At 42.1% G+C, this 118,778-nt stretch overlaps 15 protein-coding genes across 17 annotated transcripts; 8 read left to right on the top strand and 7 right to left on the bottom strand.

Annotated features, from left to right (window-relative positions):
* Window positions 1-770: 770 nt before the first annotated feature.
* Window positions 771-4,010, bottom strand: LOC307265234 (uncharacterized protein). Its single transcript, XM_080046878.1, has 7 exons — window positions 3,746-4,010; window positions 3,466-3,640; window positions 3,254-3,324; window positions 2,991-3,164; window positions 2,520-2,620; window positions 2,369-2,440; window positions 771-2,280 (listed from the first exon to the last, which is right to left on the bottom strand). Exons 1-7 carry the CDS (start codon window positions 3,759-3,761, stop codon window positions 2,137-2,139), a joined length of 753 nt encoding a protein of 250 aa, XP_079903004.1. The 5' UTR covers window positions 3,762-4,010; the 3' UTR covers window positions 771-2,136.
* Window positions 4,011-5,291: 1,281 nt separating this feature from the next.
* On the bottom strand, window positions 5,292-7,168 carry cox6a1 (cytochrome c oxidase subunit 6A1). Its single transcript, XM_080040252.1, has 3 exons — window positions 7,042-7,168; window positions 5,714-5,856; window positions 5,292-5,594 (listed from the first exon to the last, which is right to left on the bottom strand). The coding sequence occupies exons 1-3, from the start codon at window positions 7,145-7,147 to the stop codon at window positions 5,505-5,507; spliced, it is 339 nt and encodes a 112-aa protein (XP_079896378.1). The 5' UTR covers window positions 7,148-7,168; the 3' UTR covers window positions 5,292-5,504.
* Window positions 7,169-10,212: 3,044 nt separating this feature from the next.
* Window positions 10,213-12,669, top strand: LOC307267990 (C-type lectin domain family 4 member E-like; the record flags this gene model as incomplete). Its single annotated transcript, XM_080050491.1, has 7 exons — window positions 10,213-10,294; window positions 10,603-10,686; window positions 10,777-10,863; window positions 11,562-11,612; window positions 11,698-11,837; window positions 12,296-12,411; window positions 12,516-12,669. 7 exons carry the CDS (start codon window positions 10,213-10,215, stop codon window positions 12,667-12,669), a joined length of 714 nt encoding a protein of 237 aa, XP_079906617.1.
* A 218-nt stretch (window positions 12,670-12,887) lies between these two features.
* On the bottom strand, window positions 12,888-14,196 carry pla2g1b (phospholipase A2, group IB (pancreas); the record flags this gene model as incomplete). The annotated part of the gene is made up of 4 exons (XM_080051173.1): window positions 12,888-13,006; window positions 13,155-13,288; window positions 13,773-13,914; window positions 14,148-14,196. 4 exons carry the CDS (start codon window positions 14,194-14,196, stop codon window positions 12,888-12,890), a joined length of 444 nt encoding a protein of 147 aa, XP_079907299.1.
* A 1,100-nt stretch (window positions 14,197-15,296) lies between these two features.
* Window positions 15,297-17,176, top strand: LOC307267599 (phospholipase A2-like). Its single transcript, XM_080049958.1, has 4 exons — window positions 15,297-15,339; window positions 15,537-15,693; window positions 15,792-15,919; window positions 16,698-17,176. The coding sequence occupies exons 1-4, from the start codon at window positions 15,300-15,302 to the stop codon at window positions 16,820-16,822; spliced, it is 450 nt and encodes a 149-aa protein (XP_079906084.1). The 5' UTR covers window positions 15,297-15,299; the 3' UTR covers window positions 16,823-17,176.
* Window positions 17,177-17,328: 152 nt separating this feature from the next.
* Window positions 17,329-21,671, bottom strand: prkab1b (protein kinase, AMP-activated, beta 1 non-catalytic subunit, b). The gene is made up of 8 exons (XM_080049948.1): window positions 21,349-21,671; window positions 21,024-21,169; window positions 19,624-19,793; window positions 19,437-19,530; window positions 19,195-19,309; window positions 18,207-18,340; window positions 18,011-18,079; window positions 17,329-17,502 (listed from the first exon to the last, which is right to left on the bottom strand). Exons 2-8 carry the CDS (start codon window positions 21,150-21,152, stop codon window positions 17,425-17,427), a joined length of 789 nt encoding a protein of 262 aa, XP_079906074.1. The 5' UTR covers window positions 21,153-21,169; window positions 21,349-21,671; the 3' UTR covers window positions 17,329-17,424.
* Window positions 21,672-26,117: 4,446 nt separating this feature from the next.
* msi1b (musashi RNA binding protein 1b) lies at window positions 26,118-45,378 on the bottom strand. 2 transcript variants are annotated; one of them, XM_080048706.1, is made up of 15 exons: window positions 45,191-45,378; window positions 44,838-44,878; window positions 44,232-44,313; window positions 43,926-44,010; window positions 38,994-39,035; window positions 37,337-37,429; window positions 33,955-34,003; window positions 33,360-33,442; window positions 33,144-33,261; window positions 31,483-31,563; window positions 30,307-30,363; window positions 29,143-29,205; window positions 28,342-28,490; window positions 27,945-27,990; window positions 26,118-27,857 (listed from the first exon to the last, which is right to left on the bottom strand). In XM_080048706.1, the coding sequence occupies exons 1-14, from the start codon at window positions 45,250-45,252 to the stop codon at window positions 27,949-27,951; spliced, it is 1,047 nt and encodes a 348-aa protein (XP_079904832.1). In that variant the 5' UTR covers window positions 45,253-45,378; the 3' UTR covers window positions 26,118-27,857; window positions 27,945-27,948. The 2 variants fall into 2 exon arrangements, with proteins under 2 accessions (XP_079904832.1, XP_079904833.1); XM_080048707.1 differs by having other exon boundaries at window positions 28,342-28,469.
* Window positions 45,379-50,015: 4,637 nt separating this feature from the next.
* On the top strand, window positions 50,016-56,796 carry hnf1a (HNF1 homeobox a; the record flags this gene model as incomplete). The annotated part of the gene is made up of 10 exons (XM_080051851.1): window positions 50,016-50,320; window positions 51,297-51,496; window positions 51,651-51,831; window positions 53,437-53,639; window positions 54,089-54,231; window positions 54,342-54,483; window positions 54,582-54,773; window positions 54,910-55,025; window positions 55,119-55,203; window positions 56,666-56,796. The coding sequence occupies 10 exons, from the start codon at window positions 50,016-50,018 to the stop codon at window positions 56,794-56,796; spliced, it is 1,698 nt and encodes a 565-aa protein (XP_079907977.1).
* A 403-nt stretch (window positions 56,797-57,199) lies between these two features.
* cUnh12orf43 (chromosome Un C12orf43 homolog) lies at window positions 57,200-60,053 on the bottom strand. The gene is made up of 6 exons (XM_080044654.1): window positions 59,666-60,053; window positions 58,576-58,606; window positions 58,248-58,346; window positions 58,066-58,136; window positions 57,868-57,955; window positions 57,200-57,769 (listed from the first exon to the last, which is right to left on the bottom strand). The coding sequence occupies exons 1-6, from the start codon at window positions 59,781-59,783 to the stop codon at window positions 57,424-57,426; spliced, it is 753 nt and encodes a 250-aa protein (XP_079900780.1). The 5' UTR covers window positions 59,784-60,053; the 3' UTR covers window positions 57,200-57,423.
* Window positions 60,054-60,269: 216 nt separating this feature from the next.
* unc119b (unc-119 lipid binding chaperone B) lies at window positions 60,270-64,316 on the bottom strand. Its single transcript, XM_080041609.1, has 5 exons — window positions 64,013-64,316; window positions 62,859-62,972; window positions 62,097-62,205; window positions 61,765-61,937; window positions 60,270-61,622 (listed from the first exon to the last, which is right to left on the bottom strand). The coding sequence occupies exons 1-5, from the start codon at window positions 64,245-64,247 to the stop codon at window positions 61,510-61,512; spliced, it is 744 nt and encodes a 247-aa protein (XP_079897735.1). The 5' UTR covers window positions 64,248-64,316; the 3' UTR covers window positions 60,270-61,509.
* Window positions 64,317-64,751: 435 nt separating this feature from the next.
* pop5 (POP5 homolog, ribonuclease P/MRP subunit) lies at window positions 64,752-66,912 on the top strand. The gene is made up of 5 exons (XM_080040089.1): window positions 64,752-64,798; window positions 64,881-65,017; window positions 65,651-65,800; window positions 65,913-65,996; window positions 66,361-66,912. The coding sequence occupies exons 1-5, from the start codon at window positions 64,779-64,781 to the stop codon at window positions 66,492-66,494; spliced, it is 525 nt and encodes a 174-aa protein (XP_079896215.1). The 5' UTR covers window positions 64,752-64,778; the 3' UTR covers window positions 66,495-66,912.
* Window positions 66,913-67,807: 895 nt separating this feature from the next.
* On the top strand, window positions 67,808-75,514 carry rnf10 (ring finger protein 10). Of its 2 annotated transcripts, none has more exons than XM_080043925.1 (17): window positions 67,808-68,345; window positions 68,854-69,035; window positions 69,153-69,358; window positions 69,439-69,529; window positions 69,640-69,824; window positions 69,967-70,103; window positions 70,243-70,397; window positions 70,600-70,728; window positions 70,894-71,164; window positions 71,808-71,941; window positions 72,238-72,355; window positions 72,467-72,568; window positions 72,690-72,824; window positions 72,922-73,013; window positions 73,116-73,173; window positions 74,031-74,192; window positions 74,304-75,514. In XM_080043925.1, the coding sequence occupies exons 1-17, from the start codon at window positions 68,183-68,185 to the stop codon at window positions 74,372-74,374; spliced, it is 2,391 nt and encodes a 796-aa protein (XP_079900051.1). In that variant the 5' UTR covers window positions 67,808-68,182; the 3' UTR covers window positions 74,375-75,514. The 2 variants fall into 2 exon arrangements, with proteins under 2 accessions (XP_079900051.1, XP_079900050.1); XM_080043924.1 differs by having other exon boundaries at window positions 74,301-75,514.
* Window positions 75,515-76,339: 825 nt separating this feature from the next.
* LOC307264336 (uncharacterized protein) lies at window positions 76,340-107,858 on the top strand. Its single transcript, XM_080045727.1, has 14 exons — window positions 76,340-76,537; window positions 78,329-78,423; window positions 79,863-79,926; window positions 80,041-81,351; window positions 82,143-82,206; window positions 84,977-87,844; window positions 89,421-89,546; window positions 103,049-103,158; window positions 104,210-104,375; window positions 104,824-104,986; window positions 105,491-105,624; window positions 105,721-105,863; window positions 106,002-106,089; window positions 106,202-107,858. Exons 4-13 carry the CDS (start codon window positions 80,057-80,059, stop codon window positions 106,075-106,077), a joined length of 5,145 nt encoding a protein of 1,714 aa, XP_079901853.1. The 5' UTR covers window positions 76,340-76,537; window positions 78,329-78,423; window positions 79,863-79,926; window positions 80,041-80,056; the 3' UTR covers window positions 106,078-106,089; window positions 106,202-107,858.
* A 1,031-nt stretch (window positions 107,859-108,889) lies between these two features.
* On the top strand, window positions 108,890-110,404 carry LOC307260367 (beta-crystallin B3-like; the record flags this gene model as incomplete). The annotated part of the gene is made up of 5 exons (XM_080040586.1): window positions 108,890-109,024; window positions 109,321-109,439; window positions 109,542-109,674; window positions 109,833-109,975; window positions 110,143-110,404. 5 exons carry the CDS (start codon window positions 108,890-108,892, stop codon window positions 110,402-110,404), a joined length of 792 nt encoding a protein of 263 aa, XP_079896712.1.
* Window positions 110,405-114,318: 3,914 nt separating this feature from the next.
* Window positions 114,319-115,659, top strand: crybb2 (crystallin, beta B2). Its single transcript, XM_080038116.1, has 5 exons — window positions 114,319-114,405; window positions 114,573-114,691; window positions 114,891-115,023; window positions 115,125-115,267; window positions 115,389-115,659. The coding sequence occupies exons 1-5, from the start codon at window positions 114,343-114,345 to the stop codon at window positions 115,555-115,557; spliced, it is 627 nt and encodes a 208-aa protein (XP_079894242.1). The 5' UTR covers window positions 114,319-114,342; the 3' UTR covers window positions 115,558-115,659.
* The last annotated feature ends 3,119 nt before the right edge of the window (window positions 115,660-118,778 follow it).

Below are 118,778 nucleotides of genomic sequence, written 5' to 3'. Positions count from 1 at the left end.
CGCATTTATCAGGATGGGATGAACCTATTGTGCCAGAAGTTTTGCTCTAGTGAGCCGTTATTTGCAATTTGGACAGTAATCTCCCGCTGACCTGAGGGGTGGTACGTGTTAATAGCCAAGAAACTGCGTAAAACCATTCATCTTCTCTTCAAACGTTTAATGGACTTTTTAAACAGTCTGCTTTGAAGTAAGCCTAGTGATGAATCCGGTTTTCAGTGATCGATTGAGGGGGGCTTCAGACGCTGGCCGTGAACGCGCACAGCACACGGCATAGCCAGCCAATGGCTGGATTATAGCTCGACCATGAAACTGGAATGAGCTGCACAGGAGAGTTTTCATGTACCTCCATCGCATCTATTCCGAAGTCTGGATTCAGGTTTTTTCAAAGATCGACCCAGTCGCTGAAGAGAAAAATTCGTCCTCCTGCCCTGTCGCAGTCCGCCATCTTCAATTCGATCCAAACCCCCGTGCGTGAGCGCAGAGCGAGCCCCCGGCCGTACATGCACACCGCTGACATGTGAATGTTAAATTGGGTTCAGTTTATATGGAGAATTTCTCAACACAGCTGTCTAAAACACCGTGAAATACCATCCTTAAACGCTGAACATTTGACTGAGATTTAGAACCAAGTCCAATTGAATGAGGCTTTCTTCTTTTTGTAACTCACGTTTAAGCAACATACATTATTATCGAAAAATAAAACATTAAAACATGTTTATTTTTTCAAAGAGGCTTGAGTTAGGCCTACATTATCATTCTCTACCCGTCTACACAAATCATGTTGTGGCCTTCTGTATCCCAGGTAGGCTATACAAAAAATATAATGAAAACACTAAATAAACAAAAAAAAACTTTAAATTCGAAAACCTACTGGAAAAAATGCTGGTTTGGAATAATCCACATGGATCAGGCTATATACTGAGGGTGTGACAGTAACATTAAAGAGACTGCAGACCAATGGAATAGTTAGGCAAAATAAAGACCTAAATTAAAATGAATACATTTAAAAATCAAAAATGATGATTACAGAAACTCGTTTCACAGCACAAATGTACAGGGAGCACAGTGTCATAACTAAGGGCAAGGATGTCATTGTTATGCTTGTTGCAGAAATCAGCTTTTTTTTCAGCTTAAATATAAAAAAAAATATTTCATGGTAACTGTGATTTTACATTTGATGTTTCGGCTAGGCTATGTTTTTGCCACAGTGTGCCTCAATCACACAGACAAGGCAACCGAAAAGGGTTCTTGACTAGCCAAATAACCAGACCTCAAACTAAGTGTGCATTTGTTTCACTTGCTGAGGTCTCTCAGGCCTGTCAATGACTGCAAATGATTTATAAACAATTACAAAATAAAAAATACTTTCTTTATGAGAACAATTATTATCTCCACTGCTCATCTGATGCGGATAAATGTCCCTCAATGTACAGACATCAAATATTTTGATTCTTTAATTTAAAGGAATACAGAGAACCAAAGTGTTTGGCAACACACTGTAACTCATGTGATGTAAGCCTCCTGGGGCAGAGCAGCTCCACTAACAAGCCTATGCAGAGACAATGACAGTATTGAAATAACGTTCAGACAACTAAAGGGAAGATTCTAACAGTGCTGCAGTCTGAGAATTGCACTTGATGGTTTATGCACTGTTGCATGAATATATTTGCCCACTGTTGCAGTGCAGTCCCCAACCCACAGGTACCACTCCATGGGTGCTGTGGTAATGGCAACATATTAGTTTGTATGAGAAATGATGTAACTGGAGCAATTTATTACAACTACCTGACCAGAAACGAATCAAATATTGTTTAAAAGCTCCTACAAGAAATGTTAAATGTTTATGAAACTGATGACCATTAATGACCTGTAACAGCACAGGAGTCATTACCAATATTACTCATACATAATCACTTACAAATACATTACCTCATCGCAATGCATCCTGCCGTCTCTCTTTCATCCGCTTCAAAAACAAATGTATGCGCCAACCGGCACGCGCTTGGGCACTGGTGTGGTAAAAACACTACCACTTTTGTCCAAATTTGCCACTGGAAACAACAAAAACTGAAAGTTCTTCGTAGCCAAGTTTACATATTATAAGAGTATGAAAAAATGTTTTGTTTCTCTACGTGGTCACATCAACTGCTTATCAAGTAATAATATTTCTTTCTCCAGCTTTTGCATTTTAAGTGCTCTGTATTCCATCAGTTGGTCTCGGTTCTCCATCTCCTTTTTGAGGTAGCTGCAGTAAAGATCTCTTAAGTCGTCCGTCTGTCTCTGCCAAAGAAATCACAGGACACACATGCTCACATTTGTTCTCATACCTCGTCATTACTCAAGCCTGCAGCTGACACGCAACCCTCACCTCTGCCTTCTTGCCATTGGTCATAGCACATGCCGCTTTGGCAGCCTCCTGAAAGCTGCTACTGTGCCCATCCTACAAAAAATGAAATAAGACTAATTGGTCAGACATTCAAATAAATGTGCCTCAAAAATACATGGTTAGAAGCACTTACCACTTCAAAATGATGAGTGTCACTGACATCCGTCTCGTCACCACTCAAGCTCTCTGGTTCAGTCTTTGGTACAGGCAGGAGGAGGACAGGATGGCCTGAGACTGTACAACAGAGAATTAGATCTTGAGATCATTCTGGAAGGGGTTTAATTCCCACATTAAAGTTGGAGTCAGTGATTCTGGAGAATGCTTGTTGTCTATAACGCCTTTTGTCAAAATCAGTGAATATCTCACGATCTTCTACCTGTACATGTGTTTGTTTGAAAAAAACAGTGTTAAGGCACAGCCTAGGCTCTGTTAACAGTCATGTTGCTCGCCATGGTGGGCACCCTTCGCTTACATACCCTATGTTTACATACAAGTCTACAGAGCCTAAGCTAAGGTGTACATGTATAGGTCTTAAGGAGATATTCACTGATTTTGACCACAAATGTTCTCCAGAATTGTTGACTCCATCTTTAAACACACCTACCACTAATAAAAGAGCTGTCCAATCCAGTCAGTGACTCAACAAGGGCACCCCCAGGGAGGACCTCCACCCTCGGCCTTTTGTCTTCATGCTGCAGCATATCCTCCTCTGCTGAGTTCAGTGAAGGGGTCACTGAGCCCATCTCATTCCTGATCATCCCAGCCCTTCGTCTTTTTGCTGTATGAGGAGAGATTTGACAGGTGAAACACTCCCCTGGACATTATACAATAGGTTAACATAGACCTGTGTGTCCTCCTCAGGTGTACCTGTTTGCACTATATTCTTGTATTTGACTTTCACTTGCTGCCACGACCTTTTGTAACCGCTGTCTGAGGCCCTGGGAGATCATGGAAAATAATACAATTTGTTACACATCAGTAATGGTGACATTTTAGTTAAGTTAAAGGTAAAATATTACACAAATTCTTATTCTGAATTAAGTTGTATTAGTGTAATTTCTGTGAATAAGTCTTCTTACGTGTTTATTCTATCTGCCATCCTCTGCCAGGCTTCCTCCCTCAGTTTGGACGCACTGGTAGTGTTGGATTTGGCGGTCAACACCTCTCTCTCTTCTTCATATGACTTCATCATGAGGGCCTGTTCTTTGGAGCTGAAAAAATGTGCCCTCTCATTTTTTCTCATCATTTGGACACCTACAATAAGTCAAAAATAAAAATGTATATGTATATTAAACTTTACAAAAAAATGTTTTTATTATTATTTGTCATTTACCGAGATCTTGAGCAAGGTCTCCTCACCTCTGTCTGTGTTCATTTGACTGGGATCCGGGTTTCGGCGTTCGATTGATCTCTCCTTTTTGTCGGCGCGGGCGCGCGCACTGATCCGAGATGTTTCAATGCTAGATTTATTAATCAAATCGTAACCCACGGCATTGAGCCGTAGAAAAGCTGAGTTTTTAATCGAAGCTACAGTTAGTTACGGAACGTTGCGTCAATGACTGTCCACGCGACGAAGAAGGGGAAAGCATAGTATTACCAGCGTCAGGAAGCAGGATATCAGCGAGCTTTTGTTAACCCAGGATTTTCTAAGTCGGCTTAAGGCGCGTTCACATGAAAGAGGTGGAGTCCGAAACAAAGAGCGAGTCACGTGACAGGTCCAGAGTCATCAACTGAACCACTGTTATTTGCAACACCTGAGCTATACTGTGACATTCCACATAGGCCTACTTATCTCCATTCAGTTTGGTTATGTCCTCCATTCACTAGCATCTTCAGTCCTCTCCTGGAAGACCACTTATCCTACATGTTTCAGATATCTCCGTTCCAACACATCTGTTTCAAATCGTCAATTCGCAATAAAATGCTGGATCTGCTTTAAACCTGCAGTGTGTAGAATTTTGGGTTTTATTTCCTAGCAGATTTTGTAGGAAGTAATTATAATATCCATAAGTACATTTAATTTAGTGCATAATAGCTGATTTTTTTTTAATTATTATTTTTTTCCTTAGAAAGGGTCTCATATATGTCCATATTTCTGCATATTTTGGACCAAGGCCTAGTGCCGTCATCTTGAAAGTGTCATAGTTGGAATGTCATCAGGTGCATTGTTTAAAATTTTGAATTGTTCTTGTCCTTGAAGGCCACTGTAGCTTGTTATTATTCGAAAGGGTTGGGGTTACCCAGGGAGCGTTGCATTCTAGAACTTTGTAGAACTTTCTTGATGATGTCATATTACACACTGCACCTTTAACAATCTCATCATTTGAATCATCCTTGTAGGGTCACGGAGAGATAGTGCAGGATAGAAAAAGCTCATGAATTTAAAGGCTTGGAAGGAAATGACAAATGGGCTCACTTAAGAAAAAAAAGACTGGGTGTAATTTGCCCCCAAAACAAGTGAACTCTCCCACACAGGCCTGGAAGGGGTCAACACAGGCTCAAGGTTAAAGTTAAACATAGCCTATATTACAGTAAAGTGGGGGTTAACCAAAATGATATGCAGGGTTAGTCGCTAATAAATTGGCCTGTTACAGCAGATATCACACTTGATATCTAATATTTTCCTACATTTACATTGTAGGAAAAGCACAAGTGATACTAAACACTATTAACAAAATCTCTGTTGTTTATACTGTCAAAGTAAAAGTGATTTTAAACCAATATGCATAGCACAAGGACCCTGAAACTTCAGCAGCTAAATAAAATTCAGCCAGCATTTATTTTTACACACCTGCTGTGACGGTTCACTCTCGGAATTGTGCCTGTTCATTTCAAAATACTTTATGGGTAAAAATAATAATAATTTGATCATCACATCAACACCACAAAGAAGACATTACATGAATCGAGGTAATAATAGTTACTTTATTTGTGTTAATTCAGACATTTTGTTTAATGGTCCAGAGCGATAGAACTGTTCGGGTGCCCCATGATGAGAGCACAGAAGTAAACAAAACAAAAATGGAGAGTAAACTGTGAATTGGAGTATGGTCCAGTAACAGGATGCTGAGGAAGGAGGACTGGTCCCTGTACCAGTTAAGAGGTCTGGAGACGGGCTTTACTCTTCATGACCCTCATAACCATTAGGAAGGGCATTCAAATGTGCATTGTGGAAAAGGGATTTGGAGCCATCTCCCCAAGGGAAACGCTGTGAGGATTAGAAAAAAATATGAGAAGCTTGAGTCAAAATGTTAATAAAAAGGTGGTGCATAAGAAGGTCATTTGTCGTTAGGAAACATGAATGATTTCAGTCGTATAAATTCAAACCTTGGTGCGAATGCGAAGGTGGGAGTAAGGGACAAACTCTGGCTGCTCATGGCTGTGCTGCTGCTCCTTCAAGTACATGTTCAACATGCACACTGCAACGCCGGGCAGGGCAACCACGAAGGAGAGGATTTTCCATGTCCTTGCTGTAGGAGACACATGATAATGATATGATTGAAAAACAAAGCAATAATTCATTCAACCAAACTAAAGTTGCTTACAAATAAAGATTCCTCTTTAGGCATGCGACGTCATTGTAAAAGAGGGTCACCCCTCAATTGATCTTTCGAGGTTAAATAAAGGTTACAAACAAACAAACAAGGCACGCGATGATCCCCTGGGACTTAAGAAAAGGAAGTTGCTTAACGAACCCACCAAGCTTGATGTAAGGACATGCAAGACAAGTTTGGTCATGTGCTCTTTAACATAGCTAAAATGTGGAATTCAAAACACCTTTAAACCCTGAATGCAAACTATTCATAAACGATAAACTAAGAATATATAATTAGAGAACCCAAACGATTTGAAGCAGATTTAAGAACACTTTTAAAAGGGCTGATATTATAGATAAGGCAAACGGATGTGTGGGGGATAGCTTCCAAATTAAACCTCTCATTTGACAGTTATGGCCAGTTGAACATTTCCAAAAAAAAGCCTAGTGGTTTCGACTATCGGAATCGGCAAGACACTAATTACTCGTATAACTTCAAAAGGTCTTATTCATCTTCTGGTTTATCATCAGTTCCATCAAAACACAGCTGTGCAGGGAGCTTATTGAACGTTGTATTACCCTGACATGATATGTTGCTTAGAGACTCAGACCACCTAGCTATGGGATTTGTACACAGTACACACAACACCTTAATGCCCTCTAAAAAGTAATATGATATTATGCCACCTAGTTTTGCTCGTGATAATCCAATAATCCTCCCTGGTTTTGTACTGCTTGGTAAAAGTTAGAAATAAGGACACGAAATAAAGTTGAGTAACCATTGACCAATGTGACCCTCTCTTGTTGTGGGACGTGTTGTTCGTGACACTGCACCCTATTTTAAGCCATGTAGCTTACATAACTCACATGCAACTACCCTAAGAATGACAGAATGATTAGGTTAGAATACTAGGCAGCAGGCTGAAATTAGAAAGTTTACACGTTAGAAAGCGGATGTTTGGGGAAGTTTTGCCTCCGTGCTCATCGTTCAAGGGTGTTGTTAAGCTACTGCTAATGCTAACCCAGCTAACGCTAGCTCAGCAAGGTCACTGCTGAGATTGTGGTTAAAATAAAATACATTAATCAGTAACAGTGGGTTGGAATGAAGGGTTCTCATTACCTGCCTGATCGCCATGTCCGGCGGTAGCAGTAGCAGAAAGCTGACGCCGGCTCTGGGTCAGAGAAGACCTGAGCAAAGCTTGAGAGAGTCGTCCAACAGCCGCCATTTTCCTTAATGTGAGACGCAGAGAGACCGGAAGTTATTTGTATGAAGGGGTCACGTGGAGGCCCAGACTTCTCTGTTGCGCCACCACGCGGCGAAATAGCAAACTACACACAGGCTCAGTTGGAAAACCATACAGTCAATGGGAAAACCCAAAACCCAGGCTTACTGACATTCTACCGATGGAGGTTCATAGGCATTCTACATTAAAACTTGCCACAAGGCAATGTGGTCAAAATAATGTATCTGAGTAGGCCTATGTAGGCTTAATGTAGCCAATGTTGGGTTTCAGCCAGTTTCAGCAAGTCAGATAGACGTGCATCAAGCATTTTCAATATACATTATGAAAACGTTCAAGGTTGTAAATGCTATACAGACCAACACAATAACACAACACAATACAAATTAAATGAAATTGGGCCTAATACTGGACTTGAAGGAATGTGTTTTGGTGGTGGTCAACGTGTCTTCTGTCCTCAGATACACTGTCCCCAGATAGCAGATAGTGTGTGCCTAAAGTTACTGTTGACCATGTGATTGATTTATACCCCAGTGTTTGTTTTGCTCCTCTGAGATCATTGGGGATTGACGAGTCTGATAGCCATATCATTAGTGAAAGACTCCGATGAAAGGTCTGTAACTTGTTTAACCAAAGCAATCCCATAATTAATATAATTGCATGCAACTACATACGTACATTTATTTTGTTGGGATTTTATGTGATACACCAACACAAAGCGGTGCAACATTGTGAAGTGGAATAAAAATTAAACGTGGTTCTAATTTTTTTATAAATACAAAACTGAAAAGTGTGGCGTGCTCAGCCCCCTGAGTCAATGCTTTGTAGAACCACCTATCGCTGTCATTACAGCTGCAAATCTATTGGAGTATTTCTCTACCAGCTTTGCACATCTACAGACTGATATATTTTGTCCATTCTTCTTAGCAAAATAGCTCAAGGTTCAGATTCAGCATCAGATTGGATGGAGAGTGTCTGTCAACAGCAATTTTCAAGTCGTTCTCAATATTCTCAATTGTTTTTAGGTCTGGACTTTGACTGGGCCATTCTAACACATGACTTTGATTTAAACCATTTCATAGTAGATCTGGTTGTATGTTTAGGGTAGTTTTCCTTCTGGAAGGTGAACCTCTGCCCCAGTCTCAAGTCTTTTGCAGACTCTAACAGGTTTTCTGCCCTGTATTTGGCTCCATCTATCTTCCCATCAACTCTAACCAGCTTCCCTGTACTTGCTGAAGAAAAGCATCCCCATAGCATGATGCTGCCACCACCATGTTTCACTGTGGTGATGGTGTGTATAGGGTGGTTTGTAGTGTTAGTTTCCGCCACACATTGCATTTTGCATTCAGGCCAAAAACTTCACGTTTGGTCTCATCTGACTATGCATGGCTTTTGGCAAGGGTTGGAGGAAGGTGCTCTGTTCAGATGAGATCAAAATTGAAGTTTTTGGCCTTAATGCAAAATGCAATGTGTGGTGGAAAACTAACACTGCACATCACCCTATACACACCATCCCCACTGTGAAACATGGTGGTGGCAGCATCATGCTATGGGGATGCTTTTCTTCAGCAGGTACAGGGAAGCTGGTTAGAGTTGATGGGAAGATGGATTGAGCCAAATACAGGGCCTAAAACCTGTTAGAGTCTGCAAAAGACTTGATACTGGGTGTAGGTTCACCTTCCAGAAGGACAACTACCCTAAACATACAGCCAGATTTACAATGGAATGGTTTAAATCAAAGCATAGTCATGTGTTAGAATGACCCAGTCAAAGTCCAGACCTAAAAACAGTTGAGAATATTGAGAAAGACTTGAAAATTGCTGTTGACAGACACCCTCCAACCAATCTGATGCTGAATCTGTAGTTCGAGCTATTTTGCAAAGAAGAATGGGCAATAAATATCAGTCTGTAGATGTGCAAAGCTGGTAGAGAAATACTTCAATAGATTTGCAGCTGTAATGGCACCAATAGGTGGTTCTACAAAGCATTGACTCAGGGGGCAGAATACTTTTGCACGCCACACTTTTCAGTTTTTTATTTATAAAAAAAATGTAAACCCACGTTTCATTTTCATTCCACTTGTTGCGCCACTTTGTGTTGGTGTATCACATACAATCCCAATAAAATAAATGTACGTATGTGGTTGTAACGTGACAAAATGTAGAACATTTCAAGGGGTATGAATACTTTTGCAAGGTAATAGTTCCCAAACCTGGGGCTGAAGTCCCACACAATCGGCACTGTGATGAATCTATAAGGGCTCTCAAGATTAATACAAGTGTAGAACATTAGAATATTTTTTCCAAAGTATGTTGAATTTTGCAGACAGTGCTGCAATTGTCATCTCCTAAAACTGTCCTAATCCTTTTCTCCCATACTTGCCAACGGCTCAGGTAGGAATCTCAGACATCACAGGAAATTAGGTAAATAATGACTTAATAATTGTACGCAAATTCGTAGAAATCAGAAGCGTTTCACTTTAAAGGGGAGGACTCTGTGATATCTTGGTCAGAGTCCAACGGGAGAAATCCAGAGATGTCCTGCGTGATGAAGGTAAGTGATAAATGCTCTCTTTGTGCATGTTGTTTGTGTGAATCCAATCATTCTATTAAAAATGTATGGAAAAGTGTAAAAATGAAAATAAAAAATAAAAGTGCATTCATCACTGTATCATGCACATCCAAATGACTCCAAGAGTTGCTCTGAACCATCTATGTGTATTTGAAGACAATGCTATTGTGCCCTTACTAATATTAAGTAAAGCTTTCGGTAAAGTTAACTGCATGTGTTAGGGAGTGTCTTTTTATTTTACATTGTATGATGGCAGCATTCTCTTTTATTTATTGAGGTGTTAATAGTTAACATATGTTGCTTCAAAACAAACAAGTTGACCTCCTATTTGCTATTGCAGACTAGGATCCTCAAATTAATACAGACTTGAATGCTTTATGTTCTACAAACAACGAAGTTTGATAACAGTACTTTCTATAACTTCATTAAAAAATTTAAAACATGCATAGTTTTCCATTAGAATCTGATCTCTTTCAGTAATGGAGGCTCAGTATCACCAGTTTGGACCATCTGAGAGCAGCTCTGTCCCTGGAGAGCACAATAATTTGACCCTACAAACAGGTGAAACACAATCTTATTTGAATTTTGATCATCATTTCTTGTTCTATTTTATTCTTTTAAACATATATACCTTAAGTTGCAGTTATCAATTATGGAGAATGCTTGTTATCAAAATGACTTCTTTGTCAAGATCAGTCAATATCTCCTCATGACCTGCTATCTGTCCATACTGTTCTGTTTGTGTGCTGAATGAAAATAGGTGGTTAATACCTAGACTCTGTTAACTGGTATGTAAGCAAAGGGGGCCTAGAGCTAGCAACATACCAGTTTTCAGAGCCACCTTTAAACGTCTCTGTTTATGTTTGTAGGTTTGAAGAGGATAGTGGTTTATGTCCTTTATGGAGTCCTGCTGCTGCTGCTGTTAGTTCTGCTTATGGTCACTGGGATCAAATGTAAGTCTTTAATCACTCCAGTGACACAGTTTTCATGTTGCTCATTCACATGCGGCGTCTCATCACATAATAACTTTTGTTTCCATTAAGTCTCCCAGTTAAACAAGGAAATCACTGATGTCAAAATTCACCTGGACAGAATCAGTCGTACAGGAGCACCGTCATCGTCCAACTCAGGTCAGTAAAAGGTTTTTAGATCTCAATAGAGAAGGGGCACAGTAGAGGGCAAAAAAAAACGAGAGGACGTTTTTTCTTATCATGATTAGCCGAGCTTAAAGGACGTCTGGTTTTGGTAAATAATTTTGTTATAGCACCTTTTCTGCCTTATCACAATAGCAAACATGTATCCTTTGTGTTATAACCATGAGTTATTTATACCTGAAGTTCGAATCTATCAACATCTTTACCGCAGTCTTGAACTGTGTAGTTTACTCCCTAGTCTACATTTAGTTATTATTATTATTATTATTATTATTATTATTATTATTATTATTATTATTATTATTATTATTATTATTATTATTATTATTATTATTATTATTATTATTATTATTATAAACATTGTATTTAGTCATTAGACAGATTTTGAGAATGGGGCAAAGAGGGGAAGACATGCAGAGAACTGAACCGGGTCGGATTCGTACCCAGGTATGCTGCAAGGCCTGAGCCTCTGGGAACACCCTAACCTCTGTGCCACGAGCGCCCTCCTTATTCTTGACATTTTGACTTTATTCTCCAAGTTCATAATAAAAAATTAAAAAAACTCCTCCTCAAATGTCTTTGTCTCCGGAGGCCCTAACACTCTTCTGTGCGATGCAGCAGTAAGATTGATGTACGCTTTTGAATTTGATATTTTGTGGCTTTCCGAACTTAAGGTGCAAATCCTGTGCAGAATGTCGACTTGAAGAAAGTAGTCCCAGCCAGAGGTAAAACACGGATTTTTCTTATATCCATACATTCTGTATTTCTTGAACGGACTTTCGTGACTCTTCCTAATCTTCACCAAACCAGGAACGTGTGCGGAGGGTTGGGTGTCGTTCCAGAGAAGCTGCTACCTGCTATCCACCGCCGCCACAACCTGGAGCCGAGCAGAGGAGCAGTGTCGGACACTCAGAGGGCACCTGGTGGTTTTCAATGATGCGGAGGAACTGGTGCGCTTTGAGTTTAAAACCTGTTTAGTTTCATATATTTTAAAGGCTGAGACAGTGATTCTGTAGCATGCTTGTTGTCAAAATCACTTTTTGTGAAAATCAGTGAACCCGGATGTACCGGACTGTAATAAATCTGGTGTTAATACACAGCCTAGGCTCTGTAAACTGGTATGTAAATGGTACGTAAACCAAGGGGCCCACAGCTAGCAACATTCCTATTCACAGAGCCAAGGCTGTGTATCAACACTGGATTTGTTTTTCAGCACATTTTTTTCATATTTATGTATTTTGACAAAAAGTGATTTTGACAACAAGCTTTCTCCAGAATTTCTGTCTCCACCTTTAAGAGAGACTCTACATTTGCCATTGTGTGGCTCCATTGTATGAATTTGGAGCACACATACAGTACAGGGAGAAGGACTTTGAAAATCAACCTGTTGCTGTTATTATATTTCTAGGATTACATTTCAGGAGTAGTTGACATTAAACAGAGCATCTGGATTGGACTTGTGGAGCGAGCACATGAGGGACTCTGGAGCTGGGTGGATGGAACCGACTTCAACTCAACCCCAACGTAAGAAGGAGCAGCAAGCTATAACAAGATAACAAAAAACAAAACAAAGGCACAAACAAATGGTTGTGGCTGTTAACTTTATGTAACATCTCATATGTGTACAGTTTCTGGGATAATGGCCAGCCTGACAACTGGGACTACAGAGAGAACGGAGAGGACTGTGGGCAGCTTCATGCTACGGAAACACGCAGACGCAAGTTGTGGAATGATGCAGACTGTAACCTGAACTATAGATACATCTGTGAAAGCAGGGCATGAGAGATGGGCTGGAAAAATGGCCCCAATTAAGACTGATGGAAACAATGTGTTTGATTGTATAAAATCCCCAGGCCTAAACAACATTAGATACTGTACAAGGAACGTGTGTGAGGCTCATGTTGTTTGACAAATAAAGCAATAAGTATGAATGCAATGACACTCGTTTGGTTTCATAATTTTTTTTAATAAAGACACTCCTTCCTCCCTGCACACTCTGCTCACTTGCAGCGGCCCCTGGGAAGGTCGACGTTTGCTACGTTATAATCTGCCTTGGCGAAGCACATGGCGGCTATCCTGTCACACTCACAGATAAACTTCTCACAGGGGCTGTTGTAACCTAAGTGACAGAAGATAGCATTTCTTAAATGAGGGACAAGCAAACAACTGTCAACTGACTACCTCCATGCACTTTGGCTGTGTTGACCCATACAAACATTTTGAGAAAGCGTGTGAGCGATGATAGTGAAAAGTAGCTGGACACTCACTCAGACACGTGACTGCTTTGTTGGCCTTGTCACATCTGTAGCTGTACATTTCCGTGTAGGGGTTGTCCAGGATGGGCCAGCAGTCATCATTCTGCATGGCTTCACTGTAGCACTGGTCATGCACCTGACAGCATCTATACAGAACAGAAACGCATGATGAGGTCAATTCAGCACCTTCCACATATCAGGATGAAGAACATTCATTTCTGTTGAAGATGTAATTCTTCAGTTTCAGGAGATTTTTAGTCTGTAAAAATGTAGAAAAAGTACAGACAAATGCCCATCACAATTTCCCAGAGCCCAATTCAACATCGTCAAATGTCTTATGTTGTCCAAACAATAGTGCGAAGCCTAAAAATATTCAATTTACTATCACAGAGGCCTTAGAAAAACAGAAGTATTTTCTGCTAAAGAAATACTCCCTATGAAAACATACCAAGGTGCTTCAGTGCTTTGAGCAGCACACGGCATGAGTTAAGGTAAAACAAATATATATATATATATTTTTATTGTGATTTGGCTTTGTGAAAGGGGGACTTGCAGAACAGGAAACAGAGCAGCAAATGATACATTAACGAACACTACAGAGGTATACGTATATGCCTTCAACAGTGTTACCTGTCCAGCTCATCAACAGGTTCTCCAGAGCCTCCCAGCCCACAGTAGCAGCCATAGTCATTGTAGTCCAGCAGTGGCCAGCTGTCAGGTACAGTGCAGAGGATCATTCCCCTGAACTGCCACACCGCTCTGTTACCCAGCACTGCAACACACAAAAATGAGGACATCTCAGACAAAGCTAGTCCAAATCTCAAAACCATCTCGCATCACATCACATGAAATCAAAATGTCCCCTAAAGCGCATCAATCAGATATGATATATCATGTATACATCTCAAAGCTGTCCAGGAAATTGGGAGCTAATGGCTAAAAGAGATGTATTTATTAAAACAACAAAATTGAGAGCTGTCACCATGGAGACTTCTGAGTACTCACGTGCTGGGAGGCTGAGGAGCAGGATGAACAGGGAGTGTGTCAGATGCATTGTGCAGGTGTAAGAGGTGCAATGTAAAGCTAAAAAGGCTTATATTGACCACTGACCTTGAGAGGTGGTCCTTGTTGACCAATGGCCAGGAGTCCCCCCCGGGTTTCTACTCATGCATTATGCAACATGTATGTATACATATGCAAACATAACTATGTACACGAAAATGTAAATTCAAACAAAAACACATTCTTGCTTTTTATACATGTCTTCCTGTATTAATTGTGGCATTTTGTATCATATACAGGTATACACGGTCGCCCATAAAGTGGGAATAAAATATGTTTGACCTCTTCTCATGAAATGTTTGTGACAATGTGAAGTATTCCTGATAGATAAAGTGTTTATCTTTTGCATACTGTGTATTCAGGCTTAAACAAAATTGTCCGTATTCAACAATAGGAAGGGTTTTGTTTCAATTTTTTTAACCTTGGTTAACTGAACACAAATTTGAGGGTATTTCATGAATACAAATGTCTAATACTACCCTTTCAATTGTCACTCACTCAATAATATTGAGTATGGCCACCCCTGACAGGCATTACAGCTTGGGCACTCGTGACATGTTGTCTTTATGGATGAGAACCGCTATACGCTTGATTGTACTGTATATAGATGGACGACAAAGGGTGTGGCTATACAGTGATGACTGCAGTGGAAAGTCGTGGGAACTCTGCAAGTGGCATTTATTTACACAGCTGTGCGTTGGAAACTGACTTGACAATCAACTTCTATTTAAAGTATGGAAATGCAAACCCAAGTGAGTGGACGGACAAATGGATGATTGGGAAACATCAAAAGGACCTTTTAAATATATCTACCTACTGCCTAAACTGTGAAACTGTAAAGAAATTCAGAAATGTGGAGTTTTGAAGACACCTCTCCAATATAACATGAAACTGAAAAGTACTCACAGCTGTAACGGAAGGTGATACGTGACTGTTGAGGTAAACACTCTTCTCAAGCAGAAATAATTAACCCCAATCCTGAGAACACTTGGTGTAAAATTCCCACACTCTCAGCATCTTATCTCCAGTGTTTTCCCCACACCCTTTATTAAAAGAACAGGCTGAGAACACACTCATGTCTTTGGCACCGGAACCATGACTTCGACAGCTCCTCTGCTGCTGCTGCTTCTCACTGGTAAGACTGAGAGAAAAAACTGTCAATATGTATTAATCGGTAGATCGTATTAATGTAGATGAGGTACATCTGTTTAAGTCAAATTTTCTTCCACAGTACTTGAGCATGGATTTGGCATCATTCTTTTTTAGGGAAGTCATTTATTCTCTTGATTTGTTCATATGTTCTTGAATGTGTTCCTGATATGTCTTCACCAGCGTGTGCGGTCAGTGGAGCGCATCTGCCCAAAGCATTATGGCAGTTTTCTAACATGATCGGATGTGCTCAGCCCTGGGTTAACCCTTTAAAATACAACGATTACGGCTGCTGGTGTGGTTTCGGAGGCGAGGGAACCCCTCTGGATGAAGTGGACGCGTAAGGATGCAGTCATTCTCTGAAGTTTTGCAGTCGTCATTCTTAAAACTAAAGAAAACTTGGGATTTTGGTCAAACCCTTTCCTCCTGTGTCTGTAGGTGCTGTAAGGTCCATGATAATTGCTACTATAAAGCAAGAAGGGCGCCTGGCTGCAAGGCTCTCGCTGACCTTCCATATGTCCTTGTGTTTGATTACACCTGTTCAAATAAACAAGTGACCTGCTCAGGTAAGACCGGCTTCACACTCAATAAGACATTACATTTGAAGGCACTGCAGGTGAATGGGGTAAAATGTTTAACTCGTAGATATCGTCATGAAACCTTGACAGTTGATTACTTAAATTAAAACAATAATTTTTTTGTGTGAAGTTTTTTTCAGAAATGTTTAATAACTATGTATATTTGGCAATATCTAAGGAATTATGCATTCATTTGACTTTTAAAACCAAAAATCTAGATGCTGAGTAAAGCCAGAGTTAAAATCTTTATTTCATTTTTACAACATATTAGTGTCCAAAGTTTTTACAGAACAGATTTTGGATACAGCATTTATTTATTTTATGATCAAGGAATACTACGTGCAGATCTTAAAACTGCCTTTTTAGCACATTTTTAAGAAGACAATGTTTCAAAATCAGATAATTAACAACATATGAACAAACCATTCTGTTAAAACCTAATACTACTAAGAATGATTATAGAAAGTTTAGTTGATGTAAATCCTTAGAAGTTGAAATTTTTGGTTCAGAAAATTAACAAAAACAAATTTTGAGACAATGGCCATTAAGGACGGATAGGAGATATATACAAGGTATATAGTAAAATAAAACCCTTAATGTACATTTGGTACATGTAAACTTTTATATTTATACTAGTAGAAGACCTGTTATGGAAGCAAATCTAAAATTTTAAATGCTTGTAAAAACAATGATTTTGTCTGCAATGTCTCGCCTTACGTGTGCTACACGTTTGGATTCATTTCCTGACTGTACTCTTTCTTCACAGACACCAACAATAAGTGCCAGGCTGCCGTGTGCGAGTGTGACAGGGTGGCAGCTCACTGCTTTGCTAAGGCCAAATACAACTCTGAAAACAAGAACCGGGATCCCAAAGTCCACTGTGTCAACTGAGTTCTACAACTCCCCCCTCTAACAAAATACACAGGAAAATGTTGAATTTCCCTTCATAATTGTTTTCAACATTATCTTATTTAAACAAATGGGATAAATAAAAGGAATCGTTGAAAAAAAAAGAAAAGGCAAATGAGAGTTTTGATAGTTTGTTGGATTTCAACCTCTCTGTGTCCCTGTGTCTGTTTGCAGAGCGTGTGAAGCAAGTCCAAGCTGTGCTTTTCTAACCCATTTACACTTTTTTTTTGTATTACACACACAGTTCCTACAGTTACAGGTCACTAAAATATATCGAGCCACACTTGAGGGTTTGGCCAGGTACAAACTCAACCAAGGTTATCCTTGGTTCAGAAAGGTTTCCACTTAGTCTCTCTATCAACTTAAGATCTACTGACAAATGTGGGTCAAGTGAGTTAAGAATAAAAAATATCAAAAACATCCATCTGTTGTTCCTAGGTATCCTGGAGTTTTATATCGGCAACTATGGTCAAATCAAACATGGCAAACATGGTGCAGAAAATTTAATCTTAAAGCTACAACAACAACAAGGTGACCATTTCAAAATAATTTTTAAATAAGAGGCTGGAACATGGCTCTGTGAATTATATTGGCTTGTAGAGGAGGGTGGTCACGTACTTCTTTTTGTAACGGTGTGTCCCACTGAGAACCATCACACCATCCTGAAAGGCAATGACAAGAAGAGTATTCAAAATACAAATAAAGGATATAACTTTAGTTAATGATGTTTAAGCAAAAGGTTGTTTGACTATTTCTAAGCTTTAATTGGGAAATGTCCACATATTATTATGGTTATTGAAAGATAAGAGTTTGAGCTGACACATTAACATTGTATAAAATGGTAGAATAAAAAGGGAAACATTTTGCATTACCACTGAAAATAAAGGAAAGTAATTCAATATTACATTTTAGAGCAAAGATATAGACACACTATAGGTTACGATGACGTCACTGAGGATTTTTGTCCTTTCAATAGACAGTACAAGTCATCTAGACATATGTTTTTCAACGGTTTATGCATATTACGAATGACATGTAGGTCCTAACAGTTTGATTACAATCCATTCCATTCCATGTGTTGTCCAATATATTTATGCTGACACACACATGTCAAGGAAGTTGATCCATAACTTCCTCTTGATTTCACAATAAGAGAAGCACATAGGTTACCTTGATGGACAGTGCGTACAGGTGATTGAGCATGACATGGTTGGGCTCTGGAAGCAGCGTTGGGTCACACTGATGGAGAGAGAGAGAGAGAGAGAGAAAGATGACAAAGGATTTTTACTCAATAGCAGTTGGTGTGACAAGTTCTTAGCCATGTGCACCCTAAAGGTGAGTATGTATTCCAGCATCCTGTACTTACAGAGACACCTGTGTCCTTGTTGAGCAGCACTTGCAGCAGGTGTGGGGGTAAGATAGGTGGATTTTTGATTTTGTCTTCTGGCTTGATTACGTAGGCTTCCTGTAGGTAGGGTCCGGGAGGAGAACTGGAAAAGTCTGGGAAAAGATGGCATGACACTATTTTAATACAGCTTTGCATCAAAAGAATGAGGCATAAAGAGTTATTCAGGGTGGCATACAATAGCAAATATGACAGACTAAAAATGTTATGGTTAATTTTATACAGGCATTACTTTAACTGCACCGCACTATATCAATTCAGACAGTATGTTTCCATCCACAAGTTTTTATACAAAATGAGTAATATTGAATGGAAAATGTCTTATGGAAACAGTAAAATTCAATTGAATTTCATTTGATCATTCGATTCAAGGCGTATGCAATAAACACTGATAGAATATTTGCTGAATAAATTGTGAAAGGCTGCCGCCGTTGTCATGTGGCATTTATGTACACCTGCATCATACCGTTGTTTTGATACTGTGATTGTTGTCGCTAATATGTTGCTATAAGATGACACATAAGCAGTATTACCACTTGTACAATATTAATCATTTCTTGGTAGAAACAAACTTTTGTTTCCAAATGTTTTCTTGAATGTTGTGCAATTCAGTGTGAAAAAGAATGGAAAGACCTTAAAATGTCTGAAATCTATTCACTATACCAATTTTATCACAAAACAGCATGTGAAAAGTGTCATTATACAGGTTTGAAATAAAAGCCGTTGGATGGAAACACACTTTCACAGACATGACACTTGTTATGAACTCTTTAGACGTAATTCAGATCATTTCGATGGACAAATGGATTTGAAACATAGCCAGTGTCACACAAGTCATTCGTTCTACTTCTAATATGAAATGCTGATATGTCAAGCAGATTTTTTTTTATAGGTGTCCTGCCACTCTAGAGTAAGCATTAATGAAATGCTGCGGGGGTCCCACAAGTACCTGAGAGGTCTGCAGAATCCTCTGAGTCGATCCTGAGGGCATCAAAGACTTCAAAGTCAGTTCTCTTCACCTCGATGGAATTGTTGACTGTCCCAGTTTTACTCGTCACCACGGCCTGCAAGGGAGCGCAAACATACATTTGATGTGGAAACTTGCAAGTGCAGAGTGGCAAAATAAGACTAAATAATAAGGGTACATTGACGATGCATTCTTCTCTCTCTCAAACTGAAGCTTTCACTCACCCCAGTAGGGTCCAAGGTCCATGTACCGTCCACGCAGAACTTATACTGGTGCTCTCCCTCTGGCAGGTCCACGATAACCACGAAGTTGTTCTGACTGGGGTTTATTGAGACTACGTTGGACATCTTTCACTAATGTATATAGATGGAGGCTTTACAGTCTCATGAATTGAATTGTGCATGAAACTACCTTTTGTTGAGAGGGATCTTTGTGGCCCAGTTGTTAAAAGATCCGGACACAAAGACGTCTTTGGCGGCCCCCTTCCACCTGAACACAGTTGGTCTGTCCTGAGTTGGAGCCTTGTTTTCACTGTCTAGATCCTGCTGCCACGCCAGAAACTCCTGTATTTCCTGCGGAGCCTGCACAGAATGATACCAATGGGAATGTTGCCATGTTAATGAGAGCGACTTCAGCCCTTTGCCTCTCTTACCCCCCGACATTTCCAACACAACACTTCCTGCTTCAACAGGGTGCTGAAGATGGAGCTCACTGGTTTGTGTGTGATTTTTGAAGTGCAGTATGTTTTTTTTCTTTCTGTCCGTCTTCCTCATGCGAGCCATTGACAAGAGATATACCACATAAGCTTCCTGCCTAGTCATTTTCTTACCCGATGATTTTGTCCGGAGTTTGGGTGAGTCATATAAATCCAAATTTGTTGGGTAAATTCAAATCTGTTGGTCTACCTCTGGCAGCATTTGAAGTCCTCCTGCATCCATACTATTCATATGTTTTATTGTCTGTATGTACAAAGTGTGTGATTTTTCTGTAGATCTGTTCTTAACAAGTGACATTTCTCTGTCACTCTCTCTCTGTCAGGGTAGGGCAGAGGGTGTCATATTGACTACGGACTACGGACTAGGAAGACCACTGAGGCAAATTACTATTTGTGATTTGATTGGGCTATATAAATCAAATTGGTTTTGATTTAATAATATGGTAGCCTGCTGATACAATAAAGGCCTAAGATTAGATGAAAAGTTTGTAGGACTGTAGGCCAACATCTGATTTGACTTTTTCTACATCTATGACACATCATTTACAAATCATGCATGATCTAATTTTGCATTTCCTTTTCTTTTTATATATACATACTCAAATCTACCTAACATTTATGGTAGGAATATATCTTTACTATTGTAGACTATTAAAAAATAATATTATTTTCCCTTATTTTCTATTTTGAAATTATAATTCTATGTAATCAGTATTGCCTGTTGCAGGCTCTCAATTCTTTGTTGTAAGTGTACATGCACAAAGACTGTTTTGTAAACACTTAATTGTCATGCATTCAACAAAAACTGCTTCACCTGCGACTTTAAAAGCTTGATCAGCATTTTTTTTATATCAAGGAATTAATACAAACGCATTGTCGTACATTGCTGGGTAAACGTTTTTTAGTTGCCAGATCTTCATACCAGCGCCTGAATGCATCAACACAAATCTCTCCATGTTGCTATAAAGCTGAGTGATTAAAAGCAAAGACAGGTGTGGAGTAAAACATTTTTTTGTGTGGTATTTTGGGAATGAAGGCCATCTTGGTTTCATTTCATAATGTGCAGTCTTGGTAGGCTTTAAACGTGTTATGTTACCTTTTGGTCTTCTCCCCTGAAAAGGTCTCCATCCTCTGTGCTGTCCATCAGCAAGTTTGGACGGGCCTCCTTCCCTCCTGACCTCTCCCCCTGACCCCCGCTCGACCTGTCACTGTTACTGTTCCCCATCCTGGTGGCATTAAACACTGAAACACACACACCACGTCAGCATCATTAGCATCAGGGTAATTTACAGACGGGGTCCACAAGGGCCCCCTGTCATCAGATGGCCCCTTGCAGGATCAGTAAACCAGCACATTTCGCTGGTCCAACTCCAACAAAAACGGTAATTTTTCTTAGGTTTCCCTGTGAGAAGAATACCCACCTTAATCCTGCTGGACGTGGTGTGCTAATTGGACGACGTGTTATAAAACTGAGCAGCCTGCTCTTTTAAACATCTGTTGGTGACTAGTGGAGTCGGCTCTTTGTTGTTTCCGCCTTTGACTGAACCATGGAGGACTGAGAAGTTGTTTTCCACTCGGACGGAAGAAACGACGTTGTCCCACGGGTCAATAACACAAGAGCAGCCGCTTATGTTACCTTTCCACCCTTTCTTATCCCCTTATCGACCTCTAGTTCTCTTTATTTTAGCCTCCTGTGCTCCGTTGTCCTGTGAGCGTGTTCCCTTTTTAGCGGCAACTTCGGAGTCTGTATGATTGTCTCGTGAGGAAAAAAGCACACCCCTTCCGCCTCATGTCCTCGAGCGCAGGGGGAGAGTTAAATTTTAACCCCATTGACGCCAAAGTTATTCTGTGGTAAAAATTAGCGAATAACACAGGCCACTGGTTTCAAGAATAAGTAGGGCCTATCCGAGTTTTCTGATAAAATAAGATCAAAGCAGGGTCAAGTTCGATATCGACGTTGGATTAAAAATAAATAAAAAGAAGCCAAATAACAAGAATAGGCTACTTTCATGGAAAAGGGCAAATCTGGTTTATTAATGACAAATTCGAGGAAGAAAAAACCCAAACGAAAGCACAGTTATAAATATGCTCGAAAATATCTACAAAAAGGTAGTCCAACAGGAGTATGGCGGCCCCCACAGTTGGGTGAGATATGTAACAGGATATAGGAAAGCATGCAGGCCCACATTGTTGCTTTACAAAATAAAATCCCCTACATTTTTCTCTCTTTCTTCTTTTCTTTTTACTGTGCATTCGGCTACCCCCCCCCCCCCTGAGTTGTCAGGGGGGGGGGGGGGGGGGGCGCGGGCTGCCTTGATTTCCAACTCACCAAAAAAAAAAAAACAATTTTTTTTTTTTTTTTTAAGTGCTAGCAAGCGCGATGTGTGCTTGTGTATGGTCATATGCTCATATCCGTGCAAAAGGCCGCGATTTGCAGTAAATAAATGTCCACGTGTCTCCAAGTGTCTCTGTAGGCTATTTAAAAATAAATCAAGCAAGTACACTAATAATAACATTAATGAATTATTGGTTATCGCATCACAGAAGGCCTATTGGCCTATAATAATAAAAAAAACACCACCTTAACTATGTTTACAGTTTAAAAATTTTTGAATGAAATGCAAACCTCAGTGAATCATTTGCTCTTGTTTTTTTCTGTCCTGAGATTCACACAGACTGAGCAGTCTTGTTTAAATGTTACAAATTGAGCTAATAAACTGAACTTTGAATTTTTTTGCTGCAGAAGTCATCTCAGCAAATTTTTGTTATCTAATTTGATAATAAGGTGATTGTATGTAGAATGCTCGTGCCAGAAACTCATACAGTGGTTTTGTACAGATAAATAAATTAATATTAGCAGGTTCTCAATAGTATTTCAATTTAGGGGGGCGCGAAAGAAATTCTGTCCCCTAGGGGGGGCATGACAGAAAATAATTGAGAACCACTGGGCTACTGGATACATTATATAAATGTCATTTTAAATCGCCTTCTGAAATGTAGGTTACTTGTTTGTTGACTTGTTTTTGACCCAACTGTTGAAAATAGGTCAAATTGCCTCACTTTAATTCGTTGTGTCACTTTGAAAAAGTGAAACAAGTTGGGAACAACCAGCCTGGATGTACATTCAATCAGAATCATTTGGGATTTTCTCTAGGCTATCTTCTGTTGTATTGCTGCTTCCCAGTAATAGAGCAGACAGCTAGAGTCAGTAAAGCCCTTTGAGATTCCTTCAGCTCAGCAAAAGAGTGTCCTTGTGCCATTTCACATCAGAATCTTCAGTTCTCACGGCTATCCTGTTTCATGTTATTCACATATCTAAAGCCTGTAACTGTACACTATCAGAGTAAAACGCAGACTCATCAGTATTTCAGGGTTATGGAAGGTCACCCTTTCCATCTCATTGGAGAGAAGAGCAGCTACACTCCATTAAATCCCTGTTTCAGGCATGGATTATTTAACAGACAGAAAACCAGCTGTAAAATCAAAATGTTATTGTGTCATCAGTTTGTTCCATTTGATGGTTCCGCTTTATTTATTTTACTGAGTTGAAGTAGAAGTTAAATCACTTTACCTGTTTTTCATTGTGGCTATAATATTTTCACTGTGGAAAGTATTCAAATACATTTTTTATGGCTGCACTTTTACTAAAAATGTAAATATTTTACGTGGTATGTGTGTCATTTTTTACTATTATCCCTAACTAAGGGTTTGGGTTTGAACAATTTTAAACATGCAGTTAATAAAAAATGACATGTCTGTGCATGTCGTGGAGTTTGAGAAACTAATATGCTCAGTACGCCAGGCCAAAACAACTGATGAATTATGAGGTGTACTGCTTTACGTTATTGATCATAATCACCACTATTCCTATTAGGGTCGAATCGAGTTAAAATGTGTCTACAAAATCACTGACACACAGGAACTTGATTAAATATCTAATCCTTTCACCTTGTTATTCGTTTATTTGACGATGCTGCATGAAACCTTGGTTGAATAATACCAAAATATTGAGCTTTTAAAAAACTTTCCATCTATCCGTCCATTTCCCATCACAGTCCCAGTCCCATCCACTTCCTCTGGCTTTCCCTGTGGGATCACAGGGAATTCTCTCTCCAGTCAAATATGCTGTCCGTGCTGTGCTCCTCCCTTCCCATGAGTGTCTGAGACACATGGCCACATTGTATCAAGGGTCAGGGGAAACTATGAGCCTTGTACCAGTTGATTATTAAATGTTCATTTTCCCTGTAATTAGTGTGCAGGGTCGGTGCGCAGACTGACAATTCATGCTTTATTTTTAGCCTGGCAACAGTGTTAATATGACATTCACAATCACATACAAGGTCCCTCAGCTGGTGAAGCAGAGTGACTATAATCAAAACCAACCCACTATTAATGTGCAGTATTTTATATTATTGTTTGTGCAAAGCACTTTTTATTGCTTCAGCGAGTAGTGAATGTTATGATATTGCATTGATTCCCAATCCATTCCAAATATTAACAATTCCCATTGTAGAAAATGTTCATTTTAGTCAGCTCAAGTTGAAATCTGCATTCTATCTCAGGAAGTATCAGCATGTGTCTCTAAGTGGCAAAGGAAAGTTTCCCTCTTCATTAATATTGAATAACAGGTTTTTTGTTTGTCTACCAACCCATGTTTTGTAAAAGTGAAACCTTTTAACATTTTAATGCCCACAACATGTACAGGAGAGCAGAGCAATATATTTGCCAATTTTAGAATAAAAGTATTTTAGTTAAACCCCACTTTTCATATAATAGTACTTATCATTATAATTATAATAATAATAATTCAGTGGACGTTCAGGCATCGCCCTCTTTCATAGAAACGTATGCACAATCCTTTAAACATACAAAAAAAAGTTTTTTGCAATATCATTTTCACAATAGCTGAAACCAAGATGTATTTGGCATTAAAGTGAGACAATGAGTCTGCCAGCTCTTACAAAAACTCCAGAGCTATTGATGCCAGAAGCCCAGCGGAGCTCCTCTGCATCCCATGGAGCTGATCTCTCCAGGACAGTTTCACCTTCTCTTTCTCACACCACATGATGTGGAGAACAATACAATGCTTGAAACCTTTAAATCCTGCTGTACATGCTTGCATCTTTCCATAGTAAAGTGCACAGCGGTGCACGCAGTGTTTATAAAAGGTTCAATGACAAAGGAAAATGTGACGATAAATAAATGAATAGGAACCAAGCTTTTCAGCATTGTGTAACTCACCAGCATAGAGAAAAGCAGCTACGATGTCAATGAGCCATGCAGGGCAGAGACAGGTGAACATGGTGAGACAGAGCTAGTTCCTCAGAGGGGGGATCTCTTGAGCCTCATGGTTCTTCAGCTCTCCCGTCCAGCGAGGACTCACTGCTCATGAGCAGCTCCCTCAGGACAGTGAAAAGCAGAGAGGTGAAGCAACAGAGCTGAAACACCCGGAGAGTAGGGAAGTGGGCCAGGGAGGGCAGGCAGTGGAGCAGTGAAGATAGAAGAGGGAAATCAACCAGCTTAGAGACACAGAGGCAAACTGCTGAAAATCTGAGCAGACTGAAGACTCAGGCCAGCCAGCAGGCAGAAGGAGGGATGTTACTGGTAAATAATTCATTCTATTTTAGTACACATTCATAGTCATTTAGTACAAAATATATAGCAATTCCTTAGATATATAGTCTTTTAGTTAAACTGTTTACTTTTTATTTAAACAAATAGCCTATAGCAATTACACAATTTAGTACATGTTCAGTCATTTGGTGCACTTTTCAACTAACTTAGTGCAAATTCATAGTCATTAGTACGCATTTATAACACACAGCATTCACACCAAATCAGGCGATGCAGCGAAACACCGCAGTGTTGTGGGAATTTTTACAGGCCCTGTAAACCTAAACCACAAAATCCTTCTATGTAATTATGGGCGGTAGTTGCATAATAGTAAACATCTAATTAGAGCAAGGCACTTTTGTCAATCCAGATAAAAAATTATGTAATTCAAGTTTCTGCAGATTGTTGTCTGTTCTATGTTCAGACTAGCTTGACCATATTGTGAAGAGAGGGACACAACGCACTATCTAATGCCAATAAAGAGAACAATAAAAAGCTTCATTAACTCATCTATAAATCTTTTCTGTTAATCCCGTTCCAAATAAAAAAAACACAAAGGGCAAACAGGACAGATGAATGGAATGTTTTAAAATAATTTATTAGGAATTTTAAAAAGTTTTTTTTCTCCAAAGGAATCAATAAACATGACAGGAAAAAGAAAATCAGAAAATGTTACAGTGTTGACAAGTTTGTTATTTTTTCAGTGAAAACAGCATCAAAGAATGAACTACCGTTGTAGCCCGCAGCAGTGTGAGCGAGTGTATCAAAATGTAAAATCCGGTACTTTGTAGATCCAGAGTGCTTTGTTCTTAAGCTAACATTTGAAAGCAAAAACGTTTATTGTGATCAGCCAGTGCAACATCCTAGTAGCTCTGAGCATAATTGTTTTGGTCTAAAAATAGCTGTCACATTGCTACAGTCTGTGACCTCCAGTGGATATAAAGTGATGGACTGGGGGAGGGGCTGACCTTTCGAAAAGGTTCAACCATCCACAGTATAACATAGATGTTAATGTAATAACGAACAAAAAAATTCAGATTAAAATTTCACATTTGCAACTGAGGTACCATCCCCCCCAAAAACAGCACATGGCACATTGAAAACCAATGTGTATAAAACCATATGAAGCGCTCACGCAGACATCCACACAACCTCCTTATCAGTCATCACAGTGTTACCTGTGTATAACCGCTCCTGCACACAAGTCCTTCATTTTCCTTCGCAAACAATCATCACATATTGAAAATCACAGTTAAAACAACAATATGACAAAAGTAAGAAAACAGCATGTTTTTTTTTGTCTTTTTTTTTGCTTCTCCTGATTGAGCAGCATTTTCCCACCCATGTATCCCCAAAAGCAAAAAGTGTTGTTCCAGACTCAGCCTCTCCCCTGCTGAACTCAAAGTGTTTCAATTTTGAGGCAGCTTTTAGATGCAGTACAAGAATCAAATGACACATCCTTCATAAATGCCTGGAGAGGAATACAGTATATGGCTGGCCAGACAATGAAATCAAACATACTTTAATGTTCTTGACCTGTGAAATCATGATACGTAACAGTCAAGCTTTCCAACACATACGGGTTTATCGTACCATTTGTCCAAAAGCCTCCAGCGTCCTTACAAAAATTAGCCTCTTCTCCTCCTCCCAAGAAACCAGTCATATTTACAATATTTTACAAAATTGTACAGCTCCTGTATGCCTATAATGTAAGTGTGACTAATGACCTTTGTCCTCTGACCATTATTAGTGTAACAAGTATTTGTTAAAAACCTACTGAGATATACACTTTGTGACAATTTTTTTAAGAAATAGTATTAGTCAAAAATGTTTTTGTTAAAATTCAGTATGAACTAGTGACAAATATACAGTTTTCCAGTACAAATTACAGCTCCCGACCTTCAAACAGGCTTCACTTGGAGATTTTTTTTTCTCTCCTCTTATCTCAGAGAGATCCGGCTCACGGGTCAAAACAACCCAATAAAACGCAGCCAAAAACAGACACAGAAAAAAAAACACAGCCATCACAAAATAAAAACAGCAAGGTGAAACATAACAACAGAAAAAAAACACAAAAAAATACAGCATCTGTATGTGTTGCTATTACATGTAGTGATAACGTTTTCACTCGTCTTTGCGATCTTTTTCTTCTTCTCTTCTCAGCAGGTGTAGTTTAGTGAGGCATCAGTAGGGTGGGCTGGGTGCAGGCTGACACCAGGGTGTAGGGGTGAAAGTTTAGGTGCCCGAGTCAGAGGGGTGGACTGGACAGAGACAGGCCAGATCAGCTTCAACTCCTCCCAGCTCTCAATGTATATCTCTGTGCCAACAGACAACAGCAGGATTACTCACGGGTTAGACCAAGTGAAACCCTCTTAAGTGTTTGAAAAGGAGAGGACTGACTTACACTCTCAGTGGTAGCCGTTAGTGAAGGCCGTGGCGATCAAAGGGCCCTGTGGGAGCAAGCATACAAGGTTCAAGTTTTCTATTTGTTCTCAGCCTGAAGTCAGTTTTGATTTCTTTTCTATTTTTCTACAATGTATAAATAAAATGAGTTTGATATTGCCACATTTGTGATTTTTTCTGATTTTTTCCTGAATCATGATTTTACTTCGTTGAGAAACATGAATGAGTTTTGTACCGGTTTTGATGTAAATAGTTAAAATATAAACAGCTGCTGGATAGACACATGTATATTTCATTGGATGGGATACGAGAGACAATGTATATTGTGCACAGCTTGAAATGATGATGAAGACAAAGACACTATTGTAAATAGGTGATCAGATGAGTGGTGTTCTTACCCCCAAACTATGGCCGAATCCTGAGCTGGGCGCGGGACTGGCAGCGCTGAGGTAACTGCTGACAGCTGACTCCTGACCTCCATACAGGTCTGCCATCGGGCCCGGGCTGCTCGTACCTAAAAACCCAGCTGTGCGAGACGGGCCGGAGCCTACAAGTTTAATAAAAACAGCAACAATGTAGTTTTCACGGTTAACACACCGACTGAACCTCCGACTGACAGGCTGATACATTTTAAATAATTTGCGATACACAAAAACGCTCTATACACCTGAGGAACAGATGTGGTGAAGTCAGTCAACAGCATGTAATCTTAACCAAGAGGGACCGCAGTTTAATAACAATTATGATTATAATAATAATATATAATTAATAATAGTAACGTTTTAGGCGGCCAGAATCATAACTCCAAATGAATGCTAAGGTTTCTCCTTATCTGCTTGATGCATAACATGTTTGCCTATATCAACTTAAAAAAATATGACAATACTGTGTATCCATGTTGTCTCTAAAGCTTGATTCTGCTGCCCCCAAGTGGCCAAAACTCAATTATTGCATGATTAAAATACTTCTCTGAGAAATGTGATTTTATTTCACCGTTTTATTCTTTTATATGGCCACTGTGACACTGATTCTTTTTAAGTGGGATGTTTTGTAGTATAGCATGTGGCTAGTTTTAGTACAGTCAGGGACTGCCATCATAACACTGCAGAGCATCAACTTGCTATGAACTAAATTAGATATGCAACAACAGAATATCACATGGTATTAGCAGGAAAAAAGAACTATTTCAGTATTCCTACCTCTAACTGCTGCTGCTGCTGCCGCTGCCGCCGCCATTGGTCCATATGCTGTGAGAGGAATGGCTGTATACGGAAAAGAAAAGATCCAGGTTACATTAGGGGTGGGAAAAATAATCGATTTTCCGATTAATCGCGATTCTCTCTCGAACGATTCCGAATCGATTCATAAAAGTTAATAATCGATCTATACTAGTATTTAATATTAGTATTTCCTGCGCCACTGCGCATGCACACCACACAAGTGCGAGTTGTTAAAAGTGGCGACAAAAGGGCAGAGAGCAGCAAACCCATATGACCTGCACTGGCTTTGTCTGTTTACGTTTTTGTATGAGAGCTGAATTCCAAGCCATACTTTTTGCACAATGTGTTGAAATGACATAGAAAATAATAGAATAGAAATCCTATAGAAACATGATTCACAAGAGTAGAAAGAAAATTAAACTGAATCGGTTTAGTTTTTACATACTTCCATATTGTGTTGAAATGCAAGCTGCATTGATTATTGCACTGTTCATAGAAAGTCATATTTGTGACGAGAAAAGCTTTTTCTCTAATACAATATTAGAGAAGGTAATTCATCTGTCGATTGTATTTAATGATCATCACAAAAGTAGGAAGTGATTAGCAAACTCTGAGTAGCAAACTCAGATGTGTATATAAATATATTTTTGAAAATCACACATAGGTATGTACGTAAAAAAAAATTGCATCGAGATGCATTGAGAATCGATTTTGAATCGAATCGTTGACCTCGGAATTGAATCGTGAGGTGCCAAGAGATTCCCACCCCTAGGTTACATGTCTTGATGTGCAAACACATAACAATGAACTAACAAAACTTAAAGTCTCACTCTAGTGACCACAGGAAGTTTCGAAAAACATTTCAGCCAAGCCTTGTTGTTAAAACAAGGAAGCAGAATTAAAAAACTGTCACTGATTGTATAGAACAAAGGAGGGGTTGATGTGGTGACTGGAGGGAGCCTTTAAGTGAACAGTGAGACCTTCCTCATTACTGTCAGCAATCCTGCCTTCAGATAGAGACCGAGGAGGACTGACAAACACAAACATGCAAACCAAATGAGTGATGAGGTGTTGATGCTAACGTTGCGTGTAGCAGCCTTGACAACATGCTGCTTGTAAAGTCCAGAGGAGGGACTGACTGACCTGTGAGCTCAGGGGGGTGGGGTGAAGTCAGAAGGGGAGTCCTCTCTAAGTGGAACTCTAAAACAGAAACATCAGAGTGCTGTTGAGACACACACACACCATCACCGCCGCCACATACACACACAGCCCAGGGAAGGTGAGGACATGCTTAGCGGAGAGTACATATTTAAAAATACACAATCTTTGAGGAAATGCACACATGAATTATTGGATGGAAGGTGGTGTTAAAATCATTTTAGGATAGCAAAAAAATATAAGCATATGTTAATTTTTTTCACACAAATGATACTTCAATTAAAATATGCAATTAAATTTCATAGACATGTAAAATATCCAATTCAAACATCTAATTTTGAAATCAACTCCCAGATTAATTTCACTCCAGCTAAATACGTTGCTATGCAAACACACACACTCACTCACTCACTCACTCACACACACACACACACACACACACACACACACACACACACACACACACACACACACACACACACACACACACACACACACACACACACACACACACACACACACACACACACACACACACACACACACACACACACACACACACACACACACAAACAAACACTTGTACACAAGCTTAGCGGATGCAATTCCACTCCTTGATATTTACAAGCAGCCATTTACACTTACAGTGTTTCATGTGCTTCTATGGAAACATGTTTGTATTTGTGACAGTGTGTCTACTGTCAGTTCAACACAGATACACAGGTTCATTTGATCTACTAATTGCACTGGCACCAAAATCATCCTTTTTTCACTTTAAACTGGCTACACACATATATATATTTTTTGCCAATGAATTGTGTACAGACATTCATATTTTCTACGGGATGACTCTTTGGTGAGCCACTGAATTTTCCGCTAGTGTTGTCATTAGGTTGAATTTTTGGTTTGAGAATTAAATATCTTGACAACAATTACATTTACTGCAATATCTGCTGTACTGGGCTTTCATTGCATTTTAGGAGACCACTGAGCCAAACTCTTGAGATTATTATTTCCCTTTTATGTCTCACATATCACCATGCATCTACACTGGTAAACACTTGCCCCTGCTAACTAAATAGGGCTGTGTATATATTTTCGGATAACGTAACAGAAACTAGAGTCAGAGTGCGTGAGAAGCCGAGTGAGTGGTGTGATTACCAGGGAACTGGTAGGTGTATCCAGGAGTGAGGCCAGCATAGCTGCGGCTGGTGTAGGTGGCAGTCTGGAAGCCCGGATAACCTGTTAAAACAAAGTCACAGTCAACATCTGCATCACTGCAAACATGAGTGGAAAAAAAGAAGAGTGAGACGTGCCCAAGTTGTTGCCATGGTGATATTAATTTTTTTTCTTCTACCTTTATTTATACAGGTATATCCCATTGAGTCCGAAGACTCTTTTGCAAGGGAGACCTGTTCCCATTTACACGTTACCATTCACACACACATTCATACACCGATAGCAGGCTAACTATCGACATTCACACGAGGCAAGGTGGGTGAAGTGTCATGCCCAAGGACACAACAACTATGACACAGGTGGCAGGGCGGGGATCGCACCTCCAACCCTTTGATCATCGGCCGACCCGCTCTACCAACTGAGCCACAGTCGCCCCAAAATGGCAGGATGAAAAGGATTTCAGAGCCGACCAGAGTGACAGGTGTGTGGTTGTTGTGCTGCCCTCTAACAGTGAAGCCTGCTACAGCCTGTGACATGCAGGTGGGTGATATTCTACACCCTGTGGTCTGGATTTCTTCACAGTGACACGCCTGAGCAGCTCACTCTTTGTTTTCTGTTTCTCTCTCACTCGTGCACATTACACAGATTTTTCTTTGTATACAACATGAAACCTGGAGATCTGACCTCAGAACAGCATTCAGAAGGATGCCAATGATGTAAACTGTTAGAAGCAACACAAGATTTATTTAATAATGTGTTTATTTTTCCTCAATGTGGCATTAACAAAGCTTTGGAATACTGAATTAAATGTGCAGTTCTCAGATATAACAGTAGGTGGAAGCATTGGTGTGGTAAGTTTAGCCTCACATGAATAAACAGGTCCCTGACTTCTTTGAGAACAATTCAATCCGTTAATGAGTTGGCTTTACTGTAGCGGATAACGTTCATGACAATGAGAGGATCACAATCCTTAAAGGGCTATTCCGCTTATTATACTCCTGAGGTTCAGTTTACTCGTCTTCACTACTTTAAAATGTGGAGGGAGCTTTCCAAAGTGTTACAAATTTGCTCATAAAATAAACTTGGCTTGGGCTTGTAACCAAGATTTCTTTACAGAATGGCATGGGCTTTGAGTGGTTGCATTATTGGAAACGAAGGAACCAGGCTTTGGGGATCTTAAACCATACAAGAGAGGGAGAGAGACTCAGAATATCTTCTGCCTTTTTTGTTTGTCAAATGTGTCACTTGTGAGTGTTGAATGGTTTTGGTAGTGCAATACTAAATGCAGTAGTACTGGAATATTAATTTAAATGTGAACAAATGTGTAAGTGGAATGTCTCAAGATGTTAATTGCAGGTATTGACAAGTCAAAAACTTAAGTAAGAAACTTATGATCACATTTGGACAAAGCAGCAAATTTAGTATTTGAAAGTCTCAAGTAGCAGATTAAGTATTTTAAAATGTGTGAGTAATCAAGGCTGTATTGTGGAGAGTTGCGAGCTGAGTCCAGCTAAGTGGTCAGCTTTCTCCCCATGAGGCATCATGTAACCTTTAGGGCAGCTGCCACCTCAGAGCAGGAATAGTTATTGTCGGATTCAAGTGTGCAGCCTGCATGCTTCCTGTCCTGATCAATACTACCTTACCTAGCATACCAATCCCCAGCATGAAGGCATCCATTCCATAGGGCATCACCCGAGAGCGCCCCCTGGCTGAGCCCGTTGGGGACATCACCTCCTTGGGCTGAGCTTTCTTGCACTCCACCTGTTCGGCAGACGAAAGACAATATCAGCGCTTGGGAGCTTTAATTTAAACATGGTGGCGGTACTGGGGAGGGCTTTTTTACATATTGAGCAGCATACCATTTTGTTGTTGATCTCGTGGAAGTGGACCTCGCACACTTTCTCCACCACGTCCTCGATCTCGAATGTCACAAAGCCGAACCCTGGTGAGGACATGGCCGGGTTACGGGCAGAAACATTTCACACAGCGTGGTGGATTTAGACAGTAGGCCTTTTCTGTGAGGCAGCAGCAGTGCAGCTAATAGTCTCCAGTAATCGGCGCTGTAATAGCTGCTTAACACATTTGCCCCCATCACCCCAGGCCCCCCACCCCCCCTTTAAAGTTGCTATTCTGCACTCATCCTTTTACTTCCCTCCCTCCCTGCCTGGCCAGAAGGGCCAGGGCAAAGCTGGTAGGGGCTGTCATAATCGATCAGTCCAAGGGTGGGGAGGAGGTGCTTAAGGAGGCTTTATCCTGATCCAGATTAACGGACTGGCTAATTAGACTAGCCCCGTTCCTCTCCTCCAGCTCAGCCCACAGGAAGGAGGCCCGTGGGGGGGAAGGGGGGATCAATAGAAGGGCTGGAGGAAGAGTAGTAAATCGAAGAAGAGATGATAAAAGAAAAGGAGATATAGGGAGTGGAGTTACGGTGAGAGAGGGTCAGGTGTGTCTCACCTCTGTGTCTGTTGGTGGTCTTGTCGAACATGAGCATGGCATCGTCGACCTGCGGACACACAAACAACACAGTTTTTTTAGGGCGGTGTGCGCTCTCAAATCTCTCTCTCTCTCTCTTACTCTCTTGCCACGCGGCATATTGCCTGACCTCAGCCCTTCTCAAGTTCTGCAGGGAGGCTCAGCAACAGATGGACGGAGAGGAGGGGGAAGAGGGGACTGGAGAGGAGCGACAGGTTACAAAGAGGAGGCCGAGGGGGGCCAGAGACAGGAACATATGAGGGAAACACTGTACGACCACAGGCCACTGCTGTAAAACTAACCCCACATAATGGGTGGCACCCAAAAAAGTTAGAAGCTGCGTTTGCTGCTAAACTTCCCCCCCAGTCACAAGCCAGAGAAGCCCGTAATCCTTCCTTCCCCCTCCATAAGTTCCATAAGACATTCCCATGGCAACTGTACAAAAAAAGTCCATATGAAAGAGCTCAGGTCAACATCAAATATGCTTTATGAATAGTGGGAGAGAGCCAGGGAGACAAATAGAGAGAAACACTGAGAGAGAAAAAAGAGGAAAGAATAAAGCAGTCAGTCAGTCACAAGCAGAAAGGTGAATCCTGTGGGCAGGTGGGGGGAGCTGATAGCCAGAGGAATAGCGACAGGTGGGGGAGATACGGTGAAAGAGAGTACAGAGAGTCCTGTAAGAGAGAGGAAGGAAGGATAGAGAGAAGGAGAGGAAGAAAAAAAAAAGATTGGGTCAAAGTGGAAAGGGAGGAGAAAGGAGAGACAAAGGCAGAGGGAGAACAAAGAGGCCTGGAGGCTTTGTTTGTTGGCACAGTCAACCATAATTCCTCCTCCTCTTCTCCCATTGACCTCTGGGTCAGGGCTCCCTTTAGAGAGCAAAGACACAGGTGTCTGTTGCGCACACACACACACACACACACACACACACACACACACACACACACACACACACACACACACACACACACACACACACACACACACACACACACACACACACACACACACACACACACACACACACACACACACACACACACACACACACACACACACACACACACACACACACACACACACACAAGCATAGTTTCTCTAATTCAAAGTTAGTTGATGTACTCTTTTTTCTCCCCTATTGGCTGTCACAGGCTGGACATGTTTATCCCCCAGTCTGCACACAGAGGTCCAAATAAACATTTGGTAAATGAATCTGTGCTCTCGGTCTATAATAAGTTTATTGGATAAGATCCACCGAACAATTTGTCTTAGTCGCATACTCAGACTCCGACACACAAACACACGCAGTGCTAGTACACGGTGTGAGTGTGAGTGTGTGTGTGTGTACCCTCAATAGCAATTTGCCTACAGAAAGGTCAAAGGTGAGTAAGTGAGTGTCAGTGTGAAAGGGGACCTGTTACTCTGATGCCTCTTAAGTCACTGCTTCCAAACAGCCTGACATTTGCCCAACGGCATGTTCCACTCTGTATCTTATTCTGTGTATTTTTGCTGACACATTTATCCTGATAGGTAGAAACTTTTTTTTTTTTTTTAAATGCCAACATTTTAAAGGATCTATTAACAGGAAGACGAGGATCATGAAGGCGCCAACTCCCAGTGCAAACTATGTGATTCATGCTAGAGATCTAGCTTGAGCTGACGTTAAAAAGCCCGATTTGACAAGGCAAACACACATTAACCTACTGTATGCAAAACCAATCTACACACAACAGCCCCCATACGACGCAATCAAAAAATCACAACAAATCTCCTGCAGTTCCTGTTAAAAAAAAACACCAACTGAGTTAAATCTTGATATTTCAAACACTGGGCATTTCAATGGCGTACTGCCGGACAATTTTCCCTCTTATCCTTTTTTCCCCTCTCTCCACCTCTCATCTTCCCTGCTATCCCCTGCCCATCCCTCTGCGCGCTCCTTTGTCCTCACCAGGACGGGACACAAAAGGTCCAGTGAGGCAGTCTAATCAGGAACTTCCATGGATGGCTGGAGCCTACATTTCACTGTCCATCCCTCGATATCTCTCTCGGCAAAATTCATCTCCACGTTATGATTGAGGAGGGAGCAGAGGGAAGCTCGAGGCAAAACCTTTTGGCACCGAAAATAAAGTGCAGCGCAGTCTGGGAAAAAAAAAAAAACGCAACACCAAACCAAAACGGAAATCTTTCCGTGTTTGACATTGAAAAAGTTTTGGAGAAGGTTCAGGATGGCCACGTTCCATTTGCTAAAAGAAAAATGATGGTGCTTCAAATCACACATATTACCGAGGGGTTCGTTTCACATCGGGGAGACACGTTTAGGAGCGAGGACAATCATGGGGAACTTTCAGTATGCAGATTAAGTTCTGAACAAACTAACAAAATATTTGTCCAGCTTTGTACAGAGGCATAATGGCCCTCGTAAACCCCCATGCACACCCCAGCTTTGCCCCAGTTCCCTCTCCTACGCCTCCACAAGCCTCTCTCAATCAGCCCCCCTTTTCCCTCTCTTGTCGGTGCCTTTGTCAGCCCATCATCTATTCTCTGCCGCACGTCTTTCAGAGTGCGCAGAATACAAGAACTTGCGGACAAAACTTTAGACAGAAATATTGAAAGAGCACAAACAAATTAAGAACATGATGGCTGTGCAATAAATTTGCAGGTTTCTTAGCATCATTATAATGTTGTTTCTAAACTCCTGAGTTGACCCCCACCCGACACACACACACGCACACACTCTTGCTAACACCCCCGAACATCCCTCCTCCTTCAGAACAAAACCCCCTTACCCTCAGAATTACTTGGGGACAATGGGAAAGCCAGGTCACCATGGTAACGGGCCGGGGGGGCAGTGGTGGGTAGGAGCAGCTGTTACATCAGATTAATTCAGATTCTGATAATCCCTCCTCCTTCCTCACCATCACCACACACTCACTACAAAACTTTTCTCCCCCCTCCCCTGCCCTCCCCTCCCTCCCTTAGTCCCCCCTTAACTTCGCCTGCTGCTCCCGGAGCCTCTCGGCCTCGTTAGTTTTCCCTTCCTACCCTCTCCCAGCGTTTTTCTCTCCCTCCTTTTTTCCTCTTCTCTCCTGGCCCTCCACCACCTCCTCACAGTAACCCCTTCATTTCCAGACGCTCGTTCTCGAAAAAACAAATCAGAGTGAAGTTTTTTCGGTGGTGAATCAGACCCAGCCGGGGCTGGTGGGATGTGGTACAGCGTGTTTCTGAGCTGTTGATTTGGTTTTCTGCCCTGAGAATGACAAGCTTGTCCTCATTACCAGTCTATGTTGTGTTGTTGATGTTCCGTCTGATGTTTTCACCACAGCAATAAATCCCAACAACTTTTAACGCTCTCTGCAACATTGCTCACCTTCCCAAACTGCTCAAAGTACTGTTTGACGTCCTCGATGGTTGTGTTCACTGACAGGCCTCCCACAAAGATCTTCTTGGTTCGTGTCACCAACTGGAAGAAGAGGAAAGAATCTGATCAGCAAACGCTTTTCCTGTTGTCGTCTTATACATTTGTAATTAAATGATATATCAGTAAAGATAGGTTAGAATAATGAAATATAATTGTATTTCTATCGACTACTTTTCTGTCTACCACTTTGATACATTGACAATATAAATAAAAATACGATAGTACTATATTAATATTGTACAATATAAATATTGTATTATATGGATCAAATGTAGCCAAATGCACACTACTCGGTAACACAGTAGTGTTCAATTTCACTGTTGCTGAAATTGTTAACCCAACATTAAAAACAGAAAATATCACATAGTTGAGGTGGAGCAAGCGGAAAACGAGGAAAAGGACGATAATCATCATCATAAAAAATGTTTTGAATGTAAAAATACTGAATAATGTACAGTTTTGAGCAATTCAATGAAAAGTGTTTATACAGCGCAGTTACTTTGAATTGATCTGTAAAGTGTACTTTGTTGTGCTTTCTAAGGAGAGGCCTGGATATCATGTGTTGAAAAGAAAAATGGTAAAAGCTTTAAATTACCAACTGTAGTCACGTCAAACATACCATTATTATTATTCTAAAAAGGTAATGTTGCTTTATTAGTTGGGTTCCTAATGCAAACCCTGGGTGAAGCCAACACTTTTTTTTCAGCTTTTTGTGACTGATGTCTCACATAAAGGAAGACAAGCTGCACAGTTCTCACTTAGGGGCTATTTATAAGTTATATTATACTTTTTATATTATGAATTTAGTGGAGAAAGACCCATCAGAAGTGGACATGTGTCCTTACAATATACTAACAACACTCAATATACTGTACAAGGAGGACAATGCAATTCCTTCTTTGTACAAACAGGATATAATATAAGCTGTGTATACCTGTAAATGAAACTGTGACATAAATGCAAAGTATATTAAAATATTTGTATCCAAAGAATATAGTAATTGATTTCTTTGTTTGTATGATTTATGTTCAACTATTATTCACTCTTAAATTTCTATTGTGCACGAATGAACGTTACATTCACAAATTGAGCAATTCATTAATTAAACCTGATATTTGGCTGTATTCCATCATTTCATCCTTGTGAACAAGTCACACGCTACACTTTTTGCAACTGGCACGCATAGTGTGTCACCAGAGCCGATGACACGACCCATGAAACCATACCAGCCGTTTATGCAAATCTGTTGTTTTTAAGTCAATGTTATGAGACTGCACACGGATCACCCTGTACTCACGACAAGTACCGGTAAGCCTATTCCTTCATTCATTAAGCAATCGTTTCTATTTCACACCGTGTTCTTGATCATAGAAAAGGACAACTGGATGAGATCACTTCTGTATATTTGCACACTCTGGGCTACAATGTTGATACGATACAACGCAATACAGACGTGACGGCTTAACAAAAATATGAGCATCTTTAAAAAGGTTTTTGTGAACACATAAACCCATAACCATTTTGAGTCAGAACCCCCCATAAGGGACTGAAACGCTCAACACACACTAACCTGCGACACACAATGCACGGAGACGCTTTGACTCACCTTGGGCTGAGCTCTGCGGGGGAATGCAACCTTTGGATCGATCTGTGGGACAGAATAGAGAGAAAGAGAGAGCTGGTTGGTGTTGTGTCATGACACAGATGAAACAACAACCTGTCGCCCACCCTTGGTTTATTCTGACATCTCATCTATGCAGGTGGAATATATGCATGTTATCCTCCTCTGTGCCTCGCACTGTGTATTTACCAATCCTAAATCAAAGCACAGAATGACACCATTTTGTAATGAGAAGCAAGATCTGGATGGACTTGACTTAAGACTTGTACAGGATGTTCTCAAATCAACACACGCTTTGATTTTATTTTTTTTAAATTGAGCTGTTAAAGGGGCATTTCACAAAAAATACAAAAAGCATCAATGTCCTCATGTAATAACTAGATACCAATTGTTTTGGTTATATTTACTAAGGTTCTACGAGATTAACAAATGGTAATTATATTTAAAAACTTTACATAAAAAAAAAACATTTTCGTCCAGGAAAAAATGTGTTGACAAAAAACTGTGACAGTGTTTCTGAAAAAACCTGCTTCTCTTGAATTTTTCATTTTAAAATTAAATTAAATTCCAATTACTTCCATTAACTGATATAGAGGCAAAAAGCTCAGACACAGATAATCCAAACTTGGGCAAGAAAAGCTACCTACTTAGGTTGGAGTGAGAAAAAAATGTCTCTTGCATATTTTGGGTGAAACAACCCTTTAAAACATCAGTTTGTGTGAATCAACCTTAAACATTACGTGTCAATGAGCATATGTGTGTGAGTGTGTGTAGCTGTGCTCAGGTGGAGTGCCCGGGGAATGTCCGGCGAACCCCTGCCTCTCTCTGTCACCACCGTGTGACATGTGATCTCCTGGAATCTCGCACGAGCACTACAATCACAAACACACCTCACCTCGGCGAGGACGGGCCAGAGAGGGAGGACAAGCGTGTCGGGGGAGACAGCGAAGGAGTGGGGAGGGAGGGAGTGGGAGGAGAGGGAGCTGTCAATCAAACCCACGCCGACAGCAGATCCACCCAATGTTTTGTTTGTTTGTGTGCGTTTGTTTTTGTTTGTGCCGTCACGCCTTCTTCATCAATCCTGCACGCTTTACGGCCATCCCGATCCTCCTCTACCCTGCGGTTCCTTACGTTTACCCTCCAGGGAAAAAGGACCAGCTTCACTTCTTTTAGCAATAAAAAACGATTTAAATCTTAAATTCTACAACTATAAAACAACAACAACAACAACAAATTATACAAAGCAAAAGAAATTGAAAGATAATGTGGCTCACTAAGTGTCACCAAGGTTAAGATTGGATAGAGAACCACACCATGCCACGAGGATGCAATCATAGACAGGCTGTAAAATTGGAATTTGAGACCTCTATATTAGTCTATACCGGTCTACCAGAGCTAGAGAACAACTAAGACTACTCCACACTGTACTGCAGTGACACTAACAGACGGTGAGAACAGTACAGCGCTAAGATTAGTTCCGTAACCATGAAGAGGGTAGAGTTGAACTACAGTAGAGAGCTAGAGAGCCTCTATGATAAACAACATGCGTTTACCACAGTAACAAGGTAACAGTGGTGTCTCCACTCCAATAAGAGTTGACATCACCGCAAGTTGTTGTCTTTTTCTGTTTTCTGTTCTAGAGAGCAGAGTGAGAAGACTATAAGGCTAAGACTGGAGGATCAGATGCAGAGTCTACTGTTTAGTTTCTATGGTGGCTAGACTACTCTGATAGTCACCTCCGGTCACCAACCCTCCTGATGTCCAACACTCCTGTGCACATTCAAAAACAAACAGACACACACACACACAAACAAACAAAATCAAACACATGGCAGCACACAGCACATCCGTGGAGGGAGGAAATTGTGGACGTTAAACAGATAAAGAGGCTGTGTTGATGATGATGATGATGATGGGGATCACAGCAAAGTCAAGGGACGTATTCCAATGTCAGAAACGTGTTTTTTTCTTTTCGTCACTCAACCTGGACGACGCTTGACCTTCACTTTCATGTGTTCATGTGCAGTGTTTGACACTACAGGGCTGTTTCCCCGTTCACCTGCTGTTTCTTCGTACTTACCTAAAAAATTTGAGTTGAGGACGTTTACATTAAGAGTGACGTCACAACTAGTGTGGCAAACCCACAGTGGCCCAGTGTGCAACATACACAACACAAGTGTGATGTGGAAACGTAAAGCCTCTACTGCATGCAGACTGAGAACAGATTGTTTATAAAGTGAAGAAAGAGACAGCTTGTGTCCAGCAGTAAAAATGTTTATAGATTATTGCATAATCATTGACTCTGGCTTTTGTTTAATAAGGGGGAAGAAGTAGCTAAAATATTCGGCAATTTCTGATGAGGTAATTAAAGTGTTGTGGGAAAAAACACATCAGACACAAATTATTATTCCAACCAAGTACAGCATATTTAGAAGTCTTAAAGCACGTCTGCAAGTGTGTTTAACTTGAACAAATATATATCTGAAGATGTGAACTTTCTTTAAGGTGTTAGATTCCTAAACTATCTGCATTCACAGCGAGGTAACAGAGAAGAAGCTGAAGGTAATTCCAAGAGAGGTTTATGAAATCAGGGCAATCCCCTTTGACCAACTGCATCGCAGCTACGCAACAGTTGGCTGAACGCGCTGCCTGTCACAGCCTGAGCTGAGAACACACTCATCTCAAACATGCCGATTGGGCAGCACCCAACATCTCCGAGGGACAACTCAAGCTTGTTGACTGCAATCCTATTAGTGAGGAGAGCCATACTAATCACAGAAGGGGTTATCCTGCCTGCCCCCCTCCTCTCTCCTATTTGGTCAGCATGGAAATAGTTAACAAATATGCCTGGTGCAAATTGGCAAAGAGCTATGCGACTTTGTTGTAAAACCCTCCACTGTGTGTGCACCTTGGAGCTGCAAGTGAATGGAAACTTTGTCCCACAAAGGTGCAGTTTGCATCGGCCGTCACTGACTTTTACAGATAGCAGGAAGCAGAGAGGGCACCCAGAGGGGCAACTAACAGAGCAGCAGTTACATAAATCACAGTAAAACCTGGTCAAAACCGGGCTGCATCTGTCCTTCAACACAATAAGTGCCAATAAATTCCTCCGCAGCACTGTATTTGCTCTTTAGCCTCTCGGGCTGAGCAAAGCTCTGTTAATTCCAGTGCCGGAGCGGTTCAGTCGGTCACAGCATGGCACATTCTTTCTGTTGCCACTGGAGAACTTTTCTCTCTCCCCTCTCTAACAGGATAACCTGTCTGCATGAGAGGGAGGGAGGAGGGGGGAGGGTGAGCCGTCTAAAAAGGCCCACTCTACTCACCATCCAGCCCCTGTGGCTGATCACTGAGCCCTCTCCATGCCAAACACACACTCTCTGAGGCCCAAATGCTATGACACACCCCAGCCAGCCTGCCACAAGGGGCCCCTGCCACGCCGGGTTAACACATGCACAAGTTTGGAGGAAAGATTCATAATATAAAGAGGGGAACATTCTCTCTGGAGCCCACCATGAATAATAAACCATGAGTTGCTTTACAGAAGAGGCGACGTGAGGCTAAAGTATCACAACCTCAAACTCTGTGCAACTGTTTATGCCGTCTTGATTTCTTCTATCCGAGACATTATTGTAAATGATGTGCATTGTTATCTTCATTTTTTTTTGTTCTTTTGTGACAGAGCCATTCGTCAACTGTAGAGGTGTGTATGTGTGTGTGTGTGTGTGTGTCTGTGTGTGTGTGTGTGTGTGTGTATGTGAAGGGGGGGCTGGGGGGATAACTATGGAAACAAACCCCATGGCGAGTTAGTGGCGTCCAACCATGATGGCACTACTTGTCATAGCTGTCGTGCCTGCAAGTGACACTATGGCAGTTGGACACATGGGACACCAGAAAAAAAAATATATAGAAAAATGAATTCAGTTTGACTCCTCTGTTTAGCAACTTCCAAAATTTCTAATTTTGGATTTAGAGTAAGAAGAAAAATGTAATTCCCATGTAACTTTCATGCAGCAGCACACAAGCGGTTCTCTTCTTTTTTTTCTCTCTCTCTCTCTTCTCAATTTCCCTCCACAGCTCATCCACTTATCCTCTAAAGATTCGACAAGGTGCATTGCTCGGCGCACAAAAGGGGAAAGAAGAAATAGCCTCTCCTCATTTCAATACAGTGACTAACCCGCAGCCATCACCACTCCCACCGAGGAGAGAGGCGGGGGCAGTGGTCCCTATGGCGACCAACGGCCCACATTGTTCCCAGACCGGCCCACATTCATTACTGACAAAAAAAGACACACACACAGAATCACACACATACACAAAATCACACACTGCAAGCCGGGCGATTAATACATTAAAAGTTACATTTCACACAGGTTAAACAGCCTGAACGCCGACTTCCTCATTGATACATTCAGTTTTTTATTCTGCCTCAGTTTGTTTGTTGCTGCTTTCACACCTTAATAGTCTCAGGTTGCTTGTACCAGTACTGGTTACATTGAGAAACTTTTTTTTTTGTAACAGGTCAATTCTACCCCTTGGGACAGTGGGTGTGGGGTGGGGAGAAGAAAAGCTGAAAGAGAGTTTTGGTTCACTCTTCCAAGAGAGACCAAATCAGAGATCGGCAGTGAGAGCCACTCTTGTCCTGTTCCCCTTGTTTCTATGGAAATTGACACTGGGGGGGGGGGGACATTTTCTTGCCTCTTCGCTGTCGACTAACTGCCCGTAGTCGTGTAAAGTGCTCGAGTCTGAGCAGGGACACGGTTTGAGAAAAAACATCAGCATAGTGGATCCCTTAGTAAATAACACTAAAAACGTATATCAATGTTACACCTCTAGGGCGGATTATTGGGGAAATCCACTAATCAAACAGTGAGCAGCGGGATTAGCCGGTGGTGGGAAGTTAAATAACAGGGAACTCACTGTTTTTGAGTCTAGCTCGTGCCTGGTTTGGGCCAGAACTTTATCCACGCCCGCCTGATCAACAAAGGTGACGAATCCAAACCCTCTGCGAGAACATCCGGGAGGAGGAGGGGAGGGGAGGGAGAGAGAGAGAGAGAGAGAGAGAGAGAGAGAGAGAGAGAGAGAGGGTATTAGTGGCACAGAAAGTGATGTTGACATGTAATGATAGTACGTTATGAGCAGAGTGGAATCACGGAGGTCAGATAAACTTTCAGCTCCGGCAAAGGAAAAAAGGGCCGGCCCGGGGCTGGCGGCTGGCTCCCTCACCTCGAGCGCTTAGTAACTGGATCTCGCATCACCATACACTCCTTCACCTCGCCGTACTTGCAGAAGTACTCCTTCAAACCCTCTGGGAGACAGGGAAAGACAATGTTAATTGAGGTTAACGAGAAATTACAACTTTTATAGAGTAGAAAATGACAAAAGGAGTTTGGCTACAGACAGTACAGAGTCCTAACTTTTTACACACTGCTGAGATCCCCCCCGCCCTCCCAACTAAAGTTCAGGAAGATTTTCAATTAAACGTGTCAAACAGAAAGTGACCTGTGAACTTAAAGTGATATCATAATTCCAAGTTATAAGCTTACTGCGCACTAAAAAAATCTAATTTCACCCTCATTTTTTAATGAGCTTTCCAGATTCAGAGTCATTCAGTCTATGGTAGGTCTGAATGGGTGCATTCATTCTGGACTTAGGTTCATATTCAAAACGCTAAATAGTCAAAACAAATAAACAAATGCAATGGTAGCCAAACAGGAATATTAAGAAATGCAGCTTTTCAAATAACTTTTCTATTCGTTCCATCTGATCCATGCCAGGGGTTTTAAAGACATAGTGGCATTTTATGAGCACAAGTGGTGGAAAGAGATTTACCTTGTGTTGTTTGCCAGCTGAGTCCACCTATGAACATTTTGCTGTTGGGGGAAAAAAGAGGGGAAATTTAATAAATGTAGGCTACAAGTTAATTAAAGGAGAATTCAGTCCGTTGCTATATAATGCTAATATGCTGAAACATGAACACAAAACTTGTTATAGAGGTTTAGAAGGTAAAGGCAGACTGTGAGGGTGTATCATAAGATTTTATATGAAGGCTCTCTGTGTGGAGGTGTGTGAGTCTGGCTGCAGACCAGATTCTACTCGCAGAATACCATACTCGTTTGTGAGGTGAATAAGCAGAGGTAGGACAGGAGTAGAAGAAAAATGGAAATAAAAACTTTTTTCATTACCAGGGGTCGTGAGGGGAGTCCGAGGTGGACACTAGGCTGCTCTGGCTCCCTTCCGTCTCCATTCCGTGTCCTCGCTTGTGTGTAGGCTATGTGTGAGAGTGGATGTCCGAGCCGAGTCGAGCCGTGCCGTACGGTAGAACAAGCGGAGAGTGAGTGAGTAGAACTGGGCGGGTTTGGCCCAGGGTGACAGAAAGGGGAGCGGGCCAGATGCGGGCTGGGACAGACTCCACCTCCTCCTCCAGTCACTCGGTCCCCCCGCTGCTCTTTCTCTCTTTCATCCCACATCCCACCACCGGGGCACGCGGCTCCCGCGTCAAGGCTGCAGGTTGCAACTGCACCGCTTCCTCCGCCACAGCCTTTCAAAATAAATGTTTATTTTTTTTGTCTGTTTGATTTTGCCTATGGGCCTATAAGAGCCCTCAATGTAACAACGACCGATAAAGTAATACAACTCATAATGTTATAGGCTACTAACTGGTTAAGTTAAGTAAGTTAAGTTAGTCAATTGTAGCCTAGAGGCACATTGAACAGTAATAAAATGATGCCCATAATGTTACAACGTGTTACATTTTGGTTCACTATAGTCTACACACTATGGAGCGAGAACAATATTTTGCTCGCTCCATAAACATTGTAATAGGATACATTGTCGACCTGTTACTACATCATAGGTTTTAGAAAATGTTTTGTTACATTATGGGATGATGTTACTTGATGGGCTCTTACAGGGCCACATGGGAGTTCATAAATCTGGGATGAGTATAAGCTACTTGCAGTGTTGGGGACTAGTGAACTATAATCAAACCAGTAGTTTAACTGCATTTAGCAGTAGCTTGCTGGTACAACTACATTTATATTTGCATAATGATTCAAGTAGCCTAGTGAAATAACTTGTTTGCCATATTTTGTGTAGCCTAGTTAACTACTGAAAACTGCAACCATTTTTGGCCATAACGTGAAAGGAATTCATTTTTATCTTAATTTTTCCATTTGACTTGTGAAAAACAAATTGGCACTTTTTAGTTTCTGTAGTAAACTCTGTGCCATATGTTTTGCTGGCATGTGACTTTTTTGTATTACATTTAGTTATAATTTCATATCACACGTATATTGTCAATTTGATGATTGTTTTTCAAAGTATTTACTTTTCCTAAGTAGCTTTAGTTAACCAAACCTCCCTATGGTAGCTTTGCTGTAGTTCAACTTCTTCCAGTGTGAAGCAGGCCTCATTGATAGTTTGCAAAGCTATATGCTTTCAAAGTAATTTCCGCACATTTACATAGAGAAATGTAAGAATATTAAACTTTTATTCTTCATTGCTAAAATATTTCTAAGTAATTGTGAAGTAACTATACCACAGTAAAATGCAGTACCTTACAATCCCTGTTGAGCTAAAATGAGGTATCTTACTATTATGAAACAAGATATGGTATCTCTCCAATGCAGTTTTATTTTACAAAGAGCTTTATCTGACTGAAACAAACTTGCACACTTGCAAAACAGTGCAAAAACAAAAGCCATAACAGCAGTGTAAATGATTTTTAAAAAATGCTATAAAAGCTAATAAGAAATCATAAAATCAAAACCAACAATTAGGTTTGACTTTTTTTTTTCCAAGTGACAAACATGAAGCCTTTATTGTGAAGGCAGAATCCCCAAACTTTCTGTCACATCCTGGCTAATTTAAAGTAACTTCAAAGTTTAGATAAAGTGTTAACAGGCACAATTTCAAATCTGTTGGTAGCCAGTTCAAAGAGGTCTTGATTTCAAACACCAGCCATGATGAGTAGAGGATGAGATCGGTGACACACTGTGACACACCACATATAAGTCCTTTAATATACTTACATGCTCTAATAGTTTGTGTGATGTGCTTGAATGACAAACTCCTGGTGTGTTACATTATAATGGACCGATATTAACTGGTCTATTATTTGACTGAACTGACTGAAGTGTTCTCTCTTTGAAGCTGTGGATATCACTAGCAAAAATGTGCTTGTCTTTGTCTAAATGCACCTTCCATCCTGCAAACCGGCTTAGGCAGTGTGGTATAACAGGAGGTTTGTGTGTGCTGTGTGTTCTCATTCATTGCTGGGGTTTAAGTATTTAATTAGTACCAAAGCCAGCTCTTCGGCTAATCTTCTCAACACTGACTCAACATGTGACCTGGTAACCAGTGTTAAGGCCAATCAATGGCCAGAGCAACTCAAAAGACAATGACAGCTTTGACTTGCGGCTGGTGTAAAATTGGATGCTGTCCTCCTTGCGCCTAGGAAGTCTGGAAGTTAAGGACTCCAATACACACACACACACACACACACACACACACACACACACACACACACACACACACACACACACACACACACACACACACACACACACACACACACACACAGCAACGCTACAAGTTCGGAGTGTGTGAGGCAGGATGTTTGGGCACAGATTTAGACTTGTGATTGTCCTTTCCAACACACTTTATCCTTGTAAAGTGCTGCAGCCAATGTCGTGCCACCACACAGGCCTCTGCAGATGAGCAGATGAAGCTGTGGAAGTGGGACAGGGGCTATTTGGACAGGAATTAAGGGGTGTGTTAAATTTCTGCATGCATGATCAATGGGGTTGAATGGCGGGGATGGGGAAGGGATGGGGGAGGACACTAGGCGGAGGCAGATAGAGCAAGTGAGCGAGCGGTGAGAACACAGACCGAGGCAGCCAGCAATGGCTCACTAATGAGAGATGGACAGTGTGGATTGTATCTCATTACCAATCAACACAGCTTTGAGTTCTCCGGAGAGGGGCTAAAATGCGAGCTCTAATGTGTGCTGCATGTGGTCCATTTTGATAAACCCTGCTTGTGTGGCCGGGCATTAGTCACAGCGGTATCTGAGCTGTTGGAAATCCACACACATTGCCCCTCTGTCCGGTTTTGGTGAGGAGTTTTTCTCTGAATAGTACAATGGGACTTAATTACAGGTCAGTGGCATGTCTCAGGGAGATAGAGGGAGCTCTGTTACCCTTCCAAATACAGTATAATGCCATCTTCCCAAGGGTGGGGTGGGGTAACAAGAGCTCCACACAAAAAGGTGCTGATAGGCTGAACCTGAGAATGGTATAAGGTGATCCGGGCAGAGCAAGTGAGCATTTTACACCGAAACAGAGAGAGAGAGAGAAAAGATAAAGGACCGCATTAACTCTCAAAAGGGTTTTTCTCCCATTCAGTTTGCCCTCTTTCCCTCTCAGTGCGCTTCCAGTTTATCATTTCTCTCAAACTTTCTTTAACAAAGAAACTAGACGCTGGATCACAAACAAAAAGAACTCTTTGACTTGGATACCAAAAAGAATCAGATTCAACGTACAGAAGCCTTTGTAAATAAAGTAAGTCATAGAAGGTTATGACCATACAAAGTGGAAACAAAACTAGTCATATGTTCAATCAAACCAGTGATGCAAAGCAACAAAGTACATTTACTCACCTAAGTTTGATGTAAGGTATACTTGTACTTCTAGTTACTTTAGTATTTCTATGTTTCCAATTTGATAAGATTAAAAAGAATAAAAGAATAGAGATTTGTGTCAATGCACTTTTAGTCTTCCTTCCCACAACACTAATCTCACAATCCTTCTGATTCACCTTGTGACCCTTTGGAGGGGCCCAGCCCTCCAGGTTTGGAACAACTGGACTAAATAACCTAACTGCATGAAAAGAAAAAGTAGTTCCCCTGTGACTTTATCTAATGATAAATAATAATGTTTCAGTCTCAGGAGACATTTCTGTGTGACAATTGCTGCTAATAATGATGTACATTTAGGCTACTTATACGATTTAAATGAAGGGTGTACAGATGTTATGGAGTATTTCTACATTGTGGAATTGGTACTTGCACTTAAATAAAGGATCTGATTATTTATTCCACCACTGAATCTCACATACGTAAAATATATTGAAAAAAAAAACACCTTTGCAAATGTTTTCAGAAGTGATTTCAAAGTAAATCATTTTAAAAAGCGGTCACAGAATTTATGTCAGTCGCTTCTTCTGTTCTCTTACTAAATTATGGATCTCATCCTCATAATAGAAACACTTTGTGCACACAGTAGCTCATAATCGTAAATAACTGTGGTACAGGGACGCTTTCACATAAGTGACACAACTCTGCCCTCTAGTGGCCGTGGCACACATCAGGCCATGGTTCTGCTCAGTTCATTTGGTGTTTGTTTTTTCCTCTATAATATATTTTTTAACTTCATGCGTCAATATTAAAGTTTGGAATATCCATCAGTTAAAACAAAAGGGTAAAAATAACTATTATATGTGTACCAAGAGTATGCTTCAGTGTGAATTCAGAAATATCTACACACATAAATGCCCAACATAACTTCTGTTGTGTTTTTTTACTTGTCTTATTTCGTCTGCTTTAAGAAATGATCCGTTGCCTCTGCAGCTCCGCAAAGCAACCATAACATCCCCTCACTTTTTATTTATTGTTTTAAAATTGCACTTTGGTCACTGTTGGGGACTGAGGCAGTGGGGACAAAGTTCACAGGGCGCATGTAAGGAGGAGGGGGTGAAGAGGAGGAAGGGAAAAAAAGAAGGGAAAATGACCTTTGAAAGCAAAACAGCAGGTGGAGAGCTAAAATCCAGGCAGCTCAGGACACATCGGGAGGAAATTCAACGCGTGGAAAATGAAAGTATATATTCTCTTCAGCTGAAGAGGGACCTGCAACATACGATGAGGCCTAACGCTGCCTGCCCGGCTGTCATTTGAGCGTGAGAGTGCACACGACGGCAGTGTTTGTTTGCCGAGGTAAAGGAGTCGGGGCAATGGAGGACAAGATCGAGGAGAGGGACGGGGCGGCCATGGCGAGGCCGAGCCCTCTGACCGCCCTGCAGGAGCAGCTGATCTGGGCCCTGCTGGGATCCGGACTGTCCCGGGACGTCCTGGTCCAAGCCGTGGGGGAACTGGAGCAAGACAGGGCGAGTGCAGGCGCAGAGAAGACAGAGAGGGGTGACGGAGAGAGCTCTGAGGAGGGAGAAAATGATTTCCCGCCACCTATATTCCGAGAGCTGGAGAAGCTTTCCCCAGAGGAGTCGGCCAAACTGAGGGCTAAAGTTGACCAGCTACTGCAGTAAGTAGGTCCCATAGAGCTCCATGGCGTCATACGATTTACCTTAACCTCTCACTAACTGCTATTCTTCACACAGGACCTGAGCAGGTAAAAGTAGAAAATGCCTTGATTTCTTTTTCAATGTTTTTTCTTTACCTAGTGTATATCTGAAATTAGCACCTTTGATGTAATACTATTTACCTGACATCGCTTCTTTTCTCTTATTCTCCTTAAGCTCAGTTCTCTTTCCCTTTACCAATTCCTCCCTCCTTCTCTCAGTCTCTCTCTCTCTGCAGTGTGGCTTCTGAGGCGAATTTAAAGAGGGTTCCTCCTTTGCTAGTTACTAATTACCCTGCCCCATCATTATTCTCAGGCCATTTCTTAATAAATAAGCTACATGCATAGGTGAAGATTAATAGAGAAGGGCTGGTCCTATGAGGCTTTGTTTACATAACGCATGAGTGGTATTTCTGCCTGCAATTTTTCCAGGCCTGTTGACTGATATTTGAACAACGCTTTATCGGACATGTGTATTGCTTGTGAACGTTATTAAAATACTCAGAAGGTGGCTGACATTTTGCTGTCTAAAATGGTTTGTGTGCTGAATTTGAATGTGGTAAAGTCGGTTATATTTGAGTTGTTGTATGTTTTGTCTGCCCTGACAGTTAGAAAGCGTTAAATTAGGCTTCATAAACCTTTCACACGTTTTTCCCCTCCAGTGATCTGAAAGGACTGGACTTTGCCCCTGTGTGCTTTCCCTTATCTGTCTCTGTCAATAAGCCCCTCTCTACTTCCCTCTGAGTGGCCATGCTTTACGTGTGCTGTTGTGACACACACTGTGGCTGTCAAGCACTTTTATAGAAAGAATGTAATTGTTAGAAATACCCAGAAATATTGATGAAAAAAAGGAATACATATGTGTATGTCAACTTAACTAAAATACACTTAAATATAAAAGTAGGCAGGTACACTCAAACATGATGTCTTTGTCTAATAGAGGGGATCCGTGGCATGTAGCAAAAATTGTGAAAAGCTACATGCAGCAGCACAACCTCCCTCAGAGAGAGGTGGTGGAGTCCACAGGACTCAACCAGTCCCACCTCTCCCAGCACCTCAACAAGGGTACGCCCATGAAGAGCCAGAAGAGAGCCGCTCTGTACACCTGGTACCTCAAGAAGCAGGGCGAGATCAGCCAGCGTGAGTAAGCGGCTATGGAGCTACACATAGCCCAGATTCAGCTTTGAAGCATGCATTACATATCAGTTATTTAAGAGTTTGAGACTGAGAGAGAGAGGTTGGAAAAGAGGAAAATTAAATTAAATAAATAAATAAAATTACCATTCTCTATCAGAATTTACCAATGCTAGACATGGCCTTGGATCCTTGGATGAGCAAGGAGAGGAGATCAGGAAGGGCCGGAGGAACAGGTTCAAATGGGGTCCAGCATCCCTGCAGATCCTCTTCCACGCCTACGACCGGCAGAAGAACCCCAGCAAGGATGAGAGAGAGGGTTTAGTGGAGGAATGCAACAGGTGAGACACATCATCATGGTACCATGACAGAACAGGATTTAATTGCTTTACCTTTGCTGTGTCAGTCTGACCCAAACAAAAATAAATCATGGGCCAGAATAGTGAGGTCATAATACAAAAAAAAAAAAACGCCTGTGTCAATTAGTGACATAGCAAATCTCTTAAAGAGACAGTGTGCATGATTAGGGAGCATGCCTGTGTTCCCTCAGTTAAGCAAAAAATAATATAGGGGAGAACGGGGGAATCTGAGGCATCGGGTAATGTGAGCCACCCCCTGTATCTAGGCAACGGAAAACATTTGTGGTCATGTGAGATATATGTTTTCAAGCCCCTCTCATTTCCCCATGGCCCTGAAAGAGAGGACCTCATGGTGCTGTGGTAAGCATGTTTTTTTCACCAAAATAGGTATTTTGCATGTAAAAGTAAATTTTCTTGCTGTCAACTTAATCAACTGTTGTGCCAAAGCAAATGTATTCACATAGAAAAACTTCTATCATACGTGTTGATGAACTACCAACATATGAAACCATGTGTTGCTGATAACTGAAGATTAGCCTGAAATGCTAAGAGAGGTAGTTTTTTCTCAAATTGTGGTGGTGGGGGAAAGTGAGCCAAATGCTGTGGGGGAAAGTGAGCCACTGTCTCACTTTCCCCCACCTTGAGGCACAAGTTAAGTTTAGTCTTAAACATATTTTAATGTAATATTACATAACATGTTTTATTTTAATGTCATACACATTGTAGAAAAGCCATCATGCCAAGGAAATACACCAGGAAGACGACCTGGGGCAACTACACGGAAAGAGCACCTTCTCATCTTTCCCTGTAACCTTCAGGGCTGGAATGTAGAGTAGGCCTAGTTGTAGAGTATGACAGGCTGATGTTATAATCCAGTTGGGTCTTCTCCTGTGTTCTGAGTCCCAGGCTGTTCTCGCTGGTTCTGATTTTCCTATGCTTTGACCCCCTGACACTAGCTGGCTCTAAGGGTCCTGTGTTCTGACCCCCAGATTGTGTTATAATCTAACTAGTTCTATCTTTCATTTGAATCTTATTAAAACCTTTTGAATTATAATATGTTGTATTTGATTTTGTTCAGAGTTACTTTCAAGTGTTTAGAAAATTTGCTTTGCTTAATTGACCAAACCCCATCATTCTTTTACTAGTCCGACATTAGTTCTGGAATGTGTGGCTAGCTTTCAGGATTCTTATTGTTACAATATGTGTTGTTATGGTAGTTTCAGAGTGGAAAAAGTAAGTGGATCAGTTTACCCCAAAGCTGGGGTAAAAGCTCATTTTAGCTCCCTTAGAGGGGAGCAAATGTAAAAAGTGGCTCAGATTACCCCGTTCTCCCCTACCTGCAGAACATTTTCAAAAACAATTAAAAAACATAAAAAGCTCAGAAAAGACTATCTTAAAAAAACAAAACAAGAAAGAAACACATTATGATAATTATAGAAGGGCCAGAGCCCTGAGGATGGGGGTACATACTGTAGGGCCGAGCAATCATTGGGCCTTTTTTCAAAGAAATAAGGAATAGGGATATCCCCCATTACATGATCCCTCTAAAATGTAAAGCCATATATCACTGTGCTCTACCTCCCTCAGAGCAGAGTGCATACAGAGAGGGGTGTCTCCCTCCCAGCTTGCTGGCCTGGGCTCCAACCTGGTCACTGAGGTCCGGGTGTACAACTGGTTCGCCAACCGTCGAAAAGAGGAGGCCTTCCGTCACAAGCTGGCTCTCGACACGCCTTACACCAGCCAACATGCCTCCTCTTCTCACCCCAACCACCCGCCAAGTCCCGAGCACGGTAATACCCCCAATGACCTTCAGGTGATAGCTACACTGATATTTAAGAATGAAATCAAAACTGCCTGAGCGTGGGAGCGCTCATTCGGGACAAAGCTGGACTCGTCTATACCGGATCTTTAGACTTCCTTGTCTTTTTAATCCTTTGATGTAAAAACAATAATCACCATACTCCTGTGGATATGCCTATACTTGTCCTGCTACTGATGTGTGACCTTGTGCTGCCATTTTGGTGCCTCAAAGGTGGAGTCAGTGATTCCAAAGAATGCTTGTTGTCCAAATCACTTTTAATTTTTTTCAAAATCAGTGAATATCTCCTTGTAATCCACTAACAACCTTTTTTTCAGAATTGCTGACTCCACCCTTAACCAAAGTAGTCTGATGTGTGTGTTCTATCTGAACCGAAGTCAGTGTTGAGGGACTTGACGAGTTGTTCTTGTTGCTTTCCAGGTGTGAAATACAGCCATCAAATTCTGTGCGACACCGTCAGCTCGGCCAGAGGCGGTGGAGGGGAGAGGGTGGGACGTCTTGTGGCCAGTCCTCTCCAGCTGGAGCCCAGCCACACACTCCTCGAGACACATCACCCCAAGCAGGTGAGAGCATGTGTTGTGGTGCACTGCCTCTGCCTCATACTGTACTACTAGAGCACTTTCTACTGTACATGCACTTATGCTATCGTGACCATGCTCTCCTCTGTTCTCAGGTGTCCAGCGGTGGCCCATTGCCCCCAGTAAGCACTCTGACCTCGCTGCACAGCCTGTCTGCCTGCCCTGCTTCCTCACAGAGCCTCATCATGGCCTCCCTGCCCAGCGTCATGAGCCTGGGGGAGTCTTCTCTTCTCATTGGTAGAGAACCCTGTCTTTTTCTCTTTACGTCCTGGCTTTTCTATGTAAAAAGCAAAAGAACAATTCTGAGAGCAATGTCTTTGCCGTTTGATTGGCAGGTTTAGCCTCCACGCAGCCTCAGACCGTGATCAACAACGGGGGGGGCAGTTTCACTACTCTCCAGCCCATCTCATTCCAGCAGCAGTTTCACGCCTCTCAACAGCAGCAGCACCACCACCACCACCACCACCTCCAGAGTCACATGGGTGCCAGTCCCTTTATGGCAACCATGGCGCAGCTGCCATGTCACAGTAAGGCTACAGCAACAAAATGACACCAATTATTGAACATAAAACAGAAAGTATAAAACCCATGCACGGATCACCCGAAGGCTGCTTCAACAAATTGTGTTAAGCAAATTATCACTCATCTGTTTCTTGGTTACAGTGTACAACAAGTTGGATTCGCCCCAGTACCATTCGTCCAGTCTGCTGTCTCAAGCCATGGTCATCGCTGAGAGCGGCGGCCTGGGGACGCTGACCAGCCTCACCGCTGTCAGACAGGTAATGTGGTTTGATGGGTCAGCTGGGCTCTTACAGCATGAATAATCCTATTGTGGTAAGAACTGTCCTTGACTTTGGTTTTGCTTTGGGTAGATTCTGACAGCAGATCCTGAGGAACAGACGGACTCTCCTTTACAAGATGATTCTCTACACATGCAGCCACACACACCTGAGCCAGGTACACCGCTGTAATACTGCTTTATTCTTTGACTCAGAACTCATTTGACCCTTCAGCATGACACAATCAAGCTAAGGGGCCATTGATGATGCTGGAGACAGCGTGAGCCGCTTTTAAAGGTCACATATTATGCTAAATGCACTTTTTAAATGTGTTCTAACATATCCATGGGTCCACGGTGTGCCTAGACTGCCAAAATATTTTAAAAAATAACAATCTCTCCTTTTCTCACTCTCCCCCTTTCTGAAATCCCCACCCCTCCCCCCCAATATACTCCAGTCAGAATTCTCCTCGTTTCTGACCTCAAAAACTGGAAAGCCAGAAGCTTCCACTGTGCAGCCCACACCCCTATTTCTTATTGGTCCACAGCCCTGACAGACAGAGGGCGAGGCGTATCTGGCTTTGCTTCCGGACAGGGGGCGGGGGGAGATCAAAGATTGTATATTTACGAGGGGAGCTGCAGCTCTTTTTAAAAAATAGGCCATTGTGAGATAAGCTGAACATCAGCATAGTACAATAAATTATCTGAAAGTTTTTTTCAGCAAACAATTAAAGAAAAACGTATTAGGGACCACTAAGACCATATAATATGGTGTATAATAGAACCGAAAAGTGTATAATATGGCAGCTTTAAGCAATTATTTGCTTGGAAAAATGCTCTGATTTTAAACCGTTACGATGAATTTGAGACGTTTCACTTTCTGCGATTAATCATTTTATCACAAACTTCAAAAGGTGCTCACAAAGATCTTAAAGGAATGGTTCAACATTTTGGGACGAAGCTATGCTAGCCGTTTCCAGTATTTATGCTAAGCTAAGTTGCTGCTGTATGTCACAGGGTGGCAAACTATAGGCCTACTTAAGTGAGGAAGAAAAAAACTTCATATTTAAGTAGTTCATTAAAACACTATTTTCTCATGGTGCCTTCCCAAGCAGATTCCCTATGTATCATTGTTGCTTCTTTTAGTGTTGATGAAAGTCTCCTGGTTTCAGTTATGTTTGTCTAGAAGACTCTAGTGCATTGTAACATTAATCCAGTTGGATGTTTGTCTATTTGATACGGTGTTTGATTGAGCCCATACCATGGCCCAAACATATAGATGTTAGAAGTCTTCCAGTGTTATTTACGCCAATTTTGTATACTTGCAACACTTGACTATGATCATTGATAATAGATTTGACCTAATAGATTTACAATTTACTGACTGGGATTTTAGTGACAGACCATCAAGTTAAATTCCCCGTTGCCTTTCTACAACGTCTTGTGCAGGAAACCAGGGGATCAACTTGAACCCTCACATAGATGAACAAATATTTTTAGTAAGGGTTGAGGTCTGCATGCTTAATTTGATTGGACTATAGAAGGACTATATATCAAGGACTATAGAACTGCCTGTACTTTCTTTGCCTGGATTTTCCAAGAAGGCTTTCATAAACACCTTTATTATTATGTCGCCAACAGCTTCTTCTGAGAGCCTGGAGCTGTATCCTGCCTCTCAGACAACAGAGAGTCATCCGCCTCACCTCCTCTCACCTTCACCGACAGAAATGAGCTCCTACATTCCTACACAGATGGTCTCTACAGCACAGTAGAAACTGCTCTGGCAAAGCAGTGCCTCCTCACTATCAGCTGGACTCGGGAGCCTGAGGGTGTTTTTTCGACAGACAGCTACCTCTGGCGTAAATTTGCAGAAAAACCTGGAGTCAGGGGCCACACACGGACGATTCAGCTGTGATGTTTCAAAAACTCTCTGAAACGCTGTGACACGAACAAGGATCGACAGTAGAGAGGATTTACGTTTGATATAGCAATCAACTGAAAATCAACACCAAAATGTATTTTTATTAAAGTGTTTAGTACTATTCCGAAATTGTGCATTAAGTTGAAACCTGAATGTTGTTAACTGCATTTTTGAAATGTAACTGCCTCTAAATGCTTTTTCCCCCACATATCTTTCATGACATAGTAAAAACTTTTTAGACAATAACCTGTGTGAACAGTGGTATGAAAAGATTTTTTAATTAAAAAAAGCTTCCATGTAGAAAAACTTTACCTGTCGTGTATTTTGCTGGGTGTTTTGAAAAACATGGCTCCCTGAAATATACTCAAAACGTTGTAGAAAATATCTTACCATCCCATCTCATTTCAAGCTTGGGACAGTCTACGGACTGTAGTGGAAACTGGAAAACAAACAAAAGAAACATCCCATAATGAACGATTCAGTCCAAAGCCTCTGTGTTTCCTTCACGCTTCTTTTTCTTTTTCCGCTTTACTTTGACTTGCGTGTCTTCCTGCTCCTTCGAGTTCCCGTTTTCACCTTTGCTCTTAGCATTAAGTTGAGGACCTGCACTGTCACTGTCTTCTTGAATCACTTTCCTCTTTTTCTTTTTCTTCTTCTTCTTTTTCTTTACAACTTGGCTCTCCTCGTCTTCTTCTTCTTCTTCTTTTAGTTTCTCCTCTGCCGGGGGAGTAGCGAGTGTTGAGGGCAGTGACATTGAGGGTATGAGATCTTTGATGGACACAGCGGCCTCCTTCAGCCTCGCTTCCATCTCGCTGTCACTGTCACTGTGACAAACAGAGAAATGTCTGATGTTAAATTAAAAAGATCAATACAAACTAATAAAGGTCTTCAGGAAAAAAAACAAAAAACAAAGATCATGTACCTTGAGCTGGGAACTCGCCGACGCTTCACAGGGGCTGGGGGTTCCTCTGCGGTCTGTCCCGGGATTGACGAAGAAAACAGACGAAACCCTGCAAAATGACCACAACAAAAACAATGTGGATAAGAGATCCTACATGCATAGAGAAGATAGCAGAATTATCCTAAAAGAAACAAGTACCAGAATGGAGAGAAACGTTACCTTCATCATCAGCATCACCATTAAATTTTTCTGATTCCACACGGGATGAATTTCCAGTCTCTGTAATCAAACTGACAATAACAGGGATTGTATGAGTCAGGTGTGAAATATGTACATCTATTCTTGTCAGACATGTGTCATTGTTGCAGTGAAAAGCCTTTATGGGCAGACAAGTTACTTACTTGTCAAGAAAATGTCCTAACTTTTTAGCGACGTGTATTTGAAACCCTTTGGTGACCTGGAGCTCGTTGCCATCATGTTCGTGGTCTGCGACAACGACACTGTTGCACAGCAAAACAATATTCAAAATTAGAAAATATCCAAATCCTGCCATTTTCATTTCATGTTACACATTGAATATGTGGCTGTAAGTGGGACACTTGTACTGTTTCAGCTTGCAGGAATATAGCCTACTTATAAAGGCTACTTTACACTAAACCGTGGAGATACAGATACCTGTAAAATGGCTTACAGTAATATACAAATTGTTTAATCTGACATTGGGCTTACCGCTTTGACTTTTGCTCATTGCTGTCTCCATCTACAACAAACAAAGTGGGCAGCAGTTAGGTTGTCGTCAGGTAACTTATCTTTTATTTTCAAATGGTAATTTTATTTTTCAACTTTAGGTGCTCTTACCGTACACGTAGTGCAAAAAAAAATGGTAGAAATAGTTTACCGTGGTTTAGAAATGTGGCTGACGGCTGTCAATTATAGGTTAAAATCAGTATTAAAACTAGTACGCTGGAGTTAGCAAGCTCTGAAGTTCAGTAAAGGCCAGGACACACCAGCCCGAAAATCGCCGTCGTAGAGTCGATAGGGGGTCGGGAGACGAATCTGTTTGGTGTGTGCCGTAACGTCGGCCGACGTAGAGGTCGTCGGGCTTGTTTTGAGCCTGTCGCCGCCGATTGAACATGTTCAATCGGCGGTGACAGGCTGGCCGACCGTCTTTCATTTGGAGCAATTTGATTGGTGGAGGGCTAGCGAATCAGTGAAGCCCGGAAGTGAGGCGGGTAGCACAAACAGCTAACAACAGCTAGCCATCGTTTTAATGTGTTTGTTCGTTTCGTTTTGAGAGTACTCACATGCATCAACCCTTGTTGACTGCTCGACACCATGCTCGACACTCTCTGCTAAAAATTGTGCTCTTATGGTCCATAAATATAAATACGTATTTCTATCTAATGTTTATGCTCTAGAGAGCTGTCCCATCATTTCCGGCTTTCTTATTTTTTCGGGCCACAATACAGATTAGCGCCGCCTGCTGTTATGGAGACATTACGTCCCGCGCAAGCAACAGAGCGTACGGAAAGTCAGCAGTCAGTTTGGTGTGTTCTCTGGCCGCGACGGGAAGCCTGGAGCTTCCTGAAACGGCCGACCCCATTTTTTGCGTAGTCGGAACAAGTAGAAACAAGTCGGACTGGTGTGTCCTGGCCTTAAGGACGACTACACGTAGAAATGTATATTTCTGACAGTGATGAAGCTCAAGTAAGGCACGGACTTCTTACCCTGCCTGTGTGGCCTTTCTACTGGATTTTAACGGTCTGAACAGAAATGTTCCATTCGTCTCTCACATATAACATAACAGAAAAACTTGCACCTTTCTTCATGTCAGTTCGTGTCTCCCAAACAGCCTCCTGACACCGTCTAAGCACCTCGTCGTCGTCGCTACTGGAGTCGTCAGAAACACCAACCATCTTTTCAGTGGCCGCCGCCATGATAAAAGCATGTGTTCTGCTGTTTTGAGCTGGGAACTCTGGGTAATGTAGTCAGTTCGTAAAGGAGCAAGGAAGTTTGCGATGAGGACAGAATAAGGATTGGAACATGGACATATAAAGAAAGGATTGGAAGCCCATGAAATGTGTGTATTGAAAACAATTCTCACACTTGTTTTAGGGCTTCTGCCTGATTTAAAAGCAAAGTACACTATAGTGTTCGGCCAAGCCGACCGTTTACAATAGGAAGGAATTAATTCCTGCCTTTCAGTTTGATTTCTATTAATTTCTGTAGGCTACAACAAACAAGACAAACAAGGAACATTTTTTAAACTCTTCATTGTTGGTGTGTTCAATGAAGGTCGGACATCTCAACTTTTCCAGATCTACTTTTTCACTAGATGATATGCATCACAGCTTCTTAAATGACCATTCAAAACGACAACTCTGATAAAATGTCAACAGACAAATAAGTAATGCATGCTTAATTAAGGTAGGATTTATTGCAAGCGAAAACTGCATGAGATTGTACAGGTTTAGAAAGTAGTGACAGGAATCTTGTGTATACTGAAAACATTATTGTAACAAACAAGGGGCGAAACCACCAGTATAGTCCTTAAAACAGGGCTTCCATGATTAGACAAAGACACGAGTATACCTAGTATCTGCCCCATTAAAAAAAGCATAAGCTGCATTATCCCTCTGTGCCGGCATGTTGTGCTTGACAGTGGTATATCGATGGTCGACAGGGATTGTAAGCACAGGGCAGTGACAACTTTAATAGGTGTACAAAACTGTTGGACAAACTCAGCTCCCAGAGATCATTCAGTGCTGTTGAGCCAAATAAACCAGGAAGACCTCAATGGATTGAATAACCATGTGACAAAAATTGAAGAGAATAAAAAGAGCAGACTATAAAGTTGTAAACATGGATGGCGTAATGAGAAAGTCCAGTAACTCAGATTCCGCTGCCATCCTGTCCTTTTCATGTATCCCAGTGTGCAGAGGTTACAGAGATAAGTCCCCAGTCCACAGCCAATGATATTGAAAAATGTTTTGACATAGAAATGAATCATGTTATTTAAGTCAAAATAATTCCACCTTAATTTCCTTATCAAATCTACATCAAGCTTAAATATCCGACATGACCAATCCGAATGACTCGCAACTGATAGTCAATATTTAGTCAAACAATGTCTCAACTAGTGCTACATGATCATCTATGACTAACAATACTGTAAAACAGCTAGTTAATGCTCGCCTTTCCATATGGGAAACACAATTGTCACTAACGAAAACAAACATCAACTTATTATATCTACATACTTAAGTAAATAAAAAAGGTAGAACTAACGGTCTAAAGGCTTTGCAATGAGATGTCTGTAACTCAAAGTGTCCCTTACCAGCAGAGACGGCAAGTGGTAACATGATACTCATCACAAACTGAAAAGACAGAACAAAAGGGTTTCAGTTGGATTTAACAGAAATATTTAAAAGAACATTTTGTAGTAGTCCAGGAAGCTGAGCCCTCTGAGGCACTGATGGTTGGATCCATGATTCCAAATGAAGGCAGATGTGGTTCGTTGATTCAGAAGAATGTGCTCACGTTGGTAGGAATGTCACCCAAGGTAGAGAATACTTCTGTGCCCCCAAACAGAAGCTTTTGGATGGTTGTAATCCAGGAATACAATCCCCTCGGAAGTATCACGCACATTCTGCCCTTCAGGTATTACAGACCACCATTGTAGGCATAGTCTGCCTTGTTGTGCATGATGAGTTTGTTGTCCACAAAGTAGAAACTGTCTGATCTGGTCTCGTAAGGGTGTGCCACCATTTGGCGAACTGGAAGGTGAAAAGGAGGATAGGTAGGAAGGAAGAGAGGTAACATGAAATAAACAAAGATCGACATATGGATTGTTACGTGAAAATATGCCTGTAATAGCATTAACATTAGTGGCTGATAATAAAATAGGCTACAACTCACTGAGGTCGTCTGGAAGCTGTGGAAATTCATAAATGTGTTCACATGTGTTGCGGCTGTTTGGAATGCAAAAACCAAAGTCAAAGTCAAAGTTCTTGAGAAGTCGTCCCTGGAAGTAATGCCTCTCAATCATACGAAAGCTGTTAATGGGTCGGTCGCCCACCGTGAACTCCACGCTGAGGGTTAGAAACAGAGACAGGAAAATACTTATTTACAATTTAGTTGTAACAAAAAGTAGCAAACAACAAGTTGACTCTTTGGAGGCCGAATGTTAAAGTCTAATTATTATGCTCTCGGGTTATTTCTAGTCAGAAAGTTGTGTTCGAATTGCTTACGTTGCGCCAACAGTGCACAGTTTTAAGAAGGCCGGTGTAAACTGATATCGCACAAAACGCCCTGCGCTGATGTCAGCATCTCCACCCTCCTCTTCACCCTCCACAGGACCTAACAGAAAAACTGGTTTAGAGTGGCATTCACAATTAACAAGATAAGAAAAAAGCAGAATAACTGGTAACATTTTGTTTGTCGAACAGGTCTTCGCTGATATACATATTTTTAAATGATTGCATTGTCAAATGATCAAGATGTTTTTTTTTTTTTTTTTTTTAAATAGTACTTACATGCATGTTTTACTTGTAAATAGAAGCAATATAAATGTTTTGAGCATTGTTTCCACTCATGGGACTTAGTGTTCACCTATATAAATCAGACTGGGTATAAAAGTAACCCAGATAGAGCATAAGACAATGTGGTGGGAGCTACACACAAGCACAACCCTGGTAACAACTGCCATTCTCATGTTTGGTAACTCAGGGCTTTGTTGACTTTACGACACCCGAGGGCTATAACAGAACATCATCACTGTGTCTGTACACATGCCTCCCCAAACTGTTCAACTCAGAAAGGATTTAGCTTCCCAGTGACAACAGAGACACAACAACCGTTACTTAGCAGGACGTGTAACCTGGTAATTACTTCACAAAACTTGGGCTGTAAAAGAAAACACGTCATGTCAAGTGAAATTAATCTCCATGAGAAACAATTTGTGAACATTGTTTGAGCTTGGCAGAGCGGAAAAAGTAAAAAACGCCACTTACCGCTGTTTGGAGGTTTGGCAATCTCAAACAGCACCGTTCCCGTCTCCAGATCTCTGATTTTGAAACGTGTAAAGTCAATGCTGAAGATATTGTCTTCAGGTTTGCAAAGATAGTCTGTTAAGTGAAAAATAAGTGTGAGTTCATGTTGAGACAAGCAAACATAGGTTGTAAATAGCAAACAAAGGGTCCCTCTGTCCAATTTCACAAAAAGTTAGTCTTTGAAAGTTACAAATAACAACACTTATACGATTTATTTTTTTCAAAACACATTGGAGCGCCAAGGTTCGCCCTTACTTAAAAAACTGTGATAGCACTTGTGGAGCCATTAGGGTTTGTATAACTGTTTTTTGCTCCTGCAACTTGCACTTGCATTGGTGGTGAGTAATGCTATAGCACATTCTCCCAGCTTTTCAACAGTGTTGTAAGAGAGAAAGGGAAGTAATGCCATTGTTGTCTGGTCCGGGAAAAGGCCAAAAACAATGGGAGTGACTTTAAGCAATAGCTGCAACTGTGGCAGAGCAGGCAGACTGGGTGTCCGATGGCAGACCCCAGGGTTTGACCACTTCATAGAGTTCAGACAGGGCAGTATACTGGAGGGGTGGAAGGTGATGACAATACCAGTGGACCAAAGGGAAGTGTGCACATAAAAAGCTAAATGTTGAGTGGATATAGACCTGCATTGATCAAGCGGAAATAAATTACTTAATTAATTAATTACATTACCTAACACTAGTTTGCATTTTAGTTGTGCTTGCACACATATTTGCATAATCACCTTAATAAGGACCCAATAATTCGTGTTTGAGCAGGTTTGAAGCTTTTTGGCTTCCCCCAAGTGGACAGAATAAATCCAATAATGCAATTTTAAGGACAAGGGGCCCAGCACAATAATCCCTGGGGGGTCCTTACAACTCCCCTGGTTACATCCTACTCTCCTTATGTTTAAGGCACAAACAATATGAATATCCACTCAAAACATAGTTAGACATAGGCTATAAAGTTACCCGTTTGACCAATTTAACAGGTTACTCGATATATTCATACAACTGACCGGAAAACTTGTCACTTAGCTACAATTAGCATACTGTACATTGTGCCGGTTGAGCGGTGTAATTTAACCGAATTAAATTACCACAAAGTTCACATAAACGTACCCTCCGTGACAGCCCTAAGTCCCAGGACGTTGTCGGGGGAAATATCTCCTCCTCGAGCCCGGAGTTCATCCTCTGTGACCAAGGGCCACTTCTCCGTGTGACTGCGCCTCGACTTGAGCTTCTTCAGCATTCCTCCACCCGTCTTCCGTTCCTTGTGGCTCGTATCCGAGCCGGTGTCCCCGTCCGTCTGACCTTTGCTGACTGTCGGTGCCGTTTTGTTGCGTGAACCGTTCATTCCGGACCCTGTAGCAATAATGAAAAGAGTTTGTTTGCGCTTCTTATTGTGGGAGCGACCATGGAGCGACTTGACAAACTGCGGGTGTAATTTCAAGATGGCGTTAAACGCGTATGGTAGACGGAAAAGTAAGATTGTGATTGGCTGAGGACGCTGGCGATTGTCATAGTTACCAAAGGGTATGAGTGGTTTACTGCCCAGGCCTTCCCGTTTTTTCTTCAACTGGGTGTTACTTCTTGTTAAACGAATGCTCTGAGTTAAATTAGACATTTTATTCAAATGTGTCAGTATACAAGCTTTCATCTTCCTTCAGTTAGATATGTATAAGGTATTCAGTTTTAGTGTTTTGGAGTTTTCGTAAACAGTTCGTGTTGATCCATAGATAACTACAAATTCGTGCTGCCCAGTGTCTTATGTCAAGTACACCCTGCATCGCCGATAATGTCCAGCGTGTGGCGCTAAATCAGCTCTGCGGGCGGCAGATACATTTGTTGACGGAAGTTCCAACAGCAGAAGAAGAAAGGAGCTGCCATGGTGCGTGTGAAGAATAGGTAAAACGTGTTCTTGCTGTTTACCATTAGCTCATTTACTGTTTTCACTACTTGCTTCTGACGGCTCCTCTTTTGTCGGTAGGTATTTACTGTGCGAAGTCAACGTGTCCGACCGGCGACAACTGTTGCTGCTGGATGACCGAGCTGTTTCAGCGGCCGTGAAGGCAGCGGTGGTCCAAATACATGGAGACTACGGGGCAGCTCTCTGCAGATTCGTTTGTAAGCATTGATGGAAGCTGTATACATGTTTTACATAGGTGAATCCAAAAAAATACAATATTAAAATGCTCTTGTAAATTCAAATTAAGAATACGCCTACTACATACAGAATTGGAAAAGTGGTCATGCACCTAAATGGCCTTAATCTGTGTGAGTATTATGTTGACCTAGCCTACTTTAATTATTCTCAATGCTGCGTTAACATTTACTACGTTGTCCAATGTTGTTGCAACAGTGGGTCAGATTTTGAAAAATGATACTGATCATATATTTTGTATGTATATGTTGCTTTGAAATAGTCTAGAGAATATGTGATGGTGTGTAAAGGTATTTATATTTCCTTACGAAATCTAAGTAGCCTACAAGAAGATAGAAATTGAAGTATTCAAATGAAGTTCAAGTACATTATTTCAATGAATGTACACCACTGCTTGTAATATGAGGAGAAATTAATTGGTAACAGAATATTACTTAGTCAACGTTTTCCAAAATTTCTATCTTTAGCATGAGAAATATATTACTCCCACTCGGGTGATGATACTGGTCCAAGAAATAATCAGTCATGACTCTGAACTTTCAAGATATTGCTATATTGAATGTGCTCTCACAGTACTGTTATTTCTTCTTTTACAGTGAAATATCTGAATGCTCATACTGGAATAGTATTCCTGCGTTTCCCCAAAAGGTGTTACAGACTCCTCTGGTCAGCATTGCCTTTCATCACCAGCATTAGAACTCATGAGCAGAATATCCCATGTTTTCTGAATTGTTTGCATGTGGGAGGTAAGAAAAACACTCCAACACACACATTCTATAATAAGACATGCTTCTCTTTCAAAAACTTTCAAATATGAAAAATTACAACAATTTTGTTGTTTGTTTATCTTTGCTTCAGGAACTATTAGAACATGTCAGAAGTTTCTGATACGATACAACACCAAACAGCTCCATCAAATGCTCCCCACATGTAAAACCAAAGGTAAGAAATGAATTTGAATGATAATCTAATATCTAATTCTTAATAACAATAATATCGGTCTAATTCTCTCAGATCATTAAATAATCTGAATGCTGAACTCTGCTCATTCACTAGGGGTCCATTTATTTATTATATATTTCTTGTCCTTTTGTTTTTGCTTCTTTATATTTTTTACTTAATATTATCTCAACATTAACTTTAAATGTTTACAAGTGTTGAACATGAATCTTACAGGGTGTATTGAAGAATTTCACCTAACTTAACCTCCCTTTAAATTGTGTATATTGCTGTTTGGTTTAATTGAGACTTCCAAAAGTAGAAAGAAAAAGGCTATTGAACTGATGGTCCCTTTTTTCATTTGCAGAAGAAAAGAAAGAGATTTGCAAAGCAATTCGGAGATGCACCCTCCCAGGAGGAAACAAGGCTGTGTTTGAAGATGAATCGGAGAGCGAGGGAGATGATGATGAAGAAGAAAAAGAAGAAGAAATACTTTGTTAATCCCCTGGGGGAAATTCAATTTCAAGGAGAGTGACTTCACAGCATGCCATAAAAGGACACACAGGTGTAGCTCTCCTTGGAAGTCTGTTTCTGACCATTTGTGTTACAGGACTGATGGAAAGGAAGATATTCAACATTTAAAGAAAAACATACCCAGCTCTGTGGAAATATGGTTTATTTCTACTTAAGAAAACTGACTGACTCTATAGCTGTCTTGGACACAGGGACACTTTACATAATGTTTATTTTACCCTAAACCCTTATCTCTTATAAACCAAAAAAGGGAGCATTCACATAGCACAAAACAGGACTATGGCCAAATTCTGAAGAAACTTTTTGAAGTTTAAATGCATTTATTTTGTATTTATTGTGTTTTGTGCTATTATTTTTTACAAATTAAAACACTTTTTGAAAATGATGTTGTTGTCATGGAGTCCTAAGTAAACTGCTGCACACGCTTATCATCCACAACTATTTGTCAAAAAAAAATCTTATGTGGTTCAGACCATGTTGCTTTCAACCAAACTAGAAAAAGCTCATATGGTGTGACTCTCCCAACCACATTTTAAACTTAAAATTAAAACTAAGGAAAAACAAATGCAAATCTCTTCAAAAAGTACAGAATGATCTGACAGATGTCTATTTGGGAGTAAGTTATTTTAAAGTCTAGGTACAATATTTTAGTTAGCTATGATTAAATAGATTTTGTCCAAAAAATCAATGCCATATGGTGTGACACCAAATTGTGATATTTAAATGTGTAATTGCTTCGACACCTTTGGGTGAAGAGTTCCCTGTTTGATCAGGAAGTACAGAAAACATTTCGGTAGCCTCTCAGTGTCTTTTAGTGTGACGCTTTTTACATATAAGTGCCAAAGATAAATACCTTTTTTGTCATTACTACATTTATATCTATGTTGTGAGATTACAGTTGGTATGCTGTTAGCATGCAATCATAAAATGACATAGCAAAAAATTGTCTAAAAATGCATGAAACCTCATATAGTGTGACAGGCTTTCCTGTCACACTATATGACCCATTTGTCACACTATATGATATGAAGTGCATTTTCTTACATTTTAGTTAACATTTTATTCTTGTATGTTATAGCTTACAACTCATTCAAATGTAAGTTTTTTCTTTTTATAAACGTTTTTGGTCCACAATCACATGAAAAAAGGCGACTACTTGTACATTACTGCATTCAATATAAAAGGGCCTACATAGTTGATAAAGAAAGCGTTTATTACTACATGTCCCAGAATGCTTAGCCAATAAACCAGTACAAGAAGAAACATCCGGGTCTCTCAGGTTTGTGTTGGGCGACCTGTCGCCATTAGTGCAAGCTCGGCGTAACGGACATATTTTTTGGGGTTAAAATCTTGAAATTGTCTTGTTTTCCAACTTTTGGGAAACATTAACCGCCTCGTTAAAGGCGTATTGTTTTCCTTAACGAGTAAAAACGTGACATTCGGGGGGTCTTGGCCCCGCGTGGCGAGCTTTCGTCCTCTCTTCCAACAGCCTCCATTACTTGAGACGCCGAAATCGTGTCTCTTATTTTTCTCTTTGTTAATTTGTCAAGATGTCGCCGTGATGGGTTCTCCGTGTTTAATAGAAATGAATCGGGGCCTTCGTCGCCTGACCCGCACTCACTGCAGCCCGCTTTCTTCCTTCGTTTTTCTGTTTGATGCTAGAGAGCTCGGCGGCTCTCTGCTCGGTTCTCGGCCTCAACAACACTCACTGCACGGAAACAAACATGGAGAAAAACCCCAACAGCAGCACCAACACCAAGGTTCCGCCCCGTTCCAGCTCCACAGGCCCTACTTCGGCTGAATCCAAACCCAAAACAGGTAAACTCGTCGCTAAGCAACATAACCTCTAGGTTATCGAATATGGTGATTGTAATTTACAGCTAAATTGTCCTGTGGCCTGTTGGGGCCTAGCAGTAGCGCAGGTGGAGTTTATCTGGTAGGGCTGACGTCGCTGTCAAACATTTCACCCTAATGTCTACACAGCAACGTATTACTATTTGCACTGTGTTCATGCACCACAGCTGTCATGGAGCATGGAAATGGAGGAACATGTCAACAATCATCTTATGCACAAATAGTTGTATACCCAGCTAGTTCTATAATGTATGCAATTATCCAGTGAGGCCACTCTCTGACTGTTTACAGGGGTTTTTGTCTGATTGTGAAATTGTTCCCCCTGGGAGTGTATTTCTAACATAGGAGTAAACCTATTTTATGTTGCTTTTGTAGTCTAAATATATTTCTTAAACGCCCTTGCACATGATAGTTAAATGATGTGTTTATTATAATATCAAACTCATGTAGACATTGCATTTTTCTATTTCAGAAAGTAAAAATGGAGGCTCCAAGCGCTACAGCCGCAAGCGCGAGCCCTCAATTCCAAAAACCGACAGTTTCCCAGGCACTCGCCGCACCAATTCACAGAAAAGCAAGAATTTTGACAAGAGACCCTCCCAGAGAGGTGGAGGAAGACAGTATGGAGTTGCAGGCGGAGGACGACGCGAGGAGGTTGGTTCTGTTAAGGTCTTTTAAATATAGAACTGAAGAAAACTTTTAAAAGAAGCACAGCATCAGTATTAGGTTACAATATACGTCACATATTCTTGTCCACCTGTGCCTCTCCAGGTAGCAGAGACACGCCGGGCCGAGTTTAGCCCGGCTCAATTTGCTGGACCGAAAAAAGTAAGCCTGAATCACCTGCTGAACTTCACCTTTGAACCTCGTGGAGGTAGTGGTGGCTTCGGAGATGTTGGCCACTCCGGTTGGGGCCGCCGAAACAAATGGGGCCACAAGCACAAGCCCTTCAACAAGGAGCTTTTCCTGCAGGCCAAGTAAGCAGCCCCTTGGATCCGTACAATAAAAATTATATGCTATTGAGAGCCTAGGAGTTCCCTAACTTTGTGTGTTTCAGTTGCCAGTTTGTGGTGACGGATGACCAGGACTACAAGGCCCACTTCACTGATCCAGACACTCTTGTCAACTGGGACTGTGTGCAGCAAGTGGTAAGTCCTTGTCATCTGTCAAGCTGTGCTACAAGTGCATAAGACGTAAAGCCCATATTCGTTTACATACTTTGACACGTAATGACGATCCATTTATGTTCCTTCTCCAGCGCATCTACAGTCATGAGGTGCCGTCTTGTCCTATCTGCCTCTACCCTCCGTTGGCAGCACGCATCACGCGCTGTGGACACATCTTCTGCTGGCCGTGCATGCTGCATTACCTGTCTCTTGGTGATAAGAGCTGGTCCAAGTGCCCCATCTGCTATGAGGCCGTTAACACGGCTGACCTGAAGAGGTAAGCGAGGAATAAATAAAACAATGTAATTCTGAAGTAAAGACTCACTTAAGAAAAACACTCGGGCCTTAACATTACAATAGTTTAATTAATTTCATGTCTAGTTTATCCACAGTTTCTAACACGTGTTTGCTTGTTGCAGTGTTGTTGCCATGGAGACCAGGCAGTATGTGGCTGGTGATGAGATCACCATGCGTCTGATGCGGAGGGAGAAGGGCGCTCTGGTGGCCATGCCCAGCTCTCAGTGGGTGAAGGTTGAGGAGCCTGTTCGCTTTGGAGGTGAAACACAGGAGCATCTTTGTTTATGAATGATTGTTTATGTTGTGGGAATAATTCATTATTGTAGATAGGAATACCAGAGTGCTTTCCAGAGTTTTCTTTAAATTGCTTCACTACCCATTCAATGTGTGTTTTCTAGATGCGTGCCTGAGCCCGTACTCCAAGCTGCTGCTCACCTCCCCGGAGCAGGCCCTGAGCCTGGTGGCAGAGGACAAGGCTGTCCTGCAGGCTGAGCTCAGCCAGGAAGAGAACGCCCAAGGCTGCTTCATCCAGAGCGCCCTTTGCCTTCTGCAGGTGTCTAAAGCTACAAACTATTTTGTCTATAGTCATAAATGAGGCAAACACAGATAATGGCTAATAAGGTTTTTGTAATGCCATTGAATGTTAAAGCAATGCATGGCTCTATGGAATGTGAAACCTACTCTATTACTCAGAATAAAATCACACATAGCTGCAGATGGACCATTTAACTCTTAACTGTGTCTTTATGGTTTAGGAGCAAGAGGAAGTGCTGCTCAAGCAGCAGAAGGCAAATGCGGTAGAGCATTTTGACTTATCCTCTCTGACTCTGGAAGAACCTTCTTCTCCTGTGGACGAAGTGGTTACTACCATAAGCAGCACCAAGGTGAGTCTAAAACTTATTTTCAACTGTCTTGTTTCACACTGTGTATATATTGGTGATGGGATCAAATTACTTTACTCATCAGTTTTTTCCCCAGCGTTGTAGCTTCTACTTTCATATGGTACAATGGGTATATGAGCGACCAGTAAGACATGTTTTCCTTTGTAGCCTGTGCTCCAGTACGCCTCTGCATTTGATGACGAGGTGGCAGAGGATGTCCCAGAGGCCACCGTGGCAGAGGATGCCCCAGAGAACACCGCTGCAGAGCTGCCAGAATTCCCTGAAGACATTTTGGAGTGTGTTCTGGAGGAGGCTCCAGAGGCCATGATGGATGCAGCCCCAGAGCCCCAGCCTGATGAGGAGAGCCGTGCCAGCCAGGCAGAGTCCGGACGTCCCTCAAATGGCGTGGTGCACGGACCCTTCTACTATTTCTACCAAGGTGGGTAATTTCCTGCACTTCTGTGTGACCTTGCAGGATTTCCCTGCCTATACATTGTCCCTCCTGGTATACTGTATTTGTGCAAATTTGGCACAATTAAAGATATAGTGTGTAACTTTTTCATATAAACACATGTCAGTTCATGTACATTCAGACCATAGCCAAATGATTTAACACAAGTTAATTAAGCCTATTAGCTCCACAAAACTCTCAGTATTTCTTAGTATGGCAGTGTTTACAAACTGGTGTCGCCCCCCCAGACACTGGCGCAGGAGCTCAAGAGGCGCCCATGAAAATGTTTCGGTTGTTGATTCTACTACTAAGAACTGCACAATCACCGAAGGCTAACCTTGTGTAGATGTGCCGACAGTGTTGTTGTAATTTCTCAGAATTCCACATGGGGGCGATTGACTATTGACATGGGACAAATCCTGCTCAATTCAGTTATTAATCAAAAAACTGGTGCTTGCTTGGTTATGAACATTTTTAATAAAGTAATATTAACATATTGTAAAAATGGTCGAACAAACAATAAAGGCTGTCCTGGGAGTTTGACCATTTAAAGTACAGTTAGCCTGTTTGTCTTGATATTCAGCTTTATTCTCATTTCCTTTTCCTTCCCGTCCCTCGATTCTTCCTCCAGCTGATGACTGCCAGCAGATGTTCCTGCATCCTGTGAATGTACGCTGCCTGCTGCGTGAATATGGAAGCTTGGAGGCCAGTCCTGACTCCATCACTGCCACAGTGGTGGAGATAGAGGGACACACGGTCACTGAGGTCAGGAAACAATCCTACGATGTTTTATATAAAAAATAAAGATTCTATTAACAGTTTTGCAAAGGTACATTCAGTGTGGTCAAATACATTCAAATTGTCCATATGGTAGCAAATAGCTGTTTAGATAGCGGTGGTTTAGCTGTTTGAGTAGAGCGCTTTACAGGTGATGACACGTTGTACAAATGTCTTCTATAATCTACCATTGTCTGTTTACCACTTAACTTGAACTTTTTTTTGTTTTAACGGCACACACTGTTATTGCTTTAACTAATTTTTCATGCATGGTTTTGTTGCAGGAGATCCGTCGTCGCCATCGTTATCTGGCTCATCTGCCGCTCACATGCGAGTTCAGCATCTGTGAGTTAGCCCTACAGCAGCCAATCCTGTCTAAAGAAACTCTGGACACATTCGCAGGTTGGAACCTTTTTTTTTTTTTTCTGTTTTCAGTTTTCAGAATGTGAATATGCAAGTGTAGCAAGTACATTTCATAGATGGATGGTTAACCTTTCCTTTAAAAAATACCAGATGACTTGGAGAAGAGAAAGCGCCTGAGGCAGAAGAAAGTGAGGGACGAGAAGCGCAGAGAGAAGCGAATTGAGATTGAGGAGAACAAGAAGCAGGGTAAATGTAAGTACAGCTCAGCAGGTCACTATTATACTTCCAGAAACCTGAACACAAATCCAAGTGATTTCAAACTGAGGTCTGTAACTGTCTTTGCACTTGTGTGTTTCCCCCTCCCCCCCCCCAGATCCCGAGGTGCATATTGGTTTGGAGAACCTTCAGCATTTCCCAGCATTTGGGTCTCCGCCTTACAACTGCCCCCTCACGCAGCCTGAATTCACATATGCCCCCCCTTCACCCCTCAGCAGCAGTCCTTCCTCTGGTAAGACCTGCTCCTCAGTGCTATAGGTTTCATCCGTGGCTGTTTATGGTTAAGAATTTAAACATTGTGAGTTGAGAATTTGTTTTGTTGTTTATAGATGGGATGAGATTCCCAAGTCTGAGCGGGCAAAGCTCTTCACCTGTTGTGGGTAGTCTGGAGGACGACTCCCACTGCATGTCCTTTGCACAGGTGTGTATGGCAGAGGCCAATTTGGCAACGTAATCCCAAACTCAAGTGCTTATGTAACTTGTACACTTGACACGATGTAACCCCAACTGTGTTCCTGTATAGATGCTAAGAAATGGGAAAGCCAGAGCTGATGCTGGGCCCAGGATGACTCCAAAGAAAGGTAGTGCAAGATTGTAGATTCTGTGGTGATTTAAAAATGTTATGTCACAATAATGTTAACAGCAAAAATGTAATGTAATATTGACTCAGAAACTCGCATTGAATGTGTACTGTTAGTGTCAATTTAATATTAGTTTCAACTCCCTTTGACATTTAAGAAAGGTCACAACATTATGATTATGTTTCAATAGATTAGTAACAGTGTAAATAAGGCTGAGTTTCAGAGAGCTGCAGCAGTCAACTATGAATTGAGTGGAATCACTGAAATAATGGCAACAATGTTGGTCAACTGAAACTATCAAATGACCTAAACAGGTTGATCTTAGCAAAACCAGGAACCGGACAATACTTATATAATTTACATGTATATTTTCTGCAAAGGTAACTAAAGCTGTCTAAGGCCGTTTGAATTTAATTAAAGTTCTTTACTTCACTGATGTTGCCAAATGGTTGGCTATATACATGGCCTCCAACTGAAGCTAGAATTGATTGACTATTTCTGTTCATGCACATCTGAGTTTTAACCAAAGCTTGTACCTTGCGACGTGTGTAATATTCCATTTAGTATATTTGCACTTTTCTTGATTGTATTATACTATCAACATTTGGGGTGGTACATTTGGAATCAAGGGAAACATTTTTATAATTTATCGAAGCACTAATCCTCCAATCAATAAACATATTGCTCTGCGTCAGTTGGTACAAGTAGCGTACAACATGAATAAGTGGGGGTGAAATAACTAGCCTTCTGTCCTATTACATATTTCCTGTAAAACCTGTTTTTTATTTCTATGGCTGATAAGCAGTGTAACTCCCTGAAGGCTTCCTGAAGTCAGTATTGTGTCCTTTGCCATGCAGATGATCTGCTAGCTCCCCCCGCGGCAGACAGCGATGGAGAGAGCGACGGGTCGGACCGTGTCCCTGTGCCCAGTTTCCAGAACTCCTTCAGCCAGGCCATTGAGAAGGCTCTTCTCAAGCTTGATGATCCATCTTCTCCTCCAAACCCTGTGGTTGACCCAGGTCCGGCATCTATGATTTAACTTTAGAAATTACATTTACACATCCTTTCAAAAGCTTAAGTGGTTGCTCTAAGACATGCACTCATCCCTGTTGTCTTTTATCTTTCAGAAGACAAAGGAGGAAAGAAGAAAAAGAAAAAGCAGAAGCTTCTGTTCAGCACATCCATGGTTCACACAAAGTAGACAACACTGAAGTTCCATTTACTCTTTATATTATTTCTTGAGTTGATCTCCCCCCCCCCCCCACTGCTTGCGTTTTGACCTCCATGCAGATCTCTCTTAGAACGATGAGCTATTGAAAATAGGTTTTAGTGTGTAACCAAAGTTCATTCTGCTTTTAATCATTGTTCCATGGTCTTGAGATCCACCCTTTGTTTGGCATGACATTATATTAATTTACATAATTGTGTTGTTATACAGCTAGGTGAAAGCTTTGCAGCAGCCTTCTGTCACACTGATAGCAACAGGGCTAACATTTTGTTCAGATGCTAAGCAAAGCAAGGACTATAACAAGCAGCATGCTGCTCTCATATTGTGTGTGCCTCAGGCTTTCATGGCATCACATACCTGATCATACCTAACCTGCATAGTGCTCTCTGTCCAACCTTACTGAAGTTGACCATGAGCGCTGCATCTAGGATCCAGGGGGTAATATGGATAAGATCAATCTAGGGTGCTATATTAGAGTAGCAGTCAGCCAGCTGCAGGTACGTTGCACCTTTAAATATTTCCAGGATACTAGGTGCTCATACATGAAAAATGAATGTAACTTCACCTTTTAAAACTGATGGAAACAAATAAAAACATTTATTTTCAGTGTTCATCACCGGCATTAATGTGGGCTAGCATCTCCCTTTTCGGAGGATACATTTGGGGAATTGGTGCTTTTATATCAGTGCCCTAGTATTAAATAACAACATGAATACACAATGTTGAAATACCATTGTTATGAAGTGAAAACACAGTATTATAATAAAGAGATTAAGTCTGTTGGTACAACAGAAACCCCAGTATATTCTGGGCCAACCATAAATAAGCACTTTGTTCCCATTCAGTTTCTCATCTGTTTTAGAATGTTTACTAGTTTTTAACATTGCCCCCCCTGAGTTTATTTCAGTGTTGAAAATGTGTGAAGCTAGAGAATTGCTAACACCTGAAGAATGCTTGTTAAAGCGGAAGAAAAGTGGTTTGAACATTTGATTTGTTTGAGTGTTCTTTAATTCATCTTTTATTTCGAGTAAGGTAATGGGCTAGTAAATATAACTAGTCTGTTGAAACGAATAAACAATTATGCACAATCAAAGAACTGACTGTTTGATGCTTAACATTCCAACGCCAATAAAGGAACAATGGTTTAGTGAGGTCAAAAACTAGAAGTCATCGTCATCTTTTTGATGCAGTGTTTAGATATTTCCACTTGGGGGCAGTACAGACAACCCTAATGCTACAGTACAATCCTTTTATTATAAAGTAAGCCACTGGGACAGTTTTTCATACACTGACTGTCCGCTTAATACCAGGGTAGGAGCAGCGTCAGGCACGTCAAAACGCACAAGGCTATTCAAATACATATTTTAATGTGGGTTTACTTGTTCATGATATGCCAATTGGTATGTTCATTCAGACGGGCATTAACATTTCTTATTCTGTTCAACTTTTTGAGACTCCGTTTCAAAGTGTTAATTTTCAACTGTAAAAATGAACAATTTATTATATATAGCTGGGACAGGGTTAATCTCGCACAGCCAGACCAAACCACAGCTAGTGACCGGGGTTAATCCAATTTTCAGTCTATTAGGCTAAAAATGCGTAAAGTTATACAAATTAGGATCAACATCAGACCGGAAAGGAGAAAAAAGTATGAGTTGCACCCTCTTATTAATATTATAGGTCCATGGTTTTACCGATAGTTTTTCACCCGGATACTTAAATCATGTAGAGTAAAACTGACTCGTTCGCAGACCGTTTATGTGTAGGCATACATGAATGCTACTGTTTCGTCTTTTCTTTTAAACACTCCTGTGATGCAGTATTACGTGTATTAATGCGCTGCACTTTATTTTGACAGTATAACCGGTTCGCATGTGTCGTAGTGGCTCTCTTGACAGTGGTGTGGTGGAGGCTAACCAGTCCGTGTCTAGTCTAGCCCTGTCAACAACACTGCAACCTGAGACGGGACAACCAGCAAGTGGGCTAGTAGCTAAGTAAACCAGCTAAGTTAGCTACTCTGCTAACCCTTGAATTAACCAACTGTCACGACTCGTCATTATTCTATTTATTTTGCCAGATATATTGTGTTTAAAGTTGTTTCGACAAGAGAAGAGGATAAACTGACTTTCCCGTTCGGTAAGTTGTCTCCGGTTTGGATCAAACAGCCAGCGAAAGACAGGTTCAGTCAGTGTTTCCATTTTGCGAGTCCAGCCTCTTGAGTTGTTAGCTCACCGTTGCTAGCCAGCAAGCTGTTGCGTTTATCTTTTTCCTCTTCTTTTGAACTCTATGGAGCTCGCACTCTACGTTTGCCCTGAACGCGTCGTGCTCATTCAATACTTTGTGCACAGTTTGTGTGCAATAAATGCACTGCTGCTCTAAAGCACGCCAATTCTTCTCTTGAAGCAAAATTGGACCGGGTACTTTCCGAGATACGAGGTGGTTTAGGTGAGCAGACGGGACGGGACGAAGGGATAACACTTGTTGCAAATTATAGACTCGGACAGACTAGTTTAAATGGTTATTGCTATTGCTAGTATATATGTTTTGAGTTAGGCACAATCCATTTAAATGAATTGTCACATGCACAATCATGTCTCATTGTGCTTACCCCTGTGATGGACCTAGAGAACCTCAAAACCTTACCTTGATCTACTAAATCGTGTGCTTCTTATTACTACTACATATCCAGGTTAAAACTCTTCCTGGCAGCCAGGACACAGTTTTAATATATAGCTTTGGATGTGTTGCTGTATTTTCAGTGTCACACTCACACGAGAGACTACACTTCTTGTTTTTAGTTGTAAATGGTTCAGTTGACATGAATTTATGAGGAAATTTCCTCTGCATAACTGGCTGAACCAGGTTACTGGCATGATATCTCTTGCTTGAAACACTTAGAGCCAAAACATAACAAACACTATGCTGGTTTACCCTATGCCCTACTCTCCTCATATTATAGGCTATTCACTTCCTGCTAGAAATCAAAGAAATGGCAGTGTCTTGTGTTTTTTGGCTAATTCCTTCTTAAAGAGTTGCCTAATGTTTTGAGCATCCAACATGCATTTTTATCATGCTAGGAGGACCGAGAGTAGTTCATCAATCTTCAGTAACGAGTCTTATTGAAAATGCTGGTATGTCTCCTGAGGCTATATAAGGCAGACACTTTTCCCCTAATCCCCGCTGTGCTGCTCGACCCACCATCACAGCGAATGTTTAGCATTCCATCTCGGCGAAGGCACTTCCTGTCAACATCGAATGTTCAAGTTTTTAACTTTTGGATCTCAGTCAGCCGAGCACAAGTCGCTGTGTTGTTGTCGCTCTATCTTTTCTGCCTCCTTTTCTGTCCTTTCCCCCGTTTTTTAATGCAATGAATGTACGGATACAAAATGATTGAATTTGTACCGGATTAGTTGAAAGTGGTCGGTGAAATGTATCACTTGATGTAGATTAAATGTGATGCACGTGAAAAGAGAAAATGGAAAGACATGGTTCAAGGAAAAGGGCAGCCCAACACTACTGTTTTTACAGTATTTATAGTTCCAATGTTGACCGATTTGAATTTACATAGATATAGTAAGCTGTGTCTGATTGATGGCAGGTGAGCACAGCACTGATCCAGGACACTGCGATTTGCAATACAAAAAACAGGAAAATGTGCGTGACATTTATCAGCATTCAGTTAATGGCTTTCCTCTTGGATGTTGTTGTTGTTTTACATCTGGAGCTGCCATCAACTGAATGTATGGGTGTGACCATGTTTACTCAAGTCTTTGTCAGTAAACATTATCATCTCATCTTTGTGGAGGCGTTTGCACAGTCCCCTAGTAGCTCTGCTGTGATTTGTCTGTACCGCAGCCTTTAGCCTCAGCAGTTTTGACGAGTGCAAAGCTGGTGTGCTTTGTTGACACAGAGTCTGTTCCTCTTTAGGCTCCCTTCCACTCCTTCCACCTGTGTGCTATGACATCACGGCCGGGCTACAACAAAAGCCAGAGCTCTACGGCGGACGCTTGACATCTGGTCAGGTAAAATATGCTGGGATTATTGGCTGCAGTGGGATCCACCGTGTCATCTTCCCCCCCCCCCCCCCCCAAAGAAGTGTTGCTGGTCTTTTTGGCGGAGTTATCTCGACACAGCAACATGTGGAAAGCATTATCAGACGTGAAGAAGGGAGCCTCTTAAAGGGCCAGTGCAGAAGAAGTGCTTGAGTCGAGTTGTGATGTTATCTCACTATTGAATAAACTGATAAAACAGGTTATGGTCATAGTGTGTGAAAGGAAGGGAGTCGGGTGAGCTTTCGACTATCTTATATTTATCATACACTCTACCTCCTTCGTCAGTTTGAGATGACCAGGAAAGTTTACAAGGGGAGGAGCCAAATTTTTAAGGTTTACAGTGGAATCCCCATTCACTGTCTAAAGCCTGATCAGCCTGTATTACAACACGACAAAGAGAACAATGGCATTGTACAGTTGTACAGTACATCCCCTGCCCTGTCTCAGGAGCCACCTTCATGGTCCATAGTCCTGAACGACTGCACCAATAATTCAGCCGAAATAAATTAATTTGACAGATTACAACTGATTGTGACAGGTATGTTAAAGACTAGTAGTATAACAGCGCTTCAATATAAGTCAAGCTAAGGCAATGACTGTATTGGCTCTAGGCTTCCATAAGATTTATTTCTGACATTCCATATACATTAACACCTCTTCTCTTGCATTTTTGAAAAACCAAACGTAGTGCAGAAAGCAATGATACGTCAACTGAAAGAGGATTCAAACTCAAAGATTGTAGCTAAACAAATAAAGCATAATGTAAAAACAAATTGACGGATTAAATGTATTGTAAGTAACTCTGCACACACCAGGACACAACTGGTTCTGAAACAATAGTACCTTTTAACATCATTTTCATATTTCATTGCAGAAAAGGCAGTGGTTTAATCGATAACATAAATGATTACGTTCTCATTTAGTTTCACCGGTTCCAGGCTCCCAGTGCTGTGCATGTCAACTCACTGGGGCGTTTTAAAGGACTTGAGCAGTTGCTAATGTTATTAGGTCCTCTTCTGCTTACATAAGTATAAATGCTTGCTGGGAAAAGGGTCTTATTTATAGGAAAAGCTAAGGGGTAACTGATGACATTACCAATAGTTCTAGTAAGTGTCCCAGTAAGCCACGGCAGCGTGAAAGTGAGTCAGCATACACATTGCCAGGATCCTGAAACTAAAGAAGCTGAATGGAATTCAGCCATCATTAAATGCATTATTTACCCCCCGTGCTTTTCCTACTGTGACATGTCAAAATCGCTTAATGAAAAAGGCCTTTAGGATAAAGGAGAATGTGCATGATTAGAAAATAGTCCCTACCTGATTAATTGTCTAAACCTTATTCAGCTGTCAACGCATGTTCTTAAACCGGCTACAGTGATCATTGACCTTGTGTAAATATCTCTCCCTCAGGTGTATAGTTCTGCTGCAGCGTGAGGCACTCCCAAGACAAAGTCCACAGTAATGGCTAGACAGAGTGAGTGCTACGATGCTAATTATGAGTTTTGGGTTACAACTCTAATAATGAAAATGACAATAGATAAGTTCTGTTTTTGTTGTTCTGACAAGAAGCTTCTCTTTTTGCTTTAAGGTGGCGTTTGAAGAGGATGGCTGCTCAGGTGGAGGTTCAGACAGGGGAGGTTGGGAGGACAGTGGCGGGAGGCCACCTTCACCTGGGCCCCCTGACCGACTCCAGCAATCAGAGCCGCATGGAGATCCCATCCATCACTCAGGCCCATATCATCACTCCAGAACCCAACAAACCTGTCCCAAGCCCCAAGCCACGGCTCACTCCCAAACCTTATGCTGTGGGAAACACCACTCTTAAGCCCATACTCGCCCCTAAGCCCCACACCAAGCCTCGGCCAGAGTCCACTTCCCTTGCTGCACCAAAACCAGAGCTTTCATCAAGCCCAATACCACAGCAACCAGCTGCCACTGACAAACCCAGGCTGACCAACCCCAACCGACCTTCCTCTACCTCCTTTAAAACGACCAATAAGTTGAGCACTGGACAAACAACCAAGCCAGTAGCTCAGCCATTCAAACCAGCCCCTCCTCTTGACCCAGGAGACCCCAGCAGACCCAATCCTCCTGTCCCACCAGAGAGGCACAGGCCTTCTGCATTGAGCGTGGCCTATTCCAAGAGCCTCAATAAAGCTCCTGCAGCAGAGTGGTCTGGAACCACTAACAATGAAGACAAGAAGGTCCAGAAGACACCCGGCAAAGGTGGGACCGCCATGACCAGAGCCAAGTCCATGGGTTATCTCCCTCAAGTGGGGCTGGAGGAAGAAGAAAAGGAAAAGCCTAAACCCGAAGAAACAGTTTCAATGCGACCCAAGCCCAGAGGCTCCAGGCCCAGACCAGTGTCAGCCATCTTCCTTGAAAGTCCAACCAAGACAGAGGCACCAGTACCTGTCCCCCGCTGGGTCGGGAGACGGCCGCTTTCAGCCGATCTCACGTCCAGATTTGAGTCTATCGGTCTTTCACTCCACCGTAAAACTCCCCCGGCAAATCCTAAGAATGACACTCCAGAGGAGAAGGCACTGCCTCAGAAGAAAGACCAGGAGAGCGCTACACCACAAGGTACTGATGGTGTAGCTAAGCCTGCTGCCTCAGACCAAAGCGACAAAAAGACAGTAGAAATGACTGATGAGGATAAGCGTGAAAGTCGGGTCAAGTCACGAAGCAGCGTCCTGCTTGATACGTCCTCTACGGGGACAACTGCCACAGACCAAGGGTCTGATCTTCAATCCCCAGCGCAGCCAGTCCTTGAGAGCGAACCAGCAGTGGGTGTTAAACAGCTCATTAAGCAGCTGACAGTGGACCCAATACCAACACAGAGCCCTGTCATCAGACCACCAGTGAAGCCCCGCCCCCTGCCTCTTGACCTGACCAAAAGGTAAAAGCTGCTCCTGAAAAGTCAGCCATTCTGGAGATTGTTGTCAAAATCACTTTTTGTCAAAATCGGTGAAAATCTCCTAGTGATACACTACCTGTACATATGGTGTGTGCACTGTAAAGAAATTCGAGTGTTAATACACAGCCTAGGCGCCGTGAAAAAGCATGTTGCTAGCAACTGTGGGCCCCCTTTGTTTACAGGAAGTTTACAAAGCCTAGCCTATATGTTAACACAGATTATTTTTCAGCACACACACAATACATACGTATGAATCAGGTATGAGAGATTCACTGATTTGAACAAAAGAGTGATTTTGACAACAAGCATGCTCCAGAATCACTGACACTACTGGGATAGTTCAGTACTTTTGAAGTGGGTTTGTATGAGGTACTTATGCATAGTTAATCTGTTACCTGATGCAGATGGCTGTCAGTGCAGTCTTTTTTAGGAGTTTGGAAGATAAATCGCTGTAGCAGAAGTCAGACTGGGGGCCAGTAGAAAAACCTGTTTTTGCCAAGTACTTAAATGCTTACCTAAGAAATACATTTCCGTTCAATTTTACTCTAAATGTAAGATTTTTACAGCTGATTTTCAGCAGTGAACATATTTTGCATTACTATGTAAAACATGGCCGAAATGCATTTAAAGTGCGAAAGGACCTTTTACAACCCCACTTCAGAAAGGCTGAACTATGCCTTTAATGTATTTTCAGCCTGCTTTTGTCCAATGTCTGTGTCCAGGAGTCCCATTGTCATGCATGGCTTTTGTCTCGTTTGATGTATGTTGATCAGGTTTGCATCCGAGAGCAGTGACTCAACAGAGCGCCATGACCTCAGCGGCGATCCTCAGAGGAGGGTAAGAGAGAGGGACTAAGCTCTGTTGGAGCTGGATTCTGTTGGGCTCAGTCTATGTTTAGCAGGCAAATGAGAACCGCAATGAGAAACAATGTTGCAGTGTAATGCTGGGAAATGCTTTGACATGATATTCTCTAAACAGAGTTCCATTTTAGTGTGTTTGTTGTCTTCTCTCGCCAAAAAAAGGCATAGAAACACAAAATGCACATGCACCTAATACAGGTAAAGTCTGAGATCTTTGAGAAAACTAAGAGTGTTTACATTAGCTGTCTGTCTGTGTTTAGAAGAAAAAGTGCCATAGAGGAAATGGGGCATTGCAACACAAAGAGTTGTCACTGCCATAGATACAAAGCTGTGAAACCTAAGACGAGTGGCACATTACCCATCCCCAATGGCTGCCGGTTATGAAACACACAGAAAAGAGATCACTGGGGTGAGGTCAACACAGGGAAGCTTTGATTACCACCTCTGCACCACACCCACTGTTATGAGGCCAACATAGAACAAGGGGATAGCGTTTCCTCGCTGACAGTTGTTAAATCAATAATTTTGCCTCCTACGTGTTTTGTATTTTCTGTTGTCAAGTCACATTTGTTTTGATCTCAATTTTTTTAGTAAAACATTGAGACCAGCCTGATCTCGCGAGCTTCCCATTGCAGGGTTCGACATAATAGCCCGATGGCCCGGGGCCAGTAAAATCATATGCAGGGCAAGTTGATTGGCCAGTCACTGTCCCGCCCGGGCCAGTGACTGGCCAATCACAGTTCAGTATCTTTTTGTAGACTACATCATGGTTCATTGAAATGCGCGTTCTGAGTCGTAATGAAAGCAGTGTTTATTTAAGACTCAATATAATAAACCTAATATAAAATATATTTTTTAATGAAAGGCCAGTGGACAACCGATGCGTGGGCGTTTTGACAGGCACCGTTGGCAGAGCTGCCTACCGTCCGCCTGCGAGTCGACAAATCAATCGACTTACTCTGCCCCCTTTCTTTCTTCCCACAGCAGAGGTTGAGGCGCAGAAAATGATAACTGCGCTTTTCCTTTATCTGCCGCCGTAATGTTACAATATTTGCATCCAAGCCCCAATGGTAATACAAATGAGAGGCGTTATTTAAACGCTGTGAATGCGTCTCCGGTGATTGTGTCGGTTGTAGACAGAAACGAACGGAGGGACTCCGCTCACTGTACAGTTCCTATAGTCGCGCAGTTTGGCACTGTGTTTTCAGGCTCGAGACATTCAATCAGATAGCGGAAGTCTTTCCCATTGAAATCGCTAACGGGGAGAATATCCCCGGTTATTATTTTAGCCACAAACCACAGTTCATCTGCGCGGCGGCTCACTCGCTGGCGAGATCACACGGTGAAACGCTGCTGTGATCGGACGAAGGCATTGTGTGTTTCTAAGGTGATTTAACGTCATAGTCTTAGACGAGCGTTTAACTTATGCTGCATATTTTGCACTGCATTGTTTTTTATCAATAGTTTGAAAAAATGGTCCCACACCGGACTCTTATATGTGAAGCTGACACTTCATGGAGAAGTGACACTGCTGCAGCGCGCTCACGACCAGACGTGAACTCACATACACGGTGAAATCTCCCATTAAAAAAACGGCATAACCCACTGATTTTCGGATTTCTATTCTATTTTTAAAGTCAACTTGAGCGAAAGTGGAAAACCGGTCATTCGGTCGACACATTCACATCCCTAATGCATATAGAGAAAGTAATAAAAACAGCCTACCACACCACAAAGAATGATCAGACCTTCATCTCTTATTTATTTTTTATGTTTGAACATGACTTCTGCAGGTGAACTATTCATTAAACTGCCCAAATTCAAGAATAAAAACAACCTTCAAACTACTGGACTTTAAAATACTGGCCCACTCTTTCAACATACTTTCAGTTGTAGGCTTCTAATTCAATATGTTTGCCTGGTTTTATATTATGTGTATGAGCAATATCAACATTTCATATAATTAACTAAAAGAAAAATAACCAAATCTAAAGGGAATATCTATACTGTTACAGTATAGATATTCCCTTTAGATCTGGTTATCTTTCTTTATTTTTCTAATACAGGTATTATAATTATTGACACTAAATTATGAAGAAAAAAAAAGTGTGTGCAGGGCCAGTGAAAATATACAAGGGGCCAGTAAAACTCGGATCCACTGGCCCGGCGGGCCAGTAGGAAAAAAAAGTTATGTTGAACCCTGCATTGTTTATCATCTACAGATCAGTCTGGACTTTCTCCAATCTCAATTGGTACGGGCCAAGCCAAGAAATGACCGGACCAATCAGAACTGTGTGTTCCGACCTAACATTCGTCCTTTAGTGAAAAGCAGCTTCTGATTTGTTCATGTAGTCGTCAATCTATTCTCCAATCAGACCGGACCCTCCCCACTTTCCGTCTGTTAGCGGAAGGAAGGCAGCCCCTGATTGGTTTAAGTAGTCGTCAGTTTGGTCATTTTTTTGGCCAGGCCCCTGCCCTCACAGATTGGAGAAAGTTCAGATTGATCTGCGGGAAAAAAATTCATATGAAGTTTGAGAGATTAGGCTGGCCTTGATAGAATAGTAAAACAGTATTTCAGATCAGATTAGGATTTAAAAACTTTTATTGCTTTCACATTATTCCATATTTATTGCATGTTGTTTAAGAGAGAGAAAGCATGACTGCCAAATGAATACATTGACAATAAATTGCAGACTTTCCCTTATCACTTAATAATTCTCTCTGAATGTTCTTCTTTTTTATTAAAGATTGAAGAGTCAGTTTTTACCCCTACGCCCACCGAACTGAGGACATTTGTGGATATAAAAGAGCAGCTCAAAAAGCCCTCCACGCCAGAAGGGTCTCCACGACAGACAACGTTTGGCGCCGCTTCCAAGGAAACGGCTCCCGGCGGTGACGTACAGACCGTTAGAGCTTCCCTGTTTGAAAATGTTGTGGAGAGGCACAGTGTTCTGATGATGGACGAGGTCAAGCCTGTAAACAAGACCAAGGGTTCGCTCAGAAGCCCGTCGTTTAGGAGCGAAACCGACGAGAACCAGGGAACTCTGGTCACCGCCGCCTACAAGGAGCCTGTATCTCCATCGGGTCCTCTGCGGGTGCTGCACGCCTTTGACACGGTGCACTCAGTGGGAGAGAGCAGGGCTGTGAGTGAGAGCGTCCCATCGGCTCAGTGGGAGGGTAAAGCCATGACGCTGCGTTCAAGGCACTCGGAAGGAAGCAGGCCGGCGGCAGAGAGGACCGGTGAACCAGCGTTGGAAGCCCAGCCCCGGATCCTTAGGGTGGGAGCTTTGCCTAAGTGGACCCCCACAGGTCTCGAACAAGAGGCAAGCACGGAGCAAGGGATGCCAATGGAATCGCAAAGGGAAGCACAATTGGCTTTCGATGAAGACAGAGACGGGCAGAGGGGGTCGGAGCCGGAGGAAGTGGCCGCAGCACCTAAACGTTTGAAAATGCTGCAGGCGGAAGAACAGCCCAAACCCAGAGCGACCTACTTTGCTTTGACCGGACAAATCCAGGAACCGGTTTCTCCTGTAGAAGACTACTGGAGTGAGGGGGACACCACCGGGCCCTTTGATGATTTGTCTGTGAGATCTGCTCAGGAGAAGATTCTGCCAGTGAGGAGGAATCCATCTTTGGACGAAGCTTTCGGGAAAGGCTCTGAAGATCATGATGGTGATTCGATGATGACGATGAGGAGCCACATGTCACACGGGGAGAGCAGGCTAGCGGATGAAATGATGGAAGTGGAAAAGAAGAGAGAGCTACAAAAGGAGACAGAGAGGCACATGGCCAAAATGAAAGAGCTCGAGAGGGAAAAACGGAGACAGCTGGAAATGGAGAAAGAAGCCCATTTAGAATTCCAACGAATGAAGGAGCGGGACATGCAGCGAGAATTCGAAAGGCAACGTCAGAAAGCCTTCGAGAAGGAGAAACAGGTGTTTGAGGAGAAGCAACGCGCGCTGGAGAGGGAAAAACTGATGGAGCTCGAAAAGCAGAGACTGCAGGAAATGGAGAGAGAGAGGCAGGAAATGGAGAGAGAGAGGCAGGAGAGAGAGCGACAGCGGCAACTGGAGAAGGAAAGACGACGGGAAGTGGAGCAGCAGAGGAAGCAGGAAAAGGAGAAACGGCAAGAGCAGGAAAGGGAAAGACAGCGGGAGCAGGAGAGGCACAGACAAAGGGAGGAAGAGAGGCAGAGGGAGCTGGACAAGGAGAGAAAGCTCCTCGAGATTCAAAAAGAAAAGCAGAGAATGGAGGAACTGGAGAGAGCAAAAGAAATGGAGAGACAGCAGCTCCTGGAGTTTCAGCAGCAGAAGCAGAAGGAAAGGGAGAGGCAACAGATTGTGGAGCTGGAGAAGCAGAGACTGAGGGAGAAGAGGGACAGAGAGGAGGCCGAGAAGATCAAGCAGATGGCCCTCGAACAGGAGATGTTGAGAATGAGAGAGCTGGAGAAAGAAAGGGAACAACAAAGGGAGTTAGAGAAGGAGCGTCAGAAAGAGGTGGAGAGAGAGAAAATGGAGAGACAAAGGCAAAAGCAGAGAGATTTAGAGAGAGACAGGCAGAGACAGCTGGACGTGGAGAGACAGGAAATGGAAAACCAGAGACAGAGACAGCTCGATGCGGAGAGGCAGGAAATGGAAAACCAAAGAATGAGACAACGGGAGCTGGAGAAGGAGAGGCAGAGGAAGGAGGAAGTGGAGAGGCTGAAAGAGATGGAGAGAAGACAGCTGCTGGAGTTCCAGAAGCAAAAGCAGCAAGCGGACAGGGAGAGACAGCACATTCTGGAGCTGGAGACGCTCAGACTGAGGGAGAGGATGGAAAAGGAGGAGGCGGAGAACATGAGACACATAGCCAAACAGCAAGAGGCAGAGAGGCAGCGGCTGAGAGAGAGGCAGAGGAGAGAGGAGCAAGAGAGGCTTAGGTTAGAGTCGTCAGCTCTCAGGCCTAAAGTGTTGGATCTGGACGCGGTGTTCCGAAGCGATTCCTTCTCCAAGGGTTCCACGCCGCGCAGCGACCCGTCGACGCGATGGAAGGAGCCATCGCCGCGCGCAGAGGAGCCTTACAAACCGGGCATCCTCGACATAGACTCTTTCACTTCTCCAGCCCAGCACTCGCCCAGTCAAGACATGTTTCCAGTTTCCGGAATTCAAAGTGTAGACCCCGGCTTCGGAGCTCGATCACAGCCCGAGAGAGACGTCAGCTGGAAGGTGCCACCGCCCATGTCGGTAGGTTTCACCAGCCCGGTGTGGACGTCTTCTCCCCAGGACCCGTGGGAGCTGAGGCCGGTGGAGATGTCGCCCGTGGAGATGTCAGTGGACTCACCCACGGCCGATCCAAGGAAAGTCTCCAACATCATCAGCCCTGAGATGCTGCTCCTCAGGCAAGATGAACGACTGCCGGCTCCACAGAGGCACCGGCCCACTCTGATGGATGACACGCCTCACTCGCTCCCTCTCCCAGGGACAGAGGTCAGGACAGCAGGCTCTGCAGGTGGAGTCTCCTCCTCCAGCAGCAGCAGCAGCAGTGTTACAGCAGAGCAGATATGGCTCCCCAGAGAGACAAAGCCTCAAGAGAGCAGGCCACAGGTCCGCGGACACAGGAGGTCACAAGGAGCTCAGGTGAGTCCAAGCACTTCTGTGAGATACTAATCGGAGCCACTAATGGGTAATTTCATGTTTCTATTTGTCTCTGAATGTTCCAATCAAATTCTGCAATTGTTTTAGAGGCCATCCATCAAGTTGATAATTTAAAATATGGGCTAAATCAACAGGATAGATCGGGATTTTGTCACCATACCATGTATATATGGTTTTGTTATAATACGGGTGATACAGCAGTACACAGTATGCTGCAGGACAATCTTTTGAGTAAAGATCTAAATAATCCAGTTATCACCTGGTTTTATCAAAGGTGGAGTCAGCGATTCTGGAGAATGTTTTTTGTCAAAAACTCTTTGGCAAAATCAGTGAATATCTCCTCACGATCCACTACCTGTTGGCACTCGGTGTGTGCTGAAATAAAATAAAATGTTAATACACAGCCTAGGCACTGTAAACAGGCATGTTGAAATGCTAGCTGTAGTGTTTGTTTACATGGCCTTTGTTTATATACTGATTTAGACAACTTTATGTACTGATTTTGACAGCAAGCATCCTCCAGAATCGCTTACTCCACCTTTAATTTGCCAGAGGCCTAAGATAAATCAGTAAGGGACAAAGTGCAGACAGTCATAGGCCACATCCAAACATGTAGACATGTACCAACATTATCCCAGTGTAGAACTGCTAAATGAAATGGCTGAACAGCTAGAGAGCAGAGCAGTTATAGAATGAATTAATGAATTATGTTTTTATTTCTGTCATGCCACACAAGTGGCCCATCCTTCACAGGATTACAGGACACCGATATAACCACACAAAGCGTGTAGTACATACACAATCAAAATACACCATACAATACAATTCATCCAGCACCGAGTAAACACACTAAATATAAAGAGACATACAGTATGAACAGGATGCGGTCTCGCAGTGTGTCCAGGTGATCGGCCCCTCCCAGCAGTGCAGTGGACGGACCCCTGGCTAGTGGCTAATATAGATGTGTTTAAATAATGGTTCAACTAAATGTATTTTTTATAAAGATCGAGTGGAAATAACTGAAACAATTCTGAGTTATTCATTAAGTAGTCTTGACAATCTGTGTCACTGTCAACACAACAGTAAGATAATAATTGGAGCTAATATTATTTTCTGGCTGTCCGCTAGATATCAAGTGTGAATTTTTATTATATTTTACATAATTGTTTTTTAAATCTAATGACTGTCACGTGTACACAAACGTTTTGGAAGAAATCAATACATTTTTGTAAAGCAGAAGTCAATCAATACTTCTGCTCCTTGGGGCACAGTGCTGTTTGAGCAGGTGGAAGAACATGTTTGTACATGCCTCAACATTATTTTGCTATAGTTGTGTGTAAAAAAAACAAAGAGTGTTGTGAATATAAACTCAACAGAGAATGCAAGACAACTGTCAGCCTGAAGAAATACAGAAGGTTTAATATCGTCAATTCATTCAAATGATCATGTGGCATATATCTATCTCACAGATCCCAAAATGATAATGATCTTCTTGGACGGCAAACATGTATCAGCTTATGTGGATGAGTAGTTGACTCTGGTGCTTATGTGTTGTCAGGAGCTGAACAGGATGCGGTCTCGCAGTATGTCCAGGCGATCGGCCCCTCCCAGCAGTGCAGTGGACGGACCCCTGGCCAGGATAAGGAGTCGCAGCGCCCACAGAGAGCAGGATCTCCCCAGCCTGGTGAGTCAGGCTGCAGCGCCAAAACCAATGAGATTTACAACCGCTTCCGCTGAGTCTTTGCTTCGGTTTGACATTTGGCTCAGAGCCCTTTTATTACAATCACTGTTTTCCTTTGGACTCGTTCTCACGCAGGGAGGGAAATCTGTGTGCACTGGAAGGTCTTTGACGTACGTACGTGTGTGTGTGTGTGTGTGTGTGTGTGTGTGTGTGTGTGTGTGTGTGTGTGTGTGTGTGTGTGTGTGTGTGTGTGTGTGTGTGTGTGTGTGTGTGTGTGTGTGTGTGTGTGTGTGTGTGTGTGTGTGTGTGTGTGTGTGTGTGTGTGTGTGTGTGTGTGTGTGTGTGTGTGTGTGTGTGTTGCATGTGTTGCAGGCACGCATTGAAGACACACAGTAGGTAGAAGTGGAATGCAGTTAGTTGACTTACCGTTGACAGCTCAATGCTGCTGTGCTCACGTAGTAAAGAGTCAGTGACTAATGTCGCCTCCACACCTTCACAGGCCTGTTATTCAGGATTGGATCAGTCAAAATGGCTAATGAGTACATGTTCTCACATGACGCTTAATATTTATGTGACCACAGTCGTCTGTGTTGATTGGTTATACCAGTTGTTCGGTTTCTTTTTCCTTCATTTTGAACTGGGTAAACAAAAAATTCTCTCCAATCTATATTTGCAACGTTACACCCTACACACACACACACACACACACACACACACACACACACACACACACACACACACACACACACACACACACACACACACACAAATACATATCATTTGTGTTTATCAGATATGCAGGGCTGGGTTCACTCCAGCTCTTTGTCATATAGCCTGTAATTATAGGCCCAAGTTGACGACTTACACTATGAACCCAGGACTGCTGTATATTATTATTGCACAATGCAGTGACACAAAGCGCAGCTCAAGTCACCGTGGCTTTAAGAACACTACCACCATCTAGTGGTTGTATGTCACCCGTTCCTGGTGTCAAAGCCATCCTTGCCTTTGTTGTCGGTGCCTGTGTTTTTTTTGGGGTTTGAAAGACGATGAGTTGCAGTCGTCTGAAGACCGCCATTGAAACTGCTGAGCTGCTTTTAAAGTTGGCAGTAGTGGAGCTAATTCCAATTGCTGAATCAAGCTAAGGCCTACATACTGTGCCAAGGAGTGCAGCATTGGTGTTTGATTGCCAAGGTTTTTATGGCTCAGATTGGATTAAAGGCTTGGTCTCATAATGGTAAAATGGTACAGGTATGATAAGATAATGATTATGTGAAATTAGATATTGTAACATGAAAATAAAAATGTAGAATAGTTTGCATTTAAATGTAAAGTGACCTCCTCTCGATGTCAATAGCACATTACCATATCACGTGTGTGTGATCACTTCTTGGACTGCAGGAAAAATGGGACTGCAATTATTTTTTTTATTACAGACATTTATAATTCTTCAAGTACTGGCTTTACAATGGTACTAAAATATTCTAACAGGTACTTAAAATTAATCATTTGTGTCCTAAGATTTACGTGATGTGGGAATGTCACGATGATATGAATAAAGCTTAAAACAACATCACTGCAAACAATGACACTCAAACACTTTATACTTGCTATTTCCAATGTCTTTGAAGCTTAAAAAAATTAAACACCTATGAGCCAAATCCGGAAATTAGGAAGAATGTTTAATGCGGTCAGTGTTCACATACACAGACATTATTGATTTGCTTACGTTGTATTTACCGGTGGAAGCATCTTCAGAGTCACACAGATGAGATCATAGCTGTGTGGTGGTGGTGACGTCATTGGTTGTAGTTTGAGGGTGTGAGGCTGGTGAGATGGGGCAGAGCAGAGATGGGCACTGGGCTGAGAGCTGTGCTCTACTTGTTGTCATGCTGCGTGACTCCACACCGCCTCTGGGTAAGTGACGACGGCACAACTCTTTTACTACAGATGTTCCTCTTTAGGACTTATACGCTGTACATTGTGTTGTATTAAGGTTTTTATCATATACATGTATTTATGTACAGCCACATCCTGCGTGGTCTCCCTTGTGTGGTCGCCGGTTGGGTTTCTGGCTGTGGCTGCGCACAGATCGATGATGTCAGCAGAAGAGGGGGAAGTGATGAGCGAACCATGAGTCACTTCCCAGTGGGTGACGTTAGGTATTAGGTGGAGGAATATTAGGGAACTTTTGGAAGTAATAAGTCATCTGGTGAAATAAGTATTTTGTCTTGGCATCTTTTTGTAACCAAGACCTTTTATCAAAGTCAGTTGAGGGAAATACCTTCAATAGGGAAAGATAACTCTTCTGCTATGTCTCTGCTTTTGCTATGTAACATTGAAAAAGATTGAGGAGCAATTTATTTTGAGGCTGCAAGTACGATAATTATTTTCACCATAGATAAAAAAATATGTTTTTTTTAAAGTGATAATATTAGAGTATTATTAGTTGACTGACGATTTGAGTAATTGACTTTTTTGTCAACATCAATTTTGAATATAATCTCACCTGAATTATCATATTGAGACAACACTATTAGTAAAATAGTAATGTATCTTTGGTAACACTTGCTACATTACAGTAATAGTATTGCTATTACCAATACTGCTGTAACTTTCAGATGATATAATATGAGTGATTTAGCTTTTTCATGCTGTGCTACATTTTCATTAAAAGGTAAAAAAAAAAAAATAGAGAGGGGTAGCCATTTTCAGGCAGAGGAGTACATGAGAGAGGTCAGTATGTGTGTGCCATTGGAAACAGAAAACCTCACACCAGACTTGCCTTCAAAGGAAAGTTAATCAGATTACCTGTAGGGGGCATATGTGGACAGGGATTGAGCCTTTTATGAGCCTTTCTAGCCCACTTTGTTCTCAGGTTAATCTCTGAAGTGCATTTGCAGTCACCCACTGTTAGTAAGAAGCATGTACCAGGAAGCAAGACATGCACTCTATTATACTGTTTCCTTGAGTGTGAGATTTAAACAAACTGCCAGACTTGACTGTTGTGGTTTTTGCCTTTGGATACATCATGCTGGCAAACTAGTTGACAAGCGCACAATCTCACTTCATTAGCAGAGCCACACCTGTCTTTTCACTCTTCTCATGTCTCATCCACCCTATTTATAGTTGTTACACTTTGTCACTCCAATTTCTCTCTAGCTTTCTGTTTCTGCTGTGTGAAAGCGACAGACGCATGCAGATTTGTTTTTAAGTCTTTTTATCCTTCCTTAAACATTTTAAGATAAGATATGATTCATTATTAATCCATTATTCATTATAAGATAAGATATACTTTATTGTCCCGTGAAAGAAACATTTGTCTTTGGCTCCAAGCCACTGCATCACAAAACACACTTGCCACAATGCACCTTCACACATAGAACAGACATTACATAAATTATATGCAAGTGTATATCATGAAAAGTGCTTAAGTTCACATTTTGAGAGAAACGATTCATGAAATACTAAAAGGTAATAAAAACAAATGATAAAAACAATCTTGAGGAATAACATCACATATAATAAAACCTAGTTATGTTAATCAAATCAAATAACATAATGCACCATAATAAATCAGTCTACTAGACTACTAAAACACTGGTATAGAAAAAAACAAGTGAGAAGTTTTTCCTCTCTGTCCTGCCCTGCAACTGAATCAGGCGAGAGAGCACCGCAGAACATATATCACCCTCCCCCCCTCTCCCTCTCGCTCTGAACGAGGGACCTCCCATTCTCTGTCTCTCACTCGTTTCCACACTCCCTCTCTCCAACCAGTTTCTCCTTGACGGTGAGTCCTATAGAGCGCACACAGAGAGGCAGCACCGCTGACGCATTTTCTCCTACCTGCCCGTACCTGCAGGAAGAAGGCGAGGGGAGAAGCCTTTTCTCTCTCTTCCTCTTTTCTCCCCTGGATTTGACTTAACCCACCGCAACACTCTCTCCTGTTTCCTCTTGTTTGACACTGCTTTGGTTAAACTCTGCTTTTTTCCTCATGGAATACGAATGACTACAACAGCTTTTCCTTCTCGCCATCGGCAGTCCTGCACCATTTCTCCTTGCAGCTTTTTTTTTTTTTGCCAGAAAGTAGCACAGTATCTGGGCACCATGGGAACGTAACCTTGTTGGATTGATGGATTTTTCAACTTTTAATCCCAAGGAAATGCAGCAGCAGCAGTGGGAGGGCAGTCAGGTCGGCTGTAATTGAGACTGGGATCAGGAGAGAAGAAGCTCACACCTTGAGTATTGTTAAAAGAAAAATAACTATTCTCATACTTGGATATATCAGTAGCACAGTTGATCTATATGATGGAAGTAGATAACTGAATTTGTGCCAAACATCGATTTTATTTCGAGGATGTGATTCTATTATTATTGCTCATCACTTCTGTACTTGATTAGTTGTGTGTTTGTGTGTGTGTTTGTGTGTGTGCTTGAAGCCAGAGAAACCTGTTGGTATAAAGCACAGCATGCGGTTTCATAGAGTAGTGACCTGCATAGCCAATAGTAAGTGCTGACCTTACGTGACCTTTTATGTGCCAAGCATATCATAGCCAGCGTATCTGGTGTGTGCATCAAAATAGACATTAGAAAGCTTGGTGACTCACTTCAGGCCCTGGCAGCCTGGAGCCTCGACAGCGATGAGTCCTGACGGCTCCCCTGGGACTGCACTGCAGAAAGGCCATTTAGCAGGAGAACTGGGGAGAGGCTCCTCCGTCCTGTAATGTTCTCCAGGACTGACTGACTGCCTGCTGTTATCCTTGCTGCAGTGCTGTAAGCAAGCAGACACCACCATCAACATCACCACCACCACTTTGGGCTGACTGAGCTGTCTTGTTGTTCTCTCTGTCACCTTCCTCACTGCTGCAGTATTGACCCAGCAACACGCATCAGCGGATATACCTACGCCACTGTCCCCTGACTGTGTCCTCTCCTGCATCACTAGACTCTAATGAGTCCCCGCTGCTGCTTTAGAAAGAGTCACAGCTCAGTGAATAGACTTATTTCCTACTCAGAAGCTCTTGCCAGGTGAGGCTCGTGATGGAGTATCTGGGGGACAAGCTGTCGGTGGCCCAAACTCAGGTTTCAGGGTGGGTGGGCAACGTGCGTCGCTCTTTCCACGGGGCGTTCAACTTTCTGTCCAGCTCAGTGGAGAGGGGGGACAGGGGAGAGGACGGGCTCGGGGACTTCAAGAGAACCAACTCTCTGCGCTCCCTGGCTTCCCGCAGCAGGGAGTCCATACGCAGGTTCTCACTGCGCAGCCAGCAACGTCTGTCCCTACGCAGGCGCACCGCACCCAACACCCCCACTTCTGTAAGACGACACGCACATTTCAATGCACAAACACACAGCACGGAAGCACAGGTGCCACCTTTCACCACTGATACAAATCACAAACTAAAATCAGAAGTGTCGGCAATACCAGTAGAGTCAATGTTTACTATAACTATATGCTCAGCAGTATAACGTTAACATCTGCCGAGGTTAAATAAAGCTCAAGTGGAATTCTAGTCATTTTCCAGAAACGTAATGCAGTTCTGTAATGTGGCTGTGTAAACAGCTGCTCCCTTGTCAACTATTTGGTCCCCAGCCAAACATGTCAGGAACTTATACATATGCTTCCTCGGTGCTTCTCATCTGTCTCTGTCTATGCTTTCATCTCCTCTCCATCTTATATTGTCCTTGGCTCAATGTAAACCTTTCTTTGTCCTCTCTCTTTGCTTTGCAAATCTGTTGTCATACTGGTTCTCCAGGTCATTACGTCATCTACCATTTTGGTTTTTAGTGATAAACTAATGCGCTAGAACTGTGAGGAAAAAGAAAAACGCAAAATTGATGCAGAAATTATAGGATTTGATTGATACAAAAAAAAGAAAAACAAAATCAATTCCTTAAGGGGGCAAACATCAGATTTCTCCGCTTCCTTCCAGTTATCTACGCCCCTCAACTGATCCATACTTTATTTAAAGAACAGATTTAGAAATCTGTGTAGGCTAGGCACATGAATACAATGCAGTGAAGCTGTTCCTATCTTTAGGTTTACGCCTGTTTGCCGAACTGCCGCACAACTCCTCATGAGTCACAACTCCGAAAGATAAGGTGCTTTTGTGAATTCTGAGTGGCTGTCAGCTGGGTTGACATATCTTAGTACGACTTGGACATGGCCAACTATGATTGTGGTCTTTGGGAGCAGCATGCCTCCCAAATGGGCCAATGTTAAATGGATGAATGACACTAAGGGTGTATTCACACTGGGAAGGTCCGCTAGTTCACTTGCTTTGGTCCAGACCAAATAGAGTTTAGATTTTTTTCTTTTGGTGTGGTCCACTTTCATATTGCCCCTTTTGCAAGTGAACCAGCATTACGAAGCAAAACCACACGTGATCTGAGGTCATTCATTCATTGGACAGACATTCTGGGGTGGAGAGAAGCAGGAAGCACGAAGTGAAAACTGCGAAATATATAACTGATACGATATAGGGTTAAAAATAATAAATAAATAGGCCTACATCTAGCCTATAAATAAAATAAAAAAATATAAAATTATTGTTGTTTCATATGGTTATAATATGTAGGCCTGTGTCAATGATGTGGCTTGTAGCCTACGATGTGAAACATAATATGTACTGTATTTTTGCTGCTGGACGCACGGCTCGCGAGGAAATAGGCTCATGCTGACACACAGCTGATATAGCCGTGTGTCAGCTTTGTGTGAGTTCGGCGCAGCTCTGCTCCAAACTGACACGGGGATAGTATTGACGGTCCCGTAACATGGGAAGCAAAATAAAAACACGCACTTCATACAATGCGCAGCGTGAACCTGTTGGCACTGTGCGGGAGACGCTCCCCTCTCCTTCATCTGATCGCTGAACACATCAGCATGTTTACACGTCCTGTCTATCAAATGTAATATATTTGCTCGGGCTCCCGGTCAAACCACAACTAATCTTCCCAACAACGGCAACACTTTCCCATAATGTGAAGCTGACGGTGATTTATTAAAAAAGAAAAGGCACAGTGCTTCCTGCAATTGGGTCGGATCGAGTCCGGACAAATTCACACCACAAACGAACTGCAGCAGAGTGCGTATGGAACCGCATCGAGACCACCTCTTCAGCTTGGTCTCGGATCGTTTGTTTGGTCCGCCCCCGAGTGCGATTGCTGTATTCACACCTGTCTGAAAGATGCGCACCAAAGGTGGAAGTGCACCTGAGTTCGTTTCAACCGAACTAAACACGGCATGTGTGAATACACCCTAAGAGGTCAATAATGGTTGAATGGTCCTACGGATAGTGTTCCATTGGTAAATGTTACCCATTGAAGAGGCAGGGCAGGGGATGTGCTAATATATTTCTGCCTGTGCCAATAGTATTTAGAACAGGTTTTTAATGTCCCCAGCCCAGATGGAGACTAAAGTGCAAAAGGTTGAACTATTATGTGGGTCTGTGCATTAAGACATTGAATACTGGTGCAGATTGCAACATTACCTTTCACATTTACCAATGATGGTATAGATTTACCTCCTATCGTTCAGAACAGTCTGTTCCGTGGCTCATGTGTACAAGGTATTTTGTGAAAATGAAATTTAGAGGTGTGAAACAGTCGAAAGTTGTGAATGGTTTTGTGGATGTAATTTGTCTTATTTTGCACATGTCTTTGCCCACATGACACTGACCAATGTGACACCAATGCCATAAATTCACCCAATAGATTTATTACAGTTGTTGGAACGGCAATCCATGATATTTTCCCATACAGCTTTGCAAATATATAAAGATGGGTCATCTTATAGCCAACAGTTGCGCCAAAACTCAAGTAGATGACAGGTCTCCGTCTCTAGACTTTAGAGAACATAAACTACCAGCTTGTCCTGACTTGCCTGGTGTCAGGAGTAGTGGATACAAATGTGTTGTATACATAACCACCAGTTAGGTTGTTCATGAGGTATGGAAATGCCATACAATTACATTTAAACAAATATAATGAATCATACTTGAATCATACTTGCCACAAAGAGAAATGTATTCACACAACATAAAATACATAAACACAGTTAGACAGGTCAATAAGTCTTAATCTATATGATAATGGATATAAACTTCTGTCTTTGAGAAGTATGTGAGTATTACTAATATAAATCAAGTTTATAATATAACTACAATGTAAGGTTGACTGTTATTTCTATCATAACTATATATAGACATGTTTTGTATGCAGCGCATTTGTATCTTCAAATCATTATTTAGGGGCCGACCATTACACCTGTATGTGTCTATTGGACAACAGCGCTTCCAACAATTTGGAGATGCATTGTTGTGTTGAAAATGTTACTCAAAATTGTCTTCATATTGGCGAAACCCAGAAGAACAAACACCAGAAGAACACTGAAAGTAATGAGAATAATCCTTTCAGTCAGATCCAGTGCTCTTTCCAGTTCAATTCTTAAGCCAAGTCAGGTTCTCACATTCTTTCTCTCTGTTCTTACTGGACGCTTTGTACAGCACCGGGCCGTTGTCTGTATGTACCGCTTACGTAATGAAAGAATAACACAGTACTGTTGGGTTTGCTTAGCAGCGTTCGTCTTAATGTAAGCCCCTCTGACATGCGGCTAGAATGCCCATTTGTTGACATGAGATTAGTGCTCGCGGGAGCAGTTGTTATGAATATCTGTAGGATATTGATATTGATTACTGCCGTGGACATGAGTGCACGCAAAGCATATTTGTCCACTCCACCCCAGCTAGATTGATTACAGCAGATGAATAGAGAGTGGGGAGTGGTGACGTTCTGCCAGTATAACATTGTGAGTGACTATGTGATATGGCTGGTAATAGCCTCAGACTGTATTTGAGGTGGTCACATCACTTCCCCTGGATAAACTCATACCACGATGATGAGCCGCGTTACACTCTTAGCAGCTGTATTTTAATGTAAGCTGAACCATGCACGAGAGATTTTTACGGTTTGCTAGGTTCTGATTCGAAGAGAACATACTCTTAAACATACTATGCTAATTTCCAGGCTCAAAATTGTAATTTGGGTTTCTACTAGAACTTGTTTTGATGGTGTACTGTCCAAAAACCTTTATATTTCTCACAATGGCATTGCTTAATCTCCTTTTATCAGCCTCTGTCTGAAACGCTCCATTTTAGAGCCAGTTTCTTTAAGCCCGCCTTCCCAAAAAGCGCTCTGATAGGCCTTTCACACCGCCGCAAAATCGGAGCTAGTTCTGGGCTTGTTCGGAGTTAGAGCCAGTGTTTTGGTTTCACACCGCCAGAGAGCCTGCTCCGGGCCGTAAAAACCGGGGGAACTCATACCCCAGGATTGAGCAGGGTTTGATAAGAACTGCTTGCGCGAACGGTTGGGGGAGGGATTATCCTGACCAACCAGAGCAACTCAAACCTCATGCCCGCCATATTTAAAAACACCGCTACTACGAGACGTAAACATAACATAATTACCGAACGTAGCGATCAAATTGACCGGCGAGAATACGCTGTATGGGTCCTGTTTGCTTAAGAAAGCAAAGCGAGAGCCAACAAGTGTAAAAATAAGACGTATTCGCCGCTGTTGTTGTGCTTAAAGCTAGCGGTAGCTTTAGCGTTAGCCACAAGAGCAGCGGCGTCGGGTGACGTACACACACGTTTACAGTGACGTCATGACGTTGCTCTCTTGCCGGCTCCATGGCTGTCTCCGGTCGATGTGAAACCAACCGGTTCATAACTGGGATAAGGCTGTAACCAGTTTTGAACTGACCCCAACACCAGCCTGGAACTGACTCTTGGTTCATTTTGGTGTGAAAGGCCTATGATTGGCCCTGAAACTCACTGCCGGTTCTAATCCAACGGCCAGTTAGCTTCAGGGTGATCTGGGGGTGTGCTTATCACAGGTGGAGGTAGTGCTAAGATACAGTAGGTTGATAATTGGGGGGAATCTGACTGTGTTTTTTTAACAGGTTTTCAACAAAAAAAGTGAAACTGTAGTTGTTTTTTCTCATACTTTGAGTCTCTAGACACACCATATTTAAAAAAGATGACAGTGCATTTTTCATTATAGGTGACCTTCAACCACTTTGACTGTAAAGCCTGCGGCACTGATTGGGATCCAATGATGCACACCCATTTTTTTGACCGTGCTGTTAACGGGGTTATGGGCTTGTGTCTTGGCCACTGTGTTCATGTAAACACACTCATTATATCTACAGTAGCCGCTCTGATGTAGGACCATCTGTTAGGTGCTTTACAGCAGCAGAGCACTTCCCTTTTCGAGGAACAGCAATTACTCACTTTCAATTTAACCCTTGAGGTACAGTGGAGTGCGATCCCGAGGCCGCTGCTCTCTCCGTCCTGTGCTGCCTGGCTATCAGTGTGTTATCGAGGTAGAAGTTTCCAAGGCCTCGCTCCAGCCCCTTCCTCCTCAGATTGTCAGTCATCTCCGTTTGGTGATCAGCCCTTTCTCTCCTTCATCCTTCCATTCATCCGCTCTTTGTTACGTTGTTTCCCCCGACACACCCTTCCTGTCTAGGGGAAATCTGGCTATTGCTAATGTTATTAAAGGTAAGCCTTGCTCCTGACAGCCACAAATCATGGCTACTGGACCTGTTGGTTCAGTATGTTTTTTTAATGGATCATATTTTCCATGTTTGTGGTTGATGGCACCTGCCATTCAGTGAATGAGGTTCTTTGATTTTATTGTTTGGCCAATACACTTGTGTAACCTGGAATTGTCTGTAGATAGCAGGAGTTCAATGGAAGTTCAGTACAGCTGCTGTTTAAAAGCCCATATTTTACAGAATAATAAAAGTTTATAAATTGGATTATAAAGGAGTCTCTCAAAAGGCTATACAACTTTTGCTCGGAGCAGCCTGCCATAAGTCTTTTCTTTAATCTGCTGTATAATGCCGCCTCTCTTCCAACATGTTCCAGCAAGGGCAATGTTGGTCCTCTATGCTGATCAGGGGAGGGTGTGTTCTGGCCTGGGAGTGTTTTTGCTTGAACGACACACATGCGCACATAGGAATGGAATTTCTATCACCAGAATTCAAGGCCCTGTTTTAATATTTTGACAATAGAGAAAGCAGTGTAGTGACAGGCAGAGGAGACAATATCAAAGGTGGAACTGAACTGATGATGGTTCAATTACATGGTACGCTCACATTGATGTCCCTTTTTGGGCCTTTCAAATTCTAAGCCATAACAACACTTAAGGTCTCAGTGTTTGCTTCAAACAAACTAGGTTGTAGGATGGGTCCTCTGACCATGTCTAAGACAAAGTTGTGTATTCCACATGGCCACAATAGATTGCAAGCCAAAAACACTTCTGTAATGAAGACAGATGATGGAACCATGAACCATGGAAAAAACCATGGAAAAAGGGATAACGGTCAACATTTGTGGAACAGTCGAGGCGGAAGTACATGTGATACAAATTCAGGGAAAATATATTTTTGTATGCGCAACCAAGAGAAACACTGATGCCGCATAGGGGAGATTGCTTTAAAATGTGCACTGGTACACACATATTACTTAAAATCTAGTTCTTTGCAAGCAGACCCTGTCCTTAGGCGACTCAGTGAACGCTTTACTTAAAGCATAATGAGGCCTTTAACCCTGGGAATGAGCCTTATTACATAATACTTATTACAATCTACTGTACATATTAGTAGCGAAAGGATTATCAAGGCTGCTGTGCAATAGATATGTTGCTGATATATCGCTTCTGTTAACGTTGTAGTGTGAATGAATCACTCATTTATCTTCAGTTCAGACTTACTTTCATACATCTCTCTCTTTTGCTTTTTCTTATTTTGAAAATACCCATTCATTTCAATTAGATGGCCCCCAAGACTCCTATAAGTAGAGTATGTGATAAGGTTTTTTTTTGCGTGTTTGACCTAGCACCAGAGCTTTTGTTCATTGTTGTTAGTTGATGGGGACTTGTAAGTGTGTGTATTTTAGGGCAAGTGGTGTGACCCTGTGATGTCAACTTGAAAAGTGTGAGAGTGCTGTACATCGTTGTGAAGAGGATGAACTTGAGAACAAGTGTTTTTCTATCTCAGACAGAGCGAGAGAGGAGCGGTGTTGACTGGTTATTCTCACTGTTCTCTCTCTCTTTTTTTTTCCTTTTTCCTGTCAGGAAAGGCTAAGCCGATGAATGACATCCTGTGCCACTGTTCTTTTTTCTCACTCTCTCTTCAACAATGTTATGCTCCCTCAATCTAAACGGATCACGGTCACACTCCACCTCAAATATTCTCTCTGTCTCATTGTCCCCCTTGCACTCTTTTTGGCAGCACTCTTGTATCTGCTCTCTCTCTCTCACACACACACACACACACACACACACACACACACACACACACACACACACACACAGAAAACAAGGAGAGCATTCACCAAGCTCTGAGAATGAGAACTCTGATCTACTGTCGCTGCTCATATAAACATCACCGGTGAAGTGCTCTTGCAGTCTAGGAACCTGGGCAACTACAGAGCCAGGTGGATCACATTTCTTTGTGTCCACCCCTTGGGCAACATCTGAGGACAGAAGGGGTTTCCATTGTTTTTTTCTTCTATATAGGCCAGGCCCAGGGTTCTCAGTTCATGGGCAGTTGTGCCTCTGTGAGCCCAGTGTGGTTTTGAGACAGTGTGTCCTCTGTACCAGCCTCATTAAAAGAGGCACGGTTCAATAAACAGCAAACACAGACTCAATCACCCTCCCACCCATGTCCGTCTTTGTCCCCACTCTGCTTCTGTCTCCATTAACTCATCCGCTTCACCTTCCATTATCTGTCTGTACTTACTTATATTACTGTACTAGCGCCGGCTGCTCAAGCTAGACAGGATGCAGCTCTGTCAGTGGGTTCTTGTAGCAGCAGGCATGATGTTGGTCAACCACTGTATTTTCTTTTTCATAATAATGGGTTGGTGTTCTTGTCAGTTCAACAGAATGTTGCCCACTGAAGACAGTTCAGCTAGGCTTAGCAATGGAGGTAGACCGATAAATTGGTCAGCCGATTAATCAGACCGATTATTGGCATTTTGAGATAATCAGCGTTTCCTTGTATTTATGTCTATTTCAATTATTACAGATGTCTGCACTGAAATCCAGTATCCCTTATGGCAATATATTACAGAGCCAACACCAAGGAAGGCCAAGTGCAATAGACAATGCACACATTTCTAATATTTTGCTGTGTCTACATTTATTTAATTCATATATTTTCGTTCAATTTAGTTTACATTTTTTTGTTATTATTACATTTTGTTTATGCAGAAAATGCAGAATGAGAGGAAATGCAGAAAATGGCATAATGTATGTGCCATCGACGAATCTGCTCTCTAAATATCGGTATCTGAATTGGACATTAAAAAACCATATCTTTCGACCACTACTTAGCTGGACATTACATTTAAAAATGGACTATTCACAGAGCTCAACATATTAGAGCTCAGAGGTTAAGTGAGAGCTCTGGCTAATTATTTTTCTCTCCCCTATGCTTCCAGGTGCAGCTGAAGCAAAGTGGTGACGAGGAGGGGAGGGACCCAGACACACCGGTCCGTGAGACAGACAGTCAGTATGGGACATGGGAGACAGGACTACGTACCGATGACAGGTAAATATACAGTCCACTCTATCCAGAGATGTGATGTGTGTTTACACAATGCTAGTCAATGTTCTCAAACTATCCGAATTGTCCATTGCGTTTCAAAAAGGCTTACTAGGGTAAGCGCAGTGGGTCAAAGTTGAAACGGAAAATATCCATACAGTGTTATCCATTTTAATAACAAATGATTGAGGTGATCTTTATCTTGATTTTTACTTCCAGTTAACTGCCTGAGAATAGCTGGATAAAAAATGACTTTTATTGACTTAAAAGCTGGCTGTAGGCTTGTGTTAGCATGTATACCCGTGTGTCCATGTCTCTGTGTGTATGCACACAGGACATTTAATGATGAAGCATAGGTTCATATTCAACACAATGTTTGCACTGACTTTACGTTTCCACTGCTGTCTGTCTTTTTTTTTTAGCTTCAAAGACAGAATCAATAAAATGTTAAGGACCAGGAGCAGAGTCTCACAAGTGATCATTATTATATATTATTTTATTATATATTTTGATCGTATATTTTTATCTACAACTGCTGAAGGCCTGACACAAGAAAAAGTTAAGCAGCTGTTGCACATCTTTTATTTAAATTAACATTATGAAATCATTAGAATCACATAGTAGAGGGTGATATGTTGGTTTTAAGGAAACCAAGTACTACTGACTTAAATACCATAAAGACTGTGACTATAATAAGTTAAACTAACTCCAACACTATTCTGGAACGTCGCATTCCAGTCTTTCACTGACCTCCTGTGGTCAGAAAATACCATCGCAACATTAGCCAACACTGAGAAAAATGGATAGCAATTCAATCCTAGTTAACAACTGTAGTCTAAACACATATATTTGTATTTTTATCACTTTTGTTTATCCCTTTCATGTTGACAATTCAGTCTGTTTTTAGATGCGTAAGTAAATCCTAGCCTCCCACGGTTTTAACAGTAACAAAAGGAAACATCTGACTCAGACCCTATTGGATGAAAACTGAGTTTACAGCAAGAAGAACACGGTTTCTTTTTATAACTTGTTGTGTCTTTTTTCCAACCTGTTTCAGTCTCACTCCCGCCACTCCTACTTCAGAGGGCAATCTGGGCCCTTCACCCAGAAAGCCCACCCCCCCACACACACCAGGTGACACGGCCTCACTGTTTGATGCTGACACTCTGGACGGCCTCCCTCCCTCGTCCTCAACGGAGAGCCAGCCACTCGCTTTCCCCGATGTAAGTGTACTCTACTACTACTACGTTAACCAAAGCTTAGTTCTTTTGATGGCACATATTACCACAACCTGTGTCTTGACCAGTATCTTCTGTGCGTAACTGTTTTATATGAATGAATGTCGAAATGTTTCAGTTGTTGATTCGACTACAAAGAAAAAAAGCTGGACGTACAGCAGAATGAAACAAATCCATGCACAGTCACCGAAGGCTAGTAGATGCGCCGACCGTGTTGTTGTAATTTACTCAGAATTCCTTACGGGGGCAACAGAAGTTACGCACTTTAGCTTTAATGGTTATTTTCTCAAGATGTTCTTGTTTGTGTCGTAAAAAAATGATCAATCACTAAGCCTTTTTAAATGTGTGTTATGACTGCATTGACACTTGTGCCCATGACTACCCTTACATGTTGCTTGATGTATTTTTTATATTTATGTGTGTGCATGTCCAGGCCCCGTCTGCTCTGTTAGACACCAGTGCTCTGCGCTCTAGAGCCCAGCTGGGGAAGAAACGAGCCCCACGGACACGGCCCACCAGAGCTGCCCGACAGATCGCCACGCTGGCCGAGGAAGAGGGGGGAACCACCGAGGACTGGCTTTACCGAGACTCCACAGGTAAGCACCATCGAAACACTCCACAGTTTAGTCTCTCGCACATAGGAGAGCTGTGGCTGCTTTACAATACCCATATTTTCTGCTATTTAATAGAATAGGTAGAAAAAAGTTTTAGGATGTCCGGCTGAGATTTGTAGTGTTGAAATCAGTTCTATTTGGGCGATTCTGACCGCCAATCCAGTGCACACCGGAAGTAACATCACATTGACAGAGTCTCCATATGAAAACAACCGGGGATGCAACGGATTTAAAAGCAAGAAGCGAGATCGAGGCGCAATGTTATGATGAAATAAATAAGTAAAAGTAGGTCCCAATTGTATATCTACTGCATGCTAACTAGATTATTTTTATGGTCAGATGTAGTATGTAGAATAGAAAAAAAGAAAGAGTATGCGATTTGGAACGCAGGGTGAGTGTCCCACTGAACCCCCATCTCATACAGATTTTTAACAGACTATAATGTATGCTCTCCTCTTACAATAAGTTGTGTTCTCCTATCGACAGAGGCAAAGGTTGAGAGTAAGGACAAGGACTCGGACTCTGAGGAGCAGACCAGAGGAGCAGACGCCGGCTCCGCGGTGGCCTCTCAGCCCCAGAGGGTGGCCATGTTTCCGGGGATGGACCATTCAGCATTAAAGGTGAGCCTACTGGCATTCGTCTGGATGTGTTCTCCTCCAATCGGTTTGTGTTAAGATTGTTCAATGTTCCTAAATATGTCTCATTCCCCCTTTCAGGCCCAGCTGAAGAAAAGGGGCGACTCTGACAATCAAAGCGATGCACCTACTCCCTCTCCTTCCCAGCTCTCTCGCTCTCCCAAATCCCCCTTCCTCCGCAGGGCGGCGCGTGTGCTGCCCCCTAGTGGTGGCAAAGAAAATGGGTGAGCAGCATATATTACAGTTCTTTTTTTTTTTTTAGAAAGAGGCCTTTTTTTGCACCTTGTTTAGCTGTTTGTCTCCACCTTTTTGTTTTTGTGTTTCCATTTTTTTAATACTGTCTGTCTCTCGTCTCTGTGTAGTGAGGAGGAGTCGCCCAAGTGGTTGAAAGAGCTGAAGTCCAAGAAGCGCTTGAGTCAATATGAAAATGAGAGCTAAGCAAATCATGAGGTGAGCTAGTTTCCCAAATGTCCTCTCTGCGTCCCGTCATTGTTTTTATTGAACAAACAACAAGAAAAGACATCACAAGCTCACCATTCGTTCCTCTCATTCTCTCCTTCAGGTGGCCTTAACAGATGAATCTATATGAAACAGAAGCCTTAACGTTCAACCCAGAGAGTAGGAGAAGTCAATCTACAGCTGCTGATGTATTTTTTTTTTTCTATTGTTTTTTTTTCTTTTTTTTGTTCTCTTCCCGTCTGGGTTGATAAATGTGCATGGTGCCTTTTCAATGGAGAGTCCCTATCTTATGGAAAAAGGAAGAGAAAAAAACCCATCAGGCTGCTCTGCTTTATCCATTTCATGCTTGAACCCGTGGAAGCTCTTGTGCACCAGGAGGCCCCTTCACATGAACACTTTACTAGGGACCAGGATGAGTTTTTTTTTGGAGGGGGCAGGGAGAGGGGAGAAAAAAAGGCAATTATTGGCAGTTACTTCCTGTCAGGACGCATTTCAGGAAATGGTTAACTTGTGGGACCACGACGCGTCTTTATCCTAGACGTGCTACATCACATGCAGGGGGACAAGCTAGCCCAATCCATTTGGTTTCCTTCACTCGACTTATACTTGCAAAGTCGGCTGTCTGCGTCGGACATATTGGGATTCGCACAAGCATTGCCATAGGATAACATTTCAGACACTAATGATTTTTTCCCTTTCTTGAACTTAGAGAACAAATCTCTGCGGACTTGATTGTCAGTAAGAGTGCATATCATGTTACTAGCTGTAATCAGGAGATGTTATATTTTTATCATGGATTTAACAAAGACAGAGCTATAGTTTTAAAAATAAATCATTGAAGGGCATCACTACAATAGAGCCTTTTACTTTGATACACTCCACAACAGTTTCAAAGTTGCTGCATTCTTTCTATCGTTTTGTCTAAGTATGTTTTTTTGTTTTAGTGGAGGAGGGTGGGGGGGGGGACTTTTGGGCCAAGTGACTTTGCATCTGTCAATCATGCACACTCCTTATCAGCACAAAAAACCTTCTTCATTTTTTTTATTGAAAACACTAATCAGTCTGTCTTCCCTGTGTGAATGTAGGTGTAGGCATTAATCATAAGCCATACTTTCACCCTGTAGCCTTCACACACACACACACACTACTCAATCATGTTTTGACAATGTATCTTTCCAAACGAATGTGCAATTTCCTCTCCATTCTGTCCACCCATTAATGTGCGCACACAATCTCTCACATTGCTCAGAGCTACTGGCTCACTGTGTAGGGGTGTTGGCTTACACTACTGCAGTGGAGGGGATGGTGTGTTCACTACATTGTTCGAATGACTCTATCCTCTGTAGTTCTCCAAAAAGATTCAAACATTTGCACCTGCTTTACAACTATAATCTTTTTGGTGTTTGCCATCGACCCAGTCACTCTGCGCTTCTATAACGCACTTTTGTCACTCGATGCACTAAAGCACTGACCTTTGCCCCCTCTCTCTCTCTCTCTCTCTTGTACGCCATGTCTCCTCTCCTGTGTCTTCGGGAGTGCTCGTGAAATGTAAGTGAATGTGTCGATGGGAGTCTTTGATGGAGTGATTGTCCCTGGTTTCTATGTACATGACGTTTTACTTTGTCATAAAAAGTTGAGGGTTTATTTTTATGTCCTTCTTTGTCCTTTTTTTATTTGAAAGTAAAGATGTATATTGCACTGTGTTGTTCTGGCCAGTGTCCTAAAGTGAATACATTCTTAATAAAATTTACTTGACTTGAGCTGAAGCGCCTCTATCTAGTATTTTTTCTGTCTGAGTTTCAGTTCACATTTTATTTATTTTTTAATTTTTTGCGAGCACTGATCTCAATCAACTTTGAGTGGATTAAAGCCATTTTAATCCACTCACTGCAAACAAAACTATTCAAACGAAGCCAAAATGAGCGAGGAAAGGTGCGAGGAACTGCAGTGCGGGAGAGACTAGGGTGTAGTCCCCCACAGTGTGTGTATGTTTGTGTGTGTGTTTGTGCTGAGCGGGGCTGTTTGCTGAAATCCTCTTGGCTCTCTCCACCCATGCCCGCACACAGTGCTCGCTGGCAGCCAGGCGGACGGGCAGCGTGGCGTGTGCCAACACAGCTGCCTATTGAGAGGCAGCGTTACGGACACAATGTGAGCGACAGACTTGCTGTATCAACAGCTCACCCTTTTCTGCTGTTGTGGCCAGAAATAAACCATAAATACCCCCCCTGTCCCTGCCCTCTAATGGCTCAACCCCACCAAACACTAAGTGGCACCGAAAAAAGAGGGACACTACCACATCCTAGCAGGCATATACCCAGGTAAAAACCCTCACTGTGGACACATAGGGATCAGTAACAGTCGGTGTAATAACTCCAATGCAATGGAGTTATCTGGTGCGGCACCAAGGGAAGACCCAGGTTTGGAGGATTTTTTGGTATCATTGATTGTAATGGAACCAGAAAAGATGATGGATGAGTGTATTCTTTAATGTAATGTAATTTTATTTCAACAGGGACAATGTCCAAAAAAAAACCATTAGTCTTGTTTAAGGCAAGAGGAGATGAAGAGTACCAGCTTTTAGCAAATTGCTATTTTCCACCTGTAGTCCCTTGAGGATTTGTATCCTATTGATTTGATATAATAACCAGATTATATCAGGAAAGCAAAAAATTATTACGAACGTTCTTCTCAAGTGTTAGTTATAAATTGCAACTGTGACATTGCGCTTTCTCCCCTCTGTGCATATCTGTGAACGTGTGTGTGTGTGTGTTTGAACATGCACACATGATGGATGGTGCTTTGCCTGTGTGTGTGCTGCTGCCACAAAGTGGAGGAGCAGTGGTTCAGGAGGATGTCGGAGCAGCAGAGTGCCCCGGAGCAGTTGGCTGCAGGGAAGAGCCAGGGAGGAGCTGGAGCCTCGTATAAGGTACTGGAACAAACCTTCAGTGAAGAGATGAACAACCCTGGTTTGATTGTGTCACATTTATACAGGCCCATATGTAGGCCTACACACCTGGAATTGTCCAGTGAGACTACATTGTCCTTGCAGAAAAGTTATCGTCAGTATTTTGAAATCTTGTGTTGAAAAAAAAGAATAATATGAGTGCCTTTCTCAAAAAAAAAACACCCATCAAGTAGATTGAGACTGTGTTGCCATTCTCATTCCCCATCTCCACCCTAATGCCCCCCCCCCCGCCCTCCCTCACACACTGTGTGATCCAGGTGGTGCTGTTTGAGTTCGAGAACTTCCAGGGCTGCAAGTCTGAGTTTTCTGCAGAGTGTAAAGATGTGATGGAGAAGGGACTGGAGAAGGTCGGATCTGTGATAGTGGAGTCAGGGCCGTAAGTAACCGACAACAACTGACTAATGTTGAAATGCTTGAATTGGTACCTATCTTTTAAGTTCATTTTGTCATATATTTTAATCTGTGTTTTCCTTCTCAGCTGGGCGGGTTACGATCGGCACGGGTTCACAGGGGAGCAGTTTATCCTGGAGAAGGGCGAGTATCCACGCTGGGACACTTGGACCAACAGTCAGAACAGCTACTCCCTCCTGTCTCTAAGGCCACTCAAAGTGGTGGGTGACTAAAGATCTTACACCTTCCTCCAGACACATAAATGCCCCATGTACTGTATTTTGACCTCCCTACACGCAATCATCATTGACTTATAGCCGTCACCTACTGGAGACTATTTGAAGAAAGGGCTTTCCCCGTGTCTGTTTCTCCTCTATAGGACAGCGCTGATCACAAGCTACACCTGTTTGAGAACCCTGGATTCACTGGTAGAAAGATGGAGATAGTTGACGATGACGTGCCCAGTTTGTGGGGCCACGGTTTCCAGGATCGTGTAGCGAGTGTCAAGGCTCTTAACGGAACGTAAGATAATCCCCTTTCATCCATGTTTGTGTCACTCCCTGTTTTCTTTTTTGACCCACCAAACATCAAGCTAAATAACTCCACATTGTGAGTGAGAATAAAATACATTGTGAGCCTTGCATTCCATTGTGTGTGTGTGTGTGTGTCTTGTTCTCCCTCCCCTCCAGATGGGTGGGCTACATGTACCCAGGCTACAGAGGGCGGCAGTTCATCTTCGAGCGAGGGGATTTCAAGCACTGGAACGACTGGGAGGCCCCCGCACCTCAGATCCAGTCTGTGCGGCGTGTGCGGGACATGCAGTGGCACAAGAGGGGCTGTTTCACCATGCCCGAACCGGCCCCGGCTCCCGCACCAGGACCCCACCCCCACCCTGACCCAGACCCCGCCCCAGCTCCTCCTGGCCCTCCTGCCGCAGCTGGAGCAAGCTGAGCAGGATCCTACCAAAACACCCCACTACCAAAGACCCCCTTCCCCCCTAAAGCTGCCGACAGTGCCTGCCCTCTGCCTTATCCTAACCATGGCAAACGCTGCTTGTGCCCAAGTGAGGAGTGCCATGTATGTTTCAATGGCGAATAAAAGTTGTTTGACATGGAGTTGGCCCCGTTTGTTGGTGATGTTATACTTGTTATAGTCGAGGCGGAAATGGCTTTAAATGGAAATGCTTAAAATTTGGAGATTAAAAAAAAAAGGCTATCAGAGATGTATCACTGACATCTATGTGGAAATGATGTAGCCTATACCTTTGGCAAAGATGATAATCTGCTGATGTGTTTTGAACTGAGTTTATTTTATTGCTTATATTGTTTTTCCCACTCTAGTCAGACAGCTCAAAACCTCATCCAGCATTAGGAGCACATGACTAATTCGGTGAATATGTTGGGAGTGGGACATCTGCTTAACAGCAATTGAAGTGATGTCATACTGTATGTATGCTTGCTATTAAAACAGAGTGCACTGCATTCCCTTCCATAGTCATCATTGTGCATTTTGATGGTCAAAGGTTTTCATGATGAACAGTCACCAAGTAAACGTCAGGAACTCATATTAACTTCATGAACATATTGGAAAGTATTTGGAGGCAAGATGTATGTTTCACATTCCAAATAGATTCCATCTGCAGACATGCTTACTTTCCATTATGACACATGCAGGCTATTGTTTAGTATCAGAAATAGAAATGATTCCCCTAAAGACATTTTTAGAAGAGCTTTTTGTCATTTTCCACTAAAGTCTGGAGTCCAAAACAATTAAAAAACAAAATAGACACAAACCTGCATTCTAACATACAGTACACCCCCCCTCTATGTCCCTCAAGACCTCCCCTATCTCTCATGTCAGTAGGGAATACAAAAACATTCCAACTGTGATCCTTAACTAGCGTATCTACATCCATAGCATGCTTACAGCTACCACTCTGGATTATAAGGAGGAGCTCTCAGAGAAGGCCTTTCAATGAGGGGGTTCCAGTCAGTCCACACTTTGTTCAGATGATGTTGGTTTCTTGAAATACTCTTAAAAAAACTCTGTGTTTTTCTATGACGTATTTTGTCAATTTCATAGAATTGAATCCGTGCTTTTGGCCGCAGCATAAAGCCTTCCCAACGTGACAACCACATCCCTCATTAACACGTGTACGGTATAAAATGGTTGCATGGCAATGCAGTGCTGAATTGCTTTTCATCCCCTTAAAGGTACACTGACATGCAGTTTCAGGGGAGGGGAGTTTGTTGTCATTTGCAGAGGCTGCACATAACTTACAAAACATATTAACTCTATATGTAATTCTTAGTATTGAATAATAATATTCTCATAAATCAAAACTAAATTATGTTGAGGCACCTGGAACCAAAACGGAAGACTAAAATATCTATGTAAACAAAACTGTGGGCCCTGCTGCTGTAAACAACAACAATGAAACAGTAGCTTTTCAGGTAACTTTCTAAATTCAACTGTGTTCAAGGGATCCAATTTTCCTGTGAGGAGAGTTTTTTCATTCAGTTATGAGGATATATCTTAGAAAATTTTGACTTCTCTGACACACACAAAGTAACATAGTGCACCTTTAATTTCCTTGGCAGAACTACAGTATATCCTTCTTTATTTCTTCTATATTTTTCATAAACAGCTGGTGTAGGCTGAGACCTGTGTTTTGAATCATCAGATGACGAATGGCATTGTCATAATAGGACACTTTCGCTCAAGTCTCTCACCTCTTCAACGAGGAGGATAATGTGCAACCAGATATCTCCTGGAAATTATGTCTGCAATCTCAACCAAACTCAAATCATTAACCAGCGCCCTCTGAAACAGTCTTTTCATGGGTAAACTAAAAGTGGAAAAAATATATAAAACCTAAAATATCCCCAAAACATAGACAGTCAGCACTGTGACTTTCATTGGAATGTTAGAGTGTGTCCTAAACACATTCCACTGTACATGAGATTCATCTAAAATGATGAAAGAGTTCACTCAACTGTTTTCAATTTTACTCATTTCTATTGTATTTCATGAGGTGCAGTATCCCATGAGTATAGTTAAAAAATGAATGCCTGTGGTTCTCTCAGTCTCCATGGGACTTGCACTGCATATCAGTTTATATCAGTTCGACTGAGTATATTCTATTCATACTTTTATGCAAGCACAACTACAAGAACACACAAGGTTTTATCTTGACATATTTCGCCTGCATAGCAATAATCTTTTTACACTTATTGACAGAAGTCAGTGCAAGCTCAGTTTGGTGCCCTTGGAGCCACACAGGTGTTCATTTGCGTTCTTAAGGCTGCAGTGAAGCATGACCATGACAGTGATCAAGCTGAGATATCTTTTTAGGCTATTTTGCTCACTGCCTGAACAATCCCATAAGCAGATCTGTTTTCATCCCAAATGCATAATACTATTTTGATAATATCATGTTTTTGTTTGTTTTATAGAATAGGATTACATTAAAATAAAGTTAGATAAAATATCTCCACTCTGTCAAAATAGTTGTTTTTAAATGCCCATGTTCCACATGCTCTGTCTGACATTTTTACCATTCCAATTGCAATTGAACCGGTAAAACATGTCTCTTCTGTGACTGCAACCAAAACCAGTATTTTGGTGTTGTATCAGGTGTTATTACTCCAAAATATTGCTTGCCACTGCAGTTTGAACCCAATAAGTCCTATTGCAAAGAAAACATATGTCTTTACAAAGAATGTGGTGCAGCAAACAGTGCCATGTGAAATGGAAAGGATTATACATTTAAAGTTACACACAAAATACTCATACAAAGCACCAGTAATGCAAACTGATTTAAAAAAGCACTTTATAGCATCACAAATCTGCTGCACACAAAAAAATAATTGCATGATTACTGACATGTTCTTGAAAGGCAATTAGAGTGAATCAAATGAGGAAATATGCAATATTGTTGGAATCTTGTTTTTGAATTGGTCCTTGCTGAACCTTTTCCCAGTCAACAGGAGAAACATGGGCTATGTGGTTGACAGGTTTGACTGAACAAACAACAAGCGCTGGAGCTGCTGTCTTTCAAACAGACGAGGCAACACATTTAGACATGCAAAACCCTTTAATAGTGTTTTCTAAAAATATAATATTAAATAAACCTGCACTTGTTGAAATATTCAGCAGTGTGTGGACTATTACTCAAACGGGTGCGAATTTCTCTTGTACAGTAAACCCCATGTTTTGCAACCCCCTCTCTCTCCCTCTCCCTCCCTCTCTCTCTCTCCCTCTCTCTCTCTCTCTCTCTCTCTCTCTCTCTCTCTCTCTCTCTCTCTCTCTCTCTCTCTCTCTCTCTCTCTCTCATTGTAGGTGTGGGTACTCTTGGCACTGTTTGTGCTGAATCATGTGGATGTCGAACAATGACTGGCTGGGCAAAACTGACAACTAATGAAATAACTTTGTGGGAGTGATACACCCCGGGGTGGGGGGGGGGGAGGCTTCATGGTGACCCCTCATTTCAGTGTGCTGGGCCTATGGCAGGCCGATCTGCAGGCCAGCTTGGACACTGTGGGTACTGTTGGCAGAGTTTCCACCCCTGGGCGTCCCGTATATATTGAGCTCAGCGTGCCATCACAAACACACTGGCACAGACAGGTACTGGTAAGAGGTTCATGTCCGCTATGCTTTATTTATTTTTTAATATAGTTTAGGTTTTATATATTTTTTATCAGTATTTGTTTTCCTTTTTCTAATCTGTTTCAAACTGTATCCCATGTTACAGTTTCACCTGTTCATATTTCTAGATATAAAGATATAAGACTTTATAAATTATATAGACGTCCATTTTTCAGAAACAAATCAATTCTACTCTTTTTCTGTTTTGATGTTTTCAGTTTCATCTTGCCAATCAATTCACTATGGCCACAGACCACCAGAACCCTGCATCCAAGCAGCAGCAGCCAGGCACCAGTGCATTTAAGGTGAGCGCAACAGACACACAGACACTATTTATATTACAATTTGCTCGTTTCTCTTCGGAGTAAGCGCTTGTACTACAAAACACAAACTCAAACTAGCACCACAGAGCTCTTTTAATGTGTAAAAAAACTCACTAATTGTTCTCCCCTTGTCTCCCATATTTGCACAGCTGGTTATCTATGAACAGGAAAACTTCCAGGGACGCTGTCATGAGCTGACTGGTCCCTGCAACAACCTCCCGGAAGCAGGCGTGGAGAAAGTGGGCTCCATACTGGTGCTGTGTGGACCGTGAGTGTGGGTCAGAGACAGACAGAAACCTAGACAAAAGGATTTACAAAGCGAAAACATACAGAGGGGCAATGCTACAGAGAGAGTGGGTGCTTATGGAAGGGAGGAAATGAATGTGTGCTGCACAGATTACACTTTGCTTTTCTGTCCCATGTACCAACCCCATCCATCCATGTCCCTCCTTCCTCTGCCCTGTCAGATGGGTGGGATACGAGCAGGCCAGCTGTAAGGGGGAGCAGTATGTGTTTGAGAAGGGGGAGTATCCTCGCTGGGATTCCTGGACCAACAGCAGGCGTAGTGACACCATTATTGCATTCCGCCCGATTAAAGTGGTAAGAGAGCAACCTTGTTTTTTTTGTTTTTTTTTATGCTGTCACACACTCTCCAACCATCAGCTGTTTTACATATCAACCCCCTGGATTTCCTCTTACAGGACAGCCAGGAGCACAAGATTGTCCTTTTCGAAAACCCCAGCTTTGCAGGGAAGAAGATAGAAATCATAGATGACGACGTCCCCAGCTTCCACGCACACGGCTACCAGGAGAAGGTCTCCTCTGTGCGGGTTCAGAGTGGCACGTGAGTCCAATGACACCATGCAGATGTTGTGTGATACCAAAACATAGTCTCAATATGTCTTTAACTCTATACCTCTCCTATGTATTTATTTGTTTCCATGTATGTGCTCCGGCTGCACCAGTTGGGTGGGCTATCAGTATCCAGGCTACAGAGGCTATCAGTACCTGTTTGAAAAGGGGGAGTACAAGGACAGCGCCGAGTTCGGGGCCCAGATTCCTCAGATCCAGTCGGTTCGGCGCATCAGAGACATGCAGTGGCATCAGAGGGGAGCTTTTCACCCCATCAACTAAACAAAGCTTGTGACTCTTTTTCCCCGTCATGAACCCTGACCTCGGCAGCCCTCGCTCCCTCCCAGCAGCAACACCCTCCCTCCCCCCCTTTTGTCCTTCATTTACACCATACAGCGTTTTGATATCTATTGCAGCTGTTGCAGTAGTGACAATATTTGAAGCAAACTAATAAATCCTTATTGCTTACATTTGACTTGGTTGTGTGATCCATCTCTGTTTCGCCCCAGGGGGGTCAGCCCAATGTTCTCATGGGCTTGATGTTCCCAGATTTATTTAGAACCAAATGGGACCTTTTATAAATGTTATATTTGGTTGTGGATAAAATACAGTTGGAAAGTTACAACACTGACTTGATCTATTCATCTCTAGGCAGGCTGTACCATAATGAATCCACTATAGGCCTATAGCTTATAACTGTGTATTTAAAAAGTGTTCATTTTCAGTCCATTTCCTGCAACTAAATTATTTCCCCAACATAGTTGTCCCGTTGAGCCCTGGGAACATGATATGCTCCTGTTTCGCCCCCTGCAAAAGTTCTTTGTCAGTTTAACATCTTAAAATTAAAATCACAGATAGATTTCAAGGTAAATATGTTATGTTTTATTAGGCCTGCTTCTACTGACGTGGTATATATCAAAAGTAGCCTACCATAAAACAGTCGGCATAGAAAAACGTTGTCATCGAACGCTTCTGCAAACAAGGGATACGTACATTTCAACGACAGTAACTCATGTCACGTGACAGGAGACGAGCCTATAGCGGCAGCCCCCCGAAGCTTTTAATGGCCACCACAAATGCCTTTTTAAGAGGGAATTATGAGCTAGAAAGAGCATAATTGTTTGAAGCTGTTTTTATAAGATTTCTAGGGAGAACTATATGCTTTATTTTCTGGTCTTGATAGCCTAGTGAATTCATATTACCTCTAGTCTGTTGTCACAGAGATTTCGGAGCAAAGACGTCAAATGCTAACGTTTTTCCACCTGACAAAGATCTCACACACACACACGGCGCAGATGACAGAGCGCTCACTGACGCTTTTTTCCAAAAACCAACTCGCCGATAAACTGAAGAGAAGACGAACAGAGTAATATGACACCATATGAATATAGCACCAACAGCGTTTCACAGTTTTAACATGTAAAATGTTAATCATCAGGATTTGGAGTAACTGCTTCTTCAGCTGTAGCCTAGATATCTGATACATGCCTTTTTATTACCCTATTTTGAAACTCCAGTGTGCCATCCTATAAAACTACAACTAGCCTATCTCAATGGTGTCAAACTGCAAAGCGTGGCTTCATGGGGTTGAAGCCACACCGCAGGTCCAGCGCGATACGCAGGCGTAATGTCGCTCCCCGTATTAAGAGAAGAAGGACACATCTCTTGTCCAATGTATGATTCAATTTCAATTCAGGGTCAATTTAAATGTTCCGGTCCTGGATCGAATTTTAATGGCCAGGACACCAGAGCCGATTTCCGGCTGAGCAGGGAGGCCCTGGCGGTGCTGCTGGACCTCCTCCACCAGGAGCGGAGGCACGGATGGGGTGCCACAATCGAGACCCTGGTGTTCCTATTCTGGTTGGCCAGTGGGGCATCATACAGGGTGGTCTCCAGGGTGTTTGCTATTCCTCACTCTACTGTCCACCGCATCGTCCACAGGGTCACTGAGGAGGTGGTGGCCATTCGCCACAAAGTAGGCTATATATTTATTGATTTCATCACTCATACCTTTGACTCTTGAGTTGCTGTGACAAGTGCATGTGGGATTAATACAGTTTATCTTATCCTATCTTAAGGTCATCTACCTCCCGAAGACCCCAGAGGACCTGGAGGCAGTGACCCGTGGGTTTGCAGGGCTGGGGAGACATCAAGCCTTCGCCAGAGCAGCTGGAGCAATTGACGGCTGCCATGTCAGAATAAAGCCACCGAGTGGCCCTGATGGTCACTGCTACAGGAACAGAAAGTTGTTCCCTTCCATTATCATGCAAGCTGTTTGTGACCATCAGGGCCGCTTTATAGATACCTATGTGGGCTGGCCTGGGTCAGTCCACGACGCTAGAGTCCTCCGGCATAGCCCCCTGTACCGGAGGTCACTCTACCCTCCTCCAGGGCACTTTATCCTGGCCGACGGCGGGTACCCTTGTCTCCAACACCCACTACCCCTCATAACTCCATACAAGCAGCCACTACGAGGTGTGGGAGCCCAGCGCTTTAACTCCCATCACTCCAGGGCACGCTCCATTATAGAGCGTGCCTTTGGGATGATGAAGACCAGGTTCCGGGCCATCTTCGTGCAAGCGCTGGAGGTGCACCACACCTTCGTACCTCACGTAAGTAATCACTCAACAGGACTTTATTTAAATTCTGAAGAGTAAATCAAAAAGTATTAATTATTTTTTCAGGAGGTGTGCCTATATATATATATATTTATTTTTACCATTTCAGGTCATAACAGCATGTGCCATCCTCCATAACATCTGCCTCGGGCGGATGATATCATGGCCCCAGAGGAGGATGTGGCAGAGGATGAGGGGGAGAACGGTTTGGAGGCAGCCAGTGGTGCTCACTGGCGGGACCAGCTGTCGGCAGAGGTGTCTGCCCTGGAGGAGGTCCCCCTTGACCATCAGTATTTATAACAGGCAAGTTAAAGAATTGTAAAGCTTTGATTTCTATTAATTTAAAATGTTTTGTTGTAATTTGTGCAGATTTCTTTTGTCAAAAAAGAAGAAAAGTATTATTTTTTATGCACTCTTATTCTTGACCTTTTCCAAAAACCTTAGTGACATGGCAGCCGTCAATTCAGCCCTGCAAACCCACTACAGCGACGATGCGGTGGACAGTGGAGAGAGGCATCTACCAACGCACTCTGGAGACCACCCCAGATGATGTCCCACTGACAGGAGACAGACACCAGGGTCTCAATGTGGCAGCCCATCCTGGTCCAGCAGCACCACCAGGGACTCCCTGCTCAGCTTCTTTTTTTTATTATTAATTTTTATTTATATAAAATGTCATTCGATTCTTACGCAACAATGGTAGAGGTGGCAGGTTGGGCGATAATGTATAAGATCTGTCCTCCTGCTATAATCGTTCCAACATGCCGACAGGCACCCGGTGTTCATTGATTTGCCTAAAGTGTGTTGATCTGTCTAGAATATACAGTATAACAATTATAACAATCTGTCTGTCTATGAGGGAGAAGATAAACAAGGGAGCAAATC

This window comes from Ammodytes marinus (assembly GCF_949987685.1).
Source record: "Ammodytes marinus genome assembly, chromosome: 2".
Lineage (NCBI taxonomy): Eukaryota > Metazoa > Chordata > Actinopteri > Uranoscopiformes > Ammodytidae > Ammodytes > Ammodytes marinus.
The sequence above is the reverse complement of the archived record's forward strand: the minus strand, read 5'-3'. Positions and strand labels throughout refer to the sequence as shown.

Bases quoted from the DNA above. Each gene is read 5' to 3' on its own strand.
- LOC307267599 (XM_080049958.1), top strand. From the start codon at position 15,300: ATGACTTCGACAGCTCCTCTGCTGCTGCTGCTTCTCACTG. The intron at 15,694-15,791 runs GTAAGGATGCAG...CTGTGTCTGTAG, and splicing joins CCTCTGGATGAAGTGGACGC to GTGCTGTAAGGTCCATGATA. The intron at 15,920-16,697 runs GTAAGACCGGCT...CTTTCTTCACAG, and splicing joins TAAACAAGTGACCTGCTCAG to ACACCAACAATAAGTGCCAG.
- LOC307265234 (XM_080046878.1), bottom strand. The intron at 3,165-3,253 runs GTACACCTGAGG...CTCCTCATACAG, and splicing joins CAAGAATATAGTGCAAACAG to CAAAAAGACGAAGGGCTGGG. The intron at 2,621-2,990 runs GTAGGTGTGTTT...TCTGTTGTACAG, and splicing joins GGACAGCTCTTTTATTAGTG to TCTCAGGCCATCCTGTCCTC.
- unc119b (XM_080041609.1), bottom strand. From the start codon at position 64,247: ATGAACGGTTCACGCAACAAAACGGCACCGACAGTCAGCAAAGGTCAG. The intron at 62,206-62,858 runs GTAAGTGGCGTT...TTTTTCTGTTAG, and splicing joins TGCCAAACCTCCAAACAGCG to GTCCTGTGGAGGGTGAAGAG. The intron at 61,623-61,764 runs GTGAGTTGTAGC...TTCACCTTCCAG, and splicing joins ACAGCTTCCAGACGACCTCA to TTCGCCAAATGGTGGCACAC.
- pop5 (XM_080040089.1), top strand. From the start codon at position 64,779: ATGGTGCGTGTGAAGAATAG. The intron at 64,799-64,880 runs GTAAAACGTGTT...TTTTGTCGGTAG, and splicing joins ATGGTGCGTGTGAAGAATAG to GTATTTACTGTGCGAAGTCA. The intron at 65,018-65,650 runs GTAAGCATTGAT...CTTCTTTTACAG, and splicing joins AGCTCTCTGCAGATTCGTTT to TGAAATATCTGAATGCTCAT.
- cUnh12orf43 (XM_080044654.1), bottom strand. From the start codon at position 59,783: ATGGCGGCGGCCACTGAAAAGATGGTTGGTGTTTCTGACGACTCCAGT. The intron at 58,607-59,665 runs GTGCAAGTTTTT...TGTTTGTTGTAG, and splicing joins ACGAACTGACATGAAGAAAG to ATGGAGACAGCAATGAGCAA. The intron at 57,956-58,065 runs GTAACGTTTCTC...GTCATTTTGCAG, and splicing joins TGGTGATGCTGATGATGAAG to GGTTTCGTCTGTTTTCTTCG.
- rnf10 (XM_080043924.1), top strand. From the start codon at position 68,183: ATGCTAGAGAGCTCGGCGGCTCTCTGCTCGGTTCTCGGCCTCAACAAC. The intron at 69,530-69,639 runs GTAAGTCCTTGT...TTCCTTCTCCAG, and splicing joins GGGACTGTGTGCAGCAAGTG to CGCATCTACAGTCATGAGGT. The intron at 70,104-70,242 runs GTGAAACACAGG...TGTGTTTTCTAG, and splicing joins GGAGCCTGTTCGCTTTGGAG to ATGCGTGCCTGAGCCCGTAC.
- LOC307264336 (XM_080045727.1), top strand. From the start codon at position 80,057: ATGGCTGCTCAGGTGGAGGTTCAGACAGGGGAGGTTGGGAGGACAGTG. The intron at 81,352-82,142 runs GTAAAAGCTGCT...TATGTTGATCAG, and splicing joins CCTCTTGACCTGACCAAAAG to GTTTGCATCCGAGAGCAGTG. The intron at 105,864-106,001 runs GTGAGCAGCATA...GTCTCTGTGTAG, and splicing joins AGTGGTGGCAAAGAAAATGG to TGAGGAGGAGTCGCCCAAGT.
- cox6a1 (XM_080040252.1), bottom strand. From the start codon at position 7,147: ATGGCGGCTGTTGGACGACTCTCTCAAGCTTTGCTCAGGTCTTCTCTG. The intron at 5,857-7,041 runs GTAATGAGAACC...TGTCTCCTACAG, and splicing joins CGGACATGGCGATCAGGCAG to CAAGGACATGGAAAATCCTC. The intron at 5,595-5,713 runs GTTTGAATTTAT...TAATCCTCACAG, and splicing joins ACCTTCGCATTCGCACCAAG to CGTTTCCCTTGGGGAGATGG.
- prkab1b (XM_080049948.1), bottom strand. From the start codon at position 21,152: ATGGGGAACAGTAACAGTGACAGGTCGAGCGGGGGTCAGGGGGAGAGG. The intron at 19,794-21,023 runs GTAACATAACAC...CATTCTGTGCAG, and splicing joins TCAGGGGAGAAGACCAAAAG to GCTCCGCAGGAAATACAGGA. The intron at 18,341-19,194 runs GTACTTGTGGGA...ATCTTTTCCCAG, and splicing joins GGATTCTGCAGACCTCTCAG to ACTTTTCCAGTTCTCCTCCC.
- crybb2 (XM_080038116.1), top strand. From the start codon at position 114,343: ATGGCCACAGACCACCAGAACCCTGCATCCAAGCAGCAGCAGCCAGGC. The intron at 114,406-114,572 runs GTGAGCGCAACA...ATATTTGCACAG, and splicing joins CAGGCACCAGTGCATTTAAG to CTGGTTATCTATGAACAGGA. The intron at 115,024-115,124 runs GTAAGAGAGCAA...TTCCTCTTACAG, and splicing joins CATTCCGCCCGATTAAAGTG to GACAGCCAGGAGCACAAGAT.
- msi1b (XM_080048706.1), bottom strand. From the start codon at position 45,252: ATGGAGACGGAAGGGAGCCAGAGCAGCCTAGTGTCCACCTCGGACTCC. The intron at 44,314-44,837 runs GTAAATCTCTTT...CCTGTCTCCCAG, and splicing joins CAGCTGGCAAACAACACAAG to AGGGTTTGAAGGAGTACTTC. The intron at 33,262-33,359 runs GTATGCTGCTCA...TCTGCCGAACAG, and splicing joins ACGAGATCAACAACAAAATG to GTGGAGTGCAAGAAAGCTCA.